General features: G+C 47.8%; 3 protein-coding genes and 3 long non-coding RNA genes across 15 annotated transcripts; 2 read left to right on the top strand and 4 right to left on the bottom strand.

Annotated features, from left to right (window-relative positions):
* Positions 1–913: 913 nt before the first annotated feature.
* LOC113593392 (uncharacterized) lies at positions 914–12,796 on the top strand. 3 transcript variants are annotated; one of them, XR_008293919.1, is made up of 6 exons: positions 914–3,233; positions 6,208–6,578; positions 6,726–6,790; positions 8,429–8,718; positions 11,870–11,979; positions 12,640–12,796. It is a non-coding gene; the product is annotated as an uncharacterized LOC113593392 (long non-coding RNA). The 3 variants fall into 3 exon arrangements; XR_008293918.1 differs by lacking the exon at positions 12,640–12,796 and having other exon boundaries at positions 11,870–12,118; XR_003413539.2 differs by lacking the exons at positions 6,208–6,578; positions 6,726–6,790; positions 12,640–12,796 and having other exon boundaries at positions 11,870–12,116.
* On the bottom strand, positions 11,843–30,587 carry LIPE (lipase E, hormone sensitive type). 7 transcript variants are annotated; one of them, XM_027037601.2, is made up of 10 exons: positions 29,460–30,587; positions 20,524–21,059; positions 18,338–18,428; positions 18,070–18,215; positions 17,681–17,866; positions 17,216–17,510; positions 16,188–16,415; positions 15,798–15,974; positions 12,875–13,293; positions 11,843–12,517 (listed from the first exon to the last, which is right to left on the bottom strand). In XM_027037601.2, exons 1-10 carry the CDS (start codon positions 30,382–30,384, stop codon positions 12,287–12,289), a joined length of 3,234 nt encoding a protein of 1,077 aa, XP_026893402.1. In that variant the 5' UTR covers positions 30,385–30,587; the 3' UTR covers positions 11,843–12,286. The 7 variants fall into 7 exon arrangements, with proteins under 7 accessions (XP_026893402.1, XP_026893405.1, XP_026893404.2 ...); XM_027037604.2 differs by lacking the exon at positions 29,460–30,587 and adding an exon at positions 27,261–27,601; XM_027037603.2 differs by lacking the exon at positions 29,460–30,587 and adding an exon at positions 22,338–22,549.
* LOC113593394 (uncharacterized) lies at positions 28,038–116,398 on the top strand. The gene is made up of 4 exons (XR_003413545.2): positions 28,038–28,975; positions 40,525–40,576; positions 111,958–112,090; positions 115,340–116,398. It is a non-coding gene; the product is annotated as an uncharacterized LOC113593394 (long non-coding RNA).
* Positions 33,413–46,434, bottom strand: CXCL17 (C-X-C motif chemokine ligand 17). The gene is made up of 4 exons (XM_053211425.1): positions 46,149–46,434; positions 37,789–37,869; positions 37,073–37,174; positions 33,413–33,737 (listed from the first exon to the last, which is right to left on the bottom strand). Exons 1-4 carry the CDS (start codon positions 46,225–46,227, stop codon positions 33,640–33,642), a joined length of 360 nt encoding a protein of 119 aa, XP_053067400.1. The 5' UTR covers positions 46,228–46,434; the 3' UTR covers positions 33,413–33,639.
* On the bottom strand, positions 78,609–81,250 carry LOC113593393 (uncharacterized). Its single transcript, XR_003413542.2, has 3 exons — positions 80,173–81,250; positions 79,845–79,937; positions 78,609–79,117 (listed from the first exon to the last, which is right to left on the bottom strand). It is a non-coding gene; the product is annotated as an uncharacterized LOC113593393 (long non-coding RNA).
* On the bottom strand, positions 85,473–102,299 carry LOC106987705 (carcinoembryonic antigen-related cell adhesion molecule 1-like). 2 transcript variants are annotated; one of them, XM_015086002.3, is made up of 9 exons: positions 102,106–102,299; positions 100,911–101,270; positions 96,995–97,273; positions 96,118–96,372; positions 94,625–94,903; positions 90,198–90,324; positions 89,428–89,480; positions 88,678–88,709; positions 85,473–87,375 (listed from the first exon to the last, which is right to left on the bottom strand). In XM_015086002.3, exons 1-9 carry the CDS (start codon positions 102,167–102,169, stop codon positions 87,256–87,258), a joined length of 1,569 nt encoding a protein of 522 aa, XP_014941488.2. In that variant the 5' UTR covers positions 102,170–102,299; the 3' UTR covers positions 85,473–87,255. The 2 variants fall into 2 exon arrangements, with proteins under 2 accessions (XP_014941488.2, XP_014941489.2); XM_015086003.3 differs by lacking the exon at positions 89,428–89,480 and having other exon boundaries at positions 87,237–87,375.
* Positions 116,399–117,280: the final 882 nt, after the last annotated feature.

Here is a 117,280-nt window from a genome sequence, read left to right as displayed (position 1 = left end):
CCACGGTGAGGACTCTGGCTTTAGCTCTGTGCAGGAGGAGCCGTGAGAAGGTTCTGAACACAGGAGGCATGTGACCTAACTCAGGTGTTCGCAGGGCTTCTCTGTGGGAGGAAACTAAAGAGGTGGGGATACGGCAGGGAGCCCAGTGAGGAACCACTGCCTTAGTTTAGGCTGAGGAGGAGGGTGGCTGGAACAAGGTGAGAACGGGTTGGGGAGAAGTGGGGTTCTGGATATATTCTGAAACTAGAAGCAACAGAGTGCTGACAGATGGGCCATTGGGTAAGAAAGCCACGGAGCCGGAGCTGAGCCGCTGGAAGGCTGGGGTTTGCTGTTTCCTGAGAGGAGGAGACTGGGAGGAGGAGGTCGGGGGCAGGGAATCCGGAGTTAGGTTTTAACTTGTCGATGCCCATTAGATATTCCAAGCAAAGATGTCACTTGGTGGTTGGATACATGAATGGAAAGAGAAAGAGTAACAGCAAAGAATATAAGTGATATATTAATACCAGGGTAGTATAATATAATTATACATAATGATACTATTAACAAGTTTATTAAGCTCACTCTGGTCTTTCCATCTGTTCCATCACTTGCTCTCACAGTAGCCACATGACATACTAGGGATTGTCCTTAGAGGAGGAAACAGGCTCAGAGAGGTTTATTAATTCACTAAGACGACATGGCTAGTAACCCGGCACGACACTAACACTAATAACATGGCAAGAGTCAAGATCGGATCCTAGGTCTGCCCAATTTTGAGACCAGATTTTCTAATCTGCTAGTTGCTTTCGTGTAAAGAGAACTAGATGATCTTTAAGGATTATTCAGCTCTAGAGAGCCCGAAACCGGGCAGTTCTGTGCTTTGGAGACAAAGCCCCCCCCCCCCCCCACCCCGCTCTTCCCCCGCCCCGGAACTCCCATATCTGTTATGTTAGAATTGTATATAGGCCAAGAATCCATACGTATTGACTTGAAGGGGGGTGGGTCTCCCAATTTTTTCCTTTGGGCGTGTAACCTCTACCAAGGCAGCTTTTTCTGGTTTTGCTTATTTTAAGGATCCGCACACAACTTCAGTTGGGCAGCTGAAGGGGTTAGTGGTTTCACTTTGTTAATGACCCACTCGTTTAGAGGGGTAAGACTTGCCAATGTCACACGCAGCAGGTGGGGTGGGGGGCAAGGATCTGACTCTGGAACTCCTCCTTCCACACCTAGGCATCTTCCCTGTGTCTCCACACCCCTCACCAAACCTCCTCCACCCAGATTCCTTCCCTGGGACACAAATAATGTAGGCGGAGTTGGTTTTCAGGTTTTTATTGTGGGTGTATTTCTGGTAGCGGGATAGGGCGGAGGGGCAGAGGAGGCCCAGCGCGACAGGTGGAAAAGGAGGAGGGATGGGGGGCTTCCTTACTCCCGGATCTTCAATTCCCGCGCCATCTGACAGAGGGCGCAGGGCAAACAAAAGGTGAGGGCCGCCCAGTCGTGCCCGACAGAGCCCTAGAGGGTGGGAGAGAGAGGTTAGGAGCCCCGCCAGGGTCCCAGGAGGCCCGTCCCCCAGCCCCCTGCTCCGCGCCCCCCCCCCCCCCGCCCCCGCGCGCACCTGGATGTGGTAGCGCTCCCGCATGCCGGTGCGCAGCGAGTGCAGGCCTCCGGGCAGGTAGGGCGCGCAGCAGCACTCCCCGAAGTCGTCCGAGATGCGGCAGGCGAGGCACAGAGGGGCGAAAGTGCCGCACAGACCTGGGGCGGGCGCGGGGCAGTCAGAGCGGGGGCCCACCGGGCGCCCCGGCCCCCTCCGCCTCGGGGAGAGGCGAGGCTGATGGTCCGCGGCGCCAAATCCGCCAAATCGAGGGTCCCAGAGGGGATCCGGGGACCCAGAGGGAATGGTTTAGAGGTTGGGAGATAGGGTTTGGAGAAGGAGCTGGGGCCGCGACAAGGAAAGTTGAGGGTGCAAGGGGTTGAGGGTCCGAGGGGAAGCTGGAAGGTATGAGGTTAGGATCCTAGGGAGTGTCGGAGGTGGGAGTTAGGGGTGAGGTTTAGAGTGTGGGAATTCGGGGTCCAAGGAAGGGAGCGGGAGTGGGGTTAGTAGGGCCGGGGAAGGGGTTGGAGGTGACCTTCCCCCTCTCCTGGAGGGAGCTGCAGGCACTCACAGACAGGCATGTCGTTGCAGCAGTCTGTGAGTCCGGTGTGCCAGTCACTGAGCTGGGTCTGGTAGCAGCTGCTGGCACACTGGGGCTGGCTGGTCACTGGGTAGGACATGGCTGCGAAGGAAGGTAGCGGGCCGGAGTGAGCGGGAGGCTGCCAGCCTCTCCCCACATCCCTGCCCCCAGAGCCCCTTCCTCTGCCGGGCAGTCTGGGCGGGGCCACCAGGCCGCCCGCGGAGGGGACACCACTGCACCTCCCCTGTCCTCTGCTACATTTGGGCACTGACACCCCAGTTTGTCCCCGTTGCCACTGCCTCCTGCACATCTGGTTGAGCTGTGGGTGGGGAACTCATGCACGTCTGGGGAAGGGTGGGTGCCACATCTGGGTGGGGCTGAGAAGTGGTGTTGCCTCCTCCACGTCTGGGCCTGGGGTGCTGGGTTCCTGCATTTCCAGGGGCCTCTGGGGTGCGATCAGGCGCCATCTGTCTTCGAAGCCAGGGTACCCAGGGGAGGGAAGCTGCCGGGTTCCGGGACTGGAAGGGTTGCTGGTTCATCCAGTGATCCCACCTTTGCCTTTCACGTTGTCGTGCATCTCAAACTGCATCTTGCCAGCCCTGGGAAGGTGGCGTTGGGGGCGGCAGAGGTAGCGGCGGTGACAGTGGCCGAATCTGTCCAAGGGAGGCTGGATACTGGGGGAGGGGCAGGCACGGAGTAGGGGCACTGGGGGCTGGGTGCTCAGGGGGAAGGGAGCTGGGGAGAAAGAGGCCAAGTCAGCCTGCCAGCTAGGAGAAACATGGAGTAGGGATGTATGGGGAGGGGCGAGAAACTCGCCCGTCTCTGTACAGCTGCCCGACAGACCCCAGAGGACCTTCCTCATACCAGAGGCAGAGCTGGAGAGAGAGGCCAAGAAATAGAGACAGGCAGAGTCAGAGACAAGGGGGGAAAGAGATCAGAGCCAGGTGCCCATCGAGATGCCGCCAGTAACACTCACACCTGCTTAGCGCTTTGACTTCTCTGCAAGCCCATTTCACAGATGGAACACTGAGGCTCACACAGGTCAAGAGAAAAACCCCACATCTGATGGCCCAGACCAAAGGGGTGAGTAGAAAGGGTGCTGGGCCCCAGGGCTTCCAAATTCAACCCGGCACCACTCACACTGAGAAGGTGGACACCGAGGGCATGGAGAAAGACAGCAATGTCCACAGAGACGGTCAGAGATATGCAAAGAGACAGAGATGTCAGTGGAGTGGAGAGAGAGAACAGAGCAGAGGGCTGTGGGCAGATGCTCATACCTGCAGGACAGCGATGGCGATGAGGCAGACAGGTGTGGGTGACCTGGACACTGAGTTCTCAGTCTCAGGTTGGTAGCTGCTTATATTGGGGCGGGCCACGTGGCCCTGGGCGGGGCTCTGACAGAGGTGCCCAGGGAGCCAAGCCGGTCTGGCTGACCCTCTTCCCCCACCCCCCCCCCCCAGGAACTTCCCCTCCCTCCCTCTCCATCCCCCATCCCCCCACTTCCCCCTCAAGCTCTTGTGGGACCTAGGAAATCAGGAAGGGGGCCAGGGGTGCTGGAAGGGGAGAGGGCAGAGAGGGAGAGACAGATGGGGGGGGTAGGGAGAGAAGGCAGAGGGGAGGTGCAAGGGGCCACAGTACAGAGACCCACAGGCAGGGAGGACAGAGGGACAGGGAGGGAATGGGGGTCACAGAGACAGAAGGGGAGGCCTAGATGGGAGAGAGAAGGAGACTCAGAGAGATGATGAGAGATAAAGACAGAGCGATGGAGAGAGAGATGCGGAGACAAAGAAGGACATAGATCTGTGGAGAAACAGGCAAAGGGGAGTCAGATTCAGAGGGAGGCACAGAGGTGGAGGGGTGGAGGGGCAGGGAGGTGGAGGAGGGGATGGGGATGCGGGAGAGTGCTGTGGGGGCTTCTGCTGTCATCCTCAGTGAGGTTCCCACTTTCCTGGAAGAGGGGGCATTGTCCCCCCATTCGGGGCCACCATGCACATGGGGGGAGCAGTGTGTTTTGGGGGTGACTCATGCTGAAACTAAAGTAAATAAACACAACTCCCCCCACCTTCAAATTGGGAAGGGAGGAGGCTGGGAACTGAGAAGATGTGGTTCCAGAAAGAGATGGATGTGACCCAGGACACTGGGGTAACTAACAGAGCAGATTGGGGGGGGTCTTCATCCAGGCCCCTAACAGAGGACAGAGAGGGGCTCAGATTCTGGGTCTGAGGGAGGAGGGCTGGGGGTGCAGACTCTTGGGTTAGGCTAAACCGCAGGGGTGTGCAGGGGACCTGGCATTTTTGGCTGCTGGGCTCCTGAGGGGTGAAAGAGCGAGGGACCTGGATGCCTGAGTCACCAAAGTCTGCCCCCAACAGGCCTGGCGTGGTTGGAAGTGACTCAGTGAGGGAAACAGCATTAGAGCCGGGTGGGGTTTCCAGCACGGGTGTCACCCAAAAAATGTAGGAGGCACTGGAAAATTGGGGTGTCACCTCCAGAGAAGGTGGTGTTGTCACCCCACTGGGAATGGGTATGGAGTGATGGCAAGTGGATCACCCTGTCCGCCTGGGATCCCAGCTTTTCCCTCACCTCCTGATTCATCGTGCCAGGACCCAAGCCTTGGTCTCCCAGCACCACCCAGGTGGCTTGCTGTCCTTGTCCCCAGACTTGTGGGCAGCACTCAGCATTTTGCTGGTATGTGTCCATCACTTGGTCCAGGAGGCTGACTGTCTGGGGAACATCTCTCCACCTCTGGTCTATTGTCCTTGTGCCTCCATCTCTGCATCTTTGTTTCGTCAGCTCTGGATCTCCCTTTCCTCATCTCTGCAAATCTGTTTCCAAGTTTCCCTGGTTCTGTCTCCCCACCTCTGAGTCTCTGCTTCCCCAAGCTCTGTGTCTCTTGCCCTCATCCCAGGGTCTCTGCCTCCCATCTCTGTGTCTCTTTCCATCTTCAGGCCCCCCCGCAAGGAGGCAGCCAGAGGGCCCCATCCCCCAACTGTCCAGACCATGGGCTGCAGGTGATTCAGGGGCAGTCATCTCTGAGGACCCCAGGCCTCCCAGGATGACAACCTGAGTTGTCCTCAAGTCTCCTCTTCCACTCTGACACAGCGTGGGGGCTGCAATTAGACAGCAACTCACTAAGATGAGGAAATCGGGTGGGGAAGTTGTGAGGTGGCCTGTTTAGGGGTGAGGAGGAGGGTGGGAGCAGGAACAGAGGCCTGGGGGCTGACGAGAGACCATGGTGGTCTCCAGGGACCTGGCATTCATCCCCTCAATGGAGTCACCAGAAAAATATAGGACACTCAGTTAAATTTGAATTTCAGGCAAACAACAACAACAAGAATTTTTTTTTTAGCATAAGTATGTTCCATGCAATATTTGGGATATACTTATACTAGAAAAGGTATTTGTTGTTCATCTGAAATTCACATTCAACTGGGTGTCCTGTATTTTTATCTGCTAAATCTGGAACCCTGCCTTCAAAGACAGAGGAGAGGAATCCAAGTCCCTGGCCCTTCTTTTTGCAGAACCCAGGATCCCAGGCACCCAGCCCTCCCTCCTCAGGACCTGAGAGTCCAGGTTCCGGTTCCCCTCTTGTTCTCCCCTAAAATCCATATTGGGGGCACCAAGCCCCTATTCCCTCAGAGCCCGGGAGTCCAGGCTCCCAGCCCCTTTCTCTCCAGCATCCAAGCGACCAGGTCAGGTCTGGGTCCAGTTGCCCAATGTGGGTTTCATAAGGCGGGTGATGCCATCCATGGCCCTGGAGGAACCAGTCAGGCAGAGCAGACAAGTGAGGTTGCCCCCTCTTCCCATCCTATTCCTGCTGCTTCCTCGAGGGCCAGCCCAGGGGGCTGGGAGCAGGACGGGAGGGACTCAGTGGAGTTCAGGGTGGGACACGGTGTCTGGGTTTGGGTGTGGCGTGTGCCTCTCTTTCTGGGTGTTGTGTGTCTTTGGGGGTTGTGACGATGTCTCAGTGTGCTCTGGGGCGTGACACATGAGGGGGTCTTTTCTATTTGTGTGTCTGTATTGTCCTTCTATGATTCTACCCACTGTCCATCTTGTTCAGGTGTGGTCAGTTGTCATGGTTCTCCAATCCTGACTGGATGAAGGCAGGAGTTCTTTATTGAATGGGTTGTGTGATGGATTCTAGAGCCAGAAAACCCAAGTTCAAATTCTGACAGCCTCTTCCTGCCTTCAGCAAATCACTAAGCTTCCCAGGACCTCCATTTGTCCACCTGCAAAATGAGCTGTTGCAAATAAAGTGGTTGAGAGGACTGGACGAGTTAACTCGTGCAAAGCGCTTAGAATTGTGCCTCGCACACAGGAAGCATTTTGTGTTTATGCTGGTGATGATGGTGAGGTGCTGTTCTAGTCTCTGGAGATACTGGAGTCACGGAGTAGGAAATGAAACCACGTCTGCATCTGCTCGTGGGCCTGGTAGGGACTGAGTGAGTGGCCTCTCAGTGGCTGGATGGGCGTGTAACTGCATACCTGGGGTGTCTGTTTTGCATGTGAAATAGAATATTTCTGCGTTGTCAGTAAGGGTGATTGATTGTGTGCTTATGTTTATGTTTGTGTTTGTAGGTGACTCTGCGTGGTGCCTGTGATTCTCTGACTGTGTGGGTGCAAATGAAGGTCACACTGAGCAGGTATTGAGGGCACATGTTTGGTGTGATCTTGCATTTCTGACTCTGAGGTGCCAGGATGTGTCCGTGTCTGTATTTGGGGTGTTGAGAACCCCTCTTCCAGCTATTCCTTTCCATGTCCCACAGGTGACCCTGGGAGGGTGACTCCTCCCAAAATGAGCCTCAGTTTCTTCTTATTAGGGATGGGCGGGAGGGCTCAGTGGCCTCCGAAGAAATGCCTATGTGAAAGGGAAGGTGGGAGGAGATGGGTGAGGCCAGGGAGATGCTGAGAAATATGATGGGGATAGAGATGGCCAGGATGGGGACAGCGGAAGAGCTGCACAGAGAGATGTTTGTCCATCCATTCGAGGGGCATTCGCTGAGCTCCTGCAATGTGCCAAGACCTCTGGTGGGCATTGGTTCAAGGTCTGAGGGAAAGCAGAGAGAGCCAGAGAGATGAAGACCTACCAAGAAAGCTGTTGGCCCCAGGGTGGCCCACCTGTGTCCACGGTGGGCTTAGTGACAGTTCTGAGTGATGGAGACACAGTGATGGAGAGGGACTGAGAGGACCCTGCCCCTCCCCTGTCCTTCCTGAGGCCTCATCTGTCCAGATGAAAGAACAGAGGCCATGGGGGGAAAGTCCCCTCCCAGACTGGGGGCACCCCCATGAATCATTTTCTTATCCTCTCCTAATAGGATAATGACACACCTGCCCCTTCCTAATCACTATTTTTGACCCCAACTGGGCCCAACGCCCACAGTGAGAAGGGTTAGACAAGTCTGGTATTTTGGAATCAGGAGAGGAAATGCCTGAAAGTCCTAGTCCTTGGTCCTTCCAATCCCAGAACCTAGGAGTCCTAGGACCCAGCCCCCACCCCCTCCCCTCAGGAATCCTTGCTCTTAGCCCCTCTCCTTTGTTTGCTGTCTATCTTTTCTAATCTTTGTGGGCCTGTCTTTTATCTCTTTGTCTATTAATCTCCATGTGTGTTTTGTGTCTCTCCTGTTTCTTTACGTCTGCATCTTGATTCCTCCTCACTGGGCATCAATTTTCTCACTTGTAAAATGGGGATTATAGTAATAATAATCTGAGCTCTTAGAACTGTAACGAGAAAGACAGGAGATAATTATATAAAATGCTTTGCATAGAACCGGAGTCACAGTGAACCCCATACAAGAGAGCTCTATTATAATTATTGTTTTCAATATTTTAATCTCTCTTGGTATCTATGTTTTTCTCCTCGTCTCCATGTGTCTCCTCCCACTCTGGGTTCCCTTTTAGGGGATGTGGAAAAGCCCTATTGAGGCCAGAGCTTCCCCTAAGCCTCCTCCTCTTCATCTCTCTTCTAAGCCCTACTTCAAGACCCACAACTCTTGCCTGGGGACAAGGCCTGGCTCCAATCCCATAGATAGCCACGTAAGATCCTGAACCCCAAATCTGTCATCCCTGGGCAGGCCGGTGACTCTTTGGGAGTACCCGTCCCTACACCCCGACCTTTCAGGTTCCCAGCTCCCTCCTCCCTCAAGATTCAACCATTCAGAAGTCTAGGTTCTTCAGACCTTCCTCCCTCAGACGCCGGTGCACGTGGCCAGAAAGCACATTCTGGGCCCTTTTGCAATCCACCACGCCCTCAGCTACCACCCCTCTGCGTTTTTTCCCCCGAGGCGGGCCTGACTTGAAGGACGCTAGCTGTGATAAGCCCTCCTTGACGTCAATCACCATCCTCCAGCCAGTAGACGCTTCGCCTTCTACCTCCCTGGGCCACTCAAGACACGTTCCGCGGCAGGCGGGGCCCACAGACTAAATCGGACAGCGATAGGCTCTGGGAGACGCCAGTCTCCGCGAGTCTCTGCCAGTCTGCCAATAGGACGGGCAGCTGCGGGGTGGGATTCCCACGGCGCACCGCAGAGGCTGGAACTGCTCGCGAGGGAAACAGGTTCGGCGTGTCCAGTCGGTAAGCCCTTTCCAGCACGCCCAGTATTGGGGTTCTGGACATAGTTCGGAAGGGAAACGGGGAGGCTTCGTGGGGTTCGAAGCGGAAGGGGCAGCTTAGCTGGCATTTTGCCTCACCGTGCATTTTGCCTTGTTTGAGAAACTGAGTCTGGGATGCACAGCCCCATTCATCTCTCCGTTCCATTCCTCACACCCTAAACCTGATTCTCATCTGCTCCTACCCGGCCGGCACACGCATCCGTGTGTCTTTCCTGCCGTCATTCTCCCACTGATTTCCAGTTTCCTCCTATTGCCACTCACTCACTTGCTCATCACACACTCAGCCACCTATTACTTAAACACTTCCTGAGGTTTCCAGGGTGCCGGGCCTTATGCTGGGCGATGGTGGTGACCAAGATGAGTCAGGCCCAGGCCCTGCCCTCAAGGATCCCCTGTCAGATGGGAGGACAGACACGTTGATGGGCAGGGTGTGCCAGAGGTGGGAGAGTCCAGGCGTCTTTTTTGGCTTTGCTGGATCCGGAAGAGGTTTCCAGAGGAGGGGACATTGGCACTGGATCTTGGAGGAACAGGAAGTGTCAAGCAAAGGTGAAGGGCGTGTGGGAGGCTGTTTAAGCACAAGCAAAGAAAGGGAGGCATGCAGGAGTATTACTATGTGTAGGTGCCCAAGAAGAAGGCCTGTCAGGTCCATGTTGTGGTGGGGTAACTGTAAGACTGGAAGCGGATGAAGAAGGCTAACCTCAGCAGCTTAGACTTTGTCCTGGGGTGGGGTGGTAGTGGGGAGCCATGGAAGGATTCAGAGCAGGGGAAGACCAGGTCAGAGCTGGAGCCAGAAATGGAGAAAGGAGATTGGAAGCCAGTAGCCCACAAGGTGGCTTGGGCAGGGACCTAGGCAGGAGAGGATGAGGCCAGAGGCTGAAGGCATAAGGCCAAGATTCAGGAGGCAGAAACTACAGAATATGGGGCTTGATGGGCTATGGGACAAGGGGGTGTCCAGGACAAGAACCAGAGTTCTGACCTGGGGTATACAGGGGGACGATGGAGCCATTTCTGACATGGGGACAGGAAACAAGAGCAGGTTGGTGGGTGGAAGGCTGTTTTGGGAGAGATGAACAAGGGGTCCTGTGAGCTCAGCAGGGGGAGCAGGACCTTCAGGGAGAACTCTGGGCTATGGCTCTCTCCCCCATCATAGAAGTCACTTACTGGATGAATGAGGGCCTCCGAAGTTAGGGTCCCCCTGTGCCCTGTGCCCATCCTCTTAGGAAATTTTTTGTGTGTGTGCTTCTGCATTTTCAGTCTCTCCCTCTCTCCCTCTCTCCTTCTCTCCCTCTCTTCCTTCCTTCCTTCCTTCCTTCCTTCCTTCCTTCCTTCCTTCCTTCCTTCCCTGGAAGCATTAAAAACATGTTCTATCATCTCTAAATACACACACACACACACACACACACACACACACACACACACACCTATATCAAGCTCCCTTGAATTACTTCTCATCCCTTTTACAGCTGAAGACTTATGGTACCCACTGGCTAACTCTCTTACCTTCCACTCCCTCCTGAGCCCTCCATGTCTGTCTGCCTACATCCCATGGCCTTGCTCTGGACAAGGTCACCAAGGACCCTCCTCCCTGCTGAGGCATGATGATACTTCCATCCTCATCTGACTCAGACCACTCCCTCCCACCCCAAATCCCCTTCGCTATACATCCTGTTTCCTGGTTAGCCTCTTTCCTTTCTGGCTGCTCCTTAGAACCTCCAGGACTCACCTTTTATTGCCTACCCCTTTACTGGGGACCATGCTCATCAGGGCTCTCTCTGTCCTGGCCCTCTGTTCATCCCACCTACCCACTCTTCCCAGCAAGGTTCTAGTTCCTCAGTTCCCGCCAGAAGGGAGCACCCAGCCTGCTCTCCTGCCTTCTGCTGCCTCCTGGATGTCCCCCCCCACCAATTGTCGCACAAAGACCTTTTGATCTCTCCTTGTGCAAAACAGCTCTCAGTACCCACCCCCCTCCCCCACTCCCCTTGTACATACCTGAGCCTCTTCCCAGTAAAGACACAGTTTTACTGTCCATCTGCTCCCTGGCTAGGTCCAAGTGCCATCTTCATCCCCTTGCTTTCTTGTAACATCCGTTCTACCCTCAATAAGTCCTTTTCAGCCTCAGTTATGGCTCTTACTCCTACTCCCTACTCTCATGGCCTCTGCCCCAGCTCGTGCCTTTTCTTCCTTGTCCTCAGCCTCCTCTGCCTCCAGGGTCCCAGTCTTGTCCTTTTTAGTCCATCCCCCAATGTCCCAGCAGGCTCTTTCAGTGCCTTAGCTGATCCTGTCCCTCCCTTGCTCAAAGCCCTTTTGTGACTTCTATTGCCCTCCAGTTAGTCCAGATTGTACCCCAGGCCCTTCAAAGATCTGCTCTTGCTGACAACCCCGAGCCTCTCAGGCCACTCCCTACTTTGCACCCAACCTTCTGGCCAGGCAGAGGCTTTGGTAACTGCCCCTTGGCTCTCATAACTTTGCATGATTCTTCTGCATAGCAAACTTGTGCTCACCCTTTAAGGTCAAGGTCAGATCACCTCCTCTCTGAAAGCCCTCCTTGTCTACCACAGAGGGAGCCTGTGTGGACTTGACAGCCTGTGTCTGCGTTTCTCTGCCTACCCTCCCTGAGTCCCTTGAGGGCAGGCCCTGGATAGAAATCATTTCTGTTCCAAATCTAGGGCCTACTAAAGGACAAGGCCTCAGGGTCTTAGTTGAGGGACTGAGTGACTGGCATAGCTGGGCAGGGCTTGGGCTTCCAGTTTTGGGGATGACTGGTTTGTTTCTGGTATCCTGTTCTATTTGCTACAGTTCTCTAGGGAGTCTGGGTTTTCTTTTCGTGGTGGGTGCTGAGACAGGGTTTGTAAAGGGGAGTCGCTGAGAACCCAGAGCCCTCTGGCACACCACCTGGACTAAGTCTGAAGGGGAGGTGGGTCCGTGCTTAGAGCGTCCAATCCCTCTGCACCCGCGAATCCAGGCCCTTCCTCAGGACCCAGACGTTGGGTACCCAGCTTTCTACGGCCAGGTTTCTCGGTTCCCAGCAGCAGCATCTGATGCTGCCCCCTGGTGGGCGACACCCGACTATTTGCAAGAGGCCAAACTAATTAAATACATTTTTATTTACAAAGGAACAAAACCAAACCGACGGGCGAGGTAGGGCCAGGCCCCCGCCCTGCGTCGGTCACAGCAGCAGTAGAAGGCAATGATGGAGTGCAGCTCTGGCTGTCTACGGAGACTGGTTTGTGTGCCCCCTCCCCCGCCCCCCTGGCCAGGGTCTCAGCTTGCGGCCCCGCCTCCCCTCTCCCCCCCCCCAGCCGTCCCCCCACCTTAAGGCACAGCCTGCCCCTCCCGCCCACCCCCCACCCGGAGGGAGGGCCGAATGGGCCAGAAGCCCCTCGCGGGGGTCCCTGCCGCCTAACGGGGGGGGGGGGGGTAGGGGGGGTAGGGGAAGGGGGGTATTCACCACGGAGGCCGGCTTAGATGGAAACAAGAGGCCTTTAGTGTCGCCCCCCACAACCCTATCTTCCCGCGCGGCCGGCTCTGGCTCAGACCCGCGGCTCGGTGGGTGCGGCGGGCGCGGCGGGCTGAGTGAGGATGAGACGGATGCGTTCCACGCACAGCGCCGCGGCCTGCCGCGTTTCCCGGCACAGCGCCGCCAGGCTCAGGAAGCCGTGCGGCAGGTCCTCCACCACGCACAGGGTCACGGGCTTGCCCAGGCCGCGCAGCCGCCGCGCGAACATGACCGAGTCGTCCAGCATGGGGTCCAGCGCGCACGCCTGTGGGGCACAGCAATGAGGGGAGGAGCCAGGAGACGGGAGGGAGGCGGGGAATGGGAGAATGAGCGGCTGCCCAGCTTCTCCCTTCCCCTAGAGACACCCCCTCTCTTCCCCTTACTCAGCTGCCCCTGGGCGCTCCACAAGATCGCGAGAAGGAACGGCAGCCTTGACTCCCTTTCAGCCCTCCCGTCGTCAGGCATGCCCTCCTGGTGGCACACCTCTCCCTTCAGATGTCAGGCAGCTTACTTTTCCCCTCCCGCTGCTCCCGGCCGGTCTCTCCTCCCCGAATGCTCCTGCACCCACCTGCCACGCCCCCCCTCCCCCCCACCGGGCACACAGTCCCTATGTGGCGCTCACCACAATGTGCACAGGCGGCAGGCTCTGTAGCATGCTGTCAGGTGCCAGCAGCGGCGACATGAAGGGGTTCTTGACGATGGGTGAGGAGTAGATGGGCATCCGAGTGGGGCCCTGGCTGGCGCGCCTGGGGTGGAAACCCTCAGGGAAGTTGGCAAGCACGCCCTGGCCTCTGTCCTTGGCCCTCAGCTCACCTGGTGCTTTAGCGTCTTTGTGTACATCAGGGCCAGGTAAGAAGTTGACATTGGAGGGCATGGAGGGGCCCAGTGTCTCTGCAGACAGTGACAGGTCAGGGCTGCCCGATGTGTCAGAGTTGCCCTTTAGGCTCAGGTCATGTAGTGTCAGGCTCTTGAAGGAGTCCGTGCCCAGCGGGCCCTCGGGCTGGGCCAGTGCTGCCTCAGACACACTGCGCCGCATTGGTTCTGCAAGAGGGGCAGGGTCAGGTGGCCAGCGGGGCCACGCGTATCAGCCCGGCTCTGTGGGCTGCGTGTGTGAGTGGCTGGCAGGGAAGATCACGGGAAGGGCAGCGGCCTCTGGAGGAGGAGCCGCATCCTAGGGCAGTGGAGGCCTAGTGTTCCCCCACACTCCCTCCTTGGGGATGGGTAGGGAGCCCCAGACGCCCCAAGCTGCAACTCCAAGGGGGAGGTGAAAGGAGTCACGTCGTTGTGGAGGTGGAGGTGTGTGTGGTGACTGGGAAGGTTAAATGCAAGTCAGTTTACCTCTGGGAGCCTCAGTTTCCTCTTCTGTACAAAGAGGCAATAAAAATAGTCCTCGCCTGTAGGGCGCCTGGGTGGCTCAGTCAGTTAAGTGACTGACTCTTGGTTTTGGCTCAGGTCATGATCACACGGTTGGTGAGATCGAGCCCCATGTGGGGCTCTGCACTGATAGCAGATCAGATTCTCTCTCTCCCTCTCTCCTTTCTCACTCTCTCTCTCTCAAAATAAATAAACTTAAAAAAAAAGAGCAAAAATAGTCTTGACCTACTAGGAGGCAGTAAAGACTCAGTGGGATGAGGTACTGCTCCCCGCTGGGAGGTCATGCTGTATCATGTTTTATTACTAGGCCTGGTGCCTGGTTCCAACCACCTCCCTGACCCCAGCGTGAGGCCCAGCCAACTTGTTAGAGCCACTCAACGTGGAGGCCGTGAGCAGATCAAAATAGAGTAGTGAGCAGGCCCACATGACTTGAAAGGAGGCCGTGTTCACGAGGAGCTAAAGAGAGTCTTGGGAGCCTGTTCAGTTCCCAGGGATCCCGCACCTGTAGCCGTGTAGATCTGCTCCCCACAATTCCTTCACGTCCTTTAGTTTTACCCCTTCCTTTTGAATGGCCAGGCTAGCAAGTGCCCAGATGATGCCGAGGTGCGTTTCGACCCACGTGGTACGCCGCACCTTGGCCTCAACTCCATTAATTTGAGGATCTCCATGCTGCTTGCCCCTAGGGCCGGGACCCTGCATTTTTCAGGTTTCTATTTTATTTTAGTTTTTGTCTTTATAAATCCATGAAGGCACAATGTGAGATGATATAAGAATGACTGCATAAGGGCTCTGTGACCCGGCGGGGGGGGGCGGTCACTGGAACAGAACTACTGGCCAGAGTCACAGGGCACAGCCTGTCAGGGGTGCTGGGCTCTTCTAGGAGCACCTACTGTGTGTCAGGTTTGGGCTGGGAGCTTGGCACAAACCGGTGCGCGAAGTCCCTACAACAACCTCATGAGGCAGGTACTCTTGTGCCTCATTTCACGGAGGAGCAAAGAAAGGCTCACAGTGGACCTCGCCCTGGTCACCCAGGTCACCTAGCAAGCAGCGAGCTCCCACTACAGCTGCTTGCTCGGCTGGTGCTTGTCCCTCTAGGGCCTGCACTTGTCTCCTTTACCCTACCAGGAAAGCCTCAGGGTTCAGTGGTCCCAGATCTCTTTTGTTTTTGTGTGTATTTATTTGCATCCATTTGAATATCCTAAAATTTAAAAGGTTAAAAACACATTCAATTGGAATACTTTTCTGAATAGGAATGGTATCTACTTTCGAATCTGCGCTGTTATTCAGAAAATACTGTTGGTTTGCTGGAGATAGAAAATAAGTTGAGTTGGCTATACTTTAAAATCATTAAAATGTTTAGGGGCGCCTGGGTGGCGCAGTCGGTTAAGCGTCCGACTTCAGCCAAGTCACGATCTTGCGGTCCGTGAGTTCAAGCCCCGCGTCAGGCTCTGGGCTGATGGCTCAGAGCCTGGAGCCTGTTTCCGATTCTGTGTCTCCCTCTCTCTCTGCCCCTCCCCCGTTCATGCTCTGTCTCTCTCTGTCTTAAAAATGAATAAATGTTAAAAAAAAAATTAAAAAAAATAAAATCATTAAAATGTTTAAACAAAAAAATGGTGGGAAAAAATAGATCCTTGGATGGAAGTGAGTTTTGGCTGCCTGAGGATCCTGCCACGCACTCAAGGCTGGGAACCTCTGCTGATCTCCCCACCTCAGGCTCCTAGGCCAGCCCCTGGAGCGAGGTATTACCCCCATGTGTCTCTGTTAAAAGTCTGGAAAGAATCTAGGAAGGCTGGATTCCCAGCTCAAGTCCCAAGCAATTTGAGTGCCATTCTCTGGATTGAAAATCAGCACATGTGGCAGGCCTTCTGAGTCATTTCCCAGTGTTCTTTTCTGCGATGGACTGTTTGGAAAGCTAAACGCTATAGTTCTCGGGAGTTCTGAGATAACCCGGTAGACCAGAAGTCCTAGCAATTCTAGGATGTGGACCGTCATGGAAAATCAAGGCTTTGTGGTAGTTGCCAGGGATAAATAGGGGGTTAGAGCCAGAAGGTGATCTCTGCTTCCCTGAGCACCCCAGGACACAGCCCCTTTCCTCCCCTAGGACTTTTGGTGTGCCAGGCTGCCCCTGCTGCCCACCCTGAATGTGTGTGTGAGGGGAGGGCTTTACTCACCTGCCATGGGCACTGAGTTCGCGTGGGACTTGTGCCCACTCAGGTCCAGGAAGGAGTGGAGCCATGAGGAGGCACCCAGGCGGAGGTCTCGGAAGAGCAGGGCTGTGTCCCGCTGCACCAGCCCCATCATGCCCAGCGCTTTCTGGTTCGGGTCGGAGTGGTCCTCTATCTCTCCACCTGTGGAGTATATGCGGGGGGCTGAGGCCTAGTCTCAACACCCGGAACTTGAGGCATCTCTGCCCCCAGGGACCCAAGAATATCTGATGGCTTCAGTAGGGACAAGGAGACTCAGATTTCCTCTCTTCAGCCCCAGGACACTGGGCTCTAGCCCGTCCCTGCAGGATCCAAGCAGCCCTCCAGCCCCCCCAGCTCTGTGGGTAGTGGCCTTACCAGCATAGGCGCTGACACACTTGGTGAGCACACTGAGGGGCAGCAGGGGGTCCATGAGGCTCAGAAGGCGGGAGGGAGAGGCGGTAGATTGTAGCATTGTGGCCGGGTAAGCTGCCATGATGCCATCTGGCACCCGCACCCCAAAGGCTGCTGCCCTCAGGGACACGGTAAAGCAGAGGTTCCCACCTGCGCTGTCCCCTGCGAGGCATATCCGCTCCCCTGTTGAGCCTGGGTTGGAGAGGGCTTGGTCAGCCTGGCAGGGAGGAACTCAAGCTCTGGGCCAGGAGCACTGGACTGTCAGAAGTGGGGTATGGGGGCCCCAACCCCAGAGTCTAGCCAACTGCAATTTTAGAGACCGGTAAACTGAGGCGCGGATTTGGGGGGATAGTGGACAGGGGATCAGGTGGACTGAGATGTGGAGATCGGGAAGCTCTGTGAAGCTTAAGAGGCTAGAGGTCAGAAGCAAGGAGGCCAGATGCTGGGAAAGGGGAGACCAAAGGCCCATTTAGGACAGGGGTGCAGCTGAGGCCTGGAGATGGAAGGGCAGGGTTCAGCTGACCTTGCAAAAGAGCCACATCCCTGTGCCCTGGGGCATGACCCCACCCTGCCTGGTACCTCTGAAGATGTCAGAAGCAGGAGGTCAGAGGAATGGAAGAATGGGCTGGAGCAAGGGCTAGGAGGCTGGCAGCGCAGGACAGGGGGGTGGAGAAACAGCAGGAGAAGAGAGAAGATCAGAGGTGATGGAGAAGTGGGGGGTGGGGTGGGGTGTCAGGGCTGGAAGCAGGGAGCAGGAAGCAGAAGGAGGAAGTGGTTAAGATGGAGGGTCTGGGGAGCAGTGGGGCAGGAGGGGGGCGAACAGGTAGCAGGAGTAGGAGGGTGGTAGCAGGTAGGAGAGGGGAGGCAGGGGGTGCAAGACTGAGGCCTGGGCACATACATGGCCCACTTTCCACGCAGTGTGGGGTGGGGGCTACAGCAGGCTGGGGTGGGAGCAGGGACAGGGGTGGGTGCAGTGAGGGGCTGGGGCTCACCGAGGAGGGCGCAGTGCTTGACAGCCCAGCAGTAAGCATAGAAGCACTCCTCCAGTGCCCGGGGGAAGGGGGCCTCGGGGGCCAGGGAGTAGTCGATGGAGAGGATGGGGGTGCCCAGCTCCTGGGCCCAACTCTTGAGGTAGGGCTCGTGGGATTTGGAAGTCTGGGCCACAAAGCCACCGCCATGGATGTGCACCACCAGGGACTGTGAACGGGGAGCCTGCTGGGGGCGTGGCCGCAGCTCCAGGCTCCGGGGACCCTCGGACTTCACCAGGCTGTTGAGCTCCTTGCTGTCCTGGGGGGTGAGGGAGGAGGATGTGGGTGAGGCTGGGGCGGCCCATCTAGGCCTCACCCACCAAGGGGGTGTGCTCAGAGAAACAGGATGGGGGGCAGGTGTAAGCAGTGAAAGGTGGGAGGGCATCTGGGGAGGGGGCTGCCTGTGCTCCTTGGCTCTGTATTTCCTACCTGTCCTTCACGTAGGTCATAGGAGATGAGCCTGACAAGGACCGGCCCTGGGCCCGTGTGCGCCAGCGGGGGTGAGATGGTGACTGTGAGCTTGGGGTCAGCAGTCAGCGGCATTTCAAAGGCCTCTGGTGGCAGACTGAGCAGGCGGCTTACTCTCACGGTGGTGGATGTCATGTTCGCTAGAGACTGGCGGGAGGAGACAGGAGGGGCACTGGGGAGAAGCTGCTTGCAGGGGTTCCTCTCATGCCTCCCCTCTGATCCCCACCCTCATCCCATCCTTTCCATCACATCACATCCCAGGCTTAGAGCCCTGCAGAGGCCTGATGTGACCTGGGATGGGTCTCTGGGCCCCAGCGTGCCCGTGTGCCCATCTTATAACAGGTGCTCACCGAGAGCACCTCTATTTCAGTGATGTTCCAGAAGGCTTTCCAGAAGTGCACATCTAGGTTCTGTATGATCCGCTCAAACTCAGCCCCGCGTAGCTCTGGGTCGATGGCGAAGCGGCCGCTGGTGAAGAGGGAGCTGGCTGTCACACCTAGGGGTTGGGAGAGGTGTCAGGGAGCCTGGCGGGAAGGGGGCAGTTAGGGGTAGAAGTGGAAGCAGGAGGAGGGACAGGGAGGGAGGTGAGGCTGCAGGCAGGGTCCAGCCAGGACTCACCAAGGCCTGTTTCCTTGCGCTTATAGTGCTCCCCGAAGGACACCAGCCCGATGGAGATGGTCTGCAGGAATGGCCGGATGGCGGGCGTGAACTGTGGAGAGATGCCGCTGTGTCACCCACTGCCCAGGAGGGACCGGAGGCAGGCAGGAGTGAGGGGCAGAGACGTGGTTTGGGGGGAGGCGTGGTCATTCAACACACATTTAGTGAGCTCCAGTACTGCTCTAGGTGCCTTCACGGAGCTGAGGTCAAAGAGAAGGCTGACAATAAGCAAATAAAGGCATATGTTTTATGATGTTATATTTAATGACTAATGCTTTGAAAAGACAGTAGGTGGAGGGGACATGGAGTGATGACTAGGGTATCTAGGAGGGCACTTGAGAAGGGATCCAGAGGAAGTGGGGGAATGCTGTTCCCTGCAGGGGACACGGCAAGTGCAAAGGCTCTGAGGCTGTCTGTGCTTGGCGTGGATAACACGTGTCGCTGGAGCAGAGTGAACCAGGGGAGAGGGGCAGTAGCTGAGGTCAGAGAAGCTCACTTAGGGCTTAAGGAATTTGTATTTATTCCAGATGTGGGTGGAGCCATAGAGGGCTGGGAGTAAGGTGATGCAGGGATTTCCTGAAAGTCAGCAAGGACAGAGAGGAGGCCAGGCAGATGGGAACCAGTTCCTGGGCAGCAGGAAGACAGACAGGAGATGGTCAGAGACAGAAAGGGCCAGAGATCTTGAGGCAGAAAGACAGCCAAATGGAGAATGCGTCTGAGAGAGGAGCTGGGCAGCCAAGACAAGATGGGGGTGGGGGTGGCTGGGTACAAGATCAGAGGGAAAAAAGCCACAGGAAGCTGGGCAAGGGGCCAGCAGGGTTCTTTTGTTCATTTAACAAATATTGGCCTATATCCTACTGTGTGCTAAGTACTTGAACAGGAGCTGAACAAGAGCCACACAGGAGGCCTCTGTCCTGCTGGGCTGACATTTTACAGGGGGGGAGCTGTCCTGCAGCACAGCCGCTGGGCCCTTAGAGAATAGCTGTCAGGCATGACCTTGCCCCTGGCCAGGGGCCCAGTGGGCCAGAGGGCACAGTGGTGCCTGGCCATTGTGGCTGGAATGCTGACTTGTGTGGCCCCAGGGTTTCTCTCCCGTGACTCCAAGGTCCTGGCTGGGACACAGGGAGGAGCCAGCTGGCTCAGCTGGGCTGATCAATATTTGTGGGGTCAGTTTAGGTGAAAGGAATTTCCCAGGAACACCCAGGCCGGGCTGGTGAGGACAGGCCGCCCTGTGGGGAAGCGTGGAAAGGTGGGGTGGGATGAAGGCTGAGGGTCGGCCAAGATCAGCTGGGGAGTTGCAGGTTTGGGGGAGGCACAGAGAGGATCTGAAGGATCTGGAGGCTGAGGGACCCTGTACTGACCTCACACAGTAGCAAGTTGTTCTTGAGCCCCAAGGACCCCCAATTCTCAGTCCCCAAACTACTTTTCCTATGAGTCTAAAGGCTCCCAGGCCCCAGGCTGCCTTCCTGTCAGTGCAGAGATGAGTGGTATCTCCCTGGGGGTGGTTGGGGTGGGCAGAGGGTGGGAGAAGACCTGGGAGTTAGGGCCCTGGTTCAGGGAGGAGAGATCTTCCTTGCTGTCACCAACTTAGATGTGCTCCTCGGCCTTCCCCGTGGCCTGAAAATCCTGATTCTGCAGCTCCTTAGGTGAGCCAAAAAGCCCAGGCCAACCAGGGTCCAGCTGAACAGCTGAGACGAGGGCCCCTTGAGCCTCTGTAAAATGGGAGCTAGTGTGCTTCCTCCTTCCTGCCCCAGCCTCCAGTGGGGATGACTGAACGGGGTGTGCTCTTATAAATAGGCCTTTGAGAACATTATTAACTACCTTTCTAAGGAGTCTCAAATGATTTCAGGGGCCAGATAGGTCATAGAAAAGAGTGAACGAATCTCCTGAGTTTGGGACAATAGAGAGCAGTGGGGATCCTGGTGCAAAAAGCTATGTGAGTTAAAGATTTCTTACCGCACGATGGAACTGACCCAGGGGCCACAAGTTTGAGACCCCCAGTGCCGTTGTCCGAGCCCTAGACAGTGTCCCCATTCTGAATCTACTATTTCCAGAACCCAGTAATACTGACCACTGTGGGTATCGAACTATGCCATTGGGCCAGGTCAGGGGCCTGTGGGCCCAGAGGAACAGGGCAGGGAGCTCACCTGGAAGCCCAGGCAGCGGCCATAGAAGCAGCCCTTATGCAGAGTGACGTACTCGCGCAGGAAGTCAGCAGTGAGCCCCTCGTCGCCCTCAAAGAAGAGTCCCCCGGGCTGGTTGGTGGCCAGCAGGTGCTGGGCATAGTAGGCTAGGGCCCGGAGCTGGGTGAGGGCAGCCAGGTAGGCCTCGAGTTCTGCTAGGTTGTGGCTGGTGCGGAAGAAGATGCTGCGGCGGTTGGAGGCCACGTAGCGCGATTTGTGTAGCAGGTGCGCCAGGCAGCAGCGGGCTGTGTGCACCAGGCTCCGGTACCCATTGGCTGGCGTCTCTGCGTCCAGGTCAAAGAGGTGTGCCACGCTCAGCAGGCGGCCCAGGGCTGGCTCCAGCCCCAGTGCCTGCTCCCGGATGCCCGCAAAGACTCCCGACAGCCGTCTTGCTGTTTCCCCAGGGCCCTGGCTCGAGAAGAAGGCCATGTTGTCTTCCGCCAGAGTCACCAGCGACTGTGTCATCGTGTGCAGGTCCATGCTGTGCGTGAGCCGTGAGGCTGTGGGCCAGTTGGGAGGCCTGATTAGGCAGGGCTGGACCACCCCTCCTCCCTCGGACCCAAGGGTGGAGTCTGGGGCCCCATCCCCTTCTTTTTCAGGCCCCCTTCCCGCCTCCTTCTCAGGCCCCAGGCATCACTCATAGACCCTTCCCTTCCACCAATATTTGAGAGAGCTCAGCCCTCTGTCCTCCCATCTACCTGGTGGTGTCCCAGGACCTTGGTATCAAGCCCAATTCTCTTCCTGAACCCAGTTCATAATTCTAGCCTTACCTGTAGCTGAGGAGTCACTCCTGCCCCCTCCTGGTGCCTCAAGTCTGGCTGCCTCTCTGTTCCTCTGTGGGATATCCACAACTTGGTCCCGCTCCTCCCCAGCTGGGTCCCCTGGCCTCCAGTCCTCTCCGCTTGGTTTAGATTTCATGGGCCAACCCCACTCCCCTGCCTGGAACAGCAGTACTCACCGCTGCCATTAGCTTTGGGCCCACTCTGTGCCAGGCCTGCTCTTACTTTCTGTGTGGGTGCTCATTTAGTGCTTGTTAACCCTGAGACCCAGACTGCCTCCATTTGCGTTTCAAGTATTATTGGTAGCATCCCCATTTTACAAAGAAACCGAGACTCAGAGGTGTTCAGCAAGCAGCTGAAGCTTGCATTGAAAGTGGCAGCGCAGAATTCAAACCCAGATCTCTGGGTGGAGGGCCTTTACTTACACTGGTCTTCTTCCCAGGGCTCTGGATGCTGGGCCTTTAGTTATGGCCCTCAAAAACTTGCGCTGGCGCCTGGTGGCTCAGTCGGTTAAGCATCCGACTTCAGCTCAGGTCAGGATCTCAAAGTCTATGAGTTTGAGCCCAGCATCGGGCTCTGTGCTGACAGCTCGGAGCCTGGAGCCTGCTTCAGATTCTATGTCTCCCTCCTCTCTGCCCCTCCCCTGCTTGCACTCTGTCTCTCTCTCTCTCTCAAAATAAATAAATGTTTAAAAAAATAAGAAAAAAACCCGAACCTTGCCCTGGACCAGGTCCGACTCCCCACACTTCAGGATCCCTGGTGATTTTCCCTCTGGGACCCCTGTACTGTCACTCAGGCCCTGGACAACTACTTTTGTCCCCTTTGGTGGAAATGGTGCCCTCTGCTCCAGAGATTTCCTTCCTGAAGCCCACTCAGCACCTTGCCTGGCTTCTGGGTGGATGGCCCCCTCCGCTCCCAGAAGAAGGTGTCTCCCCTCCATTCCAGGCCCTGGAGTTTTATGGTGGCCATTCCTGTCTCTCAGCAGGAGGGTACACTCACCCCTCCCAGACCTCTTCTGAGCTCCCCCAGGCTGAGCTGCCGGCTGGGCCCCACGGACTGTGGCTAGTGCCAGTAGCTGCCTGGGGCGATAAACTGGGGAGAGGCCAAGCCTTCCTAGGGTGTGGCCACTTGCTCCACCTCCCATCCAGAAGGGACAGTGAGACCACGTGCTGTAAACACAGCAGGGAGCCCAACTCCCTGTCCCCTCTGCTTGTTCCCAGGCCCAGCTCAAATGGGAGTCCTTGTCCCAGGCTCCTCTGCCTTGGAGACCAGGAGTCCAGGCCCCAGCCCCTCCTCCCTTGGACCCAGGAGTCCACACACCCAACCGCCTCAACAGTTAGAAACTGAGTTATCTAGCTTGTCAACCCTCTTCTCTCTTAGGAGCTAGGAGTTTTTGCCACAGTCCTGAACAAGCTGACCCCTCTCACCCAGCTAGGCTGCCCTCCCTCTCCTCAGGGTGGATTCAGGGAGGAAAGGCCCAGTGATCTCAGCAACCACCCCCCAGGCTGGCCCTGGCACAGCCGGCCCTGGCACAGCCGGCCCCGGCTGCTGGGGGGAGACATAGGGTAGCCGGCTCTGCCTGGCACTCCGGAGAGGACAAAAGCCGATTAAGGGCAGTGCCAAGCTCAGCTGGGGGTTCTGCGCCATAGGTCCTACTGTGTGGTGTTCCACACCTGCCACTTCCCCTTCACAGGCCATCCTGCTGTGACTGTCATTCCTACCTCACGTATGGGAGGCTGAGGCTCCAAGAAATACTTTACCTATCTTATTTCCTGTGTTCCTTGCCTGGCCAGCTCTTTCCGGCCCTTCAGGCCTCAGCTTGCCACATCCTCAAAGAGGACGTTCCTCCCCAACTACGATACACGCCCCCATCATTACTTTCTGCCATCATACCTGTTTTTCTGCCTAGGATTTACACATTTGCAATTATACATGTTTGTTTACTCATGTTTGTTGTCTCCCCCCAGGCAAGAACCAGACTTCACAGAGCTGTGAAGCTTATATTGTAGAGGTGGAACTTTTTAGAAAAAAAAAATAGAAAATCACAAACACAAACTTAGATAGAGGGCCCTGAAGGGGTCTGCACAAACGAGAGGCCTTGAGGGCTCAGTGACACTTGCTTGGATGTAGGTGAACCCTGGGTCTCTCCTCCTTGATTATCATCCCCACTGGGGCAGGGGATGGCCCCAGGGCTCATCATGGGGGTCTGGTGCATAGTAGGGAAGAAAGTCAAAGTGGGGGCAGAAGCAGGTGAATCGGAGCTTGGGAGAGGACCACCCTTCCCAGGGCAGACAACCAGATGGACAGAGGCCTCTGGAGATGGTTCTAAGCTTGGTGGCCAGGTGAGCGGGGATGAGCTTCAGTGAGCGGTGGGAAGAAGGCTGAGTCCCAGGCCCTCCGGACTCCAGGGCCCTGCCCTTCGCCCCATTCTAGGCAGCTCCCTGGGGGCTAAGCTGGGTGGAACCAGGAGGACGGGATGTTGAGGTTGCCAGAAACTTGCCAAGAATCTCAGGCAGAGGGCACTGGGGCAGAGGCAGGGGCACATGGCCTGCCTGTGGGTACCGACTGGGTCAGAAGTAGGACTGAGGAGTTCTGCTGCCTGGGCACCAGCCCTTTGCCCCAAAGAGCCACAGGACAGCTGGACCCAGCCTGGATTTGGGCCCCCAGGGACTGAGCAGCGGTGAGAAGCGTGGTAGAGAAGGAAGCTCGGGGAGGATGGAGGAGGAAGGGCCCGGTCTGAGGCCTGGATGGGGCAAGGGCTTCTGGAGGGGAGAGGCCTGCAGGGCACATGCTGGGTTGGGGGGCAGCAAGTATAGCCTGACCGCTGTGCGCCAGGCACGGTTCTCCGTGTGCTTTTCAGGAAGTGACACATTTCATTCTCTGCACAACCCATGGTGTAGGGACCATTATAGCCCCTTTACGGCAGATGAGAAAACAGAGATGCAGAGAAGGCCATGACCGCCCATGGTCACAGGGCCAGCAAAGATGGCTCAGCTTGTCTCTTCAGAGTGTGTGTTTCTCCTCTCTGTCGTGTCTCAGCTGGCCACCTTCTGGGTGGTCAGGTGTGAGTGTGTCTTTGAGGCTCAGACAGATGCACATATGTATGTCCATACACGTATGTCATGCTTAGGGTTTGCCTGGCCTGTGTTCGTGGATGGGCACGATGTGTTGATGTTTTTCCCAGTCTGTGTGTTTTTATGTTTCTCAGTATGTCTGAAGGCATGTTTGTATGTATGTGTCATGGCCCATGTTTCTTAGCCCCAGAGTTTATCTGTGTCTGCATTTTTCTTGGCCTGTGGGATTGCATGGGCAAGTGTCTGTATATGTATGGATGTATATACTCATATTTGTGTGCGTCCTGGTGTGTGTGTGCGTGTGTGTGTGTGGCCACTTCCCACTCCTATCCAATGCATCACGAAGTCCTGTCCACTCTGCCCCTCTAGAAACCTCTGGAATCTAGCCTTTCTCCCACCTTCATGGACCCCTCATCTAGATGTTTATAACAAGTCTTTGTGTGTCTCTGATTTTGCCCTCTTCAGTCTCTTCTCCACATAGCATCCAGAGGATCTTTCTAGGACTTCAATCTGGGCACATACTCCTAACCTTGCAACACCCCCACCCTTGCTGTCAGGATAAAGCCCCAAATCCTGGACACAGCCTCCCAAACCAGGTGCCATCTGGGCCCTCTGCCCACCCAGCCCCCACTTCCTCCTTCCCTTGCTGAGCTCTCTCTGTGCTGTAATGAGCCACTTCATTGGGCCTCAAGGTCTCTGCCTGTGCTGTCCCCTTGGCCTCCCTGCCCCTCTTGCCCACAGTCAACACTTCTCATCCTTGGGTCCAATGTCACCTTCCTGGGAAGCTTCCCTCTCACATTTTCTCAGCACTTTCCCTCTTGTATTTGCCACAGTTTATAATTATATATGATTTGTGGGATTATTTGATTAATGTCTGTGTCCCCAGCTCAAATGTGAATCTGTCCTCACCACTGAGAGCCCAGGCCTGACATAAGTAAACATTCAGTGAATGTCTGTTGAATGAATCTATGTGATTGGAGCTTTTGGGGTCCATAATCAAGGTTGGGGCACGGAGCAGTTTTGAGTTCACACACCCCTGCCCTCAGGAAGCTGGGCTGGCCATCCCTCTATCTCACTGGCCAGATAAGGAAGCCCAGGTGACCTTGCTTCTTCAGAGTCTCAGTTTTGTCACCTCAGAAATGGGGTGATCATAATGACACTAGAACCATTGATTACTGGCAAGATCAAACTGATGACTAGGATTGCTCCAGCCAGCCTGGATGCCCTCAGGGCGGGGGCGGGGTCTGATTCATCCTACAGAGGCCTGGCACCAGGGCAGATCCTCAGGAAATGACAGGTGACTCTCAGGGCTTGTGGAATGAGCCTTTGTGGGAATAAGGGCCTTTGGGTTTGTGAGTAGGACTGGCTCAGCCCTGTGCAAGGTGCCCTACCCAGGAGGATTCTGACTCCTCACAACAACCCTCAAGGCAGCACGATTATTATTATCCCAGTGTTACAGTTCACACATTCCTTCACTTCAATAAATATTTCAGTGCCTCTGTGACTGGGATATCAGGCTATGAAAGTGCGGGTAAACAAGGCAGGTACAGTCCCCCTCTTAGGGAACTCACTGTGTAATGGGGAGTAACAGTAATAATAACCTCCACCTCTCATGCATGCTTGCTGTGTGCCAGTGCCAAATGTGCCACACTCATTCAAACCTCACAACCGCCCTTACCAGTCAGGGAGTCCTATCACTGTGTCCATTTTATAGCTCAGAAAGTTGAAACAGAAAGAGGAAGCCTGTTGCCCAGCACCACAGTTTATGACTCCAGGAACCAAGCCTCCAAAGCCCATGTTCTTAACTTTGGTCTGTACTGCCTCTGGGCACACCATCCTGCTTGTGAGGCTATGTCTGGCATTGTGACAGTGAATGCCCTCAGGTCCCAATCTGAGCTCCTAGCCTGTCTGAGTCTGTGCAGGTGTGTGCTTGTGTAGCCAACTCTAGTCCTGTCCTTGGTTAATGATGTAGCCTAGGGGCAGTCTGGGGTCTCCAGGCTTTGGGGCTATGTCAGTTTCTTCCCTTCACAGGAACTTCCCCTAGGTCCTCATTCGGATTCACAAATACTCATAACTTAGCAAGGACTTAATGTGTGCCCCTGCCTGAGGCTTTCAGCATCTCTGTTGGTCTGTCAGTCTTTCTCCAGCTTGCTGAGATCTGTAAATAATGTGACACCTCAGGAACCTAGTTGACAGCCCTCCTTTCTTTGTCCCAGGGAGGGTGTGGCAGTCTGAAGTCTACCTGGGGACCCCTAGTCCTAGAAGGAGTGGCGGTCAGGAAGTTAGATCCCAGTGGTGCTGGGCTGAAGCAGGTGGGCTGACAAGGAATGGGTGCACCGATTGAATGAAGGATGTCAGGATGGACTGGTTTGAGCCGTACTGGCCCTGGGTCATTTCCCACTATCGGGCATCCCTTCCTCCTACCTTTCCCGGACTCACCCCTAAACCTCCTCTTTGGGCAACAGTTTCTAAGCGTCTCCATTATCCTCTGAGTGCTGGGGACCTGAAAATAGGCGCTTGAACCATTCCCTGGTAGGAAACACTGAGGCCAGGTCACACAGCGAGTACGGAGCCAGACCGGAAACCCTGGTCTAGGGGATCGCATTCTGGACACTCTTTCCAAGACGGTACTAGGGCATCCGGTAGTCTTTATGCTGAGGGTAATATTCCGCTCCCACATCACCCATTTTCACGATGGATCATCCCCGCACCCCCTCGCAGGGCGGCAGTGGGCCAGCCCACGGGCTCCCCCACTTCGTGGGACAGTGGGTCAGTCCACTCAGTCCCCAGTTTCCTCGCAGGAGGTCCAAGGTTCCTTCTGTTCTGCAGCCGGCCCCCGCGCGCTCACCTTTGGTTTTGCCTTTTCGCCACCGCCGGCGGCTACGACTCTTGGACTCGTCTTTGGCCCTCTTCGAGGCCGGGGCCCCAGCCGCCCTGGAGGGCCCCGTTCCCCAAACTGACTCCATCAATTTTCCGCCGTCCCCGCGTTGGGGCCGCTTCCAGCCGCCAGGCCCCGCCCCGAGTGCCAATCCTTGCCGCACACCACCACCGGGCCCCCATACCACCCAATCCTGGGCTTGGTCCCCTCTGGGTCCCGCCCTCTGAGCAATCGGGGCCTCACTCCACAGCCGGGTCCCGCCCTCAACCTCTGGGGCCTAAAGCCTGGCCCCGCCCCTTCACGCGCTTTAAAGGGCCCGTGACCAACGAAAATGCAGCCCTAGAGGCGGCGAAAAGTGTCCCCCGGGCAAGACTAGTTGGGAGAACTGCGGGAGTACACCCCAGAAGGGAAGCTCCGATCTTCTCTCGTGCTGGTTCGCAGCCTCGCTTCCCCACTCACCTTCCCACGTAGGGATCCCCTAGAACGCGACCCGGCCCACCTGCTGGAGGGGGAAAGCGGGGCGCCGCAGAGCCTCCGCCTGGCGGGGCGGGGCCGGACAGGTCCCCAGGCAATTCAAAGCCGGGGCGGGGCGCCAGCACTGGAGGCGTGGCTCTGCCTGTGAGCCGTTTGAGAAGGAAGCCCCGCCTTCTTCCTGCCCCCCTGTCTCCTATTGCTCTTTTTCTGGGGGTTTTCTCTGCCTTCTCCCTCTTCCAGAGAACGGAAGGGCGGGGGGGGGGGGAAGGAGAATGCTCGGCGCCTGCGCACTAGCCGGAAGCCGCTGACCGGCCCGCCGCAAGCGGCGGTAGAGGGCCCCACGCGTGCCTGGGGAATGGCGGGAAGCCGAAGAGGCTCGAGGCTCGGGCATGCGCACACAGTCAACTGCCTACCGGGTGTGCGAGAAGCCCCCTTGTCTTGTGTGAGGAGGGCGTCCCCTGAGACTGGGTTCTGGAGCCTAGAGAAACAGCTCTAAATTCTCAGCGACAGAAAAAGCAGACCTCAAACCCTCCCTTTCCATCCTGCTCCTCCTCCTCTCCTCCTAGAGCACAGGACCAGCTGTGGCCCTGAGAGACACCCTCTTCTCAGCCCTCAGAGAGACGGTCCAGCCTTTCCAGGAGGGATAGACCTCTGGGCTGAGGCCACCATGGCCGGCCCTTCGGACTACTTGGCCCTCACGGGAGCCCCCAGCTTCTGGATTGGGGCTGCACGGCCTCCCCTCAGGCTGCTTCAACAAGTAGCCCCTCATTCCATGGATGAGACTCGCCTGCCCGCTCCGGCCTGACCGGATGGGGCCTGAGCGCCGAGGAGCTGGAACCCCCTCCGCCCCACCCCAGGGGCACGGCCGCCTGCGTCAGAGGAGTGGGCAGTGATGGCGGCCGGTGGAGCCTGGGGCCCAGCCGCCTCCGATACGGCTCCACGCAACTCTCCCTTCATCCAGCCTTAACCTTGCCCGGGACTTCGGCAGACCGCGCAGCCCCTCTCCCACGGCCCAGTTCCTCTCCCACGGCACCCTTCCTGAGAAGATAACCTCCAGGCCATCGAGCCCAGCTGAACTCCGCCTCTCGGGGTGAAGGGGACGGCATGGCAGAGGAGCGGGTGCCTTCCTGCCCGCCCGTGGCCGACCTGGAGAGCTCAAATATAGCCGAGGCAGGTATTTTCCACCTAGTGGGCATGGAAAGGCCACGGGGGTAAGTGTCCATGTGCAGCACGGTGTGGCGGGGGCCTAAGGGCTGTGTTTGGGCACCGATGGCTGAATACTGGCAGGGAGGCGGCTTCTCTATTTCCTGGCCCTTGGCCCAGAGCCCTGTCCCGCTTCTGTCTCATTTCCTCCCAGATCGTCCTTGGAGAGGTAGCCTAGTGCAGGGGAAGAAGTCACACCCTGGCTTTGCCACTCCCCATCTGCCCGCCTCCTGCAAGGGCCTTTGCATCTCCACGCCTGAGCTGCCTCCTGCAAGGGCCTTTGCATCTCCACGCCTGAGCTGCCTCCTGCAAGGGCCTTTGCATCTCCACGCCTGAGCTTCCTCATCTATCAGGTGGGGCTCTTGATCTTTGTCTGGAGGGACTGTTGAGGGATCCCCTGAGCCAACCGGACATACTGGCCATCCTTAGTTACTCCTGACTGAATGAATGACCATCCCCGGGAGGCTCTGGTTCCTCCGGCCTTAAACTCACCTATGTCCCTGGGATTCTGGCTGCTGGTTTTCTTCCCGTGTGCTGTTTTCCCACCATATCCTGATGCTACTTCATGCTTCCCCTTGAAGGTCAGCTTCGTTCCCAGGGCCACTGTTCTACTCCTTTTGGCTGGTAGATTGCTCTGTACTGGAGACCCCAAATCTGATTCTAAGTCAGAATCAGTGACGCAGTCAAAAGATGTCCTCCATTCTGAGGCTGGTTGCTGTGTGGATAGTTGGTGCAGTTTTGATAGAAATCTCCAGTCGGTTGAAGATCTCTCTTGGGATCTGGCCCCTTGGGCTGGATCTGTTTGCTGGGCTGTAGGGTCTGACTGTTCTGGTCTCTCTTGGGGTATAGATTCAGTCCGGGCAGGTGATTCATTTTTGGGTCCAGGTGTAGGCTGGGCTGGAGGTGTTGATCCAGCTTCTTGTTGCTCTGGAGGTTGCTCTACTGGACCAGGTACTGGCTCGGCTACATGTGCCCCTCTCAATTCTGCCTCCTGTTGAGTTTCAGATTCTTTTTGTGGCCCAGGTCCTTGTTGTGAGGCAGCTTGCTGTTGAGTGAAGGGCACCCTGTGAATGCAAGGTGACTGCTGTGGTGCAGGTTCCTGTGGGGCAAGCAGTTCCTGCCACAAAGCAGAATTTTGTTGGATGCTAGGTCTGTGCTGCTCTTCAGCTTCACGTTGGGCAAGGGGCCCTTGCTGAGTGAGGGGTCTTTGCTGTGGAGCAGGGTCCTGTTGAGTATTGGGTTTCTGATGAGTCTTAGATTCTGGCTGGGCTGTGGCTGTCGCTTTTGGCCCAGGCTCTGTCTGGGTGATAGGTGTCTGGGGTGGCTTAGGCTCCCAGTCAGGACTAGATACTGACTTAGAACCTGGCTTTACTGTTGTTATTTCCCTCTCGGGAGATGTTGATTTCCCCGGTTTCATGCTTCTGGCCCCTCCGCCCCCCAGGCCTCCTTTGTTACAGATTCCTCATTGATTCTTCATGATGGCATCTCCCTTTGGATCCCACTCCTTCGTCCTGGCATCCCTGGTCTTCCTTTTTAAGGCAGTTGGCAAGTGGCACTGCTGATCTCCACTCCTGTGCCAAGTGATGCACTTCTGTGCCTCTTGCTGTGGGAGGAGGGATTAGGAACAGGGGGAGGATGTGTGCCCAGTACTCTCCTACCAGAGGGGAGGGGCTTGCCCTCTTGTGTCATAAATAGGACCCCGCCCCACTTACCACTCAGTTAAAATGTTTTTTCTCTTAAGGCAAGTATCCCAACTTAGTCTTTTGTTTTAACTCAGATGACAGAAGCCAGATTCTGGATGAGTGCTTTTTTTTTTTTCCCTTACACTTCTGATGTTTCAGGAAAGGGTCATGGGGGAGACCCTCATGCTCTTGTAATAATCTTTTCCTCTTTCTTCATTCTTTAAAATGGCTGCCAGTTTAACATCCTATGTTACTGCTTTGATCAGTTCATTCCCATATTAAAAAAAAATGATGTCCTCCCATTTTTACAGCTTGAAGCCCTTTTCAGTGGCATTTGAGATCTTCCACACCATGTCTCTAGCTTTGAACTATGGCTATGCGTATATGTTTTCTGTACTAGACTGGAAACTCGCAAGGTAAAATGACCATTAATGCTGCTGCTGATGATAAGAATAATCATAAATATTAAAGGCATTCTGTGTGCTGGGAAACTGTGCAAAGGTTGTTTTTCTTGTTTTTTAATCTATATTATCTTTTGTAAGATCGTGTCTGATTTGTTGCCATACCTGCCTTTTTTAAATTTTTTATTTATTTTTTATTTTTTTAATTATTATTTTTTTTTGAAAAAATAAATAATTTTTTATTAATTTGACAATTTGGTTATTTTTCCCCAGTACTTCTTCTTTGGTTTCTCCTATGGATAGTAATAACTTATATACTTTATTTACCTGGAGAGGTCTATTGAAACTTTAAAGTCTTTTTTTTTTTTCAATATATGAAATTTATTGTCAAATTGGTTTCCATACAACACCCAGTGCTCATCCCAAAAGGTGACCTCCTCAATACCCATCACCCACCCTCCCCGCCCTCCCAGCCCCCATCAACCCTCAGTTTCTTCTCAGTTTTTAAGAGTCTCTTATGCTTTGGCTCTCTCCCACTCTAACCTCTTTTTTTTTTTTTTCTTCCCCTCCCCCATGGGTTTCTGTTAAGTTTCTCAGGATCCACATAAGAGTGAACACATATGGTATCTGTCTTTCTCTGTATGGCTTATTTCACTTAGCATCACACTCTCCAGTTCCATCCACGTTGCTACAGAGGGCCATATTTCATTCTTTCTCATTGCCACGTAGTACTCCATTGTGTATATAAACCACAATTTCTTTATCCATTCATCAGTTGATGGACATTTAGGCTCTTTCCATAATTTGGCTATTGTTGAGAGTGCTGCTATAAACATTGGGGTACAAGTGCCCCTATGCACCAGTACTCCTGTATCCCTTGGGTAAATTCCTAGCAGTGCTACCGCTGGGTCATAGGGTACGTCTATTTTTAATTTTCTGAGGAACCTCCACACTGTTTTCCAGAGCGGCTGCACCAGTTTGCATTCCCACCAACAGTGCAAGAGGGTTCCCGTTTCTCCACATCCTCTCCAGCATCTATAGTCTCCTGATCTGCTCATTTTGGCCACTCTGACTGGCGTGAGGTGATATCTGAGTGTGGTTTTGATTTGTATTTCCCTGATGAGGAGCAATGTTGAGCATCTTTTCATGTTCCTGCTGGCCATCTGGATGTCTTCTTTAGAGAAGTGTCTATTCATGTTTTCTGCCCATTTCTTCACTGGATTATTTGTTTTTCGGGTGTGGAGTTTGGTGAGCTCTTTATAGATTTTGGATACTAGCCCTTTGTCCGATATGTCATTTGCAAATATCTTTTCCCATTCCATTGGTTGCCTTTTAGTTTTGTTGATTGTTTCCTTTGCTGTGCAGAAGATTTTTATCTTCATGAGGTCCCAATAGTTCATTTTTGCTTTTAATTCCCTTGCCTTTGGGGATGTGTCAAGTAAGAAATTGCTATGGCTGAGGTCAGAGAGGTCTTTTCCTGTTTTCTCCTCTAGGGTTTTGATGGTTTCCTGTCTCACATTCAGGTCCTTTATCCATTTTGAGTTTATTTTTGTGAATGGTGTGAGAAAGTGGTCTAGTTTCAGCCTTCTGCATGTTGCTGTCCAGTTCTCCCAGCACCATTTGTTAAAGAGACTGTCTTTTTTCCATTGGATATTCTTTCCTGCTTTGTCAAAGATTAGTTGGCCATACGTTTGTGGGTCTAGTTCTGGGGTTTCTATTCTATTCCATTGGTCTATGTGTCTGTTTTAGTGCCAATACCATGCTGTCTTGATGATTACAGCTTTGTAGTAGATCCTGCCTTTTTTTAAAGTGTTTATTTATATTTGAGAGAGAGCTAAAGAGCAAGCAGGGGAGGGGCAGAGAGGGAGGGAGACACAGAATCCCAAGCAGGCTCCACACTGTCAGCGCAGAGCCCGACGTGGGGCTTAAACTCACGAACTGTGAGATCATGACCTGAGCTGAAATCAAGAGTCGGACCCTTAGCTGACAGAGTCACCCAGGTGCCCTGCTATACCTGCTTTCTTGGCCCCACCTAGCTCTTACCCCAAAAAGGTTTGTTGAATGAATGAAAGAATAAAAAGTTGGGCAGTGGAGAGGAAGAGAGTAAGACTGGTGGTGGGGAGAAGTGTGTGTAGAATCTGGGTAGAGTTTGCAGTAGACAGGCTAAAATGGGGGATTGAATGAGCTGCCAGACCCCATTTGAAAGAAATGATTTGACTTATTGCATTTAAAAATATTTATTGGCTTCTGTTTGCTACTTGCCTGGTTATGTTTAGGGTCATTTGGGACCAGCTAAGAAACTGAGGTTTCCAGGTTTCTTTCAGGTAATTAAGGTTAAGCCCAGGGAATGGGTGTGCGTTGGGCGGGGGTGGGGGGGGGGGTGGGGGTGGGGGTGGGATCGGTAGGGCACAGGAAAAGACTAAGAAGAGAAGAGGGCACTAGAGAGAACAGTAATCTTGGAGAAAATGCTTTGTGAAAACACGAGTGGGGACAAGGAGGCGGAGCTGCAAGTGGGAGAGCATCGTCTAGGTGCACTCACTGCCTTCCGGACTGAGACAGTTGCATTGGGAGAGTGGGCCTTCAGGGCTCCTATAAAGGCAGAGCAAAGCTTTCCAGCTGACATCGTGTGAGAAATTGCTGGCAGGCTCTGGAGTGCTTGTTTGGTTTCCTGTGGTGCCTTTGGTGCCCTAGGGTTAAAATAAAGACTAATGTTAAAAACATTTAAAAAATTTAATTATTTTCTCAAAAGAATTTTTAATATTTGTTTAGTTTTGAGAGAGAGAGAGAGACAGAGCATGAGTGGGGAAGGGACAGAGAGAGAGGGAGACACAGAGTCTGAATCAGGCTCCAGGTTCTGAGTTGTCAGCACAGAGCCTGATGTGGGGCTTGAACTCACGAACTGTGAGATCATGACCTGAGCCTAAGCTGAATGCTTAACTGACTGAGCCACCCAAGCGCCCCTTAAAAATTTAATTTTTATGAAAGATTTTAAAATGATATAAAAGTGATACTAATCCAATGGAAAACATTAAAATTAAAAAAAATTAAAATTGAAAATAAAAAATATATATCCTTCACTCCCCATTCCCCAGAGCTAACTATTGTTAATAGTTGGCTATATAGCCTTCCATATCTTTTTGTATGTAAACATAGTAGTTTACTTTAAAAAACAAAAAGGAGGGGTGCCTGGGTGGCTCAGTAGGTTAAGCTCCTTGTCTGGCTCTGTGCTGACCATGCCGAGACTACTTGGGATTCTCTGTTTCTCTCTCTCATGCATGTGCGGGCTCTCTCTCAAAAATAAATAAAACATTAAAAACAAAACAAAAACCAAACAAATGAGAAAAACCCAAAAATGAGATTAGGCTATACATATTGCTTTGCTCTGCACCTTTAACAAATCATATGTTATTGCAAAATGTTATATATACACATCAATACAAATCCATAAAAACTTACATGTGCAGTTTATTGTTTAAAATTTCTTTGATTTTTCTTTTTTTTTAATTTTTATTTATTTTGAGAGAGAGAAATAGAGAGCAAGTATGGGAGGGGCAGAGAGAGTGGGAGACAGAATCCCAAGAAGGCTCCATGCTCTTAGTGTAAGCCTGACATGGGGCTCGAACCCATGAATGGTGAGATCATGACCTGAGCCCAAGTCAAGAATCAGACGCTTAACCAACTGAGCTACCCAGGTGCCCCATATGTGCAGTTGAATTAATAGTTCTAAAGCAGATATCCATGAAACTGCTATCTAGGCCTAAGAAATAGAGTAGAAATAGAATATTGCCAGCAATACCCCTCCTTTTCTGATATCTATCCTCCTTTTCCCCTTCACAGAGGTAATCCTGACTTTTATAGTAAACACTTACTTTCTTTTTTGTTTTACTGCCTAATTATGTATTCCTAAATAATTCTGTTTAATTTTGCCTATTTTTTTAAACATTTTTAAAAAATTTATTTTTGGGAGACAGAGAGAGACAGAGTGTGAGCAGGGGAGGGGCAGAGAGAGAGGGAGACACAGAATCTGAAGCAGGCTCCAGGCTCTGAGCTGTCAGCACAGAGCCTGACGCGGGGCTTGAACCCACGAATCGTGAGATCATGACCTGAGTTGAAGTCTTGTGTCTTTTTAAAAAATTTTTCACTCAATGTTGCATTTGTAAGATTCATTTACATTGTTATGTGTTCATTTTCACTGATATATGATATTTGAATATACCACCATTTATTTGTTGGTCAGTTTCTTTTTTTTTTTTAAATAGGCTTCACACCCAGTGTGACGCCCAACGCGGGATTGAACTCAAAACCTTGAGATCAAGACCTGAGCTCAGATCAAGAGTCGGAAGCTTAACCAACTGAGCCACCCAGACGCCCCCATTGGTTAGTTTTTGGTTTGGGGTAGTTATGAGCAATGCTACTATGAAATTCTTGTACATATATCCTGGTGTATATAAGAATACATTCCTTTTGGGGCGCCTGGGTGGCTCAGTCAGTTAAGTATCTGACTTCGGCTCAGGTCATGATCTCACAGTTTGTGGGTTCGAGCCCCACATCGGGCTCTGTGCTGACAGCTCAGAGCCTGGAGCCTGTTGGATTCTGTGTCTCATTCTCTCTCTGCCCCTCCCCCACTTGTGCTCTCTTTCTGTGTCTCAAAAATAAATAAATGTAAAAAAAATTGAAAAAAAAAAGAGTACATTCCTTTTGAGCATATACCTAGGAGTGGAATTTCTTGGTCAAAGAACTTAAACTTTAGTAGATAACTGCCAGCACTTTTTCAAAGTGATTTATCAATTAATCATTCCCATTAGCAGGATATGAGAATTTCTCTGTCCTACTCTTTTCCAATACTTGGTATTGTAGGACTTTAAAATTTTTGCCAATCTGATGATGTATAGTGACATCTGTTTGGTTTTAATTTGCATTTTTCCAATTACCAGATTTCCCTGTCTCTGAAATGCCTATTCAAATATTTTGCCCATTTTTCTGTAGTGTTGCCTGACTTCCTTTCCTTGGTCTGTCAGAATTCTTTATATATTCTGCATATTAATCCCTTTGTCAGTTTTATATGCTGCAGATATTGTCTACTTTTAGATTGTCATTTCATTCTTTTGATGACCAGAATTTCTTAATTTCAGTGAAATCAGATTTATTGATCCTTTCTTTTATGGCTTATCCTTTCATACCCCAAGATCATGAATATATTCTCTCATATTCCCTTGTAAATTTGCTACTGAAATTTATATCTTTAATGTACTTAAAACTTATTTTCGTGAAGCATGTGAAGTAGGGAATATCTCTTTTTCACTTTATATATATTGTGGTTATCTTTCTGATCAACACATAACAATTTAACTCATTATTTTTGACAACTGCTGAATTGCCCAGTTTTCTTTTGATGAATATTTTTTATTTCCATCAGTTTGTCAATACAAATACTGCTCTAATTAATATTGTGTGTATATCTTTGAGTATCCATGCTAGTATTCTATGCTGGAGATTTCTTGAAGTGAGATTACTGGGTTAAAAGGTACACACATTTCAATTTTTGGTAGATACTACCAAGTTGTATTTGACTTTTACCTGCAGTGATAAGGATGCTGATTTCTCTCATTCTTAATAATATCATAATATTAATCAGTTTAATTCGCTAATTTACTTTTAATATGACATTTAAAAACTGCTCAAGGGAGGAATCAAGTTCTGTTTGACACTGACACTGGTGTCATCTTCAGAGATCAGTGATCAATGGCCAGGTCTCCAATAGCCCCATCTCCTTCCACTTTGATAGGCAGTGGGCTTCCAAAATGTAAGAATTTGTTTGAAACTTTCTAGTGTTAGGAAAATTGTATCCTGCTTTCCTTCCTCTTCCTATTTCCCCACGAGTTGACATTGAGTAGAAAGGACTGAGAGGTGTGATTATCTTGGTCTTCATTTCACTTCTCTTGTCTGTTCTCAACCCCTGCTTCGGCTCTAGTTGATTCCACAGTGACCCTCGTTTAAGGAAGGTCATTCTTTTGAAACTTACTGGTTTTCTTCACACTGCCCTTGAAATGGTCACAGGGACACTGCTTCTTTGGCAGCCCGGGCACTGTCATGAGTTTTCTTTTAGGAGCTCTCAGGAACCAGTCTGAAATAACAGGGTTGCTGCTTAGACGGGAAGATTAATGTGTTTCAGAGTAGGGAGTAGGGCAGGGCTTTACTTGCCATCTTTCTTGCCTTCCAGTTTATCACACTGCAGTGGGGGCAGGGAAAAGAGTCAACACAGAACAGTAGAGATACCCATTTACGTGAACACCAGGATTTCTGACTTGTTTTGCCTGACCTGTATTGGCAAGAATTTGATGGCAGGTTTGGAGGAGGCATGAGGATATCATTAAGGAGACCAAAAAGTGAAGAAAAGATCTAGGTGTCTGCCTTGGCCAAGCATTTTGCCTAATTTCAGTCTTATTTATGAATATAACAAGGTTGAAAACAAGATCCAGGAAATTTTTGGAAGGCAGCCCTGGGTTCTTGGGGAAAAGCGTAAGGGGGAGGTGGCAGCCAGAGATTCAGCCAGCTCCCCCTGAACCTTGGGGTTCAGCTCTTGCCTGAGACTCAAGAAGACAAGAGTTGGTGCTGCATGAGGTGGGCTGGTGGAGAGGGCAGTGGGTGAAGTCATCCTAGAAGATATCTGCATTGGCGTCAGGGGGACTCAGGGGAGAGCTGGATTGTGACCTGTGTACTGCTATTGTTGATACTGACCTTTGCACTCACATTCTTGGCTGCCTTCTTGGAGCCACCTCCTAGGAGCCTGGCGTTGGTCCCGATGGCCTCTGGCGACCCCTGGTGGAAGGAAACTGGTCACTTCCAGGCACTGGAAAGGGAAGGGACCAACAGAAATGCTCCCCCAGCATTGTGCTACCTAGTGGAGTTTTTCCCTTCCTTTTTAGTCAGGGATCCTAGGGTACTTCGAGAGATGACTATTTTAAATGGATAAGGAAATGAGGTTTAAAATCTGGAAAGCGGGGCGCCTGGGTGGCTTGGTCGGTTAAGCGTCCGACTTCGGCTCAGGTCATGATCTCACCGTCCATGAGTTCTAGCCCCGCGTTGGGCTCTGTGCTGACAGCTCAGAGCCTGGAGCCTGTTTCAGATTCTGTGTCTCCGTCGCTCTCTGCCCCTCCCCTGTTCATGCTCTGTCTCTCTCTGTCTCAAAAATAAATAAACGTTAAAAAAAATTAAAAAAAAATAAAATAAAATCTGGAAAGCTTAGCTGGAGGTAGGTGGAAAAAGAATGGCTTCTGGATGGAAAAAAGGACAAAAGGTGGGCGTTTAATTAAGACCTGACAATATACTCCCCACCCCAACATGCATTAAAATTCTCATGACTTAAGGAATGAGAACAAAGAGCAGATTATTATATAAACTAGTTGGGATCTTCACCTGACCTTTAAGTTCCCTGTATTTGAATCCATAATCCCAGTTCAGCTATAAGAGGATGGTATTTACCTTTGTGCCTCTGGAACAAATCCATTACTCTTTTGGCCTCTAGTCAAGTTTGTCTTATCACCTGATGCTGTCTTACTCCAGTTTTGTGATACTTAAAATACTTTTATGACTATCAAGGATGGTGGATTGTAGACTTGAGATTCTGGAGCTAGAACTGGGCCCGGATGATGCTTGTCTGTACAGTAGTTTCTGATATTTCCTATAAGAATTAATTATGCCTTCACATGGTTCCCCGTTGTATCTGAATGCAGCTCTCTTAATGCACAGTTATACAATATAGTTTGTTGTTTGAAATCTGTTGTGGACTGAATCGTGTCCACACACCCCCACCCAATTCATGTTGAAACCCTAACTCCTGGTACATACCTCAGTATGACTGTATTTGAAGATAGGGTCTTTAGAGATGATTGAGTTAAAATGAGGTCATTAGGATGGGTCATAATTCAGTCCGACTGGAGTCCTTACAAGAAGAAGAGATTTGGGCAAAGAGACACCAGAGATATATGTGCACAGAGGAAAGATCATGTGAGGGTATAGCAAGAGGGTGGCCATCTGTGAGCAAGAAAAAAGGCCTCAAAAGAAACTAAACTTGTTGACATCTTGATCTTGGACTTCTGGTCTCCAGAACTGTGAGGAAATAAATTTCTGTTGTTTAAGCCACCCATTCTGTGCCATTTTGTTATGGTTGCCCTAGCAAACTAAAAATCTTTCTCTGACACCAGACTCTGAACCAGTGGCTCAGTAGTCATTCAGCTACATACAGCTGACAGATGGTAGGCACTTGGTAAATGTTTGTTAATGAGCGAATGAACAAGTTGTCTAGAGAGGGCCCTCAGAGATCATCTGGTTCAATCCAGGTCTCTTTCCCAGACTTGTGCCCTTTCTGCCACACAGATGGAAGGTGTTGCATCATTTCCCCAAGTGCTAGTTTTCAAATGTTCTCATGTTCTGTTTTGAGTGCTGTTAAAATAATTTAAACAAGCAAACATAGCCCCTGCCATCTAAACTTTTCTAGTATTTTACTCTCATGTGACCTTTACTTGTAGTTGCAGAGGAAAGCCACAGAATATTAGAGTCAGAATGAATTTTGGAGATTATTTAGTTGGATCCCTTTATTGAGAAGTTTTTCTACCCTAAATGTAATATACCTATTTTAGAGATGATTTGGAAGGTACAAATAAAGAAATCTTTACTTTTATCATCTGGGTGTATTTTGGTGTGTTTCCTACATATGATTTTCTTTATACAGTGATAACCATAGTATGTGAACACGTTTTTTTTTGTTTTTTGTTTTTTTTTTGGTTCATCTTATAAGCATGTTGCTATGTCATCTCCATAATGGACGTTTTTATTCACTTTTTTAAAAAGTAGTCTCTACACCCAACGTGGGGCTCGAACTCGTGACCCCGAGATCAGGAGTCACATGCTCCACTGAGTGAGCCATCCAGGCACCCCCATAACAGACATTAAAAAAATTTTTTTTAATGTTTGTTTATTTTTGAGAGAGAGAGAGAGAGAGAGAGAGACAGAGTGTGAGCAGGGGAGGAACAGAGAGAGGGAGACACAGAATCCGAAGCAGGTTCCAGGCTCCCAGCTGTCACCACAGAGCCCAATGCGGGGCTCGAACCCATGAACTGTGAGATCATGACCTGAGCCAAAGTCGGATGCTTAACTAACTGAGCCACCCAGGGGCCCCCATAACAGACATTTTTAATGACTGCATAACATTCCCAACTAGTGTGTGTGCTCCACATTATTTAACTGTTTGTCCATTGCTGAATATTCAGATTGTTTATTTTTGGATATTGATAAATTCTTCCTGTTTGTTATGGTTTTCCAAATGTTAGATTATTGTCTTGGGCAAGATTTCCCAAAGTGGAATTACTGGGTCAAGAGTTAAGAACAGTTTTGTGTTGCCTGATATTATTACTAAGTTGCTTTTAAAAGGGCTTCATGAATTAACTAAATCACTGTCTGCCTTTTTTTTTTCAGATGAGAAAACTGAGGTCCAGAGAGAACAAATGGAATGCCCAAGTTCACAAAGGTAATGGGGGATACATCTGAAGCTAAAACCCAGGTCCAAGTTTCTTAGTCTGTTGTTCTTTCTGCAGCCTTTAGAATCCTAATTCCACGGTGTGACTTAAAATGAAGCTGCATGTTACTATAGTATTATGTCTCCCAAACCTCAGACATTTCTGGATCACCTTTATAATTTTTGCTGTAGCTTGTACCACGTCTACTATTATTTGCCTCATACTTTTTCTTTAAGTACATTTAATTTACAAAACAGCTTCATCCTATGCAGTATTATCTGTGAGGTTATGGGTTTGGTACATATGTAGATTTTTTTCTAACATGCATTAACATAAACGTGTAACTATTAAAGTAAAAGCTAATTTATTCCCTACCTAAAATCAATTTTGGGAAATACTGATATAGCTGAATAAGCATCAATTTTACATGATCTGGGATCAACAACTTTCTCTGTCACTTAGCTTCTTTGATCTTTGGTTCTCTGGCTTGTAAAATGAGGATCATAGTGTCCATCTTGCAGAGTTAGGAATAAATGAGCTACTAGTGGTGCCCGATGCCCAGTGCCCAAGTAGGTGTTCAGTATATGACGATTATTGTGGTGGTTATTATTGTGGACTTCTATCACTCAGTCCCAAAGAGAGTGTCTATGCTAGAATGTTAGGTTTGTTGTTTTCTGGTGACCTGTATGTGAAAAGAAGTTACTTATTACACTTGTTAGGACTTGTGGTAGATCTGTCATTATTTTGACTTCCCAGTTCCACTACATATTAGCTTTATTATTTTGGATAAATTGCATAACTCCTGTGTCCCATTTACCTAATTTGTAAAACGGGATTAATAATAGTCCATTTGTGTGTGTATGCGTGCATCTGTTTCCTAGCTTTGTCCACTAGAGGGCCTAGAAGCACTCGCACCTAGTAGCCATGGGCAATACTTTAGTGCTCATGGTTTGTGAGGACTGTTCTCCAATGAAAGGAACCAGGGCTCCTTGGAGAAATGGCTGATTCCAAGGCGGGCCAGGGAAGTACAAGATAAGCCTGGAACATCTTGTGGTATCAGAAAGTCCAGAACTGCTAAAAAATGATATGTCAAAAAGACACAGAAGCCTGCTTGAAGGAGGTCTCAATGGTCAATTTTGAGACAATATGAACAACACAATAAATAATGGTAGCAATGGGTTATAATCCATAAATGTCCATGAGTCTTTACTCATATAAATAAATAATTCAAGGGGTGCCTGGGTGGCTCAGTCAGTTAAGCCTCTGACTTGGCTCATGTCATGATCTCATGGTTAGTGAGTTCGAGCCTTGCATTGGGCTCTCAGCTGTCAGCACAGACCCACTTTGGATCCTCTGTCTCCCTCTGTCTCGCCCCTCCCCCACTGTCTCTCAAAAATGTATAAACATTAAAAAATAAATTAAAAATTCAATAAATAAATGGGAGAGAAGGAACAGCTTTTTTTTTTTTTTTTAAGTTTATTTATTTTGAGAGAGAGAGAGGGACAGAATCTCAAGCAGGGAGAGAATCTCACGGTACATGGGGATCGAGCCCCGAGCTGAGACCAAGAGTTGGACGCTCAACTGACTGAGCCACCCAGGTGCCTGGAGCAGCTTTTTCTTATAGAATTCCAGTTAATAAATGTGGAAGGAATGATGGAAATAGGAAGTCATCATTTGGCTAATACCATACTAACACTTGTTGAAGGTGGGTGGGAATCCTCAATGGATTTTAAAAATTAATGGGCAAAAGTATGATGAGAAGAAACAGGCTATTTGCATAGTCTTAAAGTATCTCTCCACAAGATACTTATTAATTACAGTGGGAAAACCAGTAACTTTACACTAGAGAAACCTGGCAGACACCACCTTAACCAAGTGTTCAAAATTAACATCAGTAGTTGGGAATTCAGTATTACGGGCCGTCTGCTGTGATGCATGGAGAAGGCACACATTACTTTTGTGGTATTCTTGCCAGAAATGCATAATCTGAATTTAGTCAAGAAGAAACATCAAGCAAACCCAACTTGAGGGACTTTCTACAAAATAACTGACCAGTACTCTAAAACTGTCAAAATCATGAAAGACAAGGAAGGCTGAGAAACTACTGTAGTTTGGGGGGAAATCAAAGGAGATGTGATAACTTTATTTAGTGTAGCATCCTGGATTGGACCAAAAAGAGACATTAATGGGATGATTAGCAAAATCTAAATATTAGTACATTAGTTAATAGTATTATATCAATGCCTATTTCCTGGTTTTGATCATCATATTATGGTGTTGTAAGATGTTATTTGAAAAAAACTGGATGAAGCATATATTGGAACTCTGATTATTTTTATCTATTTTTTTAAGTCTGAAAAATGAAACATTAATTAAAAAATATATTAGATTTCTGTGAGGACACAATGAGGCAATGTGTGTGAAGTGTTTAAATATTACCTGCCACATAGGATTGCTTAATACATTTTGGCTATTATTGTAGGTAATTTTATAGTTAATAATGATATTATGAGTAATTAATCTATTATTATAAGTGATTTGTTTCCTAACATTTTCATATATTCTTATCTGTTCTCCTCCCTTTCTGTGAAAAACACACTGTACATGTATGTGGTTATTTTGAGATAAAGTAAGATCAGATTTTATTTTGAGAATTTTTTTGGCAGGGGAAGGTGGGGGGGGGGTGTCATTTCTTCTAGCCAGACTTGGGTGCTGCAAAACTCCTTGGCAGGGTTACACGAATTTGAGCCGGATGTGTCTGTAATAGCGCCACCTGGTGGCACAGAAAGCTTTCCCAAATTCATTGCCATTGTGCTTTAGGAGCTACTGTAGGAATTTTACTCAGTCCATTTATTGAATCCTTGCTAGGTACACATTACAGATAATATTCACAACAATGATATATTCTAAGTAGCATTTTACTCCTTTTAAGATGATAAAACAGGCTCCAGAAAGCGAAGCAGCTTGTCTAGGGTTCAAAATAAGTGGTGGAGCCAGGATTCAGATCTAGGTTCTCTGGGCTTCAAGGCTGAGTTTACAGGTCCAGGTAAGTCTGAACACGTAGCCAGGTTTGAGAACTATTGCTATAGAGCAACTATTGCTGAGAGCAGCACTCTCAGCTGGGGAGTGGTTTTCCCCTCCAGGGGACAATCGGCAATGTCTGGAGTTAACTCTGGCTGTCTTAATTGGGGACAGAGGTGAAGAGGCTGCTATTGTCATATAGTTGGTAGAGACCACACAGATGCTACCCGAACATCTTACAATGCACAGAATACGTTCTACACCCTACAACACAAAATAACACCCTGCCCTAAAGCGCTGTCCAGCCCCAAATGTCAACAGAGCTGCTATCAAATCCAGGTGTAGAGTCTTTAAAGGCAACACTTTGAACTTAGAAACCTGAGCATTTTATTCTTTTTTTGTTTTTATTTTATGTTTTATTTATTTAAGTAATCTCTATATGCAACGCGGGGTTTAAGCTCATGACCTTGAGATCAAGAGTTGCATGCTCCTCTGACCGAGACAGCTAGGTGCCCCATGAGCATTTTATTCTTTCACTTAGCAAATATTTACTAAATATTATGCTGGATAGTGTGACGGATATGGAGACAATATACCAGATTGTGCCACCAAGGAGGTTACAGTCTAGAAGGGCGGGGGTGAAGGTAGGAAAGGCACAGCAACACCTTCAGTATAAGACGGTATGTGGCAAGTGCAAAGAGAGAGTCAAGTTTAGGCCAGGCACATTCACAGGACAGAGGGCTCACATCTGGTCTTGAGAGGAATCAGGGAGGCCGTGAGGAGGAGGTGGATTCTGAGCTAAGAGTATGAACAAAGTCAAACTAGTAGGAAGGCATAAGAGCTGTTCAGGGAACAGCCAACAGTCTAGTTTAGGTGGAGCCTAGAGCACTTGTTAGTGAGTGGAGGGGTGGATTGGGAAAGGCAGGTTGTGGTTAGAGCTTTGAATCAAGGCTGAGGACTCTAACCTTGGTGTCTGTTGCAATGATGGAAAAGCCTTCCCTTCCAGACTGGTGGTCTAGGCCCTGATGCTATGGGCCCAGCACCTTCCAGAGAGCTCTCTCTACAAGGGAGGGAAAGTTTGAAATTGGGGTGGACTGAGGTAAACTTCTTATTTTAAGGACCAAGTTGATGATAAGTATGCAGCAAAGTTATCTTTCTCAAAGTAGCCTTTGGGGAGATGGTTCTCTCGAGTAGAAACATATATGGGATGAGCTTTCTTCTGCACAGTTGTTCTGCTAAGGGCTAGGCACTTGAGATGTAGTGAAAGCTGGAGCCTATTTGGAACCCTTAACCTAAGACCTGCTTCCCAAGAGATGAGCTTAGTATGGCTAAAACTTCCAATGTGAATGCTGTCTGGTAATATGATTTTTCTAGTTTATTACTTTATCATTAAATAGCGTTAAAAATTGTTGGTGGCATATCTGGTGCACTATAAAAGAATGTAAGCAAGGACTTCTCTCTTCCTCAAATGTACAGTTGCCTTCAACACCTTTACTCCACCATCACCAAGACTGGCTCTTCTGGAAAGGGATTAGAGGGAGAAGGCAAGGGAGCAAATCTTTTAAATTTTTTAAATGTTTATTTTTTGAGAGAGAGAGAGACAGAGACAGAGCATGAGCAGGGGAGGGGCAGAGAGAGAGGGAGACACAGAATCGAAAGCAGGCTCCAGGCTCTGAGCTGTCAGCACAGAGACTGACGCGGGGCTCTAACTCACAAGCTGCGAGATCATGACCTGAGCTGAAGTCAGATGCCCAACCGAGTCACTCAGACACCCCTCTTTTAATTTTTTTATGTTTATTTTTTAATTTTTTATTAAAAAAGTTTTTTTAATGTTTATTTTTGACAGAGAGAGAGAGAGACAGAACATGAGAGGGGGAGGGGGAGACAGAGAGGAGACACAGAATCCAAAGCAGGCTCCAGGCTCTGAGCTGTCAGCACAGAGCCCATTGCGGGGCTTGAACTCATGAGCCGTGAGATCATGACCTGAGCTAAAGTCAGATGCTTAACTGACTGAGCCATCCAGGTGTCCCAGGGAGCAAATCTTTATTGAGCCAACATGTATATATTTTGCTAGCTACAGTTCAGACATTTTGATACTCACTCTCTCATTTCACTATCACAACACTCTTTGGATGTAAGTATAGTTTTCTCCTGTTTGTAGATGAGGAGGCTAACTTGCCCCAAATCCCTATGGCTGGAAGGGGCTACATTTAAAAAAAATTTTTTTTAATGTTTATTTATTTTTGAGAGACAGAGAGAGGGAGAGAGTGTGAGCAGAGGAGGGGCAGATAGAGAGGGAGACACAGAATCCAAAGCAGGCTCCAGGCTCCGAGCTATTAGCACAGAGCCCGATGTGGGGCTCGAACTCACGAACCGTGAGATCATGACCTGAGCCAAAGTCGGGTGCTTAACTGACTGAGCCACCCAGGTGCCCCTGGAAGGGGCTACATTTTAATTCATGTTTTGTTTTGGTTTTTTGGCCACATTTTCTTCTCTATTTTGCCACATTCCCCCACCCCCCACCCCCCCCGTTTCCCCTTTATAGAAAATTAATCTTATTACCTGGATTTCGGCTGCTAGAGACCATAGGCATCAGCATTAGTGGCAGCAACAGAAGGAGGGAAGAGATTAGAATTCTCATTGCGATTGTTGGTGCTGCTGTAAGGTCGCCTGAAGAAAGTGTGGAAGGTTCCCAGTTGGAGGCTCCCGGACTTCTTAGGATGGCGGTCTGGGCTTTAATCCCTGGCCAGTGTTCCCATTAGAGGGTGAGAACACCTAAGTGACGCTGACCTTGTTAGGTAACAGGTTTACAGGAATCTGGGAGGAAAAACTGGGCAAACAAAAGAAATGAAGCATTCTTAAGAACACAAGAAGGTGACTGATAACTTGGCCACAATACTGGTTCCCTTCCCTCCTCCTTCCCGCCTCCCTGCCCCCTAGAATGTTATGATTTCTTCCCCGGGTCTTTTTGTTCTTTGAATTTCCTTATATCTTTCGGCAGTGCTTTCTAGCTTACTATCTGCCAGGAAAGTGAATACTAAGGGTTGCCAGAAAAGAGGATGACATGGTCTGTTTCCCCTCTGTCCCCCGGGCCTCCGGCCTTGGCACAGTACACACAACAGTAGTGTTGCTCGAGAAGTTGTCTATCTTTACTGTGTTTGCAATTCCCTCCCATGTCTGTGGCCACAGAAGTAAGGTGGGAAGTAGAGGTGACTAGAGGCGAGGTTATTTCTCCCCTGCTCAAAACATTGGCCCTGAAGCAGTGGTCAAACTGGGCCTCCTTGAAGTTTATCAGGAAGGTGGCTGTGGCTTAGTTGTTGCAGCCTGAAGTATAGGGAACTGTGTTGGTGGAAGATCCCCAGGGCTTCAGGTCCAAGAGGGTTTGAGAAACAGGAACCACAGGAGGGAAGGAGCCCTTAAAGGGTGTTTGCCCAGGCCCTTGGGGTTCTTGACTCCAGACCTTGTTTGGAAACAGCCCAAGGAGGGAAGAAAGTAATACTACTTAGAGTAACCATTAGTTACGGAACATCAGCACTTACTAAACTTGACTCCTTTCAGAGACGTTAGGAAATGTGCTCAAAGAAAGAGGAGAGGCTGGGCTTGAATGCTGGGTGATATTTGTGAGGGCTGTGGGGAAGATTAACAAGGAAGTCCTCTCTGGCAGCCTCCAGGCAGGAGTGAGAAAACTTGGCATGATTTTGTTTTACCTAAGAGGAGGGAAGAGGCAAGGCATGAGTCAAACCCTTTTTGATTTCTGTATGATCATTCTTACCCTCTCAATTTTCATATTATCACTGCTTATCGACATGTTGGAGAGCTGATTGTAGACTTTGCTACTACAAAGTTTATAAAGCACCTGCATGGAGCCAGGCACAACAGGGATTGTCCTCCAGTTGAAGGCTTGGGCTTGGTCTGAGCTTGGTCAGATATGAAGCACTGTTGTGGTTTCCCTGGAAAAAAGGTTTTTTTTTGAGAGACAGCGAGTGCACCCATGACTGGGGAAGAGGCAGAGGGGGAGGGAGAGAGAGAAACTTAAGCAGACTCCATGTCCAGTGGGGAGCTGGAGAAGGATGAGCTCATGACCTGAGCTGAAATTGAGAGCCGGACACTTAACTGACTGAGCCACCCAGGCGCCTTTCTCTGGAAAATTCTAACAATGGTCTTTGTCCTCAGGACGCTCAAATCTAACTAGCGAAATGACATACATTCATAAAACCTAGAGGTGGGAGTGGAACCAAATTTCAGAAGTGACAGGAGTTCACTGTGGGCTCAGTGTCACTCGGGGACTCTGGGTAGGTGGGGCTTGGGGGACGGGGTTCTCGCAGGTGGGGTGGGATTTGGATTGGTGGAGGGCCAAGAGGAGGGCAGTGCACAGAAGGAGCATGGAGCTAATTGGACAGGGATCATTGAGGGCAGGGGTTATTATGTTCATTTTTTTGTTCTAGAACTTATGTAGGGCCTGACACTTTGGGCCTATGTTTGTTGAATCAATGTTTGTTGAATTCAGTGATATTCTTGTAACACTTTAACTAGGACTGGCATGGTAGGAAGCATGTGAAAGTGCAGTCCATTACCAGAAAGAAAATTTCACTTATGAATGGTCACGCACTACAAGGGACCTTGTGGGGGTACTTTCCTTTGCCTGTCGATTTGTCCACCAGTCCACTCTCAGGCTGCTGGGGAATGAGTGAAGCTCCTCCTCAGCTCTTCCTCTAGGTCCCCTCTGTCCTGGCTCCCTGTCATTCCCTCTGTCTGATTTTCCCCTCCAAGGACTTGGGGTGTGGTGTCGGGTCCTGTGTACCATGGAGGGGGCTTTGGGTCCGTCAGGTCCATTGATATAAAACACACCCAAGACAAACAGATTGTTTCTTGTTCATTTTAGCAACCAGTTAGAGCCCATCTCGAGAACATTATTTGTGTTAACACAGTGTCTCTAACTTACAAAGCTCCCCTTTCAGGAAGAAGGTGAGGGGAAAGTGGGGAGAAAATACCATTCTGTCACTATTTGGTTTACCTACTCCACAGTGTACTTAGTAGACATTCAGAATCATTTGTTGATCGATTCCATGATTCATGCTGCTGTAATAATCGTCTATTCATACATATATTCAGTAGACATTTGAGCACCTAATGTGTGTCCAGTGTTTGCTAGGTGGTGACTTCTGAGAAGAAAGTGTAAAACTGTCTCTGTGGGGCTCTCACTAGATCTAGAGACCCACGGGGAGCTAACCCAACTGCTCCAGTTCAGAGAGGAAATTAAGGCCCAGGGAAGTTATATGATTTGTACAACATCATGTAGTCAGTTAGCTGCAAAGCCACAGGACTAACACTCAAATTTCTCGACCTCCTTGAATTTCTGTCTGTGTGCAGCTGTGGTCAACTGTAACAGGAGAGAGTGGACATTTAGAAAGAGCCCGCAGATGCCTTGGATTAACCAGAAGGAGATGCCTGGCCCAACCATGACCATATGGGACCATCTGGGACATTTGCATTATTACTAGTTTTCTTTCACTTTGAGTTTGAAATGAAGAAAACTGAGCCCAGAAACCAAGAGTGGAAGATTTTCACAGGGGGTTACTGAGATGGTCCCCAAAAGTCTTTGTTTACCTCTATTGAGGTATTTCCTGCTGAACTGTGGTGGTCTGGTTTTTTTTTAACATCCAAATATTTATTTATTTATTTATTTATTTATTATTTAATTTTTTTAATGTTTATTTATTTTTGAGAGACAGAGACATGGCACGAGTGGGGTGGGGCAGAGAAAGAGGGAGACACAGAATCCCAAGCAGGCACCAGGCTCTGAACTGTCAGCACAGAGCCCAGTGCAGGGCTCAAACTCACGAGCTGTGCGATCGTGACCTGCGCCGAAGTCGGACACTCAGCTGACTGAGCCACCCAGGCGCCCAATTATTATTATTATTATTATTTAAATGTTTATTTTATTTGAGAGAATGAGAGCATGTGCAAGTGGGGGAGGGGTACAGAGAGAGGGGGGCGGGAGAGAATCCCAAGCAGGCTCCATACTGTCAGCACAGAGCCCTGTGAGGGGCTCGATCTCACAAACAATGAGATCCTGACCTGAACTGAAGTCAAGAGTTGGATGCTTAACTGACTGAGCCACCCAGGTGCCCAGATTTTATTATTATTATTATTATTAGTAGTAGTAATAGTAGTATTATTTGGAGAGAGCAGGAGAGAGAGGGGCAGAGGGAGAGAGAGAGACTCTCAGGCTGTCTCCACTCTCAGCATGGAGCCTCATGTGGGGCTCAACCCCATGACCTTGGGATCATGACCTGAGCCAAAAGCAAGTCAGACGCTCAACTGACTGAGCCACTCAGGCACCCCGATGGTTTGGCTTTGAGTTGGGTTGTCTCCATAACCCAGAGCTCAGTGAGGGCAGGGACCAGGTCTGGTTCATCTTCGTGTCTCTAGTGGATAGTACATAGCAGGCTCTAATAAATATTTCTTTTTTAAAAATTTTTTAATGTTTCATTTATTTTTGAGAAAGAGAGAGAGGGAAAGAGCCAGTGAGCAAGCAGGTGAGGGGCAGAGAGAGAGGGAGACACAGAATCCCAAGCAGGCTCCAGGCTCTGAACTGTCAGCACAGAGCCTGACACGGGGCTCAAACTCACAAACTGTGAGATCATGACCTGAGCCGAAGTCGAACACTTAACCGACTGAGCCACCCAGGTGCCTCTAATAAATATTTCTTAAAAAATAAAACTGAGTAAAATGTATACACCAACAAAGTTGTGGGGTGACTGAGCAGCTGCACAAGTAGGAAAAACCAGTGTCGTCAAATCAACTGATATAGTACATGGCTTTCTAACACAGGTCTAGTGCCCAGAATGGGGAAGTGGGTGGTCCTGTGGCTCTGCTGCTCTGGTTAGAACGCTCCTGTGCTGGACACACTTCCCCTGTGCTGGATACTACTTCCTTTGCCCGTTGGAAAGGGGCAGGAGAGTGTATGGACTTCAGAATCATCATTTGGGAAAGGTCTGTCGTGTGAAAGGTATTTAATGTATTTCAGTGCCTACAGAGAGTAGGATTCAGATTGGTGAGTGTCCATCAGACGCATTTGGCTCAGGATGAGAAAGCTATCACAGCAAAGTGAATTTCCTTGGAAAATTACAAGTTTACTGGCAGAATTCAGGCAGTAAATGTCTGAAATGTGTCTGAAAATGTGTCATAGTGATTTTTTTTTTTTTTTTTTTTTAAGATTACAAGGACAGAGCTTGGCTTGGAACCCAGTTTCCCCACTAATACATTTTATTAGGTGTTACAAAAACTACCCTTTGAAATGCGACATTACTGTATGATGCAGGCTGACCTCTTTCTGATAGTTCCTTCCAGTCATTGTGAGTGGTTGTGATTCTCTTATCTAATCTGTGACTTGGACTTCACCCTGTCTGCCAACTCTCACCCCCTTGCCTGGCAAGAAGGTAGGACTAAGTGCACTTACTGGTTATGGCCACGAGATGGCAGCGCTACCTCACTGGTGTTGCCTAAGAACTCTCAGGCTCAGGCAAGTGTGTGTGTGTGTGTGTGTGTGTGTGTGTGTGTGTGTGTGTAGTGGCGGCAGCGTTAGAATTAGGAAACAAGATAATAGAATAATATTAGAATTATTAGAATATTAGATTATTAGAATAGAATTATTAGAATAGAATAACAAGAAAATAAAGAATAAAGTGAAAAAATCAGTTAGACAGAAATGAAGTAAATAGGTAATTTTTTTCATGTCAAGTGAGAGAAACCATTGCGTTTTAGAACTGGAACACACTTTAGAGAATTGTCTCAAACTTTAATTTGCTTACAGATCACCTTGTTTAAATACAGGTCTGATTCCTCTGGTGGGGCCTGAGATTTCTCTCTCTCTCTTTCTTTCTCTCTCTCTCTCTTCGAGATTCTGCATTTCTTCTTTTTTTTTTTATAAAAAAAATTTTTTTTAATGTTTATTTATTGTTGAGAGAGACAGAGTATGAACGGGGGAGGGTCAGAGAGAGAGGGAGACACAGAATCTGAAGCAGGCTTCAGGCTCTAAGCTGTCAGCACAGAGCCCGATGCAGGGCTCGAACCCACGGACCATGAGATCATGACCTGAGCTGAAGTTGGACGCTTAACCGACTGAGCCACCCAGGCGCCCCGAGATTCTGCATTTCTAATAAACTTTTGGATGATGCATTGCTACTGGTTGGCGGACCACACTTTGAGTAGCAAAGCTTTAGAGGTCATTTAAGGGATTAGTTCTCACTTCACCTGATTTCTGGTTGAGAAGAAACTGAAGTCCAGAGAGAGTGTGTGACTTGCCTAATGAAGTCATGACTTTATCGCATAACTTTTTACATTTAAACCCAAGCTTCTGACGCTTAGTTCAGTTCTCACTCCTCTGTATCTCAGGGCCCTCTTTGCTGTTGTTAGTGGCATCTCTTTGGTGTAAGAACCCAGAACCCCTATTTTCACTACTATCCCCTTCAGTCTTTGCTCAAGGCACTGCTTTGGATTACTCTCTTACTCAAAATCTTTAGTGGCTCTTGTGTAACTACAAGATCAAATTTATATGTCTCTTGTCTAGTTTTCATGGCTCTACAACATTATGGTCCCATCTTAGCAAGCTTACCTAACTTCCCTATTTCTTAATCTCATTTTTCCACCATAGTTCTCCTTGCTCCTTCCTGTTCCCGAAACATACTATGTTCAGTCTTCTCTCAGTGGTGGTGGTATTGGCTTGGGCTTCGGAGTTAGACATACCTGCTTACTAATCCCAGATCCACCACTGACCTTGGCGAGTTACTTTACCTTTCTGAGGCTCAGCATCCTCTGAAATAAATGGTGGGAGGTTGGGAGTGATAAATAAAATAACATGCAAACCCGCTCTCATTCCAGAAAGCCCCCTCGAAATTAGCATCTTCAGTAGTGCCTGACACCTGGTTCCCCATGCTCCCTGTCTCTGTTTCCCTAAGACTTGACCATTCAGAGGCCTAACCTGAATCCTGCCTCTTTTGTGGAAGGAACCTTTCTCAGCCATTCCTGACCTAGTTGTCCCACCCTTCTATACATTATTTCACCGTTTAATTATGTGCCAGCCTCTCAGTGAGATCCCATAGAGAGACTTGAGGGATACCTGGTTTTGTAATAGTTGAGGGATAATTGAGTTAAATCTTTTTGTAGTGCTCCCTGAGTGTTAGAGGTATCCTCTCTTCTGTCACTTTTTGCCTAGCAGCAGCTCCTCCTGCAGCCCCAGATCCTGGTAGTTTGTGAATACTTTAGGGATAATTCTCATTGGGGTCCTTCCTGACCCTCTATTTGGGTTAAATTTGTGTTTCTCTTTGCATGTTATCAGATGGCCCCTCCAAGGGAGGGTTGATGAAATCTCTTTATGGAAACCTCAAGATAATAACGCTAAGGAAGTTGAGCACAGTATCATTGCTTCAACAGCCTGGTGACAGGAGCTTTGTACACTTTCCTATTTCACGAAATTTACAACAGGGTCCTTACTTGCTTCAGAAGAGGTTAAGGACAAAGACCAAGTGGGGAGGGCAAGGTTGTTTAAGGGAGATCATGCACCTGTCACTTAGATTCTGTGAATAATCCATTCAACTGTACCCGGAAGTGCTCAACTTTCATGTGTGGTCGTATATTTATATTACATGATTTATAGTTTCCTCCCTCAGTGACAATTATAAACTCATGTCAGGCTCAAGACAGTAAAATTATATGGTGCCTTTATAGGGCACATATAAAGGGCTGGACACTTTACTTAGCATCCTGACTTTTTTGTTGTTGTTGTTAATGTGTACTTATTTATTTTTGAGAGAAGTGCAGGGGAGGAGCAGAGAGAGAGAGAGGGAGAGAGAGAGAATCCCAATCTGTAAGTGGAGACAGAGCCCGATGCGGGGCTCCACCCATGAATTGTGAGATCATGATCTGAGTTAAAATCAAGAGTTGGATGCTCAACTGACTGAGCCACCCAGGTGCTCAGGTTGAGCACCTTCTTTTTTTTTAATTAGAGACCAGTCTACTCACCCATCACTTTCTCAATCAGGGAATTTTTTGGCCTTTCCTTTCTCCTACCATGAGTCCATGCCAAAGTCCAAATATATTTATCTGTGCCTGGAATTGGCTGTTCTTTTAACAAGAGAGGCCTGAGGAATGGCTTCCTTACTGATTTCCAGTATTCTAATCTTCATTGTTTAAACTTGTGGTTTCCAGCCCTCATTGCTGGTTAAAATCACATGAAGGGCATTTAAAACCTACCAATGTCTATGACTTATCCCCACAGAGTCTGGTTTGATTGGTCTGTGGTATGGCCCAGACATTTGTAGTTTTTAAAATCTCCCAAGTAAAAGAAGTTATTTTACAGAGAAACCTTAGCCAGATGTTCGAAGCATCACCAGTAATGTGAGAGATGTCAATATCATGGGCCTGATACGATTGACAGAGAAGGCACAGGACCGCTTCTGTGGTATTCTTGCTAAAAGTACATAGCCTAAGTTTAATCATGAGGCTATGTTAGAGAAGCCCAAACTGAGGGTCATTTCACAGAATAATTGGCCAAAGCTCTTAAAAATGTTAAGTTAATGAAGACAAAAGAAATTCTCAGGAATTGACCCAGATTAAAGGAGACTAAGGAGAAAAAAATGCCAAATACAATGTTTGATCCTAGATCAGTTCCTAGTCCAGAAAAAGGGCCTTAGTGGAAAGGCTGATGGAATTTGAGCAAGATCTGTAAATAAGTTCATTGTGTTGTGTCAATGATAATTTGTTGATTTTGGTAATTGTTCTGTGCTTATCTACAACATTTATATTTGGGGGAGTTGAGTGAAGGGTATGAGGGAACTTTGACTGTTTTTGGAACAGTTTTGAAGGTCTGAAAGTATGTTAAAATGAAAAGTTAAAGAAAGAAAACTTCTAGGGAAGTAATGAGTCGCCAGAGTTGAGAACCATCTCCCTAAGTCATCTTGCCTCCCGTCTTGCCTGCGAGAATCTTCTTTTTGGCAACGCTATTTTGTGATGTTGCTGACTTTCTTTCTTTTCTTTTTTTTTAATGTTTATTTATTTTTGAGACAGAGAGAGACAGAGCATGAGCGGGGAGGGTCAGAGAGAGAGGGAGACACAGAATCCAAAGCAGGCTCCAGGCTCCAAGCTGTCAGCACAGAGCCTGACATGGGGCTCGAACTCACGGACCGTGATATCATGACCCGAGCCGAAGGCGGACGCTTAACCGACTGAGCCACCCAGGTGCCCCTGTGATGTTGCTGACTTTCTTAAAGCTTCCCAGTTACTCCTGTCATCTGTAGGATAAGTTCAGATTCCTTAGAGTGCCATTCAGAGCCCCTGTAGCATGGCCCCAATCTGCTACCTTGCTCAACTGCAGTTTACTTTCTTGTGTCTGAATTTATCCTAATTCTTTCCCTTATTCCTACAGTGCCCTTGCCTTCCTGATCAGCCTCCTGAATTATTGTTCAATCCTAAAGCCCATCTCAGACCCTATCTCTTCACTGAAGCCCTTTGTGAATATCTCTGCTAGAAGCAGTCATCTTTCCTTTCTTTGAGTTCTAGTAGGTAGGATGGTGTGGAGTGAAATCATGAGATTTCAGAAATATGAGTCTGAGTCTTGGTTCCATTTTTTTTTTAAACCAGTTCTTGGAGAGGAGACAAGTTAATTGACTTCTTGCAGTTTTGGTTTCTCATTTGCAAAAAAGGGATATAGCACTTACTTCAAAGGGCGATTCTGAGTATTGGATGAGGTATAAACATAAAGGTCCCCAGGTTCCTTCCTCCCTTGGTGTGTAGCTCAGCAATCCTCAAAAGGATTGTGAGTGCAAAGGCTCTAGTCAAAATGTTCTGCTGGGCCTTTAAAACATATTTGCATCTGGTCATCACTAAGATGATAGACACTCCTGAGCTGAATTGAGTGCTTGGGTCTTTAAGATTCAACTGAGATTTGTTTTTCCTGGAACCCAACTCAGTGAACAAGTGACCTTTGGATAGAGGAATGTAACCCAACCAAGGGAGAAGGGAGGGACAATGGGTTTCTAAATGGGAGATTGCTGTGATGCCTCCCACACCCTCTCCTCTGCTCTCAGTCAGACAGCACTAGGCAAGTATGACTCTACTAAACTCCTTAAACCTCCAGTCCTGCCAAGCAGCCCTTATTAATCCATTCCGTGCCCAAGTGCTGTATACAGAGGTGTCAGGTCCCCTGTTCAGTGAATGCTTTCCTTCCTTTTCTGCCCTCTCCACCCACACAGCTCAGTGCTGGGTGCTGTGGTTTGACCTCACTCCCAAGTCTCTAGTACTGGTCTGAGACAAGCCCAGGAGGGGCAGGCCGAGAAGGAAGTCAGATGCCAACAGGCACGGAAAGAGACAGGTGGGGCTGCCATTGTTCAAAGGCCACAAATTCTGGGTGTGTTTTATGACTATTTCTGCATTTGGAATCTCCTCCCCTTTATGACCACTCTAAGAGCTCTCCCAGCCTCCTGCTTCTCATTACATCTTCTTTCCCTATTGTACCACTTTTGTGGCCAGAGAAAAGCTATGCAAATGGTTGACAATTCAGTAAGAATGACTTGTCATGGGGGCCAGGAACCAGACTCTGTTTCTTCCCCAAAGAGATTGAAGTGCATAAAAGCATGCTTTTATGGGATGTGCATTGCAAGGGTGGTGTGAGGGAATATGTGCATAAGTGAAGGGCAAGACAGAAAACAAAATACTGACTGTTGAATCCTGCAAATGGGGTGGGGGAGCAAAAATCATTCTGGAAGGTAGATTTCATTCAGGAGACCTCGAAATCTTCAGGTGTTCTCTTCCCAGATTAAATTATTAACATTTATTTGGGTGGGAGGTGAGGGTAAAATATGAGTTGTGGGATGTTGGATAAATTACTTAATTTCTCTGTCTCAGTTTTTTTTTTTTAACCTGTTAAAACAGGGATGATAACACTCATGAGATTTTTTTGTGAAGACTGTGGCTACGTAACAACCTTCAGGATGAGTGTTGAGTGTGTATGAGCCATTACAATTATGGGATTAGGCAAAGGTGCCACCCTGGTCACCTGGGTGGGGAGGCACTTTTTAGCCAGCATCCTGGAAGGCCAGCTGGAGATGAAAATGATAGGGGAAAGTCAACTTCCGGGAGTGGAAGGGTTGGGTCACAATAACTCATGAACAACATTCTGGAAAATGTCTTAATCCGATGGAAGATCCCCAGAGGGTGTGTGGCTTCTGTCACAGTTATTGTCCCTGGGGGTCTGGGAATGTTTCCTAGGGTTCAATGGTCTTTCTGTAAGCTGAGCCTAGAAGGGGGCTTTAGGGGACATCTTGCAAACAGCATTCATCCTGCCAGAGGAATTCCCTGCTGTGGCTGGGCCTCGCGCCTGTCTCTGCACTGTCTCCTCTAGAAGGAGTTAGTAGAAAGACTGAAGAAGGATGAAATAAGGAAATGAATGTATAGATTAACAGGGGAGAATTGGGACTGTCATGTAAAAGTTATGAGGAATTCTGTATAAGTTTTATGTGAACATAAAAAGACTTAAAAAAATTTTTTTAACGTTTATTTATTTTTGAGAGAGAAAGAGAGAGAGAGAGAGAGAGAGAGAGAGAGAGAGAAAGAGAGCACGAAGAGGAAAGGGAGACACAGAATCCGAAGCAGGCTCCAGACTCTGAGCTGTCAGCATAGAGCCCGGCGCAGGGCTTGAACTGACAAATTGCAAGATCATGACCTGAGCCACTTAACCAACTGAGCCACCCAGGCGCCCCAAACATGGACTTTTAAAAAGCCCAGACCTGTCCTTGAGTAGATATCAGATGATGAGGGACCATAAGGCAAGCTGAGGGCCAAGCACAAGCTAGCGCAACCACCTCCCCAACACCCCCACCAAGGTGGGATATGTGTGATATTCCTCAGGCACTCCTGGCTGCCCAAGAACAAAGGAAATGACAGAAAACAAATGGTTAACCTGATAGTCTCCATCAGTTTACAAATATCTCATCAATAGCCTAATCAGGAACTCCCTACCATCTTTTTTTTTTTTAATTTTTCTTTTACATTTGTTTATTTATTTTTGAGAGACAGAGAGAGACAGAGCACAAGCAGGGGATGGGCAGAGAGAGAAGGGGACACAGAATCTGAAGCAGGTTCCAGGCTCTGAGCCGTCAGCCCAGAGCCCGACGCGGGGCCCGAACTCACAAACCTTGAGATCATGACCTGAGCCAAAGTCAGATGCTCAACCGACTGAGCCACCCAGGCACCCCAGGAACTCCCTACTATCTTAATGATAATGCTTTGCTAGAGGGAAAAACAACCTTAGCTTGACAATAGTTAGGCCTCCAATAATCTGTAAATTCTCTTTAGCATATGGAAAACCCTTTAAGAAACTTCCTCTTGACTTTACTTCCCCCAAACTCCACACTATGTATATAAGTGGCCACTCTCTTACAACCCCAGTGCAGCTCTTCCTGCCCATGGGTCCTGTCTCTGTGCTTTAATAAAATCACATTTTTGCACCTAAGACGTTTTCAAGAATTCTTTCTTGGCCTTCGGCTCTGAACCCCACCATTGCCTCAAAACCCCATCATCAGATACCAAGAAGCACTGAAGCAAAATCACAAGAAGTGGGTAGTGTGGCCTTCTTTGCTAAATGATGAGAAAGGAGACAAAGGGGGAGACAGTGGGGTGGTGAAGGCAAGGATGAAAGGGATGGTTACGGTGGGCTCATCGCATTCCAGACGCTCTTTAGCTTACAATTTCACTGTCTTTTCCTAATGTACTGCGAGTTATCCTTGTGCTACGGATGAGGAAAAAAAGAGGGTAAGGGTGGTGAAGTGACTGGTCCAGGGTCATCCAGCCAGTTAACGACAGACTGGTGTGTTTTCCCCTGAAAGCTTGGGCTCCTGCCTGTGTGTCAGAAGAAAAGTGAAAGAGATGGAAGGCAAAGCAAATTTCTACATAGAGTTTAGAGAAGGTAAATGTGGTATGCAGAGTAATGGCCTCCGCCAAGTATCCCCATTTGAACCCCTGGATGCTGTGGGAGTTACTTAATTTGGCAAAAGGGACTTTGCAGATGTGATGAAGGTCTTGAGATGGCAAGAGTATCCTGGGTTATCCTGGTGGGCCATGTGCAGTCAACAGGGTCCTTGTCAGTGAGAAAAGGAAGCAGGAGAGCCAGTGTTAGAGACCTGCAGCAAGAATGTGAACGAGTCCACCTGTCTTTGCTGGCTTTGAGGGCCAGGGGTGGTGGTGGTGTATGAACCAAGGAATGCGGGCAGCCCCTAGAAATGGGATCAGGTGGAGAAGCAGATCTGCCTCTTGAACCTCCAGAAGGATTACCAGCCTGCCAACACCTGGATTTTATTCCAGTGGGACCTGGGACTTTTGGACTTCTGACCTCCAGAAGTGTAAGAACTGGAAAAAGAAAGTATTTGGTCTTTGCATTCTGGAAAGTTATAGCCTGTCACCTGGAAGAAAAGACCGGAAGAAATATGCTGAAATGTTAAACAATTATAAGTCTACATTACACATGGGGAATGTTTTTCTCTTCTATACTTAGTTTTCAAAAATAAAAACATTAAATTACAAATACAGGTAAGTTCAATGTGCGTGGGAGCACAGAGAGGGAAGCATTCATCTGCCTGTGGGAGCCCCTTCAAGGTTTGTGAGAGAGCACACCATTTGAGTTTGCTGAGTGCACGGGCAGGAGAAGGAAGGTGTTACAGGCAGAGGAACAGCAGGTGCAAGGGTAGGAAGGGAGAAACAGTAGATGCCCCTCACCCCAACCCTCCCGGTCTAGAAATGGTGACTTTGTTGAGGATAAGCATGAGACTTTGTACTTCAATCTAAATGGTCTGTCATCTCAATGGATCAAACCCAAAGGAAGGAATCTCTAGGCATCAAGGAATATGGTCAGGGACCTCTCATGGGGCAAACTGACATTCCAGCCACTCAAATTGTATCAAGTAGCTTTGGACTTGTTGTAGGGGAAGAACGTGCTCATGAAATGTTTGTTGTTTAAGGCTCAGGCTTTTCTGCTCTTTGCCTCCTCCTGTTTCTTGCAGTACCAGGGTGGGGAGGGGCTCCCTGTCCTGATACGTCCCCTGTATTTTGCAGGAAGGGTTTGTTTCCTTTGTTGAGGGGTGAATGTGTAGCTCTGAGTTTGTTTGTTTTTTTTATTATTTTTTGTTTCTTTCACCAGCAATTAGGGAAATGGTAGAGCGGCTCCTTTCTCTACCAACAGTCTCATAATGGAGCCATCTAAATCTCATATTGATGCCTCCACCCCCTAAGGAGCCACGCCTTTTCCTGGTCCCCCTAGATCCTGGGGGACTCAGAGGCCTTGCAGAGCTCTCTGTGAGGGAAAACAAACAAACAAACAAAAACCAGGAGTGAGTAAGAACTGTTGCAATTGCCTTTGTTTTCTTCTCCCTTCCCTTTCTCCACCCTGATATTTGAGGGCAAGTCCTCATCTCTGGGCACAAAACTGGTTTCCTTGCTCCTGTTATGGTTTGGTTCCACCCACCAAGACAATGGGGCCTTTTTCCCCCCCTATAGTCAAAGGCCGTTGTGTTTGGCCCTAGGGGTTCCACTCTGAATTGGTGCCAAAGCTCTAACCTTCCTGTTTCTGTTCTTTCCAAGCAACCTGGGTATCTGCAGACTTGTGTGGTAGGGGTCCTGAGTTATGTCCAGAAAAAAGGGCAGGTTGTGGGAATCCCACACAGTTGTGCTTGGGAGAGTCTTTTAGGCCTCTTGGCAAAGAAACAGAATTGTGGGCCGGGGGGACCTGGGCTGTGGTGGTGGTGTATCATCCCTTCAGGGCCCAGGGATCTACCATTAGATAAAAATAAATTTAGGGGCGCCTGGGTGGCGCAGTCGGTTAAGCGTCTGACTTCAGCCAGGTCACGATCCCGCGGTCCGTGAGTTCGAGCCCCGCGTCGGGCTCTGGGCTGATGGCTCAGAGCCTGGAGCCTGTTTCCGATTCTGTGTCTCCCTCTCTCTCTGCCCCTCGCCCGTTCATGCTCTGTCTCTCTCTGTCCCAAAAATAAATAAACGTTGAAAAAATAAATAAATAAATAAATAAATTTAGCTGACGTCTGTGTGAGAGGCAACTGACCCCCAGATGTCATGTTCCCTGGGTGGCTGGCCTCTTAGGTTAGAGTGGAGTGTTGGGTATTTTTGGCCTCATCTTACTTGGGGGGTCTCTTTGGTAGCAGGAGGGGTAGAGCCTTCCCAAATTGTGAAAGTCTTGACACCCAGCCTAAGGAATTTGGACTCCTGTGAGTGGGGAACTCTCAGAGGATTTCGGTGGGAAGTGACCTACCTGATCAGATTGTATTGCAGGACACGCGCTCTGGCAGCTGGTTTGTTGCAGCCGCTGGGAGCCTGGCCTGGAGTCTGAGATCTGAGCTGGGAGAGCAGGGGTGGGAGAGCCATTTGAAGAACTGGCAGGCCTTGGTGAGTGACCAAGAGGGTGGTGGTTGGTGGGAGTGCTCCAAGATGACTTGGAGCTGCGTCTGGCTTGGGCTCTTGGGTGGCCCAGGTGCCATTAGTCCTGAGATGAGGTTGAGGGATAGGCTGGCTTGGGACTGAGATGCTAAACACAGTTTGGGGTATGTTTGGATGAGATGGCTGTGGATGGTCCAGGTGGAAATACTGTCTGGGCAATGAGGAGAAGCTGTAGGGGGAGGCCAGGCTGGGGTGAGGAAGTGGTGGAGGCAGTGACAGAGAAGAGGGAGCATGCCCAGAGCCTGTCCCTCGGCTCGGCCCTGTTCTCCTCAGCACAAGGCCATGGGTGCGCAGGCCTGAGCTCTACTCTCCATCAGCCTTTTCTGTTGATCAGAGTGATTTTTCAGCGTTTCCGCCAGATGGATGTTCTTAACCTGGGGGTCACATATTAACTGCCTACAGGTCTTCTGGAAAGTGGGGGCTGTGAGTTGATGAGGGGAAAGTAGAAAGGGGGGGAAGGCAAGGAAGGGCTTTGGAGAAAGTTAATAAAGAAGAGCAGGCAGTCAGAACACACCCTATAAAGTACTTAGCATCATTATAAAACATAAAAAAGCACAATGTAGATTCAGACTTTGTGGTGCCTGGGTGGCTCAGTCAGATAAACGTCTGAATCTTGATTTCAGCTCAGACCATGATCTCACGGTTCATAGGTTAGAGCCCTGCATCGGGCTCTGTGCGGACAGCGCATATTGGGATTCTCTGTCTCCCTCTCTCTCTACCCTCCCCAACTTGCTCTGTCTCTCTCCAAATAAATAAATAAACTTAAAAAAATTTTTTTTTAATTTAAACTTTCGTTGAGAGCCCAGTGTTCAGGGGCAGAAAGGGGTTGTTCAGACTAGCAGGGCATAGGGTAGAGGTAATTTAGGATTAAGCTAATAATGAAGCTGCTAGCTCTAGAAACCCTGAGAAGTCAGTTGATCTGTCCATTTCTTGGGAGAAATGAGTTTCATGTGTACATATTGCAATATAAAATACTAATAGACCACAAATATGGTATGCTTACCAATTATGATACCACTGACAACTAGAACAAAACTCGTACCCAGCAAATATTGTGTGTGTACTACCTGCCAGGCAGTGTGCTAAGCACTTTAAATAGCTAGATTCCCCACAACAGCACATGTGGTGGGTACTTTCATAAGCCCCATTTTACAGATGCAGGGGACTCAAGTGCAGTCATCTGCTTAGGGCTTTGCAGCTCATGCACTAGAGTCGGTTGGAAGCCAGGTCCTGGGGACTTCACAACACATGCTCTTAGCCACTCAGTGTCAGGTGGGGCAGTGGGGAGGTAGGACTTCTCTTAGATGGTCCTTGATCATCTGTACCAGAATTATCTGGGATGTTTGTTGAAAACTGAGTATCTATAGGTTTCACCCTGAATCAACTGAAAGCAGAAATTCTCTTTTTACTTAAAAAACATTTTTAAAATTAATTAATTTATTGTTTAATTTACATCTAAGTTAGCATATAGTACAACAATGACTTCAGGAGTAGATTCCTTACTGCCCCTTACCCATTTAGCGCATTCTCCCACAACCCTTCCAGTAACCCTCTGTTCTCGATATTTAAGAGTCTCTTATGTTTTGTCCGCCTCCCTGTTTTTATATTATCTTTGCTTCCCTTCCCTTATGTTCATCTGTTTAGTATCTTAAATTCCTCATATGAGTGGAGTCATATGATACTTGTCTTTTTCTGACTGGCTAATTTTGCTTAGCATAATACCCTCCAGTTCCATCCACGTAGTTGCAAATGGCAAGATTTCATTCTTTGGTTTTTTTTAATGTTTATTTATTTTTGAGAGAGAGAGAGAGAGAGAGAGAGAGAGAGAGAGAGAGAGAGAGATCGTGAGTGAGGGAGGGGTAGAGAGAGAGGGAGACACAGAATCTGAAGCAGGCTCCAAGCTCTGTGCTGTCTGTACAGAGCCCGATGTGGGGCTGGAACTCATGAACCGTGAGATCATGACCTGAGCTGAAGTCGGATGCTTAACGACTGAGCCACCCAGGCACCCCTAGATTTCATTCTTTTTGATTGCTGAGTAATACTTCATTGTATATATACACACCACATCTTCTTTATCCATTCATCCATCGATGGACATTTGGGCTCTTTCCATACTTTGGCTATGGTTGATAGTGCTGCTATAAACATTGGGGTGCATGTGCCCCTTCGAAACAGCATACCTGTATCCCTTGGGTAAATACCTAGTAGTGCAATTGCTGGGTCATAGGGTAGTTCTATTTTTACTTTTTTGAGGAGCCTCCATACTGTTTTCCAGAGTGACTGCACTAGTTTGCATTCCCACCAGCAGTGCAAAAGAGATCCTCTTTATTCGCATGCTTGCCAACATCTGTTGTTGCCCGAGTTATTAATGTTAGCCATTCTGGCAGGTGTGAGGTGGTATCTCATTGTGGTTTTGATTTGTATTTTCCTAATAATGAGTGTTATTAAGCATTTTTTCATTTGTCTGTTCACCATCTGGATGTCTTCTTTGGGGAAGTGTCTATTCATGTCTTTTGCCCATTTCTTCACTGGATTATTCATTTTTTGAGTGTTGAGTTTGATAAGTTCTTTATAGATTTTGGATACTAACCCTTTATCTGATATGTCATTTGCAAATATCTTCTCCCATTCCGTCGGTTGCTTCTTAGTTTTGCTGATTGTTTCCTTCTCTGTGCTGAAGTTTTTATTGTGATGAGGTCCCAATAGTTCATTTTTGTTTTTGTTTCCCTTGTCTCTGGAGACGTGTTGAATAAGACGTTGTTGTGGCCGAGGTCAAAGAGGTTTTTGCCTGCTTTCTTCTCGAGGATTTTGATGGCTTCCTGTCTTACATTTAGGTCTTTCATCCATTTTGAGTTTATTTTTGTATATGGTGTAAGAAAGTGGTCCAGGTTCATTCTTCTGCATGTCGCTGTCCAGTTTTCCCAGCACCATTTGCTGAAGAGACTGTCTTTATTCCATTGGATATTTCCTGCTTTGTCAAAGATTAGTTGGCCATACATTTGTGGGCCCATTTCTTGGTTTTCTATTCTGTTCCATTGATCTGAGTGTCTGTTTTTGTGCCAGTACCATACTCGTAATGATTACAGCTTTTTAATACATCTTGAAGTCTGGGATTGTAATGCCCCCCGTTTTCTTTTTCAAGATTGCTTTCGCTATTTGGAATCTTTTCTGGTTCCATACAAATTTTAGGGTTGTTTGTTCTAGCTCTGTGAAGAATGCTGGTGTTATTTTGACAGGGATTGCATTGAATATGTAGATTGCTTTAGGTAGTATTGACATTTTAACAATGTTTGTTCTTCCAATCCAGGAGCATGGAATATTTTTCCTTTTTTTGTGTGTGTTTTCTTCAATTTGTTTCATAAGCTTTCTATAGTTTTCAGTGTATAGATTTTTCACCCCTTTGATTATGTTTATTCCTAGGTATTTTATGGTTTTTTGGTACAATAGTAAATGGGATCGATTCCTTGATTTCTCTCTCTGTTGCTTCATTATTGGTATATAGGAATGCAGCCAGTTCTGTGCATTGATTTTATATCCTGTGGCTTTGCTGAATTCATGGATCAGTCCTAGCAGTTTTTTGGCAAAAGCAGAGTTTCTCAAACACTGATAGTGGGGGCTGGATGTGTGGATTCTGGAAGGCAGTGGAATCTTGGTTTCTTTAGTCACCCACAGTTTGGGTGTCATCCCCCTGTGCATCGACAATGTAGCCTAAGCTTGCTTTCTTTCTCTGGGCTGTTGGAAGGGTACATTCCATCCCGGGAATGGATGAAATCATGCTGACATTTATGATAGGGAGGCATTTTGAAGCAGCATCCTTTATTCACACTTTCCTTTCACCCTTCATTTGCTTCTCTCCCCTCAGGGTGGGTTTCACTTCTCTTGTCTGTCCTCTGGGGTGAGACTGGGGGAGTATGGGAAACAAGGGAGGGGTTCAGGGCTCTGTAGGGGGCTGTGCCCTGAGAGGGGCAGTTGCACCGAAGGTAGAGCTTTCCACGAAGCTTAGTTGCTTCACCCTGTGAGGGTGCAGACAGTGGGGCTGCAGCCTGGGATGTGAGGTGGAGACCCTGTCACCCATAGCAGTGGGTTTTTTTGAAGTGGAGAGTTGATCTCCCTAAGGGCTCCAAGCCAGGCAGTGTAGATAAACAGGAGGAAATACCATGCTTCCTCTCATCCACTAATGAGTTTGGAGGGCTGATCCAGTTAATACCCCTACCGTGAGTGAGGACAAGGGAGTTTTATACAGTTCACTTTTGGGAGATATTCCCACATCGTGGCCTCAAGGAGATCCAGAGGTCAGGGGAGAGCCCTGAGCCAGAAGTGAGGAGAGCTGGTTCTGTGTGAGCTGAGTACTCCTTGAGAAAGTCACTGCCCTACCCTGGACGTGGGTTTTCTTATCTGGAGTTGAATTTGGCTGATATAGTCTTTTACCTTCCTTCTTGTCCTCAGGTCTGATGCTGTGATTAGCAGCTGGGAGGCAGGGTGGGTGTGGCAGAGCCCTGAAAGCTTCTTCTGTCTCATGTGCCTGCCTTCTCCCAACGAGCAGGTTGAGAATTATTTCAGTAGCCCGAAGATGTCCACTGTGGGTGTGGTAAGGACAGCTTTTGGAGTCAGGAGCCCCCCTCTGCCCTGGGGAAGGAGGGCCTAGTTGGGGGGTTCCTTACCGTTGCACAGAATTCTCATGTTTTGGTTTGATATGACTTCCCTTCCTGTTCTCCCACCTCTTCCACAACTTTCCCGTGAGCATCACATTCGGTTTCCATAGTGGGCTGATTGTTTAGATAACTTTCCCGGTTCTTTCCTGCCTGTAGTTCCCTGAAACAAATAGCAGGAAATTGTTTTCATAGCCATCAGGGTCCCGCTTCATGTTTTCTTCTTTCCCTGCAGAACCTGACAGAACACACAGAGCACAGATATGCATGTGCATGCTTTAGCTCCCAGTGCTCCTCTGCAGTGAGGGGTGGGTGGGGTTATATTCTTAATATTGCCTGGGGGCCCACGGCACACTTCTGTGAATTGTGTGTGGCATGCTAATGGCTTGTGTGTCACTGCCATTTAGTTTAAAGTGCACGTGTGTGTTACAAGTGCCTTGTGTGTGCATGCGGATCAGAATGTGGGGTCAAGGTGATTGTTGCTGAGAGGAAGTGATTTAGGAGCTTGTTTGCTCTCTGTTTCTGCTTTTTAATGCAATGTGGTGGTAATGTGTTGTCAGAGTGCTGATTAAAAAGATGTTAGAAATTTCCTTAATCTGGTCTGAAATTCACTTTGTTTTATTATTGATGTGCAATGTGTAAGGGTGTGAGGAAGTGGAGGATGAAACATCAGACCTTCCTGAGCAATCGAGGTCAGTTCTCAGAAATTGGATGTTGACTATTTAGTTATCACCACCCTTGGATTTGTGAGCAGGATCCAGAGGATCGGAGCGCTTCTATGACAGAGGTGTTATCCTGTCCTGGGACAATTAGAGACAAGTTGGCAAACAGGAAACAGGTCAAGTTTGGGGCTTGTTTCTAACCAGTATTTAGGCATTCTGACCTTTAAGAACAATTTAATTTCACTGATACTGTCACCTAACTACCAACTGTAAGGTGCTGAATTTTCAAGGATAAATGAAATGCACTCCCTGTTCCGATTATTAATTGTTGGTCTTTTCTTGGACAAGGCTCTCTGGGCCCAATTCCCTCAGTACCCAACTCTCTTATTAGGCCGCTTTTGAGAGCTCTCTCAGAACCGGACAAGCAAGGCTGATCCTGGAAATGGCTGATGCAGGAGAGAGGGGCAGGAGCCTAGCTCCTTGCAGTGTCTGACTCTCCTTTTCAGGACATAGTGACCATGGGAAGTAGGAAATGTCTCCTTCAGAAATCCTGTGATGGGCAAGGTGGTGGGGATGGCAACTCTGATGGTCCCTCACCTGTCTCTCAGCTCCTCATGACACGAGAGCATGCCCTCAAGTATTCCCAGAGATGGGCATGAGTGTCTGTGCCTTGGGGCCCTGGAAACAAGATTTGTTAGCTACTTCTAAGAACATCATCAGTGAGAAGGAAGGGCAATTTGAGGTCCTGCAGAATTATCTTTAGGGAACTACTATTACTTCATTCAGACCAGGAGGTTAGTGGTAGCAAAGCATGGGGTAGAGAGAACAGGGTGCAAAAATGCTCGGACTGATTGGTGCCAAAACTTTTTCTGAGACTCTCACACTAAGTTTGGATCCCCTCTACCCTAGCAAGGCACCAAGTGAACTTGGGTAGGACTTCCCCTCCTTGGAAAAACCATTTTGCTAAGGCTTTGTGATGTCCTCTTGTGACTTTTGCCTCTTCAATACTGCCTTTCATATATTCATTTCAGCCTGAGGTCACTTGTGTAAAATTACTGGGGTTAGAGTGAGTGAAATGTTTCCAGACCCTACATTCTTGGGGTTGCCTCTGGGCCCTGCAACAATGGGGCCCTGGGAACTTAGTTCTAGCCTGGGTCCTTGTGTAGCTCTTTCATCATCCCAGCTACTCTCTGTGAGAGAGACTTCAAGCACTGGGATTTCTTAGATGTAAGAGTCAGATGCCTTTGGAGTCAGATAGACCAGATCTGGATTTAAGTTCATGCTTTGTTCTTTGACCTTGGCAAAGAACCTTGGCAAGTGATTTATGCTCTCTTAACACTCAGTTGCTACACCTGTCAAAAGGAGATGATGCCTACCATAATAGTTATTATAACAGTAAAATTCATTGAGCATCTTACAGTTATTAATTCATTTAATCCTCATACATTTCTAGGAATTAAGTGCTGGTGTAGTTGTCATTTTTCAGATGAGGAAATTGAGGCACAGAGAAGTTAAGTAGCAGGACCAAGTCCATGCAATGTGTAAGTGGTGGAGCTGGGATTCTGAACTTGGACAGTTTGACCCCAGAGTTTGTGTCCTCAACCACAGCACTAGACCTTGTATTCACAGAATGTTAATAAGAATTCATTGAGATTAGGGCGCCTGGGTGACTCAGTCGGTTGAGCATCTGACTCTTGATTTTGGCTCAGGTCATGATCCCAGGATTGTGGGATCGAGCCCCACATTGGGCTCTGTGCTGAGCATGGAGCCTGCTTGGGATTCTCTCTCTTTCTCCCTCTCTCTCTCTTTCTTTCTCCCTCTGCCCATCCCCCACTCACATGTGCACACACATGTTCTCTTTCTCAAAAATAAAAAAAATTAAAAAGGTAAGAAATCCATGTTTTTAAAAAATGTTTACCTATTTATTTTTGAGAGAGAGAGAGAGAGAGCACAAGCTGGGGAGAGGCAGAGAAAGAGAGGGAGACACAGAATGTGAAGCAGCCTTCAGGTTCTGAGCTGTCAGCCATCAGTGCAGAGCCCAACTCGGGGCTCGAACTTATGAATCGGGAGATCATTACCTGAGCCAAAGTCGGATGCTTAACCAACTGAGCCACCCAGATGCCCCAAGAAATCCATGTTAAAAAAACCAATTCATTGAGATAAACATTTAAAGCACTGGGTATAGTGCTTGGCACATAATAGGCACTCAGTAAATGGTACCTGTTACTACCAAAGTGGAGAGGCCTCCTTCCATGTGGGCATGTGGAAGGTGTGGCCCTGGGTCAGGGTGAGGCAGGAGAAGAGACAGGAGTTCCTGCTGACCTGGGGTTTACACAGTGTCAGGGTTTCTTCCAGCCTATCTTTTAAATTAATTAATTAATTAATTAATTAATGTTTATTTATTTTGAGGGAGCATGCACATGCGGGAGCGAGCTAGGCGGGGAGGGGCAGAGAGAGACTCAAGAGTACTCTTAACCAAGTGAACCACCCAGGCGTCCCCCCAGCCTATCTCTTTTAGACAGGGCTTATTGGCAAAAGTCTTGTTCCTGTAATCCCAAAGTTGCCTGACAGGCCCCAAAAGGAAAACACAAGAGCTGAAACTGGATGGCCATAGGGAGGGGCTCCCTCCCAGCAAGCCAGTGCTCAGGGATCACTTCTCTGAATCTGCTTCAGAGGAGTTTGACTTTTCATTTCCTGACATCTTATGCATTTGATCAGGGCTTCCAATAAGCCACCTGTGGAACAGAGTGGGGCTGTTGCCTGAATTGGCACAGGGTGGAGTGTTAGTGCCGGAAGCCAGGGAGATCCTGCAGGGACCCAGGGAGACCCAGATGTGGGCTTTGGAAGAGGGAGGTATCAAGCTGGCTCTGCTGTCTTGGGTTGTATACCTTGGCTCTCCGCCTGGGCCTGGGAACAGCTTGGTCAGCAACGCCTGCCCCGCGCAGTGCCAGCTGGGTGTGGAAGCCACAAGGCTTTGGGGGCTGGGGGACCTGGATTCCCTTCATGGCTCTGCCACTTTTTAGTTGTGTAGCCTTGGCCTTTTATTCATGTTCTCTGACCCTCAGTTTTCTCATGTGTGAGAAAATTGTGAGGATCAAGTGAAATAACATACATAAAGCACCAGAGCGGTAACTTACGTAACTGTAGGTGCTCAGTAACTGTTCTCAGTCGTGGGTAGGTGCAGTTGGGGGAGGAGGGAAATATAAAATACAGTTCCTTCCTTTAAGAAGGTTACAGTTTGGGTGTGGTCAGAGGTAATAAGACAGGTAAACATATAAATCAGAGTTGGGACTGCATGTAATGAAACACAGAGCACTGAGTGTAGCAAACAGAGCTTTTGGAGTTCATATGTAGGAGAGCTGCCCTGTGGACTATGCTGCTCAGGGAAGGCTTCCTGAACAAGTGAACTGGGCAAACCTGCAAAGGTTGGGAGGAAGGTGGAGGGGCATTCCAGGAAATATCTGAGTTGAGGCCAAGTAGCATAAGTTGAGCGGAAGGAGAGGAAACCAGCTGGATACCCTAAAGGGTAAAACCGTCCTTGACAAAGGTCAGGCTGAGGCAGATATTCCAGATGGGATTTTAAAAAAAGACAGAGGGTCACCAGGGTGGCTCACTCCGCTAAGCATCTGACTCTTGATTTAGGTTCAGGTCATGATCTTATGAGCCCCATGTCCAGCTCTACACTGAGAATCTATTTGGGATTCTTCTCTCCCTCTGTCTGCCCCTCCCCCACTCATGCTGTCTCTGTCTCTCTCAAAATAAATAAATAAACTTCAAAATAAGAAAATAAAAGAAGACAGAGAAAGGTGAGTTTCAGGCAGAATTTCGGGAGAAATTCTAGGGTCTCAAAATTAGAATGATCTCTAGGTAGGGCAAAGGGGGTGGCCACCTTTAAGCTCAGGCCAGGCTTAAGTTCAGGAGAGGAGCCTGAAGTGGCAGAAAGGGAAGGAAGGGCTCCTTCCCCAGGCATCTGGACTTGTCAGCTTAAACACAGCAAGTGCCACCCAAGGTTTCCTGAAAGGGAGTGAAAACTAAGTCAGGCCAAATCCTTGGTGAGCCAGTTAGGGGCCTGATGAGTTGGATCTGATGTCCAAGGAAGTTCAGATGTCAGCAGGTGGTATCCACTGAGAATTCCTTATTAGGCTCTGGCTATCCTTGACTGAAAATGTCTGTCTTTAAAAAAAAAAATTCCTTTGTGTTTTTTCTTTCTTTGTTCCTATTGTTAGTTCGTCTGAAAACTTAGTCTTGGTTGAACTAAGTAGAAAAGGTTCATTCTTACCTAGCCAGTCTAACTAGGGTTGTTGTAAGAACAATTCTGGAAAACAATGTGTTGGTGGCCATGGACATCCATTGCCCTTTTGATAACTTTAGTAGCATGATTGCACTGTTAGTATGCCCTATTCTTTATCTGAGTACATATTTAACTTTTCTCACTCCTCTGAAAGCAACTTAAGGTTAGAAACTGTGTCTTTGTTTTGGACTTTTATTAAAGTACCTGTCAAGAAACTACTTACATTATAGGTATCCAATAAATATTCATTAAATTGTAGGTTTTAACATGTGTGTCACACACAGAATCCAGTAAATGCTTGACATTTTTATTAATTAATTAATTCATTCATTCATTCATTCATTCAATCTCTTAAGAGGTATTTAGTTTCCTGAATGACTACTAGATACTAAGCATTATATTGGGCATCTAATGGGAATAAAATCTAAGGATTTCAGTGGTCCTTAAAGGGCTCATGGTCTTATGAGATAGTCAAATAAACAGACAATTACAGAGCAGGATGACAAATGTCATGACTCAGGGACAGATTGAGTATTATAGGAGCACAGAGGAGGAGGGTCTCATAATTCATCTGGAATGAGGGTGGAGGTGTTGAGATCAGTCAGACAAGGCTTTTTTCCCTTTTTCTCTTTTCAAGAACAACATTCTAAAGGAGGAATAAAAATTGAGGAAAGAGCCTCCCAGGCAGAGGGAATAGTGTGTACAAAGTCAGTGGTGTGAGGGCTACCTGTATATTCAGGGAACTGTAAGTGGTTGAGTATATTATAACAGGGAGTACGGAGGGACCGTGGTTAGAAATAAGCAGGGAACATTATGCAGAGCCTGGCATACTAGGTAAAGAAGTTTGGATTTTATCCCCAATGTAATGGTATGGGCATTGACATGATCAGATTTGTATTTTAGGGAGATCACTTTGACTATCAAAGTGGAGAACAAGTTGAATCAAAGTGTTGGAGGAAGATGAACCAGGGCAATTCAGGCAACAGGATAGGTAAGCTAGGTGATTGCTGCTTCCTGCTTCTCTAGGATACTCCTTCCCATCTTGAGGGACTGTGTTTCCAGTACCTGCCATAGCACCTGGTTAACAGGAAGCACTTCAGAAATACTTCTTCCTCCTCTTTGTATCTCACAAGCCTAATACAACGCCTGACACTTGGAGGTGCTCGGTGCACATTGGTTGGCTCCACCACTGTGACTTGTGCTAGCAGCTACTGAGCACTAATTTGAAGATAGGGTGGGTACCCTTCTTCCTGTGGTCACAAACCAGGCAAAATTGCTTTCTGGGTTAGAACTGACTTTGAAGATGTCTTTCGCATGGCCCTTCTCAAGATGTCTCCAAAGACATTCTCCATCTTCTGATGAGTCTTTGTTCTAAAGTGAACAGTGAGAGAGAGGGGTGCCGGGGTGACTCAGTCGTTTGAGCGTCTGACCTCAGCCCAGGTCCTAATCTCATGGTTCACAAGTTTGAGCTGATAGCTCAGAGCCTGGAGCCTACTTCGGGTTCTAAGTCTCCCTCTCTCTCTGCCCCTCCCCTGCTCATGCTCTGTCTGTCTCCCTCTCTCAAAAATAAAAAACATTAAAGCGGACAGTGAGTCACTTTAGGGCAGGAAACATATTTTTATATCCCCAGGACTTATCACAGGGCATGATAGATGATAGTAGTAGGTGATAGTAGGTGATGATAGATATTTGTTCCATGAATTGGAGATTCATTGTTTTGGACTTGAAATGTATTTTATGAAACATGTTAATAAATGTTGATTAGGTTCTGATTCCTCCTCAAAAGCCTTTTACATTTTTTTTAAGTTTATTTATTTTGAGAAGGGGGGGGGTGAACATAAGTGGGGGAGGGGCAGAGAGAAGGAGAGAGAATCCCAGGCAGGGTCTGCGCTGTCAGCACAACCCAAGCCTCAAACTCAGGAACAGAGTGCAGAGTCCAACGCAGGGCTTGAACTCACAAACTGTGAGATCACGACCTGAGCCAAAGCCAAGAGTCGGGATGCTTAACTGACTGAGCCACCCAGGTACTCCAAAAAGCCTTTTAAACCTGTAGCCTAATGGGTGACCGGGCATACTGAAGACTGGAGGCGAGGAACTCGAGGAGATGGGAGGAATTAGCAGAATGGGAAGTAAGTTACTTCCCAGAAATATTTGAAAGCTGAACTGAAACAGTTCAGAAAGATTCTGGCCAAAGGGTGTAGGTTCTTCGAAAGTTCTACTGAGAAGATTGGGAAGCTCTGGGTTCTCTTTACCACCTCCCGTTACACAGATTGCTTTGGTTTCTCCTCATACACTTTAAAATACAGTTAAACTAGATGACTCACCATGTTTTCCTGATTATTTGTTTTTTTTTGTTTCTTTTCTTCATTAGGAATGCCCTCCTCCTTTATACCATTATCATCATCCTTCAATTCCCTGCTGAAATGCTGCACTCTTTCCCTGAAACCCTATGGAAGAAATAGTCTCTCTCTATCCTGAATGTTTTTGGCTTTTAGACCCCTTCATGGTACTTAATGCTATTACAATAATTATATATGGGTTATCAATCTTATTCCCACTAGGAGGAAGGGATCTGATTTAGCTATGTGTATTTCATAGCACAGGGACTTGTAAATGTTGACTGAACCATGTGACAGAACTGTATTACTAGCTTAGTGTGATGGTTAATTTTATGTGTCAACTTGACTGGGCCATGGGGTGCCCAGGTATTTGGTCAAACATTTGTTCAAACATCACTCTGGGTGTTTTTGTGAGGGTGTTTTTATAAGGGAGTTTTTATATGAGATTCACATTTATTTTTATCAAAAAAATTTTTTTAAATATTTATTTATTTTGAGAGAGCACAAGTCAGGGAGGGGCAGAGAGAGAGGGAGACACAGACTCTAAAGTAGGCTCCAGGCTCTGAGCTGTCACCGCAGTGCCCAACGTGGGGCTCTAACCCACAAACCACGAGATCACGAGATCACGACCTGAGCCCAAGTGGGACACTTAATGGACTGAGCCACCCAGGTGCTCCTATGAGATTAACATTTAAATTGGTAGACTGAGTAAAGCAAGTTGTCTTCCCTAATGTGGGTAGACCTCATACAATCAGTTGATGGCTTGAATAGAACAAAAAGGTTGATCCTTCTCTGAGTAAGAGAGAATTCCTCCTTACTGCCTGGGACATCAGCTTTTTCCTGCCTTCAGACTTGAACTGAAATTTTGGCTCTTCTTGAGTCTGGAGCTTCCTGGCCTTTGGATTAGAACTACATTTTTGGCTCCCCTGGTCGCCAGTTTAGTGACTTAGCCCACAGATTTGGGGACTTGTCAGCCTCTTTAATCAAGTGAGCCAATTCCTTATAAATCTCTTTCTTTATGTCAATCTGTCTTTCTTTCTGTCTATCTAACCTCTGTATCTAGATATATCCATCCTATTGGTTCTGTTTTTCTGGAGAACCCTGACTAATACACTTAAGTCCTGGATTTTAGAAATATTCTAGAGAAAGGAAAAGAGTTTGATCTACCTTTTCTGGAATTGGATTAACATGAGACATGCTTTTAAAATGATGCTTACCCTTTGATACCTTTTCATCTCCCAGATGCTTCTCATCTAAACTCTTCTTCCTTTTCCAAGATTTCAGGCTCATAGGACTTGGACGCTTCCATCAGCCCTCCACTGTAGTACCTGACCAACGCCCACCCTGTCCTTCACTTAAGGCCCACATTTTCCTTGCTTTTGAGTCCTCTTGCCAACCTCACCCCATCAAAGCCCCAACTCAGTGTCGTAGGTCTGAGGTTGGTCGGGGTGGCGGGGGCGGGGGTGGTGGGAAGCAGCCTGCTATTCAAGTGATGCATGTGTAGCTGAAAGCTCTCTAACCTTCTCAGAGTTATTTGCTAAATGACTTGGATGAAATATCAAGTAGTTTAAAAAAATGGGGTGAGGTTTGTAGGCAGAGTGGGGATGACATTTTGAGTAATTGCCTAGTGGGCAGGCAGAACAGCCCTCCTGACCTTCAGTCCGAGGGTAGGCACCTCCTATGCCCTTGCTGTTTTGACAGATTCTTCTCTTTTCCATTTCTGAAACCACAGCTTCTCCCAAAACAATAACAAATAAGCACTCCCACAGAAATAGCAGTGGAGATTCTGCTGCTGACACAAGAAAAGAGGGAGGGGGCAACCATGTGCATGTCTCTGATGGATCTTTATAAGTTAGCAAATACTTATGGTTTTGAAAAGCCCATTTTGGAAGAATATAGACTGGGGCGCCTGGGTGGCTTAGTTGGTTGTGTCCGATTTGGGCTCAGGTCATGATCTCATGGCTCGTGGGTTCAAGCCCCACATCTGGCTCTGTGCTGACAGCTCAGAGCCTGGAACCTGCTTGGGATTCTGTGTCTTCCTCTCTCTCTCTGCCCCTCCCCTGCTCGCTCTCTGTCTGTCTCCCTCTCAAAAATAAATAAGCATTAAAAATTTTTAGAAGAATTAGACCGTTTTAGAGATGATGAGAAAATCAGAAGTCTTATATTATGTGTGGCTATAAATAAAGAGCTAAAGAGCTGGCAAGAGAGCAGATGTCAGCGGAGGCATTAGAGGTACCCTGTTTTCAAGGATGTTGGTTAGTCAGATCTGCACTGAAACTGCTCTGGCTTGAAATACTTAGCACCTAGCATATTGTAAGATCTTCCCTGCAGGTTTCCTGTGAGAAGGAGGGGGAGGATTTAGGGGAAAGATCATGATTATAATATGAAACTACAAACTCCTTGCATCTGTTTCCGTGTTTAAATATATTTAGATCTTTCTCATGTTAAAAAAAATTCTTTTTTTTGAACCCTATTCCTCTTGCTGACTTCCACTCTATCACTGTCTTCCTTTGTATAGACAAACTTCTTAAAAGAGTCATTTTCAGGGTTGTCTGGGTGGCTCAGTAGCTTAAGTGTCTGACTCTTGATCTCAGAGCCTACTTAAAAAAAAAAAAAAAAAAAAGACTTGTTTTGGGAGCACCTGGGTGGCTCAGTCAGTTGAGTCTGACTTCGGCTCAGGTCATGATCTCACAGTTCGCGAGTTTGAGCACCACGTCGGGCTCTGTGCTGACAGCTCAGAACCTGAAGCTTGCTTCGGATTCCGTGTCTCCCTCTCTCTCAGTTCCTCCCACACTCACACTCTGTTTCTCTCTGTCTCAAAAATAAGTAAATATTTTTTTAAAAAAGGGACTTGTTTTTAGCCACTATCTCCATTTGTTTATCTCCCATCCACTCCTCAGCATTGGAGAGTTGATTCCCCCACCCACCCCCGCCCCACCCCGCTCCCTTGTACTTCACACCTTTGTTTTACCTCATGTCACAGAGCAGGTGCCACTCTTGGCCACTACTTCACTCAAACTGCTGCCATGGCCCTCACTCTGTTGGTTCCCCACCAATCTGACCATTCCTCTTCAGTTCTCTTTGCCACCTCTTCTGATCTGTTCATGCCATAAATGTCACTGGTCTCTAGAGTTCTGACCTGTTCTATGCCTTCCTGTCTGTGACTTCAGTTATAATCCATCACTCTTGAGTTGTAGATCTCTACTGTCTGTTGGGTATCTGCTTTTGAATGTGCGACATGTCCCATACTGAACTTACCTTACCTCCAAACCTGGTTCTTTAAAAATAATAATAGTTATTATTATAATTCTTATTATAATAATATATGTGGGCTGGTAGCCCACAGTGATCTGTGCCACAAACCTGCCACCGTTCTCCTTCCCTTTGGTATTCCCTCATCTGGTCAGTCTGGGGTCATGACAATGCCAACTCCTATGTAACTCTGTCCCCTCTTCTCCAACCTGATTCATGCTACTAACTCAGGCCACCATCATCTCCTCTGGATTCCTGCTACATCTTCTCTCGGACCCCCTTCCTTGCTCCAGCCTATTAATTCCGTGCCCCCTCCCATTTGCCGTCCACAGTGCAGCCGAAGTGGCCCTTGCCAAACAAAGTTCTGATCATATCCTTTTCCATAATTAAATTCCTTCCATCCTTCTCTAAAGCAGCCCTCAGGCTGCAATTTGATCTCTTCAGCAAGGCTCCCCAGTTTTTTGTCACGTTACAAATGTAAAAGACCTCAGTATTCTTCAGCTTCCACTGTCCCAGTCCTGCCCTCCACCCCTCCCCAGTTCTTGCACATTATGCCTCAGCCACACCAAACTACTTTAATTCCTGAAATTCCCTGCTTTCTATGAGTTTGGGCCTTTGTACTTATTCTCTCTACCTAGAACACTCCTGTCACGCCTCTTTATTTTCATATCAGTTTTAGTTAGCTTTCAGGCTTTGGTTTATACCTTACTTCTGTAATCTACTACACTAACACACCAACCTGGGATTATGCCCCTAACGTCCCCAGCACTTACCCCTTTTGTACCACTTACCATGCTCTCTTGAGACTGGTGAATGTACGGTAAGCATCTTGTAGGCAGGGATGACGTGTTAAACTCCCAGGCCCTCGAATAGTACCTTTCACATAATAGATGTTCAATAAATATTTGTGATATCATTGAATGATTTCCATAATTACTTTAGACATGTTTCTTATTAACTCAGTTGAACAAGTCATATAGAGCTCATAGGGAGAGAGCACAAATGAGGTCCAAGGCCTTAATGTCAGTTTTTGTTTTGTTTGTTTGTTTCTTTGTTTATTATATTTTTAAGTAGACTCCATGCCCAACATGGGGCTTGAATACGTGATCCTGAGATCAAGATTCATAACGCTCTACTGACTGAGCCAGCCACGCATCCCTGTTTTGTTTTATTTTAGTTAAAGCAAAAGTTTGGATTTTTGCAGTGTTACTGGCTGGCTATGGGTCTTAATGGGCTTATGGGATAGTATAGTTAAACCTAGACTCCAGCTAGCTGACATAGTCCAATTCCAGACCTTTAGATTTTTTTTTTTTTTTGAAGAACAGCTTTATTGAGATACAATTCATATACCATACAATTCATCCATTTAAAGTATATAATTCAGGGCTCCTGGTTGGCCCAGTCGGTTAAGCGTCTGACTTCGGCTCAGGTCACAATCTCATGGTTCACTAGTTTGAGTCCCACATCGGGCTCTGTGCTGACAGCTCAGAGGCTGGAGCCTGCTTCAGAGTCTGTGTCTCCCTCTCTCTCTGCCCTGCCTCCACTCATGCTCTGTCTCTCTCTCTCAAAAATAAACATTAAAAAAAATTTTTTTAAGTGTATAATTCAATGATTTTTAGTAAGTTCACAGAATTGTAGAACAACCATCACCACAGTCAATTTTGAGCATTTTCATCACGCCAACAAGAAACCCTACACCCATTAGCAATGCTCCTCATCTCCATCTCCTCTCTCCTCCACTGGAAACCAGTAATCTACTTTTTGTCTCTATGAATGTGACTATTCAGGATATTTCATATAAATAAAATCATACAATCTGTGGTATTTGTGACTGGCTTCTTTCACTTAGCATGATGTTTTTAAGATTCATCCATGTCGTATCATTTATCAGTATTTTATTTCTTTTTATTGCCAAATGATATCCATTGCATGCCCCATTTTGTTTATCCATCCATCAGTTGATGGATATTTGGGTTGTTTGCACCTTTTTGGTTAGCATAAATAATGCTGTTTATGAACATTTGTGTACAAACTCTTATGTGGACGCAGTTTTTATTTCTCTTGGGTATATATATATGGGAGTGGAATTTCTGGGTCATATGGAGGACTTATGGTTCTTCTTCTTCTTCCCCTTCCCCTCCTTCTCCTTCTCCTCCTCCTCCCCTTCCCCCTCCCCCTCCCCCTCCTCCTTCTTTTCCTTCTCAGCTACACCCAGTGTGGGGCTTGAACTCATGACCCTGATATGGAGTCTGATGTCTTACTGACTGAGTCATCCAGGCACCCCAGGACTTAGGATTCTTAAGAACGGAGGTCGCTTTACACAATGAGCTCAAAAACATATGAAGCACTAGTAACTCTTGCTCTTTAATTTGTTTATTTACTGACAGGCAACGTTTTACAGCTGACTCTTTGAAGAATTGGCATTAATCAAATTTCTCTATCTGATACAAAGTAGCCAACAAATGTGCAAAGTCCAGTTTTCCTGTGTAGGAGAATAAAGGTCTTCTTGGGTTTAAACCGGAAGTGGGAGAAGTTCGTATCTGTTTCTGCCCATTTCTACTCCCACTCTGCCATACTCCTGGACCACACAGGGCTGGCTGATGGAGTCACCCAGGAAAGCTTCAACTGGGAAAGCTGGCCTAGGAACTGATTTTAGCCATAATTAGATCACTGCTTCCATCTCTGTATTTATGATAAGAACTTACTGTTCCTTTTGTATGACATCTGTCTCTGGCTCTTCTTTGTTCATCTCCATCATCTCTGCCACCATATACACTCCGGTCTTCTCCCTGCTCTTTCGTTTTTCCTCACTTTCCTGGTCATGTCAAACTGTTCCTTGGTCCTATTTAAGACAATAAAGTTATGAGACTCATGTGAGTTTTAGGATTCCTTTTTAAGTATATCATATCCAGATAAATACGGGCACCTTAAAGTAGTTGTCCTGGGTGGCTGTACATTTATTCCAAAACTTCTGTTGTTACTTAAACTAGTTTGGTTATTTATTATGTAGAGTTGCTGTCAAAACCAGTCTGATCCCTACAAGAAGACTAGTTTCATTTCCCTTAATAATCACACCTAGTATTGCAAGGGCCTCCCACTCTGCTTGTATTTATTTGCTTGTATTTATTCCCAGTTCCCTCTTTCCTTTCTTGCTCTAGTCCCCCCAATAAGAGGAGTTCTGGGTTCAGATAGGGACACAGAGACGCAGTGAAGGGAGATTGGCATGTTTCACAAGACTTTGACCTTTAAACAAAGCATGCTTAAGATGCTCCAGTGTTCCATTTCTGCTTTGTGATCCCCTCCTCAGCCTTTTTCAGAGGAAAAAAAAAAAACCCATAAAATAGTAGGGCTGGGAATATGGCCTTGAATTGTTCTCCTCTCAGGGGGAGAAATGAGTAGGGAGAAGTACTTCCAAGGGCTCAATTTCCTTCCATCCTGGGTAGTTAACGTTTTACCAGCAGTTCGTTCGCCTCTAGGGGAGACAAGGATCATGTTCCGGCCCCACCCCGCTGCTCAGGGTAGAGGGCACTTTGTACAGAGCTGTGATTTGAGAACAGCCTGCATCTGACCTTATTCTTATTTTCCAGTCTGTAGCTGCCTGTGATCTTGTATCTTCTCAGCTCTGAGGATTTTCATATTCTCTTCCTCTTTAAGTTTCTGCTCTGGGGAGAAAATGAAGATGTTTACTAGTGGGGGGAAGATAAACCCTGAAATTTGCAAAATAAAAATTAACATATGGCTGAGCTTCCTGCCCATCATGCCTCCATCTTCTCCCCAGCAGTTTCTGAACCTCCCCAAACCCCAGTGAGATTTTGGTTGGTTGTACAAATATATCTACAGGATTCCCTTAACGAGGGAGCTGTGTTTGAAGGCTTTGTGTTCTTGTTACCATCTTACCTGCTTTTCTCTTTTCCAGAGAATTCTCCTTCTCACAAATAGGTATGAGACCAATGGTCGAGAAATACAGCCTCCGTTCACCCTTCTATTAATTGCAGAATAAGTGATGCAGAGGCTGGTTAGATAATATAGCTGTGGGTAGAGAGCAAAAGGAAGCATTGGAACACCTGCCAGGGATGAGACCAGAGATCACCATTAGTGAATGAACATCCCTGGAGCAGAGGAAGGGAGGAGGTGGAAACAAGAAAGGGAGCCAAAGGAAGCCAAAGAATTATAGGAACTGAGGATATAATCTATAGGGGAATGAGGGAGGCTAGGCAGAGGATTTTGGTGGTCTCTTCTCTAGTGCCTGAAAGGACAGTTGCTTAATTAGTGGCTATTATGGGCATGGCCTCACGGTAGATTCTGGGGATATAGAGATAAATAGATATAGTCCCTACTTTACAAGTGTACAGTCTAACAAAAACAAGTACAAATTAGATGAGACTTTCAAACGTGTGGTATTGTGGACTGGGATACTGCTACCATTACTAGCAGTAACATTTTTATAAATTGAAGTATAGTTGGCATACAAGATTATATTGGTTTCAGGTGTATAACATAGTAACTCGACAATTATATACATTATGAAATGTGCACTTACAAGTGTACATCTGTCACCATACAAAGTTATTACAATGTTATTGACTGTATTCCCTATGCTGTGCTTTTCATCCCTGTGACTTAATTTATTTTATAAATGGAAGTTTGTACTTCTTAATTACTTCCACCTATTTCACCCATCCATCCCCACACTTCCCCCGGCTGGCAACCACTAGTTTGTTCTCTGTATTTACGAGTCTATTTCTGTTTTGTTTGTTTAGATTCCACACATAAGGAAATCCTACGGTATTTCTCTTTTTCTGTTTGACTTATTTCACTTAGCATAATACTCTCCAGGTGCATCCACGCTGGCAAGGTTTCATTCTTTTTTATGGCTGAATAATATCCCATTGTGTGTGTGTGTGTGTGTGTGTGTGTGTGTGTATCACATTGTCTCTATCCATTCATTTATCAGTGGATACTTGGTTTGCTTCTGTATCTTGCCTATTGTAAATAATGCGGTGCATATATCGTTTTGAATTCACATTTTGTTTTCTTCAGCTAAACACCCAGAAGCAGAATTGCTGGGTCATATAGTGTTTCTATTTTTAATTTTTTGAGTAACCGCCATACTGTTTTCCCTAGCGGTGGCACTAGTTTACATTCCCAGCAGCAGTACACATGTTCCATTTTTTCCACATCTTTGCCAACACTTGTTATTTCTTGTCTTTTTGATACTAGCCATTCTGACTGGTATGAGGGGATAACTCATGGTGGTTTTGATTTGCATTTTTCTGATGATTAGTGATGTTGAACATCTCTTCCTGTGATTCTTGGCCATATGTATGCCATCTTTGGAAAATGTGTATTCAGATCCTCTCCCCATTTTATTTTTTATTTTCTTTTATTAAGTAAATTCTCCACCCAACATGGGGCTCATGAAACTCATGACCCCAAGATCAAGAGTCACATGTTCCAGGGGCACCTGGGTGGCTTGGTGGGCTAAGTGTCTGATTTCAGCTCAAGTCATGATCTTGTAGTTCGTGGGTTTGAGTCCAGCATCAGGCTCTGTGCTGATAGCTCAGAACCTGGAGCCTGCTTCAAATTCTGTGTCTCCTCTTCTCTCTGCCCCCCCCCCCCACTCACACTGTCTCTGTCTCTCAAAAAGATGAATAAACGTAGAAAAGAAAACAGAGTCGCATGTTCCACCGACTGAACCATCCAGGCACCCTTCCTCTGCCTATTTTTTAATTGGGTTACTTTTTTTTTGTTTGTTTTTGTTTTGATGTTGGGTTGTATGAGTTCTTTATATATTTTGGATATTACCCCCTTATCAGATATATCATTTTCCTCCCATTCAGTAAATTGCTTTTTCATTTTGTTGATGGTTTCCTTTGTTGTGCAAAAGATTTGATGTAGTCCTAACAGTTTATTTTTGCTTTTGTTTCCCTTGCCTCAAGGAGGCAGATCCAGAAGAATATTGCTAATGCTAATATCCAACAGATTACTGGCTATGTTTTCTTTTAGGAGTTTTAGGGTTTCAGGTATTAAGTTTAGGTCTTTAATGCATTTTGAGTTTTTTGTGTATGGTGTAGGAAAGTGGTCCAGTTTCATTCTTTTGTATGTAGCTGTCCAGTTTTCCCAGCACTATTTATTGAAGAGACTGTCTTTTCCCCATTTTGTCTCCTTTGTTGTGGATTAATTGACCATATAAACATGGGTTTATTTCTGGGTTCTTTATTACGTCCCGTTTATCTGTGTGTCTATTTTTGTGCATGTAGCATATTGTTTTAATTACCGTAGATTTGTAGTATTGTTTGAAATCATGATACTTCCAGCTTTGTTCTTTTTTCTCAAGATTGCTTTGGCTATTTGGGGTATTTTGTGGTTCCATACACATTTTAGAATTATGTATTCTAGTTCTATGGAAAATACTATTGGTATTTTGATAGGGATTGCATTGAATCTGTAGATTGCTTTGAGCAGTATAGACATTTTAATAGTATTAATTCTTCCAATTCACGAACGTGGTATATATCTTTCCAATTATGTGTGTCTTCAATTTCTTTCATCAGTGTCTTAAAGTTTTCAGAGTACAGGTCTTTCACCTCCTTTGTTAAATTTATTCCTAGGTATTTTATTCCTTTTGATGCCATTGTAAATAGGATTATTTTCTTAATTTCTCTTTTTGCTACTTTGTTATTATTATAATGAAATGCAATAGATATCTGTATATTAATTTTATATCTTGCAGCTAACATTTATTGTTTGCCTACTGTCTTCTAAGCATTTTACACATGTACTAACTCATTGACTCCTGACAATAGCCCTGTGAAGTATGTATTGTTATAATCCCTGTTTTATGGGTAAAGAGTCTGAGGCACAGAGACATTACAAGTAGCTTGACCGATGTCTCAGAGTAGGCCCTCAGGAGCAGGACCTCCAGGTGGTCTGGCTCCAGAATATGTGCTCCTAAGTAACCTGGTCATCCAAAGAGTACGCAGGAATTCTGCTGCTTCACATTTGCATGCCTTTGTACCACTTGTTTGCCCTTTTGCCTCTAATACTTTTTCTAAAAGACTCTGGTCAAGCAGAGGATGCTCCTTTGACATCTTCTCTGATTTCTGTTGCCTATCTCAGGGGGGCAGTCACTTTCCTTGGAGTTTGAATAGCACTCTGTCAAATTTTGTTAAACTACACAGTAGTGTATTTGTTGGAATATCTGATTCCTTGTGTTATGAGCTTCTGGAGAGCAGGGACTTTTTTTTAATGGAAAATTTCAAATAGTTGCAAAAATAAAGCTAATAATAAAATGTATCTACATGTACTCATTGTGCAGCTCCAGCAATTATTTCATGGCCAGTATTGTTTCATTTATACTCCCCTCCTCAAACTGGGATATTTTGAAGCAAATTTCAGACATCAAATAATTTTATTAAGATTTCAATTATATTACTAAAATATAAGGTATCTTTACAAAAAACATAACCACGATACCATTATTGCACTAAAAATGAGTACTCCTTCAATATCATAAAATATTCACTGTTCAGATTTCTGTAATTATCTCCTAATTTTCTCTCTCCCTTTCCTTCTCTTTCCTTCTGCTGTTTTTGTTCCTTTATTTCTTCCTTTGCCCACCCCCCCCCTTTTTTTAAAGCAGAGTTGTTTGAATAAAAATCCAAATAAGGGCTTTAGTGTTTAATCTCCGTGTTCTCATTAGCACCTGGCTTAGTGCTTGACATATAGTAAATCCTCAATAAATGTTTACTGACAGAATGACTCATCAGAAATCTATGCACATAAGTAGAATTCGTGTAACCTTACTGCCATAGTTGGTTGGTTTCTTGGGGTGGCTTTCGGTTTCTGGTCCCCTTAGTTAGGGACTGACTCAGACGCTTGCTGCTGTCAGTGCTTGTGAATGTTACTAAAGGTGTGAGGACAATCAGTGTATCTGTGACTCAGACATCTACAGGCTAGAAGGAAATGGGCCAGACTTTCTTGTCTGTTTTTTGTTCTTAGTCTCTTGGTATCTCACTTTGAGTTTGGACGGACCATGTTTGGCTTTTTTGCTATTTCTTCAGAACAGGGATCCTGAAGGAGCTCCTCAAGAGAATGAACAGAGCTCACATGGTCTGGGTTGTTCAGGGTCATGGGAATGGAGCGAACAAGGTATGGAGAGGTGTTAAAGAATCATCAGGCTTTGATGATGTATCGAATCTGGGAAATAAAAGAGCAAGGTCTGAGGAAATAGGGGTGGCGCAGAGAGAGGTGAGTGAGCTGTGGGGTTGGGAGGGGGAGACCCGGTTTAAATGAGGGGGAATTTCATAAGGAGTTTGGATGTTAGTGTCATGAGATCTGGGAAACAGCCCTCTCTAGTAGGGGCTAGAGAGACAGATGCAGGAGCCATCTCTGGAGAGGTCCTCGAGGCTGTGGAAGAGGGTGGTGTGGAGGTGGACAGTTGGCGTCCCACTACTAGATCTGGTGTGGGGTGCAACGCACGGGTGGGGGGTGGGAGGAAGAGAATGCCCAAGAAGGAAAAGTTGTCTGTGATGCCTTAGGTGTTGTAGAAAAGTGGGTCTTAGACATTGTAGAAGTGAACAATGTGAGGACAGTGAAAAGTTGTCCAAGGATGGACACTGACTTCATGCTGCCTCTAGAGGTCTTGGGTGCAGAGGGGCCAGGAGAAACCAGATGATGAGGAAAGGGGAGTGCAGCACATGTTTCCATGGCTTGGAAGTGAAGGAAATGAGATAATAGGCTAACACTTAGTGGGATTAGTAAATGAAGGGTATTCAGGTTAGGAGAGTTCTGACCTCCCAAGGGGGCAGAAAGAAGGAACTAGGGGCTCTGGAGGTGCCTGTGTGCCTGGGCCTGTGGAGACTCTGTGAGTAAAAGCTGTATTCAGCTGCTTCTGATTCACCGGAGACACCTGTGCAGGAAGTGTTACTTGTCCCTAATAAAGAGGCCGGGAGATCTTTGACTCCTGAAATCATCTTCTTACCCAGAAGAAAATAGGCAGTTTCTTCTAGGAAGGTTGAAGCTATGGCCTGTTGTTTCTAGATAGACTCACTTTGTTAGCAGGCATGCAAATGACGTGAGCTAATTTTCTGATCACTAGATCAAATATCTATAGACTTGGGCTTGCTCTGACTCAGCAATTTCTCTTTCTTCCTCCTGTAAAGAAGATATTATCTCAAGTAGTATCAACGGCAGCATGTTTTTGTCTAATTTATAATTTTTATTATAAATATAGAGCAAGTTTCACAAATAATTCAGAAGTGGCCCTAGCCAGGCAAAATTAAATAACACAGAGTAGCATAGATGAGGGGAAGTATAAATAGACTATGTGAGGGTTAGAAAACCCTTGAAAGAGGTACCTGAGTACAGAGAATTCCCAACTAGCCCCCTTTGAGGGGCATCTTAGACACAGCATGACATCAAGTAATCAATACAGAATAAAAGCCTTTTCTCAACAGCCCCAAAGAGACTCCCGTCTGCTTAGAGGGAGGCTGGATGGGAAGTGCATTGACTCTCCTCCGGCTCTTCTTTTCTGTTCTGCACACTGGGACTTGACCCCATGGGAGAAAACATCTCAGAGGCTGTTCAAGAAGCCTCTGGCCCAGTTATCACCCTCCCGTCCTAACCTCTCACAGCCCGGGTTCCCAGGAGCATCAGCACAAGTGCAGCTTTCCAGGGTGTAAACAATGCCAGCAGGGGCTTGAGTGTGTTCCCTTCAGGGCATCCCCACTTGTCAAGGACCAAACGCACCTTAGCAGAGGCTGGGTCTCCTGAGAAAGTGAGTGGGACAGACACCACGCACAGCAGAGACCCCCGTGGAATGGAATGGTGGTTGAAGACTGGCCTGAGATGCTGGGAAACTGAGTTAGACCCATCTAGCCACAAAAGAGGCCACAAAAGAGCCCCAGACATAAATGCCTTGAGCAACTCCTGGCCAAGGGGACTTGTGGGTTTGGCGGCTTCTTTCCCCTAAGGCAGGCAGATTGGCTTATATAGATAAGCTAAGTAAAAATAGCCCCTTTCACATAAACTAGCAGATGCAAAAACTAAAATGGCAGAATGTCTCAGAGAAAAGGGGAAAAAAAAACCCAATATGCCAAATTGGGCATTCTTTAACAATTATTTAAATAATCTCTGAAGGGTGGCTCCTCTGACTCCTCTCCCAAATTCCCAGCTGATTGTCTGTTAAGAGGCGAATGTTCTCTGAAGCTATAAGCCCCCCTTCTGTGAATATTTCCTTGAATAAAGCCCATAAAGTTGTGAAACATATTGCATTTGTGGGGCATTTTCATTAGGAATCGCCTGTGGACCTTGGCAAATAATTTCCCTAATTGCTTCCAGTGGGTTCTCTGAAAACAGGCTTGCCAAATGGCTTTGGTGGCATTCTAGTCAAGCAGCAAGGTGTTTAGGCCCTGGTAGACAACTCTGATAGTAGACAAAGGTGGAGAATTTGCCAGTTCAGCATTGGTTATATATTCGTTTGCCCGTGTATGGTGGGTTCACACTGGGCTTTGGGGAGATAGAAGCTTTTACTTTTACTTCTTTCCTCTCTTCTTTTCTGGCACATGCATTTCAGTGGATCAGGACATAATTCACAAGGTTACGGCAAATTCAAGTTAGACTCCAATAGGACAGGACTGGGGTGGGAAGGAATGACTGTGCCCTGAATAAGTAAGTTTAAAACAAGTTTAGGTCAGGAAAACTTGGGAGGGGCAAAAGTTCTGGCAACCGCCCAAGATCTGCTTTGCCAAATTTCAGTGACTGGGAAGGCTGGGTTTCCTAGGAATCCCGGATGTACCTTTTCGTCTATTGACACTGAAGGGAGGGGCTGTAACCAGGCAGCCTGCAGGTGCCTCAGTTAGGGAGTGAAGTGGGGAAAGAGGCTTCGTCCCCTTTTCCCTGAGGGGAAAAGGGTCTCCTAGTGATGGGGATGAGGAGCTTGGGAAGGAGTCAGCAGCGCAGAGAGCAGGACAGAAGGTATTACTTCTTTTGGACTTCTGAATACACTGTTTCTGTGGCTGTTAGGGGTGGGGAGGCTGACGCTGATTTCTTTGGTGCCTGGACATTGAAGTTCAGGGAAGAATATGCAACTTCATCAGTCTGAAAGGCATGAACAGTGTGGTCAGTTCAATCAGTGTCATAGGTCAGGCTCTCACCTTGTGTCGTGTGATTGAGCACCACGTGCTATCACCACTTTGAAACCTTTAGTTTTGGAGAAGGGCTTTTATTACCCATTACTACTCTGCTTGCTAACATCCTGTGGAGTGATCATTAGAAGAGGTAGATTATAATATTCATAGTGAGATGCGATGATACAGCAAAGAGAATGGACAAGCTACAAATGCATAAAAGGATATGGATGAATCTCACAAAACAATTTGAATGAAAGAAGCTAGACACATACAAGGATATACTGTGTTGTTCATTATGTAAGAGCATAAACAGACAAAAGTAATCCCGTGCACTGGAAGTGAGGATAGTGGTTACTTTCTGGAAGAAGTCCAGAGCTGGAGGGTGTTTGGGGGGGTAGGGATGGTTTGTTTCTTGATCTGGGTGCTGCTTGTGTTCAACTCATGAAAATTTACACATGGTTAAAATGCATTTTATGATTTAAGCACCTTTTGATATATGTGTATATTCTACTGAAGGGTTAAGATGAGAAAAATGTGGTAAAATTATTATAAAGTAAAGAACCAAGGCCTCAGACCCACCAGAATGGACACTGTACTTTGTTGGTAAGAGCAGGGTCAGTGGAGGTAGAGGAGGGAGAACGGCTTAGTGACTTATGCTGGGCATTGTGCTGGGTGCTTTCCATTTGCCATCTCATTTAATTCCTTCAACTTCTCTTTGAAGTAGGCAGCATGCCCATTTTACAGATGACAAAGCCAAGGCTCAAAGAGCTTAAGTTACTTGTCCAAGGTCACAGAGTTACTGAGAGTCAGAGCCAGGATTTAAACAGAGGATGAGGTTAATTCCAAAGTCCACGTTCTGGCAATGAGGTAGACTCAAGGGAATAATTAACCAGTACTCCTTTGTTTGTTACCGTTTTGAGGAATTTTGACCCAAACTTGATCTCACATTTGTGTTTTCAAGAATAACCCATTCTAGGGGCACCTGGGTAGCTCATTCGTTTAAGTGTCCGACTCTTGATTTTGAGTCAGGTCATGATCTCACGTCACGGGTTCGTCAGGCTCTATGCTGACAGCGAGGAGCCTGTTTAGGATTTTCTCTCTCTGCCTCTGTCTTTGCTCCTTCCTTACTTGTGCAGGCAAGTGCACGCACGTGCACACACACTCTGTCTCTCTCTCTCTCTTAAAAATAAATGAACATTACAAAAAATAACCTATCCTACACAGAGATATTTCCATGAGAAAATGAGCCAGTGAAACTGGCTGTGCTTACCTTGTTATGCACATTGTCAGAGTGGTCCTGACCTGGGGAAGCAAAGGAAGAGTTATCAATCCATGAAAATGCAAAGCTGATTTATGGCCTTGGAACAGGGGTTGGAAGGTGGAGATGTGTGTGGGTTTCCTAAGCTCTCATGATTTCTAGCTGAAGGAGCTGGCAGGTGGGAGCAGGGTAGGGTAAGGAGGTAGCCTATGATGGCTTGAGGAATTCACTTCCTCAGTATCTGTGGTCCACACCCAGGGCATTAGTACCAGAGGGGGGGCAAGAGTAGAGCCCGGAAGGCCTTAGTCCACTTCTGAAAATTTCTTCCAGTTCACAAGGCCTTGATTTTTTGCCCAGATGTATTTCTCAGCAACAAGCTTCAGTGGCAAGGAGGGACGTCGAGGCCCACAGTACCCAGAGCACCACAAGACAGGGAGAGTCTCACCAAAGGAGAATGCCCACATCCATCATAGAGGCAGGAGGGGGAGGACTATGGGTGAGGAAATGGCTCCTGGAAACATGTCCATCTTATGCAGGCCTGCCTGGCCCGGGTGGAGTGAGCGTCTCTCCCAGGGCTGTGTCTCAGGGGAATCTTTTGTGGCTAGAAGGGTATGAGGACCTATGCCAACCTAAGGTTGGGAAATGGAAATCCCTTCTAAAAATTCAGAAGGTACTGAGTAGTTCGGGAATCCAGGATTCACTGATGGGGCGGGGCACGTGGTGGAACATGTCAGGTCTCACTGGGTGAGTGGCTTTACTTACTGTGGTTGGAGGCTGAGGGTTTGTGCTCTGTGAGATCACGCAGGTCACTTGTCCTAAATAAATATCAGACAGTGTGACTGCTATTCCCAAGCATAGGATCTTTGCTCCTTGAATTAGGAAGGACATCATCAGCAGGTAACTCCTTGGGGCTCCTCAGTGTTCATTTATACCTGGATTATACTGCCTTCCCTCTTAGGGCCTCTTTCTTGTGTACCCACGGTCTCCTCTAGGCTTTACTCCTGTCCTGTTTGCTGGATGTCCACATTTAGGTCCATTCTTTATCAACTGCATATGAGCCTACCTGTACGCTGACACCTTTCCTCTTTTGTAGGTAGATGCTGTTTTCTGTCTCATTTCACTTATTGCCCAAAGAGGCCTTTGGCTGTTTGTACCTCTTCTTAGCTTGTCCTCCTGTCCTATCCCTCCCTCCTACTACTGTCAACAGAGCATGTGACTCCCGTTCTCCTGTTCCTCCTTTCATTTTCTCATTTGTTTCCTTCTTGGGCCTTGGCTTCCCTGACTGGGAGACAGAAGTATAATGGGATCTGCCCCCTCTAAACAAGATGGGGATGGGAATTACCATGTCCGAGAGAGAGTGGGGTGCAGGAAGCATGGAGAAGAGATCCACAGGAATTAGTGCCCAGAAGCAGGGGTTTAGAAAGGAGGAGGAGTAGATCCAGGCCCAGAGACAGAGGTGAAGTCTCCTTCCCTCTCCCAAGCATGGCAGTTAGCCTTGGAGAAAACAGAACAATGGGGAAGGGCCATCATACCCGCCAGACTTTCTGTTACACAGAAAGTACAGCAGGGCTGCTATGAGAGCAACCCCGGCCAGGACTCCGATCACGATGCCGGCAATAGCCCCAGCGGAGAGGCCAGAACTTTGTTGTGTGAAATCATCTGTCAGGGAAAGAAGAGAGAAGAATGAATGAGGGTGACATTATTTGACAGTGGGGGTCCCCCAGGGGACAACTCTTAACATGTAGTGGTCTCCACTCGTTCCTTCAAGGAATACATTTTCTGTGGGAAGTTTGCTGTGAGGTGATTAGCTGACTTCATCTGTCATTTTTTTCCCTCTCACTGTATTCTAGGCTGGTGATGAGGCTTGCCTCAATTCCATCCTGGCCTTTCTGCACTCAGATATTGTGAAGGCTTTGGGAATGTGAGAAAGATTGATTGCTATTTTTGTATAACTTCCCATCTTTTCATGGTCGCACATTTTTCTGTGTTCAGGTGTGGCACCAGACTCCACCCACTCCTGCTTACTTTCCCTCACAGGCATGTTTCCCCAATAAATAAGTAAATATTTTTCTCAATAAATATAAATAAATAAGTAATCCCACTTTAGCTGCATCTCAGGGGATAAAAACTAACATAACAGGCTTGAAACTTTGCACTCAACTCCTTTTTTTCCTTTTCCATGTTCAGTCAGTAACTATGTCCCAGTGGCTTTTTTGCATAATGCTTTCCATACCCATATATAGTACTGTTCACATCTGTTTCTTCTTTTTTATTTCTGTTGTCCTTACCAGTCAACTCAAGCCTGTATATAAATGTTAGCTACTGTTATGGGGTACTTACTATGTGCTAGGCTCTGTGGTAAGTACTTTACTATTGACTCATTTGATTCATATAATAACCCTTTAAGATAGACACTATTTCCATTTTGCAGATTAAAAACATTGAGGCTGAGAGTAGTGAATAATTTATCCAAAGTCATATGGCCAGTAAAAGATGGATCTGGGATTTGACTTTAGGACTACCTGACTTTGTAGAAGCTAATGATAATAGTAGTAATAATGGCAGCTAACACTTATGGAACATTTCCTCTGGGCATAGCATTTTTGCTAAGGGTTTAATTGTTACATTAAATCTTTAAAACAATACCATGAAGCAAGTACTCTTATTACCACTTTCAGTTGAGGAATATTAGGCTCAGAGAAATTAAGAATCTTGTGCAAGAAATTTGTAATTGCAAATACTTACATTAAAAAAAGAAGACCTCAAATCAATAACCTAACTGTACAGTGTAAGAAACTGGAAAAAGAAAAACAAACTAAACCCAAAGCTAGCAGAAGGAAGGGAATAATAAGGATTAGAATGAGGAAAATAAAATAGTAGAAAAACAATAGAGAGAATCTATGAAACCAAAAATTGTTTCTTCAAAAAAGATTAACAAAATTGACAAGCCTTTAACTAGATTGACTTTAAAAGAAAAAGAAGATTTAAATTACTAAAATCAGAATTGAAAGTTGGGGGGAGAAAAGAAAGTGCGGGAAATTACTGTCAATTTTATAGAAATAATAAGTATTATAAAATAATAAATATTATAGGTACTATGAATAATTGTATGCCAACAAATTAGATAACCTGGATGAAATGGACAAATTCCTGGAAACACAAAATTGACCAAGATAGAATCATGAAGAAATAGAAGGTCTGAATAGATCTATAACTAGTAAGGAGATTGAATTAGTAAAAGCATTCAGCCAAAGATGTTGACATCTTTTCATGATAAAAACCCTCAAACTAGGAATAGAAGGAAACTTTCTCAATATGGTAACGGCCACATATGAAAAACCTACAGCCAACATCTTCCTCAATGGTGAAAGACATTGAGTAAGATGTTTTTCCTCTAAGATTAGGAACAAGACAGGGATGCCTGCTTTTGTCACTTTTATCCAAAATAGCATTGAAAGTCCTAGCCAGAGCAATAGTTAGGCAAAAAAAAAAAAAAAAAAAAAAAAAAGTGTCCAAATTGGAAAGAAATAAAATGATCTTTGTTCACAGAGGACATGAACATAGAAAACACTAAAGATTCCACAAAAAAAAGCTGTTATAACTAATAAATACAGCAAAGTTGCAAGATACTAAATCAACACACAAAAATCAGTTGTATTCCTATATACTAACAATGAATAATCCAAAAAGGATATTAAGATAATTCTATTTACCACAGCATCGAAAAGAATAAAATACTAGGAATTAATTTAACCAAGGAGGTGAGAGACTCATACACTGAAAAACTACAAAACATTGCTGAAAGAAATTAGAGACATAAATAAATGGAAAGACATTTCATGTTCATGGATTGGAAGACTTAATATTATTAAGATGACAGTACTACTCAAAGTGACTACAGATTCAATGCAATCCTGATAAAAAAAATCCCAGTGACATTTTTTTTGCATAAATAGAAAAATCTATCCTAAAATTCATACGGAATTTCAAAGGACCCCAAATATCCAAAACAATCTTGAGAAAGAACAAAGATGGAGGACTCATATTTCCCAATTTTCAAGTTACCACAAAGCTTACAAAGCTACAGTAATAAAAACAGTGTGGTACTAGCATAAAGACAAACAAATAGACCAATAATACAGAATAGAAATTTTAGAGATAAACCCTTATACACATGGTCACAGGATTTTTGACAGGAGTGCCAAGACCATTCAATGGAGAAAAGACAGACTTTTCAGCAAATGGGTGTTGGGAAAACTAGATGTCCATGCAAAAGAATTGAACCCCAACTTAATATCATATATGAAAAATTAACTCAAAGACCTAAATGTAAGAGTTAGAACTATAAAAACTCTTAGAAGAAAACACAGGGTGAAAGCTTCATGACTCTGGATTTGGCAATGACATCTTGGATATGACACTAAAAGCACAGGCCACAAAAGAAAAAATAAGTGAACTGGACTTCAATTAAAATTAAAACCTTTTATGTATCAAAGGACACTATCAACAAAGTGAAAAGACAACCCCCTGAGTGGGGGAAGATATTTATAAATCATATAGGCCATAAGGGGTTAATATCCATAATAGAGAACTACAACTCAATAACAACAAAAAACCTACTCAAAAAATGGGCAGAGGATGGGGCACCTGGGTGGCTCAGTTGGTTGAGTGTCTGACTTCAGCTCAGGTCATGATCTTGTGGTTCATGAGCTCAAGCCCCATATCAGGCTCACTGCTGTCAGCCTGTCAGTGTAAAGCCTCCTTCAGATCCTCTGTCCCCCTCTCTACCCCCCGCCCCCACTCGCGCTCTCCCCAAAAATAAATAAATATTTAAAAAATGGTCAGAGGACTTGAACAGACATTTCTCCAAAGAAGACAGCCAGATAGACAACAGGCACATGAAAAGATGCTCAACATCACTCATCATGAGGGAAATACATATCAAAACCACAATGAGATACCACCTCATGCCCATTAGAATGGCTATTATTTAAAACAAAACAAAACAAAACAGAAAACAAGTGTTGACAAGGTGTGTAGAAACTGGAACTTCTTTGCATTCTTTGTGAAATGGTGCAGTCACTGTGGAAAATGGAATGGCAGTTCATAAAAAAATTGAACAAGGAATTACCATTTGATCCAGCACCTCCACTTCTGGGTATATATGCCAAAGAAATGAAAGCAGGGATTCGAACAGATATTTGTATACCCATGTTCATAGAAGCATTATTTATAACAGCCAAAAAGTGGAAAAATGCAAAAGTTCACAGGCAGATAAATCATAGACAAAATGTGCTACATACATACAAGGGAATATTATTCAGCCTTAAAGAAGGAAAGAAATTCTGATATATGCTATAAAACGGATGAACCCTGAAGACATTATGCTAAGTGAAAAAAGCCAGACACACAAAAAACAAATATTGTTATGATTACATTTATACAAGGTACTTAGAATAGTCGTATTCATAGAGACAGAAAGTAGGATATAGTGGTTACTGGGGTTAAGGTCAGGCATGGGACATTATTGTTTAATGGGAACAGTTTTCACATGGGAAGATAAACAGTTTTGGAAATGGGTAGTAGTAATGGTTGTACAATATGAATGTCCTAATGCCACTGAACTGTATGCTTAAAATTGTTAAATGGTAAACCTTACGTATATTTTGCCACACACACACACACACACACACACACAAATGGTAACAGAGGGGAAGAAAGAATCTTGTGCAAGGTCACAAGAGTAAATGCCAGACCCAGGATAAGAAACTAAGTATATTTGATTCAGACACTTAGCTTTTAACCACTTTGCCATTCTGTTTACTGAAATGGTCTCTTGATTGCTATTCTGCCCCCTGTGACTTCTATCCATTTTGCACATCATTGGTGAGGATTCTTCCCAGGAAGATGGAACACGGTGTTACTTACATTCACCTTACGGATGTAAGGTGTCACTTACATTCCACATTCAGCTTGACGAGGTCACTTTTGCTGGAACTGACTGGGTTGGAGACCTCACACTGATAATCCCCGGCATCTTCCCTCCTGACAGGGTCTATGGTGAGGGTGCTGTTGTCTGGGGACAGCTTCATCCTCTCCGTGAGCTTTAGACTCTGGTTATTGAAGAACCACCAGATGGAGACTCCTGTGTTATTTGTAGAGCAGGTCAGGACCACAGAGTCCTTATGTTCTGTGGCTGTGGTGTTGCTGATGTTGATGGAGGGCTGGGACACTGGCTCTGTGGAGAAACAGAGGAGGTGACAGAATGAGAGGGGGCCTGGGGCCATGCTCCTTCTTCCAAGATCTCGGCCACTCCGAGGGCCCCACTGGGCTCTGTAAAGGTGCCCCAGAGGATGGCCCTGATGTCTGCAGAAGAATGAGTGTCTTTGTTCAGGTGGTGATCTATAAGGAGGGGGCTGTGCCTCCCCGTCTGACCTTCAGGTCCCCCTCTGGCCCTCAGTCATCTGTCTGGTCTGCCTGGACATCAGCACCTCACACCTCTTAGCCCATGTCCAGCATCCCCATCAGCAGGTGGAATTTTTTACCCAGTGGCTTTTGTGTGACCCTTTCTAGAGTTTTCTGAAAAGATCAGGCACCTTTTTTAGTATGGGAGCTTTACATAGAAAGGGAAGATATTTCCCTTTTGTTAAATAATTAATTAGAAAATGAGAACAGCCTAGCCAGTCTTTGTGAGCTTAGGACCTGGAAAAGTTCCAACCTAAAGGATTTCTCAGTCTGAATAAGATTTTTACTTCCTGGCCTGTGGGTTGAATATTACAGGGAGGAGACGTTTAGAGTAATGGTTACATTTTAACAAAAGGCTGGTACTCTTAGCTGTATGTATAAAGATCTACTTTTGCACTGTTCCTTCTGTCCCGTGGAGGGACTTCATCCACCTACTTTTCAATTATGCACCATTATTCACTGTCCTCCTTTGGTGTATCATACGTGCTGGTGTCACCCAGTGTTATGTAGCTGGTAGACTTCAGAACCAGGACACAGACCAGAGGCGTCTGCACCAAGGCTCGCTCTGTCTCATTTCCCTGCAGCCTCACCTGAGGGAGGTTCTGGAGCAATTGGTGGCACAGTTTGGCCAGACTGCAGAGAGGCTTCTCATGTACCTACCTTCTCCTGTCCCACCACAGATGACATTACAGCAGAGTCAGTCATTGGACGAGCCAGTAGCAAAAAGAACCCTCCTTCTCCCTCTGGAAAGCCCCCTCCACTACATGGGGCTGAGAGAACCCTATTCCCACATACCAAGCTGGACTCAAAATCTGCCATGAGAAACCAGAGAGCAAGGGGAGGAAGCATCTGCAGACGTGATGGGAGAGTTCAGGGACAGATCTGTGTCGCAAGCAAATGCAAATTAACTTCTTCTAGGCTCTTTTCTGAAAACCAGACAGATCTCCACCACAGTGCTTGATGCAAATGCTCCAGGGATCCACTTACCAGAGACTGTGATAGTCTTGACTGTGGTCTTACTGAGGCGAGTGCCAGGGTTATAGGCGAGGCAGGTATAGGATCCACTATCATTCACAGTGATGTTAGGGATAAAGAGCTCCTGTGAGGATGGCTGGGGGCTCCCATTGATAAGCCAAGAATACTGTGCAGGTGGGTTAGAGGCTGAGTGGCAGGAGAGACTGAGGTTTGCCCCTGGACGGTAATAGGAGTCTGAGGGGAAAATGGTGGGGGCATCCGGGCCATCTGGAGCAAACAGAATAAAGCCACACGTGATGTAATCCAAGGGAAGGGGAAGATCCTCGTCTGTATAATGTCCACAGTATCCCTCTGAGCTAGGTCTTAACCCTGTTTTAGAAAGTCCCAACCAGGGCACCTGGGTGGCTCAGTCAGTTAAGCATCCTACTCTTGGTTTCAGCTCAGGTCATGATCTCATGGTTTGTGGGATGGAGCCCCATGTCAGGGCTCCGTGCTGTTAGGGTGGGGCCTGCTTGGGATTCTCTCTCCTTCTCCCTCTGACCCTACCTCACTAATGCTCATGTACTCTCTCTCAAAATAAATAAAAATTTAAAAATAAATAAATAGTCCCAACCATAAGCCCCCTGTGTTCACTGAGCCTGAGTCTGAGATATTAACTTGTTTCCCCCTCATAGGCTATCGACCCTCCCAGGGAGGAGCAGCCTGTTCCCTCCTAGTCTTGGCTTAGGCTGGGCCTTCCCAGGTTTGCCTGAGATAAGAAGCCATAGCCAGCCTGGGTGTCTAGGTGAGAGTCAGGTACTCAGACCCCAGAAGGACAGATGTGGCCTGACCTCTGGCAGCGTGGATTTGGGCTGGCAGCCTGGGCCATGTAGGAATACAAGTTACTCACAGAGAACATTCAGGGTGAATGGGTCACTATGACCGGCACTGACTGGGTTCCAGGTTTCACACTCATAAGGTCCTGTGTCATTCCTTGTGACACCATGTAAAGTGAGAGTCCTGTTGTCCAGGGACAGCTCCAGCCTGGCGCTGTCCGGGAGGCTCTTACTGTTTACTGACCACAGGTAGCTTGTGTTCTGAGTCTGAGGTTCACACGTTAATACTACAGAATCCACGTTCTCCACGGGGTCCGAGTTGTTGCTTGTGATGTTGGGTTTGGGTAACTCCGCTGTGTAGACAACAGAGAGAACATTGCCCTGTGTGGTACCTGTGATTCCTCCAAAGGCATCTTCAATCAGAGCTGCCTTCTCTCATCTGTCTGCCAACACGAGTCTTTAGGAATAAAGCAGATCTGTGTATCTCAAGACAAATGCAAGAAGATGTGAGGGCTCAGAGAACATAGGGCCCCTGCTCTCTGTCTGAGAGCAAGGACAGACTTTCTCAGGGTTTGGTTGTGGAAGACACAGGATAGGGAGTCAGAGACCACCCCAGATCTCTCCTGGTTCTTCCCTAACCAGTGGACTGTCTGACCAACCTCAGAGGCCTCACCTGGAAAGTACAGGTGCTGAGGCCCTTTCTACTGCACAGACCCACACCAACCAACCTACGTGTGTTTTCCACAAGGCCGTGCTTTCCACGGTTATCCTGGAGATGGGTAATTATGGGCCTTCCCAGAATTTGAAACCCTGGAGAACACTGGGCAGCATGGCGTGGAACAGGGTATTTGAGAAGAGTAACACCCAGGGACACCAGGGGCAAGCCTGGAGGTCAGCCCAGTACTCAGGCTGCAGGGCCACAAAGTTAGGCAGTCCTGCTGAAGTGCTCCATGGTGACTGGCATGAGACAGTGACTCCACACAGGGTAGAGCAGAGTCAAGACTAGAAATGACCCAGAAAAGAGTAAGGGGGGACAGGCAGGACCTGGCTGGCTTTGGCAGAGAACTATGTGCTCTGCCCTCAGTCTTTAAAGTCTTTTTTTCCCACTGCAGAGGGCAGTGAGGACCATATTGGTCTTTCCTGAAATATAAGTGGATGTTTTCGAATGCAGAAGGGGTGAATGGTAGGAGATGGTGGGGTGGAGGTGGGGGTATTTGGCCCCATGGACCATTTGTAAACACAGTTATGAGATGGAAAATTGAGACGTTAAATTGTTTTCATATATGAAAATCACTGTTAATACCCGAAAAATCTAAGACCAGTTTCTCTAGGAATATCTATCTAGAGAGCACGTATGTTGTAGACCAAGTTCTGCAGTCAGTCAGGGTCACATCATGATCAAAGGAAGATGTTCTAGTGGGTTCAAAATCAGTGACTCCCTGGGTAGAGAAAGACATGTGAGTCCTGGTAAGACACAGAATTGATCGGGGCACAGTCTGCGGTGTCTCTCTTATATAAAGGGAGGGATGATACGAAATTAGTAGAAATGATATGCGTTACGTTAGTAAATTTAGGAAAGAGGTCCTTGCCACCAATTTCTATGGACAGTCAGGAAAAATGGAAAGAAACCCATACTTGCATGTGGCTTTCTTTTGATCTCAGGAAACATAAGTTTGATCAGATTTATCCAAATTGGGCAGCATCCAAGTGAAAGGGCAGTGACTGGTAGGTCTCACTGTGTGAGAGGGTCCCACCCTACGGCAAAAGTGTCACGTGAGCACCCAGGTGCATGTGAAATAGGCAGGAAACTAGTCAGATGGCACAGGGTCTGGCCAGCCCCACCTGGGAAGAAGCACTGGGAGGAACGGGAGCCTCACCAGGATGAAGATGTGAGTCAGGAGTAAAGAGTGCGAAATGAGCCCATGAGCTGGGGACTGCAGACCTGCCCTTCTGTCTTTGACTTCCTGGTTGAGTCATGTAGAAGAAAGTAGATCAAGGGGTCACACGTCCCTGACATGTGGTGTGTTCCACTTGTTGGCATCATGGAGAGAAAGAGACCTGGGTGAGGGAACGGTGAAAGCTCGTTTCTCCTGGCGACCAGGCTGCTGTTCTGACTGATTTCTGCATCCCTTACTGTTGCCTGGGAGGGTGGGCCTGGCCACAGGTGTTAGCAGAAGAATCCAGGGAAGGCTTAAGAGTAAAGGAAGTTATGCAGATCAGGGGGAGTCCCAGCTGAAAGGAGGAAGAGGAAGAAGATGAGGGACATAGAAGGAACAGAGAACCAGAAATATCCAAGGCTGTGAGCAGTGGGGGTTACAAGTGACTTCAAAGACTCCAGGCACTGAGAGTCCACAGCTGACCCAGGGGCATGACCAGCACATCCCTGCAGACACTCCCATGGCTGAGCAACACCAAAGACTCTTCTCTGGGAGTGGCCCGGGGGGCTGGTGGTCGGAGGGATAGAACATGGGTCTCAGCCCCTAGAGGGACAGGGAATAGAACCTGTCCAGAACCTCCTAGGACTCTGCATCCAGGCTCCAGACTCTGAAGAAACTAATAATCATTCCTTCGTTCCTTCCTTCCTTCCTCCCTCCCTCCCTCCCTCCCTTCCTTCCTGAAACAGCAATGGAGTTCTTGGGCCTGTACCAATTAGGGGTATACAGTAGGAGGAGAAGGCAGAGTCCTTTCCCTCACACTCCAATGGGAGTGACATCAACATAACAGGAAACAAATAAGTGATTCCAAGTCCAAAGTAGGGAGCTGTGGATTGGCCACCTGAGGGGAGGCCTGGGCATTCCCAGCACTGACTCTGATTGTTGATGAAGGTAATTTAGTTCTTGAGTAAAAACAGATTAATTCCTCATTTGCTCTCACTTCCCAGACCAGAAAATCTACTTTGAGCTGTGGATCCCTAAGAAAGGTCTGATCCAATAGCTGGTCTCAGGGTCTACAGATGGCTAATAAGGCCCCCTGGGTGGATAAGTCCAGGCTGTGGCTGCAGACAGACCTCATAGGATTGTGATCTGCCTGCCGCTCATGGTCTGTGTGACTCTGATTCAATGTCTGCATCACCCCATGCCTCAGTTTCCCCTCAATAAAGTCAAGTAAATGGTCTCAGGCTTGCCATGTTGTCTGTAATTAACCTTAAATATTTCACACTTACCTGGCCTAAGGCTTGGTATAGAGGAGCTTCCCAAATAAACATTTATTATTATTTGCCTTCATGAGAGACAGCTCCTGGGCCTGATCCCTGGTGCGGGAGGAGCACCCAGGAGCACCAGGAGCATCTTCTCTCCTCTGTTCCTCCCTGGGGGTGCTGACCTTCCTCTGGAGTCTCCTACAGCTCCAGGGCAGTCAGACAATGGCCTAGGGACCTTGTCTACCTCTGCTCTCCACCCCAACTCTCAGGTGAAAGACCAGGCTCTACCCCTCCCCAGATGTGGCTCTTGGGACTGAGCCCTGGCTGGTGACCAGCTCAGGAACCTCAGGACTCAGGCAGCAGGAAATCATTGCTCCCAGTCAGCCCTGCCAGGAAGCCAAAACCCAACCCTGGCACGGACTCCCCATGATCATTGCAATCAGGAGCCCTGAGACAGGGGTCTGGGCAGGGGCTTTCTGAGCTGAGCTTCTCTATGAGGAACCCAGGAGGCCCCTCAGGCCTGGCCCGGACTGAGCCCTGCAGGGTCTTTCTCAGAGGCATGATCACAGGGAGGAGCCCAAGGGGTTGGACTGAATCAGTCTGCCTCTGCTGAGTTACTCCCGTCAGACTGGTCCTTCTTTTTGCAGTGAATGTCTGCTAGGGGTGGAATCCAGGAAGGAATTCCGATCTTATGAAGTTTGTGTCCACTGTGTGTGTCCTGCACTAAATGCTCAAACCCCACATGGGACACAGTGCAGAAGGGAAGGGAGGCACAGTCCAGGCCCGTCAATCCTGTGTGTACGAAGTAGAATTCACTCCACCCGACATCAGAGGTGACAGGAATTACTCACGATACACACGGAGCTGTCCAGTTAATCTTTCAACTTGAACATTCCTCTTTATGATTTGTAGGGTGTAGTATCCTGTGTCCTCCAGGCTGATGTTCTGGAACAGCAGGGATCCGTTGTGATATAATGTCTCTCTGCCGCTGTGTGCAAATCCTGGGGTAATTTCTTGTGTGTCTGCTGCATATGATACAATTTGCCTATAGGGATCTATAGTTGTCCCTTTGAACCAACCACAGCCTATAAGATTCGCAGGCAGATTGTGGACACGCAGAAGAACGTCCTTCCCTTCGGCAGCATTGGGCGGCACCGATTCAACAGTGACTTGGGCAGTGGTGGGAGGGTTCCAGAAGGTTAGGAGTGAGACTAGGAGGGAAGAGAGAAGACCTGGATCAATATTTGGCCTATGTATTGGGACGGAAAGATGGGGCCCTGGAGACTGAGCAGGTCCTAATCGCTCAGCCTTGGGCCCAGGGGTGAGCGCGCACGCGTGTGTGTGTGTGTGTGTGTGTGTGTGTGTCCTACTGGTCAAGGTCAGCGGCACGACCGCCATGACTTCAGTGCTTCTGAACTTGTGATTTCTTCTGTTTCCAATACTCTCCCTCAGATGTCCGTGGCTCACTCCCTCACTGCCCTCAGGTACCTGCTCACACTCAGGGGGTCCTTGGGAGAGGCCTGCCCACACCGCCTCCTCTAAAGACCCTCTGTCTTCACATTCTGACCTTTCCCTGCTCTGTTCCCTTCATGGCCTGTCAATGCCCGACCTCCCATTCTGTGTCTTTGCTTGTCTGTCTTCCTCCCCAGAGAAGTGTGCTCAGGGAGGGCAGGGACTCTGATCTGTGTTGTGCCCCAGTGGTGGGGCCGGCTGCAAATACCTGTGGATGAATGAATGAGTGTTCCCAGGGCCCAGCATTGATCTGGCAATATCTCAGGTTGGTGGGAGGGGCAGCGTTTAGGGTCCCTGCTTGCTCACATCGTGTCCAAAATTCAACCCTCAGTGATGAGTAACTTGGGATACAGCACGTCGCTCGCTAGCCTCTTCCAGATCATGAGATTTTCCTGTTGCTGAGCCGGGAACTCCCTGTCCTGCCCTGCCCTGCCCTGTTCCCATGTCCCCTCTCGGCGCCCCATCCTCCCCTGGGAGACCGCAGCCAGTCTCTCTCTTCCCTTCACCCTTAACCCAGGGGATCGTCCCTCTCACCTGCCAGCAGGAGCTCCTGCCAGGGAACACGCCCTCCTCGGGGAAGGGCCGAGGGGGGCTCCATGCCGCCTGCTGCCTGCTCTGTCCTTCCCTCTGTGAGGAGAGCTTCGGCTCCAGAAATGCTCAGGAGCACCGCTGTCACGACAAGTTGGCTCTGTGGTCCTTCCTCCCTCTGTGCTGAGCCGCCTCTGGGGGCAGGAGCGCTTGGCCGGGTCACGTGGGCGGGGCGGGGTCTCTGCCAGGTCCCTCCCCTTCCCCTCCCCTCCCCTCCCCTCCCCTCACTCCTGCCCTCCTGGTCTCCTTCCCCTTTCATTTCGTCTACGTTTGGGTTCCCTGGGAACTGCTGAGGCCTCTTCCTCTTCAGCTGGGATTTCCCACCATATGCGAGTGCGCACACAATGCCCTTGTGTGGACAAGCACAAGCCTGTGGCATTGGTGTCCTGGCCGCTCCCCGCAGCTCAGGGTCGGGGCGCACAGTCAGCCCCCTGCAGCCCTCTCTCCTCCCCATGTGGCTTTTCTCTTCAGAGCAGGAGCCCGAGGGGCTACCCCAGGAACTCTCATCACAGGGATGTTACCCCCACCGGGCATCGGAATCACCTGTGGAACTTTCTAAAGATCGCGAATGCCCTGGTGACCCCTAGAAATGCTGCTTCAGCAGATGGCCAGCCAGGCTGAGACCCCAGGATGTGGGAGTGGGGCCACCTCCTTCTTTCCTGCACCCACAGAGGGTCTGCAGATCCTGTAAAATGCACATTCTGACTCAGCAGTGTGGTGTGGACCTGAGAGTCCGCATCTAACAAGCTCTCAGGTGAGGCTGGTTGTCCTGGGCCAGGCACACTTTGAATAGCCAGGCTGACGGGGACCTGGTTCTCTCAGAGGACGAGCCTCCTCCCTACTCCGAGTTGGCCTCTGCTGAGTCCTGGCCTCGAGTCTGTCAGCACCGCACACAGAGCCCCAGAGGCCCCAAACCCAGGGGATTCTTTCCATCTGTATCAGAGAAGCCCAGCGGGGCACCGGGTCCCCCCAGTGTTCTCAAATGCTCTGGGGAAGTTGCATTGACTCCTGGCAGCAAGGTCACAGTAATGCTCTGAGGGTGAGAAGAGGGCAAGCAGGGTGAGGGATGCTTGCCAGATGACTGGTGAGGGACCCACTCTCCATCCCTGGGTGTCCCCAGCCCGGCCTCTGCTTCCAGGGACCGAGACCCGGGACCAAGTGTCTCAGGAGCTCAGGTTCCAGGTGTGCAGGCAGTTTCCTGTGTGTCCTGGGAAGAGAAGAGGTGGGGGGAGGTCCGATGGCGGGAGGTTCCCTGATCCTCGAGGGAAGATCGTAAGGAGACCCTTCCTCTACATGTCTGCTTGCTGCACTGTGGCCAAGAGGCTGACCGTGTGCTCCTGAGTGTCCTGGGCAGCCCGTGTCCTCTGCCAGGGGGACTTTCCTGTGGTCACCCTGCCTCCCCCGTGGCTGGTGCCAGGCAAGGAGTGGGGGCTGCACAGGGACCCCTGACAGATCAGGGTGCTCCTCGGCCCCTAGAAGGAGTGGGCAGGACAGAACAGCCACACGGGAGGGACTCAGAAGGGTCTCTTGGAGAAAGAGATGGAAATCAGGCTCCTCTACCTCCTTAAGCAAACAAAGCCAGCTTCACATTTTAATTCCCTGTGTGTTGCCCGAGTTTTCCTATGTCGCCCCCTGGAGGCAATGCTGGGTGAGGGATCCTGACTGGGCTCCAAAGTATGCGTGGGCCCTGAGCCCTGGGCAGCCTGGGTCCTGGTCCCTGTGGGTCCTGGGTTGCCTGACTCCATTTCAGGGTAGGGTGAGCCCAGGGAGTGGACAGGCACCATCCAGAAGATTCCTGATCGTGAGTCAGGAGAATTGTCCACCCAGAGAGATGTGCTCCCTTAGGAGGAACTCTCTGTCCTTGAGGTTTCAAGGAATGACCCAGTAGAGTCTCTTGAGACTTTGGAAGAGGCACTGGCTTGGGGGGAGGGGGCTGGACACCACAATGCCTGTTTCCTCATCACAGCACGGGGCGGGGGGGGGGGGAATGCATCCGTGTCATCTGTGTCCCTGCTTTTGCTCTAGGCCTCCCACAGAGCCCACCTGGAGACTCAGCTGAGGGTTCCCAGGGCTTCCTGTGTTACAGGGGAGGAGACCCTCAGCTCCTCTGAGATGGAAACAAATGTAGATCCTGGGTTCTCCTGTCCCATCCTGCACAGGAAGTTCCCCTCCTTCCCAGGACCCCTTGGGCAGGTGAGAAATCTTTAGGGAGCCGTAGCAGATGTCTGTCCCCACAGCCCAGGGGCCCTCAGGATGAGGAGTCGCCTCCCGATTTCTTTTGAGGTCAGGGTAGGTCTCTGAACTCCTGTGATGGTCACTCCGCCTGGGGTGACCAGAATTTGTGCCAGGTCAGATCTCTGAGAGAAGAGGAGGGACACAGTCTGCCCACCCAGCCCTCTGGGGAGAGGTCATTCACAAGGTAGAGATGCGAGGGGGTGTCAGTTTTCTGGGAACGAATGGGTGTCCAACCCCTCACTGTAGGAGGCCCCTGTCCTCCCTCCTGAATCTAGGAGGGGTAAAGGCCCAACTACCTTAAAGGGACAGCCTGGGGCACTTGCTGGCCTCCTCCCTGCTGACGCTAGTCCCCCTGGGTCTACAGAGAAGAGGCTCTAACCCCAGGATCCACATGTCAGGGTGACATGCGTCCATTGTGTGGTGTCCCTCTTGCATATAACGAGTATTTACGTGTCAGGCACGGGGCTGGGTCCTAGGGACTCCAAAGAGAACAGGACAGACATGAATCCTGAAACAGGGCCACAGGCACCCAGAGAAAATCATGGCTTTGAGGACACACTTAAAATGGAGGGAAGGTGGGGAGCCTCGGTCGCTCAGTTGATTTAATGTCCGACTCTTGATTTTGGCTCAGGTCATGATCTCTCTGCGGTGAGATTGAGCCTCTTGTCGGCTGCCCGCTGAGTGTGGAGCCTGCTTAGGATTCTCTCTCTCTCTCTCTCTCTCTCTCTCTCTCTCTCTCTCTCTCTCTCATTCTTTCTCTCCCACCTCTGCCCCTTACCCATTTTCTTTCTAACATAACATAACATAACATAACATAACATAACATAACATAACATAACATAACATAACATAACATTTAAAATAGAGAAAGGGTCCATGAAGGGAAAGTGGTGTGACAGGAGCATGTAACAGGTCTCAACTGGTCGGGGAGGGGCTGTCACATGGAGCACTCCTGACAAAGTGATCTATTGGCTGAGACCTGAAGTGTGAGTGGGCCTTTGCCCCTCGAAGGACAGAGGGTGTGGGGGGCTGAGCTGTCTACAGAGGGACCTGTCTCAGCGGGCAGACACCCGACTGGCCGGAGGGGCTGACGGAGGTCAGTGTGGGGAGCCTGGGGAGCGAGGAGGACTGTCACTGAGTGAGGCTGGGGAGGGTCAGACTCCTGGGAGTGGGCACGCCAAGGAGGATCAGCAGCGCCTCCCCTCCTGCACGCCCCGGCCCCCCAAGGCTCCAGGCTGCGGAGTATCTCTGCTGCCCTCTGGTGGACAAGGAGGGAAGTGTAGAAGGCAGAGTCACTGTGCTCAGCTGCTCTGCGTGTTTATTCAACATCAATCTGTAGACATTTTATATGGATTACATATCATGTTAATACTCCATCATATTACAGCTCTGCGAGTCCCAATATCTGTTTCTCTAAGTACATTTTCCGTGCCTCTTCCCTGAATGAAATGTCACCAAACTCAGATTTCACAGGATGTATATCAGTGCATATTGTCTCCAGTAAGTTAAACTGTGCCCTTGGGTGGCAGCGGTGTGTATGGCTGGAATGCTGGGAGTTGGATCCGTGGACAGATGAAGGAGGAGCAGGGTTGTAGGAGGGATGGGATCCAACAACTTATCCTTCACCTTAGAAGAGGTAGATTGATATGCCACTCACCTCTGGATCCCTAGAAATTTCCCTGAGGGAGAAGTCCCCTGAATTTTTGTTTGATTTATTTTCCATGTTCTGACACATAAATGTCTTACTAGTAAGTCTAGAGTCGTTGCTACTTCCTGTTCACTAGGTTCAGTCAGCATAATGTCATCAATGCAACAGGCCAGAATGATGTCTTGTGAAAGGGAAAGGCCACCAAGATCCCTGTGAACTAAATTAGGACACAGGGCTGGAGAGTTGATGTACTCCTGGGCTAGGACAGTGAAGGTGCCTTGCTGGTCTTGCCAGCTGAAAGCAAACTGATTCTGGTAGGTCGTTGCTGACAGGTATGGAGAAAGAAGTATTTGCCAGAGGGAGAGCTTCAAAGCAGGTACCATGGTAGGCAGTAATCAGCTCAAGCAGGGAAACCACATCTGGCACAGCAGCTGTACTTGGAGTCACCACCGCCTTAAGCTTATGATAATCCACTGTCACTCTCCAAGGTCCCTGCATCCTTCAAGTCCTTGGTGCTGCACTAATCCCTGCAGTCCCTCCAGTAAAATGTGGTATTGCTTTTGGTTTACTGTTTTCCTAAGTAGAGGCAGTTCTAGTGCCTTCCACTTGGCCTTCCCCACTGTAGCAGCCCTCACTCCACAGGGCAGGGAACCAATGTGGGGATTCTGCCAGCTGTTGAGTATGACTAGTTTAATTATGCCAAACATGGGAAATAAACAACAGGATTGGTTCATGGACACCCCCCCCCCCCGCCAGGCTCACTGTGAGATGAACCTGTGCTGAACTCCATTGACCACCTGAGCTCCATAAGCCCCTCCTCTGATTGGTGGTGGGCCACTGTGACATTGGGTCCTCAGTTTAGAGACCATGTCTAGTAATGCCCCAAAGAGCTGACTATTTCCTTTTCCCCAGTGCACAGTCATCCTGGTAAAAGGCCACAGGTCCCTCTGGGGAAGGGTGGGAGAAAGGTTCATTGTATAAATTTTTGGCAGCATACTGGGTCCTTCCTCAAGGGGACCCAGCTTCTCCTTTATTCAAGGGGTTCTGACTCTTTAAATTGGCTCAAGTCTGGGAATTAATTGAGGGGCCATAACACTCAGTTGCTGTGATTCACGATGGACTTTCTAGAACTCTTCTGCTTATATAGACCAAGTAAGAATTCAGTAGGCTTTCCATCTGTTTCATTTCTAGGAACACCATGATCAACTAGCCAATGTCATTGGTCTCTGTGAATGAGACTATTCTGATTGCTGCTTTGAGTCTGTTGTCCTTCGTGATGACTGTGGCCCAAGTCACTTTCAGTGATTAATATGGCCTCTTGGCCCTACCTCCTTGGGATCCAATCTCCCTCCTTGCATTTACGTTTCCCAGTTCACTGGCAGCAGCTCCCTCTGACCTACAGAGGAGAACAATCACAGAGTTCTTTAAGTGTGCTGGGGCTCCCTTATAAGCTCACACCTCAGTCATGAAAGGGAAAGGTGTGTCCTCTGGACTCTCCCAGGGTGGATGAGTAGGTCTTAAATGATAAGTCCATACCACATTCCAATTTCCCTTAGTCTTTGGATCTTTCCTCTTTCTCTGAGTCTCAGGGCTATTCTCTGATGCAGAGACCTCATGGGTCTGTCAAGGTGAACAGATACAGATGTAAAACTTAACAGTGACCTGGTGAGCTGAGTGGGGGAGTATTTGGAGGTATTTTTATTCAGAGAGGTGTCCCAGCCCATGGAACCCCAGGTGAGGGCGAGAATATTCCACATGGAGTCTCATATTCTCCCAGGGAGCTGAGGGGAGTGAGCCAGGTGAGGAAATACCCAGGGATATGGGCCCTCTGGTCAGGCGAGACATGGTCAGTCTGGAGGGTGTCCTCTCTTAGGGTGTCTGTGTTCCTTGGGAGTGTCCTATGCCTTGGCATGAGCATGAGGTACTTGGTGCTGAGGCTTTTGATTTGAAGGGAACTCACACCCAGGTGAGAGAGGAGCCAGTGCAGGGAGGTAAGTGATAGAGGACATGGGTGTCCTTGGAGCCCTTATCCCCAGACAGAGTTAAGGGAAGTTCTGGGTGTCTGGGGTTGCTTTGGCCAAAGACTTTTTGAAAAGTCATCCTCTTTAGCTGAGGGCAGGAAAATGTCAGAATGGTGGATGAGGGATGAGGAGGGGAAGGGAGACTCATCTGTAGATGAGGGAAGCCCTCTGTCTCCCCCTAAGCAAAGGAGGAACATGATCTGAAGGGCTCCATTACCCCCACTGGTTTCTTGATGCAGAAGATATCCAGGGGTTCCAGTTCAGAGTCAGCTCACCCTGGGCCCCAGTCACGATGCCCATGATGGCCCCATCAGGAATAAAGTGCTAAGGCTCCTGGGGTGGGCCCATCTGTGGGGGAAGAACAGGGAGAATGAAATATACAGTGTTTTCACTAATAGGAGACTCGCCTCTACTTCATTCAGGCAGGATGCGTGACTCCTCAGCATAGCTCTCCCTGGGAGGTACACCTGGAACGTGATGTCATTTCTCCTGGGCTCAGGGTCATCTTTCTACCAAAGGCACGTCTATCGTTTTGTCTAGGAATGGTGGTCACTCTCCTCCCCAAATCACCCTGACTCCTTGACTCCATGCACAAGGGTACTTGAGGACATGTGGTTCGTGTGTATGTGTGTGTGTGTGTGTGTGTGTGTGTGTGTGTGTGTGTGTGAGAGAGAGAGAGAGAGAGAGAGAGAGAGAGAGAGAGAGAGAGAGAGAGAAAGTGAGAGAGGGAAAGTGAGAGAGAGAGACAGAGAGACAGAGACAGAGAGAGAGAGAGAACCACATTTTGTGCCTGTCCTGATGTTGCCCTGTGGTGGACATGAGGGATTCTGTACTCTCTGTCAGGCTTAGGACCAGGCATCTGACTAGGGTTCAGATCACTGCTCTGGACGTTGAGCCCTGGGCAGAGATGGGCTCTCACCCCTCTCCTGCAGGGACAATCAGTACAGGACTCCAGCCACCCTGGGTCTATTGTGCAGCACAGTAGAACTCTGGTAGGACTGGATGGCCCACATTCCCCTGGCCCCACACTTTAAAATGATTAAAATGGCAAAGTTTAGGTTATATGTATTTTATCTCAAAACAAGCAAAAAACTTAGGAAACAAACCTACACATTACCTTATATAAAACTGGCACCAATCCACGACTGGGAATGCATGTGGGTGTCCATTTCTTCATCTGCTGTGCATGCCCATAGTGATTTTGTGAGAGCAGAAGCAGGTGTCCCCCCGTTTATCTACCCTTCTTTCCCTTATTCATTCTCTGAACACAATAGCCATTTTCCTGTGATGGGGCCATTGAGAAAGTAGGCTCGCCCTGTCTCTCTCTTGGGAAATTGGGGATCTCTAGGACATAGGATGTGAACATAGGTAACTGCACCTGACTGTGTTATCACAGCACAAAAGAACAGAGTCAGAGGTGAGAATTCAGAGGGGGTTTATTGTGTCCACCTGTAGAGGTTGGGGTGACCTTATGGCAAGATGGCCAATGAGATTGGCTATAGAGAAGGGGAAGGAGCAGATTTATAAAGAAAGGGGGAGAGGGCACCCCAGGCAGGGACTGTTTGAGCGAATACATGGAGGCAGGAGCAAGAATTATGAGGGGCAGTATGTGTGCAGATGGGATTACAAGGAGCAGGTCACAGGGGCAGGGTGAGACAAGATGGAGGCTTTTCTGAAGAGTTGGTGTGTTTTCTGGGTGTTTCCATCAGAGCCTGGACTGGAGGGCTGAAGACACTGGGAGAGGGGGCTGAGAGGAGACACACCCACGATGTATCTCCTTCTTTGCTCATATTTGTGTGGACATCAGCTGGCCCCGTTTTCTGTTTTCCTGTGTCCCTACTTGAGTTTGCAAAGGGAAAAAGGCTGGGAGCTGTCCATGGTCCCATGGTCCCCAGGGCCATGTGAGGACAGTCAAGCGCTCTCTTGGCTGGGTGGGTAGGGTCTCTTGTGAATCTCATCTTTTCCTGTTGATATTACCCCCCACTGTATCCCACCACCACAACTCACTCCCAGGAGAATAGGGATGGGGGGGGGGCTGGGATAATTTAGACATAATATTTTCCCTGTGTGCCCAAGAAAAGAATAGGCCTGGAGTTTCAGGTGAATTCCTGCTAAGAGAAAATCCCCATGAGCAGAAGAAAAAGAACAAATGCAGGGAAGACCCCTCTTTATTCACAGACCTGTTAAAGATTTAGAAGGTTTTCTCAACTGGGGATGGCACTCAGAGCATTTGGAAATGTGGGTTGGGGACAGTATTTTGGTTCCATAAGTGACTTGACAGGCCTTCTGGAAATTAGAGTGTGGGGACAAGAGGTAATAATGCAGTAAGAGGCTCAGGACTGTCTGACATAACAAGGACTTCCCTGACCAAATGCCAATAGCTCCTCAGGAGAACTGAATCAGTTGAATTTATTTCTTTTCTTTTCTTTTCTTTTCTTTTCTTTTCTTTTCTTTTCTTTTCTTTTCTTTTCTCTTCTTTCTTTCTTTTGCATTAAGATATGTGTTTTTATTTTAATTAAAATATTTTTAATTCCACTATAGTTAACATACAGTGTTATATTAGTTTCAGGTGTACAATATAGTGATTTATCAATTCTTTACATTACTCAGGGCTCATCATGATAAGTGTACTCTTGATCCCCTTCACCTATTTCATCCATCCCCCCACCCCTCCTTGTGGCAACCGTCAGTTTGTTTTCTCTAGCTGAGAGTCTGTCTCTTGATTTATGTCTCTGTCTTTTTTCCTTTTCTCATTTGCTTTGTTTCTTAAATCCTACACATGAGTGAAATCATATACTATTTGTCTTTCTGTGATTTATTTAGCTTAACATTATACTTTCTAGCTCCATCCATGTCATTGCAAATGGAAAGATTTCATTCTTTTCTATGGCTGAGTACTGTTCCATTGTAAATATATATGTATGCATACATACCACATCTTCTTTATCCATTCATCTACTGGTGGGCACTTGGGCTGCTTCCATAATTAGGCTACTGTAGATAATGCTGCTATAAACACAGGGGCTCATGTATCCCTTTGAATTAGTGTTTTTGTATTTTGGGGGGAATACCCAGTTGTCCAGTGACTGGATCCTATTGTAGTTCTATTTTTAACTTTTTGAGGAACGTCCATACTGTTTTCCATGGTGGCTGCACCAGTTTGCATTCCCACCAGCAGGGCATGAGGGTTCCTTTTTTTCCACATCCTCACCAACACCTGTTGTTTCTTGTTGATTTTATTTTTCTTGGTAGCCAGTATCCTCCACTGACATAGTATGTATTTATTTACTGGTTTATCTTATATATCCACATATTTATTTTTTATGTTTTATTTATTTTTAAGAGACAGAGAGAGAGACAGAGAGAGAGAGACACCAGGGGAGGGACAGAGAGAGGGGGAGACACAGAATCCGAAGAAAGCCTCCAGGCTCTGAGCTAGCTGTCGGCACAGAACCTGACGCAGGGCTCAAACTTATGAACCGTGAGGTCATGACTTGAACTGAAGTCGGACGCTTAACCGACTGAACCACCCAGGCGCCCCTCCACATATCTACAAATGGAGCCTCATGAGAGAATTGGCTTTGATTTGTTTACAGCTGTGTTTTCTGACTTTCTAAGTAGGGAAACCCATGAGATTTGTGTTTGAACAGCGTTTAAAGATGCTTTGAATGAAAAGAATAGAACGTGCAAAGTATACAAAGGACCTCTCACCTGGTTTCTGGTCTCCTTCATTATGCCTGAGATATTATTTTGTATTTATTTCACTGGCATTGTGCTACATTTAAGGTCTGTGTCTGATTTTCTTCATTTGCCATTATCTTCTTTTAGATGTAGCCTTAAAAAATATTTATGCATAGTTCACTGTTGCCCAACTGTATTAATTTTTCCTCCTAGAGATATTTGACATCTCTGGAAGTATTTTGATTGTTGGATCTGTGGACGAACTATTGGTAACCACTGGATAGTGGCCAGGGTCCAGCAATAAACAGGACAATCCCCTACAACAAAGAATTATCTGGTCCAAAATGTGAGTAGTTCCAAAGTTGAAAATTCTTCTGCAGACAAAATTTTTACCATGAGTTTTGACAGAAAGAATATGGCAATCTCTATGATAGTAAAGTAGCCTCTTAATGTTTTATAGAAGAACAAATCCACATATACAAATCAGGTGAATGGGGGAGTGGGGGAGGAAGCATATCTTCCTGGTAAGTCTGCTCCTGGGGGAGAAGTCAGGAAGGAGTGGTTTGGCATCAGGAGGACAGGGTTTTGACAAGAGCAGTGTCCTTCCAGGGTGGAGCGTATGACGCTTCACGTCCCAAAGGATCCTGCCTGGCCTCCTCCTCATCCCCACGGAGGCTTTGGGCCTCCAGCATTTGGAAGAGAGGGTTGAACAGGAGCGCCCATGGCAACCACTATTGCCTTGATAGCCAAGCCAGAAATCTGGGGTGCTCGATTCACAGAGACTGAGGCAGCTGAGATTTGATGGGGTTGGGTTGACAGACACAGGCCACTTCTTATGAGTGTGATGCCCTTGGGGTTGGCAAAGGTGGGGGCTGAGGTGTTGAGAGGGGCAGAGAAGGCAGGGCTAGGAGGCCTGCAGCTGTCAGTGGACTGGGATTACAGGGCCCCCAGTCTGCTTTGGCAGGGCCCCAGAGTGGATTCAATATGGGGGGAGCAGAGTATCTGCAGGAGGGTGGGGAGCTGGGATCTCATCACTCCAAACAAAATCCGTTGCTTGGTGGGCTCCACAGGAGAAAGACAGGGGTCTGGAAGCTTGGCAGCCCTGTCAGTAGGAGCTGGTGGAGGAGGCCTGGTAGGGTCAGGACCTGTGTCAATGAGATACACATCCCAGCAGAGTAGAAGCAGCTGGGACTTGAGTTTCCTAAGGTGCCTAGAGGGCTCCAGCTCTTGGGTAGTAGATGGTGGGGGGCTGGGAGGGGGGGCAGCAGGTGGGTGTCCTCAGCAGAAAATGGGCCCTGCTGAAGTAAGGCAGGTAAGGACTGAGTTCCTGGAGCTGGAGTCCCTCCTACACATAAAGATTTGGGTCCTGGGCTGATGCTATACCTGCCACAGGCAGTGGGCACAGGGACAGCTGGATATCAGGCTCTCTCTCTCACCCTCCCAGATGGAAGTAGATGCTTCTGTGGACTTCCAGCCTGGGTACAAGGAAGGGACCATGTCAGTTCTCATCAGGGCTTTAATCTTGTCCTGTCTCCCCCTTCTGCCCTCAGTGCCCTGGCTCTCTCAGAAGAGCCTTATCAACCCCCCGGCTCCCTTTCTCAGAGCCTGGCCTCTACACTGACTCTCTGGGTGGTCCTCCGATGCTGGGAGCCTTGCAGGGCCAGGGGTAGTGGAAGGGCCCCCCTCTGCGCTGAGGGGCAATCTTGAGGTCCACCAGCCCCACACCACTTTCCAGTGCCCAGCAGACCAAAGCTTGTACCTCATCTATCTCCCCCAAGTGTTGGAGAGGTGGGCCGGGTACTGGGTCCCAGTTCTCTTGTGGGAAAGCGCCCCCAAACCTTTCCTACCACCACATGTAGGTAGTGGCTGGTCCCAGTCCAGCAGTATCTTGGTGGGTGGTGGTGGAATCTGCGTAGGATCGTGCTCATCATGGGTGCACTGGACTCCATGCAGCCCTGAGTGTGGGGTGTTGTGGGTTTCGGGCACACAGGCAGCAGCCCTGGAGGAGCGGGTGTTGGGGAGTGCCTTCGAGCAAGGATTGGGCTTCCAGAAGTTCCCTCATGTTCCAGGATGCAGCCAGGGTGAGGTGTGCAGGGTTTGGTGACAACTGACATCGGGGATGTGGGATGGTGCTCAGGTTGCTCCAGGCCGGTGCCCGTGCACACGCGGACGTCCTGTGCCTGCAGCAGCCGGTTGAGCACCCCGCACTGTCTTGAGAACCAGCGAAGCTCAGGCCTCAGCTCTTCTCATGGTTGGTCGCAGGTGATTGGCTCTGGGAGAGGGGTCAGGGGCTGCCTGTCTTCTCTTTAAGCTTTTAGGGAAGAAAGGATAATTTCTACTAGGTTATGAAAAATATAGATAGCGAGCTACCTGGTAAAAGTGAGGATAATCCCCTGGAACCTTCTCTTTAGGACGAATAACTTAGTTTTATCAGTAACTGTGACAAATGTTTTATTCTTCTAGTTTGTTATTAATTCACATTTTGCAGTTTGGCTCTTAAGGAAATGGTGAAAACCAACCAAGATTCAGGTTTTAGCATGGCAATGTTGATTTCATGTGGACGCTCCTAGGATTTTAAGCTTTCATGAATTCACATAGAATCTTCCCTGTGGACACTCATGTACTGTCTCCTTGTGCATTTCTTTTTTTTTTTTTTTAATGCTTATTTATTTTTGAGACAGAGGGAGACAGAGCATGAGTGGGGGTGGGGGGGGGCAGAGAGAGAGACACACACAGAATCTGAAACAGGCTCCAGGCTCTGAGCTGTCAGCACAGAGCCCGATGCAGGGCTTGAACCCATGAACCGTGAGATCATTACCTGAGCCGAAGTCGGACGCTTAACCGACTGAGCCACCCAGGCGCCCCATTCTTGTGCATTTCTACTAGTCATACTTTTGGAGGGAGTCACATTTTCCCCTAAGGGTTGGAAGGCATCTGACTACTCGGGGTGGGGGGGGGGGGCGGAGAGGGAGGGGAAGGTGTCCAAATGCTGCTGGTAATGATAATGGCACTCATGATGGAGGTCTGTTCAAGGTGGGTGAAAGCAAATGTTTCTGAGAACTTTTCCCTCAAAATCACAAGCAGAAGGCACCTCCTGGGCCTGTCACAATGTTGGGTTGGATGAAGGATGAAAATGGAGGTCGGTAATTTGAGTATCACATCCAAAAGTGGACAACAGGTTCTGTGTAGAGTCTAGATATGGACAGGGAATAGTGAGGACACTTAAAGGCCCCCTCCCCTTAGTACCAGAGCATCAGAGGCTCCTGTGGTTCAGGCAGGGGCCCAAGGCTAGAGGGGAGGGTGCTGTCAGCCCACGGGTGCTGGGAACCAGACCCTAACACTGGCCAGTCCCTGACTAAGTCTGTTTTTTGGGGTATAGATTTATCCTTAAGGAATGATGCTGAGGTGTATGATTCTGAGGATAAGGAGATGCTCTTATGATATAATTTTCTTCTCAATAAGATAATTTCTTCCAAATGATAGTATGTCTTTGCATTCATGGCTAAGATGCCTCTCAAGACAGTGACGACGTCAGAGGACATGTCTAGTGACATTACATACAGATTTGTATGTTTTTGCATCCCAATGTCTACAGAATTTCCCTCAGCTAACCTGGCGGTATAAACCAGTGGTGTCCTTCTGATTTGTGGTCACACCCTTGGCAAAACCAGTCTTCGAGCTACTGAGCCACAGGCAGCCAAGATAATCACCGATAAATATGCCATCTGCTGACAAATCAACTTTTGATTAATTAAAAGTAGTTTTTCATGACATTAATTATGCCTGTTTATTTTCTCTCTTATTTGCACACTCCAAGAGGCCCAGGGTTTCATTTGGTTAGTTAATACTAGAGGTTAGTGTAGGTCACTTGTTCTCAAGGAGGAGGGATCTTACCAGCACCTCTCCCCTTCCTCTAGGATACGCAGCATTGTCTCCAGAAAATCTCTTTACACCAGGGGTGGAGAGTTCTCCTGGCATCTGGTGGGTGGAGGCTGGCATGGTGCTAATTATCCTATGGTATATCAGATGGCCCCCAACAGGAGATACTAGGCCACGATCAGGGATGAGGAGACAGAGCCCTTCTGTGTGCCCATCACCCAGCCTTCCCAGGAGGCTTCCCCTCACTCTGCTCTTCCCCGTCTCTCCAGACTCTGCCCCTCTAGCCAGCCCCCCTCCTCCTGCAGCTTCACTGCCAGTCCTTGTGAACCTGAACGTGCCTTTGGTTCAAGGTCAGCCCTAATCCCTCAACTCGTCTGGCTCCTTTTTGTTATTTTTTTATTGTAATTCCAATGCAGTTAACATACACTGTTGTATTAGTTTCAGGTGTACAATACAGTGATTCAGCAGTTCCATATATCACTCAGTGCTCATCATGATAAGTGTACTCTCGATCCCCTCCACCTGTTTCATCCATCCCCCCACCCACCTCGCCTCTGGTAACCATCAGTTTGTTCTCTATAGTTAGGAATCTGGGCTTTTTTGGTTTGCCTCTTTTTTCCCCTCTTTGCTTGTTTGTTTCGTTTCTTAAATTCCACATATGAATGAAATCATATGGTTATTTGTCTTTCTCTGACTGGCTTATTTGGCTTAGCACAATATTCTCTATATCCATCCATGTTGTTGCAAATGGCATGATTTCATTCCTTTCTGTGACTGATTAGTATTTCACTGTATACATTGACCACATTTTCTTTATCCATTCATTTGCTGATAGACATTTGGGATACTTCCACAATTTGGCTATCGTAAATAATGCTGCAATAAACATGGGAGTACATACATTCCTTCAAGTTCGCGTTTTTGTATTCTTTGGGTAAATACCCAGCAGTGGAATTACTGGATCACATTGCAGTTCCATTTTTAATTTTTTGAGGAACCTCCATGTTGTGTTCTACAGTGGCTGCACCAGTCTGCATTCCTACCAGCTGTGCATGAGGGTTCCTTTTTCTCCACATCCTCGCCAACACTTGTGTTGTTGACTTCAGCCATTCTGACAGGTGTGAGGGGATATCACATTGTGGTTTTTATCTGAATTTCCCTGATGGTCAGTGATGTTGAACATCTTTTCATGTGCCTGTTGGCCATCTGTATGTCGTCTTTGGAGAAATGTGTGTTCGTGTCTGTTTGCTCTTCTTCTAGCAGGGACAGTCCACTAGAGGGCACCCACACTCTTCCTTGAGCCTGTGGGGAGCTTTTCCACTTGAGACAAATACAAGTGTATTTCCTGCCAGAACCCCCAGCTTTCAAATAACTCTTTAGATTTGCCCAGGGTGAAGCTCCTGGGACAGATGTCTGGGTCCCGGGGAGGAATCTTACATTGGAGGATTGTGGGGGGGTATGGACTGGCGACCCAGAAGCAGTCCTAGGGCCTAAGTCTTGGGGAGGGGATGGTTCCACACCTAGCAGGCAGCTTAGGCTAGATGTGCAGGAACAAGATGCCCCCACCCTACCTGTTGGCACTGGGGAAAATGACTGTAAGTCCATGACCCTGAAGGACTGGATCACTCTTTTTTTTTTTTTTTAATGTTTATTTATT

This window comes from Acinonyx jubatus, chromosome E2 (assembly GCF_027475565.1).
Source record: "Acinonyx jubatus isolate Ajub_Pintada_27869175 chromosome E2, VMU_Ajub_asm_v1.0, whole genome shotgun sequence".
Lineage (NCBI taxonomy): Eukaryota > Metazoa > Chordata > Mammalia > Carnivora > Felidae > Acinonyx > Acinonyx jubatus.
Note: the sequence above shows the minus strand (reverse complement) of the source record. Positions and strands in the feature narration are given on the sequence as shown.

Excerpts from the sequence above, each read along its gene's own strand:
- LOC106987705 (XM_015086002.3), bottom strand. The coding sequence starts at position 102,169 with ATGGAGCCCCCCTCGGCCCTTCCCCGAGGAGGGCGTGTTCCCTGGCAG. Across the intron at positions 90,325-94,624 it reads CGTCAAGCTGAATGTGGAAT|ATGATTTCACACAACAAAGT; the intron begins GTAAGTGACACC and ends TTTCCCTGACAG. Across the intron at positions 88,710-89,427 it reads ACCCTCAGCCTCCAACCACA|GTCAGGACCACTCTGACAAT; the intron begins GTAAGTAAAGCC and ends TTGCTTCCCCAG.
- LIPE (XM_027037601.2), bottom strand. The coding sequence starts at position 30,384 with ATGAAACCGGGGAAATCAACATCTCCCGAGAGGGAAATAACAACAGTA. Across the intron at positions 15,975-16,187 it reads GTGTGTCAGCGCCTATGCTG|GTGGAGAGATAGAGGACCAC; the intron begins GTAAGGCCACTA and ends TATACTCCACAG. Across the intron at positions 12,518-12,874 it reads TGCCGCCTGTGCACATTGTG|GCGTGCGCGCTGGACCCCAT; the intron begins GTGAGCGCCACA and ends TGTGCCCCACAG.
- CXCL17 (XM_053211425.1), bottom strand. The coding sequence starts at position 46,227 with ATGAGAATTCTAATCTCTTCCCTCCTTCTGTTGCTGCCACTAATGCTG. Across the intron at positions 37,175-37,788 it reads CCAAGAATGTGAGTGCAAAG|ACTGGTTCCTGAGAGCTCCT; the intron begins GTCAGTATCAAC and ends CTGTTATTTCAG. Across the intron at positions 33,738-37,072 it reads GGGCAGTGTGAAGAAAACCA|GGCACCAAAGGCACCACAGG; the intron begins GTAAGTTTCAAA and ends TTTTAACCCTAG.